This window comes from Metopolophium dirhodum, chromosome 5 (genome assembly GCF_019925205.1).
Source record: "Metopolophium dirhodum isolate CAU chromosome 5, ASM1992520v1, whole genome shotgun sequence".
In the NCBI taxonomy this organism is placed as follows: Eukaryota; Metazoa; Arthropoda; class Insecta; order Hemiptera; family Aphididae; genus Metopolophium; species Metopolophium dirhodum.
The window spans coordinates 330,117-460,242 of record NC_083564.1 but is presented as its reverse complement, the minus strand read 5'-3'; the positions used below and the strand labels follow the sequence as shown (position 1 = coordinate 460,242).

Below are 130,126 nucleotides of genomic sequence, written 5' to 3'. Positions count from 1 at the left end.
TGCTTACATACATACATACATATAGACTCGAACGATTATTTCAAATAATAATTTACATAAAATATTTTCGGTATATATATATTTATTCAATACCTGGATTCTTTAATATATATTAATTATTATATATTTACAGTAGATAGGTACATGAAATATATCACAACGTGCATACTGATACAACGATATCCAATATACAACAATTAAATGCAATATAGTACCTGATCATATATTATAATTTACTCATTTTTTCGTTAAATACGTAGGTAGAATTTATGCTGAAATCTAAAAATATACTCAACAATGTGAATATACGTTAAAATCTACTGATTTTGATAAAAAAAAAAAACATAGCTGTCTGTCCTAAAATGCATATCCCGTGCGCCGTCCAGATTTTTTACGAAAAGGTAATTACAACAAAATTCGTTAAACTCTCTTTCGACAATAGACTGATTATTATTAAAATACTATTAACCTTTTTAACGTCGTGACCACCAAAATAGGTGAAAAATAAAAAATTATACCCCCCCCCCCCCCGCAAGAGTGTGACACCCAGGTTGAGAAACGCGGATATAAGGTGTATATAATGTATTTCAGATTTCTAATAATTGACAACACTCAATTTTATTTAAAAAGACACAATTTACTTACCAAATATTGTACATTCGTATATTCATGATAACTGATTAATCATATTATATTGTTAACTGACTAAAATCTTACAAGACGTATATTATGTCAGCCATAAGCCATAATACCTTAAGGTACTTACATATTTTTTTCAAAAAATTGACAAACCACAATAATAACTTTAATATTTTTTCTATTAAACTAATATAATATTCTTTTAAAAAAATCGATTATCTAACTTCTGCAGATGTTAGTTATGTAGATTTTATATTTCTATATGAGCGAGGCTAGACATTAATGAGTTAAGAATAATTGAAATCAAGTCAAAACGTTAAGTTAATATTGCGGTATCACCTGCGTGTTTAGAGACACACGATAAAACCTAGGTTAAAATCTACACACCTTTATGAGCTATTAATGACACTCTCTAGAATACATTTAGATATATTGTGATTCAGTATATGATATCCAACGCTATATTAGCTGTGACCGAATTATATAATGCGGCGGGTTGAATCGCAATCAAACTGCAATGTGACACCTCCGTTTGAATGTGGGCGCGTATGTACCTGCAGTTGTAATTTATATATTTTTATAATAACTATAATACTATACTATATAATGTTTATATTAATAATATCGATTAAACGTTAATCGCCTTTCGGTATGAAAGAACAAACAACAACCGAATGGAAATCCACCACACTAACCAGCAAAATCAAAGGTGTAATATGTTCGATTTTGTTCGCTCCGAGCTCAATTGTATTATTTTAATAAGATAATTTAAAGATACATTTGTATTTTTTATACATCCATTAAAGTAAGGTAAAATATATTATTGATGATATCTACACGGATATCAACGTCTCGCGTTATACGATACATAATTGGGCACTGGTTAGTATAATTATTAATATATAATATTCATTATTCACTATAATGAATATTGTATATTATAATATAGTATAATAATATCGTGGCATCATTCTTTTTAAGAAAATACAGACAGCGATTCATGCAGTTATTATAAATCGTTGATATTGGATCTATTACTATTCAACTTTAACTAAAGTAATTAGCTATCTGTCGTAATTAAATATTTAATATTCATACAACAATTGTTATTAATTTATTATGTAGGTACCTAAGTACACTTTTTTTTCTTTTTTTAATCGTCATAATAATATAAATTTTAATGTCAGGTAATCGTAAAATTAATGCGAAGCTAATACTAAGTGGAATAATCCATTATATTGAATAGACATGCTAATTATTAGTTATCTTACTATATAATATTGTGTATGATAATTATAAAATTGTTACACACCGATTGCATCCCTCCGAGTGGTATATATTCCGGTGCATAGTCGTTATAATATTAATTTACTAAAAGCGTTTGTTTATTGTTTTAATTATTTTATTGTTATTTGTTTTTGAGTTATCTGCAAAATGTTGCAACATATCCCTTATAGTTCGATTTACATCACTGCAATTTATTATTGATTTCATTGAATGATATTTTGAATTAATGTATTAAGTATAAAATGTATTTATGTGATCCTGTTTTAAACTATGCAGTACTGAACTGCATATAGTAATGATGCATGCATACATGTCCCCTCTCCATTCTAAAAAAAACTTAATTAAATGACGATTATTAACTAATATAGAGCATAGTTAAATAGGTAATAAGTTAATTAGGGTTATGAATTTAATGTATTTGCATGTTTTTTTTTTGCTACACTGTATAATAAAACGGATTCGGCCAAAATTTAATTTGACTTATTTATAGTTCAAATACCAAATCTTGTATACGACAAAGATCAAGACTAGTCATGTCCAAAAAAATCATATACTCATAATATCAGTCATATCAATGAGTAACAATACTTATATTTAAATTAAAACTAATAAAATATTATACTGGAGAAAATAAAAATAAAAGTTACATTTTTATGTTTTTCTGCATATCTTTGAAATATTAGAGCATATTTTCATGCATATTTTGTCAGTTTTTAGTGCATATATGCATGCATATTTAATAGTTTTAAGTGCATTAAATTCATAGCCTTATTAATAACTAATAAATAAAAATTTAAATAAAATCGCAAAAAAATATGTGGATTTTATAGCTATGTTTATTTTGTTGTAAATAAATATATATGTTTTTTCAATGATTAAGAAAGCAAAAAGTGTTTTCCCACATAACGATGACACATAGAAATGATTTTAAGTTATAACGGAAATTGTATGGAACTGAACTCATGTTAGCAGTACAATAATGCACTCATTACTCCGCCTTCGTTAAGAAAATGTATAAACGAACCAACAATATATAGGTAACACGATGAAAGTATCTAATGAGTAATTATGAGGGCCCAAATTTTAATTCAATGTGCATCTTTTATTGGTAATTTTAGACACTGATTTCCAGATTCCAGTAGTTTGTTTCATAAAACAGATACTTCAACGGTGAAACTTTTATTTTGCAGTTTGTTGCATATTTGGATGTTTTTTCATTTATTGACCAATTTATAGATTTTTTTGGTTATTTTGTTAGTTTTAATGCATATTTGTACATTATACGATTTACTACTTTATTTAATTGTTTTTCTTGATGGTTAGTTTTGTAGTAAGCAAGCTACTACTTAATAGTAAAACAAATCCCACGGGTACATAATCATACTATACTATAATTTAGATACTGTAATTCGGCATATATCGGATAATAGAAACGGAAATAAGGGTTCCTTCTGTTTATTAAATAATATTACATTTTAATGTCTTGTTTGAGAAACGGATATTAGGAACTCATTGAACCATATAATTGCTCTGTATACCACAATGTTCAAAATATAAAAATATGAAACAGTAGAATGATTATTTTGATTACAACACTGTACGCAACGATAGTCATTATAAAAAATATTAAAATTATATTAAAAATGATTATATCAAATCGAATACACAGAATTATACTGGAAGTCATAAAATGCGTGGGCCGGAACGATGGTCACACACATCACATCCGTGAGTCGAGATACAGTAGCTATAGGCAAGGGGTACGGGGAACTTCATATATAAGGGAGCCCGAATCGGCCTGTTTTCAGACGTGTACTACCACCCATTAGTGCAAGCACCTTCACGCCACTCTGTACGAGCATATTTTGGACTTAGAAAAATTATCAACAATATAATAAAATTCACAATAAAACAACAACTGTCTTTTATTTATTATCAACCACGACTACAACATCAAACAAATTGTCTGCGACCTGCAACTATAATATCTCGGCAGCCACTTATCTACTATTAGAACTACGATAGTAGGTACCAAGTTACCGAGAACATTACAGTTTAATAGTTTTTCGGATTTTTCCATACAAATTGTCAATTGTTCTACTATGATACATCACCATATCAATTGATCAAATTAATTAATCAAATTTTCATCAAATTTCGGTTTTTTTTCTAATAAATGTTTTCTAAATTATTTTAAATTTATTGTAAAATATAAATTAGGTATGTACCTGATAAAACATTTAAATAGTATATTGTGTAGTAACAGTGGGATGTCGCGGGCGACGTGTGCCGCATTTCGCCCAAGACTGAAATTTCCTTTCCACACTAGCTACACATATTATTTTTTGTCACACTTTTTGATCGCGCCATTACGGAAAAGGTAATTCAGGCTGGGATCCATGCAACAACCAGACTATTCTACAAAAACAATAGGTATTTCATGAATGAAACGACTTGGTTTTATTTTATTTTAAGCGTCATTTTAAGCGTCGATTTCCACTTTACCACCAGCTGGACGGGAAAAGGTCACTTTCCAACGCTTCAACCGTCATCAAAAACTAAACTTTCGGTGCAGGCGTGACAAAAAAATAATTTAATATGTAAATTTTTAAGAGCATTATTAAGGTAAAACACATTTTAAGCAAATTTTTTGAGCATTTTATTGCAGTTTTTAGAATATTTAAATCCAGGCCCTAGTTATTACTGAAAGAATGACTTACATGACTATATATGAATTTAAAAAAAAAATTAATATTTTTAAATCGGTTTAAGAGAACCCTGTTACGCATTGTAAAATATAATTCATTGACCCGTATAAATATTATGTAATTTTGAAGTGCTTATCCATTAAATTTAATTTTTAATAATCATAAAAATGTATAAATCAAATAGTTATATATATATAGGTACAAAATCATTATTATACTTTGATATAAGCAAATGAGAATTGTTTGAATTTGTACTGATATTTTTTTTGCGCAAATTGACTAAATTTTTTGGGGGGACTCAAGCCCTCCTCCCTATAGGCCTATTGCTTAGTACCACAGAATATAAAATTAGTACTAATTACTAGATTTTGAACTGGGAGGATTTGACCGACATTTGGGGAGACTAAGTCCCTCCAAGCCCCCCTCCCAACATTGTGCCAATGCCTAAAACTTAAACAGTTTATAAATTCATAATTAAATTCAATTCAATCTCATTTGTGATTATAAGTGAGGAATATATTGGTTTTATAATGGTGTTTATTTTTTTTTTTTATCCTGTATAAAAAATTTCTACCAGGAGTGCTTTGATTTCAACATATAGTTTTTATTTTTTAGAAAATTGGATCAAGATGGTACTTTAAATAGGTCATTTTACGATTTTCTCAATAGTTATTTAATGCCACGAGAAAAACCATTGACATATTATGAATCCTCTAAAAATTGGATATTAATTTCTATTACTTTGTCTATCACCATAGAAACGAATAAAATATTATAATACTATTGTTCGGTGCCGACTCCGGCGGTGACAATATTTATTTTTGTCGTGGGTCTACGCCGATAAGGCGTAGAATCTGCTAGAAGACCCCACCCCCCGCCGCCGTATAGTGCAAACCGGCTTCCCGTCCGGCCGCCTCCAACAGGGGCGTAACTCCTTTCGCCCAAAAATGACCTTCCTATTTTCGCCCACGTCCTCAAGTATGATAAAATAGTTTCCTCTTTTCGCCTAAAAATAATTGCATTCTTTTCGCCCACGGTTTCATGTTCAACATTTTGGAAAGCACTGTCTCAAAAATAAATTTAATAAAGCCATTAAGCATAACCCAGAGAGCACCACGAGGAAGCGGCTTATATTACTCTCCAAAAATGTATTTATGTTTGTGCCCATTAAAATAATTATTATATAATATAAAATAGGTATGTATTTGTCATTAGTTGTTATGACGTCGTCAAAAAATTATTATGTGATGGATTAGGATTTAATTTAAATTAAAATTTTTTGTAAAGTTGAATGATATTGATTTAAGAAATGCATACCGACTTATCTCTCCTCTATTGTACTGTTGTATTTTGTCTTCGTTTTTTAGTTGACGATCTTTTACTTTCCTATCTTTAGGAAAGTTTTGTAAATGGATACTATTCAGTTTAATATAGACATCAGTTTGGACTTCTTGTATAACCGCCAACCACGTACCAATTGATGGAGAATTACAATGAAAACTTTTGTTAAAGAATGAATGGAACGACTCGCATGCATTAGTTGTCCTGATTAAATCTGACGAGTTAGATGCCCAAATCTTTGGTGGGAATATACTTTCATCAGATATATAGTTATCAATTAAATAATCACAGTACTTTTGCAGATTGTCATTTTCAGGACAGTCAGTCATTAAATCTTCGACATAACAATCACCTACCTCTTCAGGATTCAATAAAAGTAGACCAAACGTATAGTGTATCCACTTGCCAATATCTGAAGTGTTGTCTTTATAGTGTGTAGCCAAGCCAAATTTTTGCACATTTCTCCACCACTATTGGGTTAAATGAAACCTAATAAATCATAATAATAACCTAATAATTTCCGTATTTGGCCAAACAGTTTGTATAGCTTTATGTATTGCATATTTAAAATCAACCGTACATTTTAACGGTGATAGAAGTACTCCAAGGCTATTACATTTATCGGTGATTTTCTTAAATAAAAATTCATATGTTTGGACCGATTTATTAACTAACAGGCAAAAAACTAATGGTATATAATGATCATTTTTATATCCATGAATAGTGAACATTTGTTCAAAAAATCTTGCAGAATATTTAAACGTGCCATCGACGTATACGTTTTCAACATGGCTCAAGAAATGTAAATTTTTTTCACATGAAAATATTATTACATTTTTATTTTCATAGTTATCTAATACAAAATGTTCATTTGTTACAGTTTTTATTTCGGCTTCGGCAATATACTGATGAACTTAATTTATATTAGTAGGATAGAAGGAAAGACTTTTGCACGATATTTATACATATTGTTCCTTAACCTTTTTATATCATGTACGTTTAAATATGACGTCGCGTCGTTTTGAGCAATTTCTTTTAATATAATTTTTTTTGGTCTTGTATGGAGATCTTCTATTGCTTTTCGTCTGCATGCCGTGTTGACTATTTGACGATTAATATTCGATTCATCATATTTATTATGATAATGTTCTCCGACGGCTGAAGAAAATGCATCATTTTTATCTGTATATAATTTTGCATCACACGTTCTTATTACACATCTCCAACGGGTAGAGCCATCTTTTTTACTAGTTGATCCAAAATTGAACTTTAACCCCTTTTACTTCTCAAAATTCTAAAACTTCCATCACTCGAAAAACGCAAGGAAAAACTTAAAGAAAAAACACAAGCGCCTATTCAGTAGGAAAGTGAATGACATACTAAAATTAATATATAATTACACCGCAATACCGACAACCGCCTCATATATTATTTGTTATATTATATCGATAGCACTTTTATTACGTCCGTTTGTAGATAAAAATTCTGATATCAGATATACATATACGAGATTGTCACAACCTCACAACCCATACCAATTAGTATCGATATTATATCAATCATAAATCATCTTGAGACAGTGCTTTCCAAAATGTCGAACATGAAACCGTGGGCGAAAAGAATGCAATTATTTTTAGGCGAAAAGAGGAAACTATTTTATCATACTTGAGGACGTGGGCGAAAAGAGGAAGGTCATTTTTGGGCGAAAAGAGTACCGCCCGCCAACAGAGGCCTACCTCCGAGGGACACGGACTTTGTAGCAATAATTAAGATAGTCGTTGTTCCGTGCCCATCGCAGTCGTCGAAGTCGTGTGACGCGAGTTGTTCCCGAACTCACCGTTTTGTTAATGCTGCTGCGGCACGTAATATATTTACGCGTTGTTTAGCCATTCGATAATATTCATATTATTGATGTTACGGAATATCAATACGCAAGTGCATCTGCCATCGGTGGCATATGAATATAATATGATCGCGAGTGCGAGCGGGCGACTGGATTTCCTTTTGTAATTATTGTCCGTGTGTCGCTGTTGTTAAATAACGTAAACAGTAACGGGCAAGATGGCAGTTTAATATTAATAATCGGTAGCTAGTGATCGCACGCGGGTGCAATCCAACCAGACGCCGAACGTGCGTCGGACATTCGGGTCTGTGCGTACGATGTGTCATCTGGACTAGGAGACGTCGTATCACATCATGGGCGTAGCGAGTATGGGGCAGGGGTGGGCAAGTGCCCCCCCCCCCCTGCACTACAAACTAAATTGTATTTCTTATATCGCACGTGTAAGTTTTACGTTAAAATTGAAATATTAAATTTGATATAAGTACATGAAGTCTAAAAATAGTTTAGTGGGACCGAGTGATATCTACACGTGTAATCGTTTTATATTTTATCGATTAGTCTATCTAAAGATTATTTGAATTATGAGTTAAACGCTAATCGTTATGTGCTTTATACATTAATATCAACAGCGATAGTGTCAACAATCAAGTGCAGCAGACAGCAGTACGTGCCGTTCTGTGTTCGCGTAAGTAACGAATATAATATATAACGTTTACATTTAATATTATTTTACACGATGGACATAAGAAAGTTTTTTGGTGGTAAGTACATATCTTGTTTTAGAATTATAAATAGTTACAAAGTAAAATAAATAAGTACAAAGTCTTTTACTTATATAATATATACACTATGTATTGTGACCGCCGCCTGCCGCAACTATGATATATTAAGAGGACGCTATACCCGCATGCGTTGTCTTCGTCTTACAAGCATACAATATAGCGAAAAACTGTTTTGCGCGGGACAAAACCACTCCCTTGGTATTTATAGTAGAATTACCAAAATTCCACAATACATAGGACACAACTTTTTCTGTGTCATAGCGCATATTTTATGTTTATAATTTATTATTAATAAATTATCAACAACAAACAAATTTTTAATGCATTAAGTTTCGAGCCCTGATTATCACTTACATCATTATTTCATAAGTCTTCGTAATTTTTAAGGTCGAGAAAAGAGAAAATTGCCAGAAATAAGTAGTAGCGGAAGTGATGAACACGATGGAATATATAAAATTCCCAAATCCTCCAACGAACCTTCCACTTCTTATGATCGCAATACCAGAAATGCAGATCCTTCAACTTCTAAAAAGCTTACAAATGAAGAACGTTTTGAAAATGACATAGGTCAATGGGTGGGACGGTCTAATCATTTAACAACATCTCAAAAAATGGATATCTTGAAACGTTGTTGGACGCCACCAGAAAATTACAACTTTAGTGAGGATGCTATTGCTGTTGGATCAAAGAGAAAATTTAACCATAGTTGGTTACAGGCCTATGCTCCTTGGCTTGCGTATTCGAAAATACTGAAAGGAGCTCTTTGTTTGTACTGTGTTCTGTTTCCACCGAAAAAAGTCCAAGGTGTTTTAGGTTCATTTATCATCAAACCTTTTACACGATACAAAGACATTCACGAGGGCTGTAGAAACCATATTTCCAATAATTGGCACCAAGGAGCAACCGAAGCAGCTAATAGTTTTGTGGAAGAAGTACCTATAAATATTATGATGGTATCCGGACACCAAAAAGTACTAGAACAAAATCGAAAAATTATTTCGTCCATAATTTCAAATGTACTATTTTGCGGAACCCATGATCTACCCTTTAGAGGAAAAGGTCAAAATGAAGGTAATTGAATAAAATCATTAAATTTATAAAATATTGGATTATTTAAATTATATATTTTTGATAATTTTTTGATGTAGGAGTTTTCTATGACTTAATTCAAATGCGAATTGAAGCTGGTGATCAGTATCTCCAAAACCATATCGAAAAGGGCAAGCGAAATGCCATCTACACATCTCCGCAAATTCAGAATGAAATCATCAATATAAGTGGAACAGTAATCAAAGATTGTATTATTAATGATGTTAAAAAGGCTGTAGCTTTCAGTATAATGGCAGACGAGACCGCTGATATCTCAGGAACAGAGCAATTGTCTATTGGGATTAGATTTTTTGATGGTGAGAAAAGGGCTATCAGAGAAGAATTTTTAGGCTTCATTGAACTACATGCCACGGATGCTGTTAACATAGCTAGTGCAATAGATCATTTTATTCAAAACGAAGGTCTCGATGGAACGAAGCTTGTTGGACAAGGCTATGATGGTTGCGCAACTATGGCAGGGAAAATCAATGGAGTGCAAACAATTTTACGAGAAAAATATCCACATGCTCTATTTTTTCACTGTGCAAGTCATAAATTAAACTTGGTGGTCAATGATTTAAATTGTGTTCCAGAAATACGTAACACAATTTCAACGGTAAAGGATATCATAAACTTTTTTCGCGAATCTGTTTTACGTAGAAAATGTATCCCGAACATACCAGCATTCTGTGAGACACGATGGTCTCAAAAATATAGAAGTATTTCAATTTTCAAAGAAAATTTTGAGATAATTGTACATGCTTTAGATAAATTGTCAAAAGATGGGAACACTGCAACAAGAAAAGTTGCTTTTCAATTGTATGCTGTAGCAAATAAAAGTATTTTTATAATGAGTGTTATCCTCATAGCAAAATACTCTAAATTATTAGAGCCTGTTGTGAATGCTTTACAATCAAAAAATCTGGATTTGCTGAAATGCTCAAATTTTATAAAAAAAATAGTAGTCATGGTGAAAGATCACCGCGAACACGCTGACACAGAAATTAAAGAATTATTAACTGCTGCAAACATAGCAGCTGAGAATATAGGAGCAGAAATTAATCTTCCTAGGATTGTTAAACAACAACAACATCGTTCGAATCCTCCAGCGTTAAATTCGGCTGAATTCTGGAAGAGATCATTACTAATTCCATACTTGGATTCATTAATATCCTCATTGGAACGGAGATTTTCTGATGAAAACATACCTGCTTTTTCACTTTTATTATTACACCCTTCAAATATGTTAGATATGAACACCAAAGAATTTAAACTTAAAATAAATGATTTTGCCAATTATTACCAAATTAAAGACTTGTAAAGTGAAGCAGAATTATGGTACAACATCTGGAAGGAGAAAAAACTGGCTAAAAGCAAACTATCAGACATGGAAATGAGTGAAGTAGTAGAAGAAACAGATATTTTCTTTCCTAAAATAAAACAAGCCTTGCATATTTCTTTAGCTCAGCCATGTACAACTTGCACTATTGAGAGGTCATTCAGTACGTTAAGAAGGGTAAAAACTTGGTTGCGTTCAACGCTGACGGAAAACCGTCTGAATGGTAAATCAAAATAGTTTTTTTATATCAATGCTAATTAATAATTATATTAATATTAATCATATACAATGTAAATTATTTCAGGTCTATGCATACTAAGTGTGCATAGAAAGCTGCTAGATGAAAAAAAGGAAGAGATGCAACAGAAAATTCTCAGCAGATTTTGCGAAGACTCTAGACGATTGTCATTGTTATAATTTAAAAATAATGATTAATGAATAATATATTATAAATAAATACTTTAAAAAAAAATTGAGTTTTAATGATTTAAAGTTGGCTACATCACTGCCCCCCCCCCCCCCCTGATTGAAATCCTAGCTACGCCCATGTATCACATGCATAATTAGTGTGGTTCAGCCATCGATCAGCAACGTGGATCGCGGGATTAGAACGGGCAAGCAGTCGTCATGGAGGTTTGGTCATAAGGACAGTCGAGTGGTCGGCGGCAACAACTGGTAACGCGGTATCACGACAGTGATACGCGCTTTTATTATCATTGTTTATGATACCATATCATTGTTTTGTATTTTGTTTGTTTATTTTTTATATTGCCTTCGCGGCGTTTTGTATTATTATTATTATATATTATTGTCTCGACTATCGAGCAATCGGTCCAATATTATATTATATAGTAGGTGGGCGCCTACATCCCTCACATATGTATTACACGGATGCTAATTATTATTTATATTTATTATTATATGTTGTGTGGTGTTTTTTTTTTTGATACAGTCCACTTTTTAAGATTGAAAAACTCGCTGAAGTTGTTAATTATTTATTATTATTAATAACCTATATCTCTAGGCGAGTAATTGTTACAATACACGACACATCAACTATAATATTAATTCAACTTACAGGATATAATAAATAATAACAATATAAAACGACAAACCATCTCTGCTCAGAATCGTTTTTCTTATACAATGATATTATATCATTGAATTTAAGTTTAATACAATCCATTATTGACCCACTTGTTACCTACTTTCCAACATCCACTTACCCGCTTTTCTTTTTAATTTTTTCTTCTCACACTTTTTTCCTTGAAATTTTTTTAAGGATGCTGGCAATTTACACAATAAAGAATATTTAATAGCTGAAACGTTTCAAAAATATTGAATATATCTCAGCATGTGTGTTGATAACAATACACTACTGAGTACTGACAGACTTTTATACGTTTTACTTTATTAAATGTAATTTTCATTTTTTTAAATGTTAACATAAGTCTTTAGTTTTTGAATTAAATACCTAATAGTTTTGTATACATTTTGATAAACTAAAATAATATTTTGTTCTAATGTATTTTCCAGATTCATTGAGAAAGACGACGTTGATTATAAAGAAGGCAACAGTTGTTCCAGGTCACTTAGCGAGTCGTCATCGGACTTTCGCACCAGGACCAAGACTCATTATTGGCGCAGCAAACTGCCACAAAAGTGTCGGAGGTAAGCTGTCTAAGTTTCTGTCAATTAATTTACGATTCACACCAGGAAACTTAAAATTAAAATTACTGGTATTTTTCGTGAAATTATTGTACTATATAAGGTAATAGGAAGGCCAATTTATCATTGGCCGAGGGAGCCATTAATTCATGATGACAGGGGCTTCACTATTGCGATTTTTATTGTTTTAAATGTACAGCCGAATTAAACGGCAATGTTGTCAATACATTTTATACAAAAAAAAAAAAAAAAAAACAAACAAACAAACAAACAAACAACCAAACAAAACACGACAAAGAACTATATTGATCAATTACATTAAATAAGAAATATTAAAAATCGCTTAAACGTATTATAATGGGGTCAATACAATAATTATTAATGGTAGAGAAAATTAGAATGTTCTAAATCGAAAGGAAATGCTTCTATACTATTTGTTGTGTACCCGTGTGTATGTTATAAGCCTCCTGGGACGATAAATCAGAAAGGTGCCTCTTGGGGGGTTTTTCATCTTCTATGGGTAGTCTTGGCTGTTGAGATGGAGTGAGGGTGGAGTTTTATTTGTGTTTTTTTATCGCAGGAGATGTATTCGGTTTGATATCCGATCATAAAATCCGTGTTGTTTTGATATTGTTTTTCGTTTATTGAGGAGGTATCTGCCTATGGCAGTGCTATGGGGCTATTAACCATCTAGTATGATTAGGTTAACAATTTAATGTCATATATACATTAAAATATGCATGTCGGTTGTGGTAAAGGTGCTTCTAAAATCTTTAGTATTAATAACGCTGAAACTATTGCCACAGCTAATAATTAATATTACATTAAATACATACTTCAGGAAAAAAAATTGCGTCAACAAATAAAAGATGTTAGTTGATGCTATTGTTAGTATAATATTGCATTCAATATATAATTTTAAATCATAGGACTACGACGATAACGTCAACAAACGTTCCGTATTGTATGTTAGCTAACTTTATGAAATATTTAAAAAAAAAACAATCAAAAACCACTGTAACAGGAACATTATTTCGGAAATGTTTATTCGTCTTATAACGTTTTCTTTTTCTTGTTTTCTCGTAATTGGCTATTTGTATAGGTACCAACAATAGGGTTTTTTAAGAACGCGTAAAGCGCGAGAAAAAGCTAAATAGTTTCTAGTTTAATGTTATTTTTACTGACAATATTCGTTGGGTAACTTCTGTGACAATCATTCAAAATTGGCAATAATTGGACTCTAATTATATATTAATACTAAAAACTTTAGAAGAACCTTTACCATAACTGCCATGCATATTTTTAATATTTATATGATATTAAACAGTTAACCTAATAATACTAGAGAGTTAATAGCAACATGGCACTGCTATAGGGCTGCCATGACACTGCCAAAGTGTCTGTTTGAATTATTTCACCACCAAACTATTTAGACCACAGACTACCTAATATATAATAAACGAATTTACAAAGAATCGTTAGGTACAGTATGGTGGATTAGGTCAGTGAAAGTTCAAACGAGACCTAACGAGTTATTGCCGATCGTGAATAATTGTCAATGCAGTTAGACATCGAATATTGTCAATAAAAATAACATTAAACTAGAAACTATTTAGCTTTTTCTCGCGCTTTACGCGTTCTTAAAAAACCCTATTGTTGGTACCTATAGAAATTGCCAATTACGTTATTTAGTTATAAGTACACTTTGTCTTGCGAATCTGATCAAAACTGTCCACATAATCATTTTTAGATATATGGTGTTTAGACGTAAAACATTTTATTTACCAGAAAAACCCATACACTTGTGGATTAGAGATTCCTTTTTTTTTTAAATTTTTGCTATTTCCAGAAAAAAATACGTTGGGTCGTAAGTCAAAATACTTGCGACCCAATAAATAGACTAAGAGCCAAATACTAAAGCTATAATTGTGTTACAGGTGGTACTTTAAGTACATTCTATGTATTTTGGAAAATCAAACCGATATGAAAATAGTTTTTATTATAAGTGCATGAATGTCGAACGTTAAAAAAATAATTTCGACTCAATCAATGAAACTTTAGTACCTATAGGTATCCAATATCTAGGGTTCTAAATTTGAAATATTTCAAAATTGAAAATTTCACTGTTCTTGAAATTTTCAATGAAATAATGAAAAATATTTTTTCTTCTTTTAAACGTGTTTGGTTATAGATGTTTAGAAACAATAAATTGATTACACACTTAGAATTAAAGAAAAACATATTATTTTTATAATTTATTATTTCGTATTTGTATATTCTATATTTTATACTACCGAAAAAAATTCCTGGCATTATTTTGAGAATAAAAACATTTTTTAGGACACATAAACTGTATTAAATATGATAATATAATTATAAGGCCACATTCATTGTATTTTAGTTGTATTAACATAATTACTAATCTAATTATTACATAAGAAATGTTTCAAATACCACGATTACGTGTTTAACATAATTTGTAATCATTAAAAAAATAATTCCGTTTTAGTTTTCCCTACAAGGTAGAATGAAGTAAATGTTGAACATTCTCAGGTACCATAATGCTGCTGATAAAATGTATTCTCTTGCGTGTCACGCATCTCAAATGGAGATATCTGTGTTAATCGATGTAAAGTTTAATAGAGAAAAAAAATGTTTCATTAATAGCTTACATAATATATTTATTTATAGCAAGACGATACAGTGATTATGTGGGTGACGATAATTATATATTTTGCTGTAGCACACGTACGTGTTAAAATATTTGAAATACAAAATATAAAGTCATCGAAATGTTCGTGTCTACAACTTTTTACACTTTCATTAAAATATGTCCTATGGTTTATTTCTTTTAATTTTTGTTTGGTTCCAAACTGCTGTTGTCATCTAACTTTTTCCGTCGGCGTCAGACCGTTCCTTAGAATTTGCATGTTCTCTTGGCACCTATCATTTCGCATCTGGACATATTGTTTAAGGGGATGTGGTTTAGGTTTGAGCGATGATGATGGTGGAATTTTGTTTGAAGACATTCTGTATACTGAAATAATAAAAAGAACACTTTAGTAAATACACTGATGCGTACGGAATTCAATCAATCTGAAAACCATGTCATACAAACAAGTATATTCCATGAATTGAAATCGTAAACATAATACAAATAAAGCATCGTCAAATTAGTTATGGTATATTGATATTTGAACATTCATTGAAGTTAATGCATTCCGTTTGCGTAAAACACCTCAGTGGGTAGGTAGCAGGTACGTATTATAAATACACGAGCAGTCGTTCAAAGCGTATGGACTAACTGGTTTGCCTTAATTGATTTCGTGTTTTGAGGAAACGTTTATAATCTTATACAATTGAATATGATTTGAAAAAATATTAAAAACAATTATGGTTGTACTCCTTACACCTAAGTCAATATTTTTAAACGATTCCGAGATACCTATTACAAGTTTTTAATCAATCACGATTATTTAAAATCAGAAATTCACAGTTGGCTAATTTGAATATACACCAAAATAATAATCTTGTTTTAGTTTTCCCTACAAGGTAGAATGACCTAAATTTTTGATATTGTAAAAATATAATACTACTGCTGGGTGTAGGTACTCACATCTAAAACGCAAACTGCCAGTGAACACAATCCTTCCAGCGTCTTTTCACCCTGGCACGAAACGGACACTGCGATACTATGCATGAATCTTGAAATAAGAAATATACTTAACAATAATATAGCAAAATTAAAATATGTACCTATCTAATATTGAAACTACAACGTAAACGCCAATCGACAAGACCGTACGATTGAATTTGTTCCCTGAAAGAGTCAGTTTGCTCTGCAAAACTAACAGTGCTAATAGTAAACCATTATTATCGAGAAAACTATCAGTTGGATAAAATATAATAAGAATAATTATTCTTTAATGGGTCGATGATAAACTGTATGATTCATACAAGATAATAGAATTGGACACATAAACTGTGTTATTTATGTTAATATAATTATAAGTCCACATTCATTGCATTTTAGTTGTATAAACATAAATAATCATCTAGTTATTACATATGAAATGTTTCAAATACCACGTTTACGTGTTTTAACATAAATTGTAATTCTTAGGTATAAAAATTGGACGTTTTATAAATGTTTATCTACTAAATAATTTGTAAACATTCAATTTGATGAAATTCGTCGAAATTTTAACTTTCAATGATTATATAAAAAAAAACATGTCATTGGTGTACAGTTATTCGTTTTGGAATTACAAGAAAACAAGATAAATTCATATTTTTATCATTATTACGCATGTTGTCGAGAATAAAACTCAAAATGATTATAAAAAAAAAAAAAAGCACACACACATCATTGTAAAATCAATACATCCATCTTAATCTAAAATATTTTAAAACTATGATTGTGTTAGTCACATTCTAGTGGAAATTATATTTTCTCCTATTTACCCAATCTAAATGATACGAAATTCTAAAAATTAATAAAATCACGATTATAACTACAAAATAGAGACATTGACTTGGTTTATAATTTTATAATATTTTTCCTAAATTATCTTTTTGTATAGAGAATCTTAAGGTGGATTAGACATTGAGAACTATATCCCAGCGATTTTCAAACTAGTATTTGTATACACTTTTATACATAGATTACCTATTGATGAATTAATTCTCGGTTTCGGTCTCTGAAATTTTCTTCCCATAACTGTGCTTGGCGTTCGAAGCCATCCGTCTCTTCGTTGTAATTTGTGACATTTTTTTTTGTCTCTGTGATGTGCAGTTTTTTTGTTAAATTTTTAATGGTAAAATAACAGAATACAAATTATGAAGAATTGTTTCGTCTGTATATTAAATGTTGCATTATATAGCTAAAGGTTAGATTTCACTTACGAAGAAAATGTTGAACATTCTCAGGTACCATTATGCTGCTGATAAAATGTATTCTCTTGCGTGTCACGCATCTCAAATGGAGATATCTGTGTTAATCGATGTAAAGTTTAATAGAGAAAAAAAATGTTTCATTAATAGCTTACATAATATATTTATTTATAGCAAGACGATACAGTGATTATGTGGGTGACGATAATTATATATTTTGCTGTGGCACACGTACGTGTTAAAATATTTGAAATACAAAATATAAAGTAATCGAAATGTTCGTGTCTACAACTTTTTACACTTTCATTAAAATATGTCCTATGGTTTGTTTCTTTTAATTTTTGTTTGGTTCCAAACTGCTGTTGTCATCTAACTTTTTCCGTCGGCGTCAGACCGTTCCTTAGAATTTGCATGTTCTCTTGGCACCTATCATTTCGCATCTGGACATATTGTTTAAGGGGATGTGGTTTAGGTTTGAGCGATGATGATGGTGGAATTTTGTTTGAAGACATTCTGTATACTGAAATAATAAAAAGAACCCTTTAGTAAATACACTGATGCGTACGGAACTCAATCAATCTGAAAACCATGTCATACAAACAAGTATATTCCATGAATTGAAATCGTAAACATAAATCAAATAAAGCATCGTCAAATTAGTTATGATATATTGATATTTGAACATTCATTGAAGTTAATGCATTCCGTTTGCGTAAAACACCTCAGCGGGTAGGTAGCAGGTACGTATTATAAATACACGAGCAGTCGTTCAAAGTGTATGGACTAACTGGTTTGCCTAAATTGATTTCCTGTTTTGAGGAAACGTTTATAATCTTATACAATTGAATATGATTTGAAAAAATATTAAAAACAATTATGGTTGTACTCCTTACACCTAAATCAATATTTTTAAACGATTCCGAGATACCTATTACAAGTTTTTAATCAATCACGATTATTTAAAATCAGAAATTCACAGTTGGCTAATTTGAATATACACCAAAATAATAATCTTGTTTTAGTTTTCCCTACAAGGTAGAATGACCTAAATTTTTGATATTGTAAAAATATAATACTACTGCTGGGTGTAGGTACTCACATCTAAAACGCAAACTGCCAGTGAACACAATCCTTCCAGCGTCTTTTCACCCTGGCACGAAACGGACACTGCGATACTATGCATGACTCTTGAAATAAGAAATATACTTAACAATAATATAGCAAAATTAAAATATGTACCTATCTAATATTGAAACTACAACGTAAACGCCAATCGACAAGACCGTACGATTGAATTTGTTCCCTGAAAGAGTCAGTTTGCTCTGCAAAACTAACAGTGCTAATAGTAAACCATTATTATCGAGAAAACTATCAGTTGGATAAAATATAATAAGAATAATTATTCTTTAATGGGTCGATGATAAACTGTATGATTCATACAAGATAATAGAATTGGGCACATAAACTGTATTATTTATGTTAATATAATTATAAGTCCACATTCATTGCATTTTAGTTGTATAAACATAAATAATCATCTTGTTATTACATATGAAATGTTTCAAATACCACGTTTACGTGTTTCAACATAAATTGTAATTCTTAGGTATAAAAATTGGACGTTTTATAAATGTTTATCTACTAAATAATTTGTAAACATTCAATTTGATGAAATTCGTCGAAATTTTAACTTTCAATGATTATATAAAAAAAACATGTCATTGGTGTACAGTTATTCGTTTTGGAATTACAAGAAAACAAGATAAATTCATATTTTTATCATTATTACGCATGTTGTCGAGAATAAAACTCAAAATGATTATAAAAAAAAAAAAAAGCTTACACACATCATTGTAAAATCAATACATCCATCAGAATCTAAAATATTTTAAAACTATGATTGTGTTAGTCACATTCTAGTGGAAATTATATTTTATCCTATTTACCCAATCTGAATGATACGAAATTCTAAAAATTAATAAAATCACGATTATAACTACAAAATAGAGACATCGACTTGGTTTATAATTTTATAATATTTTTCCTAAATTATCTTTTTGTATAGAGAATCTTAAGGTGGATTAGACATTGAGAACTATATCCCAGCGATTTTCAAACTAGTATTTGTATACACTTTTATACATAGATTACCTATTGATGAATTAATTCTCGGTTTCGGTCTCTGAAATTTTCTTCCCATAACTGTGCTTGGCGTTCGAAGCCATCCGTCTATTCGTTGTAATTTGTGACATTTTTTTTTGTCTCTGTGATGTGCAGTTTTTTTGTTAAATTTTTAATGGTAAAATAACAGAATACAAATTATGAAGAATTGTTTCGTCTGTATATTAAATGTTGCATTTTAAAGCTAAAGGTTAGATTTCACTTACGAAGAAAATGTTGAACATTCTCAGGTACCATAATGCTGCTGATAAAATGTATTCTCTTGCGTGTCACGCATCTCAAATGGAGATATCTGTGTTAATCGATGTAAAGTTTAATAGAGAAAAAAAATGTTTCATTAATAGCTTACATAATATATTTATTTATAGCAAGACGATACAGTGATTATGTGGGTGACGATAATTATATATTTTGCTGTGGCACACGTACGTGTTAAAATATTTGAAATACAAAATATAAAGTAATCGAAATGTTCGTGTCTACAACTTTTACACTTTCATTAAAATATGTCCTATGGTTTATTTCTTTTAATTTTTGTTTGGTTCCAAACTGCTGTTGTCATCTAACTTTTTCCGTCGGCGTCAGACCGTTCCTTAGAATTTGCATGTTCTCTTGGCACCTATCATTTCGCATCTGGACATATTGTTTAAGGGGATGTGGTTGAGGTCTTAGCGATGATGATGGTGGAATTTTGTTTGAAGACATTCCGTATACTGAAATAATAAAAAGAACCCTTTAGTAAATACACTGATGCGTACGGAACTCAATCAATCTGAAAACCATGTCATACAAACAAGTATATTCCATGAATTGAAATCGTAAACATAATACAAATAAAGCATCGTCAAATTAGTTATGATATATTGATATTTGAACATTCATTGAAGTTAATGCATTCCGTTTGCGTAAAACACCTCAGCGGGTAGGTAGCAGGTACGTATTATAAATACACGAGCAGTCGTTCAAAGTGTATGGACTAACTGGTTTGCCTAAATTGATTTCGTGTTTTGAGGAAACGTTTATAATCTTTTACAATTGAATATGATTTGAAAAAATATTAAAAACAATTATGGTTGTACTCCTTACACCTAAATCAATATTTTTAAACGATTCCGAGATACCTATTACAAGTTTTTAATCAATCACGATTATTTAAAATCAGAAATTCACAGTTGGCTAATTTGAATATACACCAAAATAATAATCTTGTTTTAGTTTTCCCTACAAGGTAGAATGACCTAAATTTTTGATATTGAAAAAATATAATACTACTGCTGGGTGTAGGTACTCACATCTAAAACGCAAACTGCCAGTGAACACAATCCTTCCAGCGTCTTTTCACCCTGGCACGAAACGGACACTGCGATACTATGCATGAATCTTGAAATAAGAAATATACTTCACAATAATATAGCAAAATTAAAATATGTACCTATCTAATATTGAAACTACAACGTAAACGCCAATCGACAAGACCGTACGATTGAATTTGTTCCCTGAAAGAGTCAGTTTGCTCTGCAAAACTAACAGTGCTAATAGTAAACCATTATTATCGAGAAAACTATCAGTTGGATAAAATATAATAAGAATAATTATTCTTTAATGGGTCGATGATAAACTGTATGATTCATACAAGATAATAGAATTGGACACATAAACTGTATTATTTATGTTAATATAATTATAAGTCCACATTCATTGCATTTTAGTTGTATAAACATAAATAATCATCTAGTTATTACATATGAAATGTTTCAAATACCACGTTTACGTGTTTTAACATAAATTGTAATTCTTAGGTATAAAAATTGGACGTTTTATAAATGTTTATCTACTAAATAATTTGTAAACATTCAATTTGATGAAATTCGTCGAAATTTTAACTTTCAATGATTATATAAAAAAAAACATGTCATTGGTGTACAGTTATTCGTTTTGGAATTACAAGAAAACAAGATAAATTCATATTTTTATCATTATTACGCATGTTGTCGAGAATAAAACTCAAAATGATTATAAAAAAAAAAAAAAAGCACACACACATCATTGTAAAATCAATACATCCATCTTAATCTAAAATATTTTAAAACTATGATTGTGTTAGTCACATTCTAGTGGAAATTATATTTTCTCCTATTTACCCAATCTGAATGATACGAAATTCTAAAAATTAATAAAATCACGATTATAACTACAAAATAGAGACATCGTCTTGGTTTATAATTTTATAATATTTTTCCTAAATTATCTTTTTGTATAGAGAATCTTAAGGTGGATTAGACATTGAGAACTATATCCCAGCGATTTTCAAACTAGTATTTGTATACACTTTTATACATAGATTACCTATTGATGAATTAATTCTCGGTTTCGGTCTCTGAAATTTTCTTCCCATAACTGTGCTTGGCGTTCGAAGCCATCCGTCTATTCGTTGTAATTTGTGACATTTTTTTTTGTCTCTGTGATGTGCAGTTTTTTTGTTAAATTTTTAATGGTAAAATAACAGAATACAAATTATGAAGAATTGTTTCGTCTGTATATTAAATGTTGCATTTTATAGCTAAAGGTTAGATTTCACTTACGAAGAAAATGTTGAACATTCTCAGGTACCATAATGCTGCTGATAAAATGTATTCTCTTGCGTGTCACGCATCTCAAATGGAGATATCTGTGTTAATCGATGTAAAGTTTAATAGAGAAAAAAAATGTTTCATTAATAGCTTACATAATATATTTATTTATAGCAAGACGATACAGTGATTATGTGGGTGACGATAATTATATATTTTGCTGTGGCACACGTGCGTGTTAAAATATTTGAAATACAAAATATAAAGTAATCGAAACGTTCGTGTCTACAACTTTTTACACTTTCATTAAAATATGTCCTATGGTTTATTTCTTTTAATTTTTGTTTGGTTCCAAACTGCTGTTGTCATCTAACTTTTTCCGTCGGCGTCAGACCGTTCCTTAGAATTTGCATGTTCTCTTGGCACCAATCATTTCGCATCTGGACATATTGTTTAAGGGGATGTGGTTTAGGTTTGAGCGATGATGATGGTGGAATTTTGTTTGAAGACATTCTGTATACTGAAATAATAAAAAGAACCCTTTAGTAAATACACTGATGCGTACGGAACTCAATCAATCTGAAAACCATGTCATACAAACAAGTATATTCCATGAATTGAAATCGTAAACATAATACAAGTAAAGCATCGTCAAATTAGTTATGATATATTGATATTTGAACATTCATTGAAGTTAATGCATTCCGTTTAAGTAAAACACCTCAGCGGGTAGGTAGCAGGTACGTATTATAAATACACGAGCAGTCGTTCAAAGTGTATGGACTAACTGGTTTGCCTAAATTGATTTCCTGTTTTGAGGAAACGTTTATAATCTTATACAATTGAATATGATTTGAAAAAATATTAAAAACAATTATGGTTGTACTCCTTACGCCTAAATCAATATTTTTAAACGATTCCGAGATACCTATTACAAGTTTTTAATCAATCACGATTATTTAAAATCAGAAATTCACAGTTGGCTAATTTGAATATACACCAAAATAATAATCTTGTTTTAGTTTTCCCTACAAGGTAGAATGACCTAAATTTTTGATATTGTAAAAATATAATACTACTGCTGGGTGTAGGTACTCACATCTAAAACGCAAACTGCCAGTGAACACAATCCTTCCAGCGTCTTTTCACCCTGGCACGAAACGGACACTGCGATACTATGCATGAATCTTGAAATAAGAAATATACTTAACAATAATATAGCAAAATTAAAATATGTACCTATCTAATATTGAAACTACAACGTAAACGCCAATCGACAAGACCGTACGATTGAATTTGTTCCCTGAAAGAGTCAGTTTGCTCTGCAAAACTAACAGTGCTTATAGTAAACCATTATTATCGAGAAAACTATCAGTTGGATAAAATATAATAAGAATAATTATTCTTTAATGGGTCGATGATAAACTGTATGATTCATACAAGATAATAGAATTGGACACATAAACTGTATTATTTATGTTAATATAATTATAAGTCCACATTCATTGCATTTTAGTTGTATAAACATAAATAATCATCTAGTTATTACATATGAAATGTTTCAAATACCACGTTTACGTGTTTCAACATAAATTGTAATTCTTAGGTATAAAAATTGGACGTTTTATAAATGTTTATCTACTAAATAATTTGTAAACATTCAATTTGATGAAATGCGTCGAAATTTTAACTTTCAATGATTATATAAAAAAAACATGTCATTGGTGTACAGTTATTCGTTTTGGAATCACAAGATAACAAGATAAATTCATATTTTTATCATTATTACGCATGTTGTCGAGAATAAAACTCAAAATGATTATAAAAAAAAAAAAAAGCACACACACATCATTGTAAAATCAATACATCCATCAGAATCTAAAATATTTTAAAACTATGATTGTGTTAGTCACATTCTAGTGGAAATTATATTTTCTCCTATTTACCCAATCTGAATGATACGAAATTCTAAAAATTAATAAAATCACGATTATAACTACAAAATAGAGACATCGTCTTGGTTTATAATTTTATAATATTTTTCCTAAATTATCTTTTTGTATAGAGAATCTTAAGGTGGATTAGACATTGAGAACTATATCCCAGCGATTTTCAAACTAGTATTTGTATACACTTTTATACATAGATTACCTATTGATGAATTAATTCTCGGTTTCGGTCTCTGAAATTTTCTTCCCATAACTGTGCTTGGCGTTCGAAGCCATCCGTCTATTCGTTGTAATTTGTGACATTTTTTTTTGTCTCTGTGATGTGCAGTTTTTTTGTTAAATTTTTAATGGTAAAATAACAGAATACAAATTATGAAGAATTGTTTCGTCTGTATATTAAATGTTGCATTATATAGCTAAAGGTTAGATTTCACTTACGAAGAAAATGTTGAACATTCTCAGGTACCATAATGCTGCTGATAAAATGTATTCTCTTGCGTGTCACGCATCTCAAATGGAGATATCTGTGTTAATCGATGTAAAGTTTAATAGAGAAAAAAAATGTTTCATTAATAGCTTACATAATATATTTATTTATAGCAAGACGATACAGTGATTATGTGGGTGACGATAATTATATATTTTGCTGTGGCACACGTACGTGTTAAAATATTTGAAATACAAAATATAAAGTAATCGAAATGTTCGTGTCTACAACTTTTTACACTTTCATTAAAATATGTCCTATGGTTTATTTCTTTTAATTTTTGTTTGGTTCCAAACTGCTGTTGTCATCTAACTTTTTCCGTCGGCGTCAGACCGTTCCTTAGAATTTGCATGTTCTCTTGGCACCTATCATTTCGCATCTGGACATATTGTTTAAGGGGATGTGGTTGAGGTCTTAGCGATGATGATGGTGGAATTTTGTTTGAAGACATTCCGTATACTGAAATAATAAAAAGAACCCTTTAGTAAATACACTGATGCGTACGGAACTCAATCAATCTGAAAACCATGTCATACAAACAAGTATATTCCATGAATTGAAATCGTAAACATAATACAAATAAAGCATCGTCAAATTAGTTATGATATATTGATATTTGAACATTCATTGAAGTTAATGCATTCCGTTTGCGTAAAACACCTCAGCGGGTAGGTAGCAGGTACGTATTATAAATACACGAGCAGTCGTTCAAAGTGTATGGACTAACTGGTTTGCCTAAATTGATTTCGTGTTTTGAGGAAACGTTTATAATCTTTTACAATTGAATATGATTTGAAAAAATATTAAAAACAATTATGGTTGTACTCCTTACACCTAAATCAATATTTTTAAACGATTCCGAGATACCTATTACAAGTTTTTAATCAATCACGATTATTTAAAATCAGAAATTCACAGTTGGCTAATTTGAATATACACCAAAATAATAATCTTGTTTTAGTTTTCCCTACAAGGTAGAATGACCTAAATTTTTGATATTGTAAAAATATAATACTACTGCTGGGTGTAGGTACTCACATCTAAAACGCAAACTGCCAGTGAACACAATCCTTCCAGCGTCTTTTCACCCTGGCACGAAACGGACACTGCGATACTATGCATGAATCTTGAAATAAGAAATATACTTAACAATAATATAGCAAAATTAAAATATGTACCTATCTAATATTGAAACTACAACGTAAACGCCAATCGACAAGACCGTACGATTGAATTTGTTCCCTGAAAGAGTCAGTTTGCTCTGCAAAACTAACAGTGCTAATAGTAAACCATTATTATCGAGAAAACTATCAGTTGGATAAAATATAATAAGAATAATTATTCTTTAATGGGTCGATGATAAACTGTATGATTCATACAAGATAATAGAATTGGGCACATAAACTGTATTATTTATGTTAATATAATTATAAGTCCACATTCATTGCATTTTAGTTGTATAAACATAAATAATCATCTAGTTATTACATATGAAATGTTTCAAATACCACGTTTACGTGTTTCAACATAAATTGTAATTCTTAGGTATAAAAATTGGACGTTTTATAAATGTTTATCTACTAAATAATTTGTAAACATTCAATTTGATGAAATTCGTCGAAATTTTAACTTTCAATGATTATATAAAAAAAACATGTCATTGGTGTACAGTTATTCGTTTTGGAATTACAAGAAAACAAGATAAATTCATATTTTTATCATTATTACGCATGTTGTCGAGAATAAAACTCAAAATGATTATAAAAAAAAAAAAAAAGCACACACACATCATTGTAAAATCAATACATCCATCAGAATCTAAAATATTTTAAAACTATGATTGTGTTAGTCACATTCTAGTGGAAATTATATTTTCTCCTATTTACCCAATCTGAATGATACGAAATTCTAAAAATTAATAAAATCACGATTATAACTACAAAATAGAGACATTGACTTGGTTTATAATTTTATAATATTTTTCCTAAATTATCTTTTTGTATAGAGAATCTTAAGGTGGATTAGACATTGAGAACTATATCCCAGCGATTTTCAAACTAGTATTTGTATACACTTTTATACATAGATTACCTATTGATGAATTAATTCTCGGTTTCGGTCTCTGAAATTTTCTTCCCATAACTGTGCTTGGCGTTCGAAGCCATCCGTCTATTCGTTGTAATTTGTGACATTTTTTTTTGTCTCTGTGATGTGCAGTTTTTTTGTTAAATTTTTAATGGTAAAATAACAGAATACAAATTATGAAGAATTGTTTCGTCTGTACATTAAATGTTGCATTTTATAGCTAAAGGTTAGATTTCACTTACGAAGAAAATGTTGAACATTCTCAGGTACCATAATGCTGCTGATAAAATGTATTCTCTTGCGTGTCACGCATCTCAAATGGAGATATCTGTTTTAATCGATGTAAAGTTTAATAGAGAAAAAAAATGTTTCATTAATAGCTTACATAATATATTTATTTATAGCAAGACGATACAGTGATTATGTGGGTGACGATAATTATATATTTTGCTGTGGCACACGTACGTGTTAAAATATTTGAAATACAAAATATAAAGTAATCGAAATGTTCGTGTCTACATCTTTTTACACTTTCATCAAAATATGTCCTATGGTTTATTTCTTTTAATTTTTGTTTGGTTCCAAACTGCTGTTGTCATCTAACTTTTTGCGTCGGCGTCAGACCGTTCCTTAGAATTTGCATGTTCTCTTGGCACCTATCATTTCGCATCTGGACATATTGTTTAAGGGGATGTGGTTTAGGTTTGAGCGATGATGATGGTGGAATTTTGTTTGAAGACATTCTGTATACTGAAATAATAAAAAGAACCCTTTAGTAAATACACTGATGCGTACGGAACTCAATCAATCTGAAAACCATGTCATACAAACAAGTATATTCCATGAATTGAAATCGTAAACATAATACAAATAAAGCATCGTCAAATTAGTTATGATATATTGATATTTGAACATTCAAGTAGTATACATTTGTATGTTCACAGTCTACTTTTTATGTCACCACGGTAATTTCACACCGTTCAAGGGAGGATGTCCCCCTTGGACACAATAATTTTACCGTGTAAAAATTATGAAGAATTTGTACACTTTTTACACGGTAATTTCACACCGTTCAAGGGAGGATGTCCCCCTTGGACACAATAATTTTACCGTGTAAAAATTATGAAGAGTTTGTACACTTTTTACACGGTAATTTCACACCGTTCAAGGGAGGATGTCCCCCTTGGACACAATAATTTTACCGTGTAAAAATTATGAAGAGTTTGTACACTTTTTACACGGTAATTTCACACCGTTCAAGGGAGGATGTCCCCCTTGGACACAATAATTTTACCGTGTAAAAATTATGAAGAGTTTGCACACTCAAAGTCAGTTTTGTCCAAATATTTACAGTGTACATGCTAAATGGTTTTTTTCTCAACAAACCTTATTACTAAAATGGAATAATTATTTAAAATACAGAACACAAGTTATGTAATAACAGATTTTTTATTATTGTAAATTAATTCTAAAATATATTTACACAAGTTTTCTTACTTCTCTAGTAAAAGGTACATATTCTACAATACGATCATGAATTAATAAACAATAAGCAGTTACACCTGTAAGCGAATCTGAAGCTTCGATTTCCAATTGAACATCCACTGCTGAGGCTGTGGTTGAATCGTTCTGTTTTGAAGTATCGATAACTATAATTGGTGCGTTTGCTACAAAAGTAGAAGGACTCAATATCGGGTTACGAATACTTTTTTCATAGTACGATTCTTGAAACGATGTATACATATTATACAATAAGGTGAAATTATTTTTCGAAAAATCTAAATTCAAATTATCGTATGGATAAGCTATTGAGTTCAGAAATACTTTAACGTTTGTTAGATTACAATGATCGAATATACTACAATCTTTTGATAACACATTTTTGCGTCCTTTCTGTAATCCAATTACGACGAATCGTGGTTTTTCTAATTTTGAAGCAGTTTTCAAATTCCACACAACTTTTTTAGTGGTCCCGAGTTCAGGATATTCAAAAGTTTCAAAAGATCTAAAAGGGATAAACAAACTTTTTTCTTTTTCTATAAGTTTCAATAATTTCAACCTTTCTTCATCATCGACCGTTATATGTGGGACCTTCCAGACTATTTTATTTAAGGTGACTTTACCTTCAGTGGCAGTTGCACCACTTTTAACTTGTAAAGCATTTAAATCACTATGACTTCGGGTTAATATTAATTCCAATCTAGAATTCACTAATATTCTTTTGTAGTCTTCAAACAATCCTAACCAATATTTTAATGGAATACAAGCGGTAAATTCACCTTTATCATTTTCTGATTGCGTTGCGTTTTTAAAATTCCAGCCAGCATTTTCATAGCAATTGTAGTTGTCTGGCGTACCGGATAAGTAACCTTTCAACGAGCTAGTGATTCCAAGAACACGCGTGCTATCTACTTCTATCCCATTGATTTCCAACCGTATTTGCTCAAAAAGGTAAGAGTAACCGTTATTAGTTAGTTTCACTTTGGTAGCATCAGTAATTATTCCTTCCAAAAAAATAAAGCTTTCGTGTAGATATGGATAGACATCCGTTTGCTGGATCGATATACGTATTTCATCATTATTATTAAATGATGTTGTATACGGTGCGTATGAATGATATTCAATTTTTGTAATTTTAGAATCCGTTTCGTACTGTGAAGTTATATCCAAAATATCACTTTCAGGCATTCTGCTTTAATTGATAACCCAAAGCTTGTAAAATTTTTTTATTCTTCACCGTCAATTTTTTTATTTGATTTGATGTTGCTGGTAGCACTTTAGTCTTATGACTAGTTGTACTGATCCGAAGTAGTGGGTTTATATTGAATTTTAAACCCATCTCAAGATCCGTAACGTTTAATATGCAACACAATTGTCAATGCCTCACCAAAATTATCAATCGGATTATGATCTTGATCAACTAACTGAACGGTTATCGAATCAATATTTGTTTTATTCAATTTGTAATATATTAAATTTGGTGGTGACTGAATTACTTTCAACCCTGTCCTTTCACTTGGGAAAAACTCATAAATCGAATGACTCTGAAGATGGTTGTTGAATGATCCTTGAGCTATATTACACATTACTTTTATAGAATTAATTGTGTTTAAATTTACAGCTTTTTCCGATCGAAGAATTTCATTGTGTGGCTTATATACTCGTTTTTCAAAACCGAATACAGGTGCTATACTATACGGATGCTCAAAGTGTAGTATCCCATTACATTTTATATATGATCTGAAATCGTTAGGATCAACTGTAATGTCGAATGTTAAATTGGTTAAGTTTTTACTATTATAGTCATCTATTTGCTTCTTAACTCGTTGCTTAATATCTTCAATTTCATAACAACCCTCTTCCAATGTAATAAAACATATCATAGGATCATTATTGTTTTCATTCTCAGCTACTTGTATAGAAAATTTATTATTATTATCATTAATATTTGGAAACGAATTAAATGACTGTAAACATAACAAAGCTATTTCTGAGTCCTCGTAAAGGTTTATAGGTGGAAAATAATTTACAGATAATATGGTAGCATTCCCAGTTAAACTTAAAGTAACTGACTCATACATTACAAAATCTAAGATATAAATTTAATGATGAGATCCGTGACGTTTAATATGCAGAACAACTGTTAACGTTTCGTTAAAATTGTCAATTGGATTATTGTTTTGGTCAACTAACTGAACAGTAATTGAATTAATATCTGTTTTGTTTAATCTGTAATATATAAGGTTTACCGGAGATTGAACAACCTTTGTTCCTCTTCTCCCACTTGGGAAAAACTCATATATCGAATGGTTTTGAAGTTGGTTGTTGAATGACCCATGTGCTATATTACACATTACTTTTATAGAATTAATTGTGTTTAAATTTGCAGCTTTATCCGATCGATGTTCTTCATGAAACGGTCCACAAACTTTCTTTCTATACCCAAAAACAGGTGCTATACTATACGGATGCTCAAAGTTTAGTATTCCATTACATTTTATATACGTTCTAAAATCGACAGGATCAATACGTACACTGAATGTCAGCTTTGTTCCGTAGACTTTATTAACTTGAGATAACTCTTCTACCATATATTTGTTAATATCTTCTATGTCACGGCATTCGGCTGGTACAAAAAATTGAATTTTTGCTATTCTATCTGGAGGAATTGATTTTATTCTCAGCCGGTTATTAGTTGGATTTATAATATTTGGAAATGAATTGCACGTTTGCAAAGATAACAAAGCTATTTCTGAATCCTCGTAAACGTTTAGAGATGGAAAATAATTTACCGACAATACAGTTGAATTTCCAGTTAGATTTAATGTAATAGATTCATGCATTGTAAGAATTCAAGACATAAATGACCACAGTTAAATGTATTGAAGTCTTGATAGTTGGAATAGTTGTATACTATTTTGAACTGTCTGAAATAATGTTGTAATTCAATTGGTGGTGGTAAATCACCAAAGCTATCAAAATATACAACTTTGTCCTTATTTTTATAAAACGCTACCCAATGGCTTCCGTCGCCTGAAGATGTATCCAAGTTTAATATACCACATTCAATCGTATGTGGTTTTTTAGGTAAGTTATCACGTGAAAAGACACCACGGAAATGATTGATTTTCAACTTTCCGATATATTTTATAATATCTTGAGACGAAAGCGGTCTATCAGGTAGCGTGATCATCAGTTTTTTTTCCTTAACCTATTCTTGTTTGATTTCAAACCACTGCCTTTTTTTCTTTTTGAATTTTGAACCGCATTATACACACTAGCACCTCCAGACATCAAACTACCAAGTGCTGACAATCCTGCAAATATAGGTATTAAGGGAATTGCACCTCCTGATTGTCTCGGTACTAAAATCAACCTTTTACCACCATTCTTTTTTTTTGAGATTCTTTTTTTTTTCGCTGCTAGTATACAATTTGTTTTTATAGCACGTTTCCGTTTGCAACCCATACCTATTTTTCTTTTAGCTTTCATTGCGTTTGTTACTGCGTACGCAACTAATTTCTCTTTTCTAGGTGTATCTTTTGCTTTAAATCTTTCCCAAGCTCGATTTTCTAACACTTTATCAGCTTTATGTCTATCGTCTAAATTTTTACTTGTTGCATACACAATATCGTGGTCACGACAAGCAGCATCCAATGGGTTTATTCCTTTATCACCACGATCTAGTCTCTTTTTTAATTTCGTACCAGGACCACAATACTGATATCCTGAAATATGAGCTTCGAACGGGAGACTATTTATAAGGGAGTTTACAAATCCTTTACCAGTCTTGTTTGAATTGTACTTACGAGTTGAACACGCCATCTATAACTGGTTATAAATTTAAAAAATCTAGAGTATTTATACGAAAATAATATGAATTTGATTGAACAGAAAGATAAATTAGATGTAATAAATGTAGATGTTCAGGTAGTAAAAAAACCATCAAGACATGGTTCGTTATTACCTGATACTATACGTGCTATACTAGTTGGTCCCAGTGGCTCAGGAAAAACAAATATAATGTATAATCTGATCACACATGCAAACGGGTTAAGATTTGAAAATATTTATTTATACTCGAAAACCTCTAATCAGGAAAAATATGTCTTACTGAAAAAAATAATAGATGATATAAAAGGTGCTAATTTTTTCATATTTACAAGCGCTGATAAGGTTATACAACCAAACTTAACCAAAAAAAATTCAATTATCATTTTTGATGATGTGATATGTGGTCCACAATCCGTAATCAGAGAATACTTTAGCATGGGCAGACATTCAGGTGCTAGCTCTGTATTTTATTTAGCACAGACATATTCTAAAATATCAAAACAGCTAGTAAGAGATAACGCAAACTTCTTAATGATACTTAAACAAGATGATACAAATTTACGACATATATTCAACGATCATTCGTCTACAGATATGGATTTCTCAGAATTTCGTAAAATTTCTCATTTATGTTGGAATCATAGTGATTATGGGTTTATGGTCATCGATAAAACTCGGGAAATGAATGAAGGAAGGTATAGATGTGGGTTTCATACGTTCATTAAAATAAAATAATTTTATATATTTATACCTATATAAATATACCGTCACACAGTTATTATCTACATAGTGTTATCGACAGTCATACGATACAGGTATAGTACTTTTATTATTTACAATGAACAAACAAAAAGTTTTATTGGAAAATTTAATAACATCAAAAAAAAATATTAAACGAAAAATAATGGAAATGAAACGTGGTGTTATAGATTCTGAAAACTATTTCCGTGAGGCATTTAAACCAATAATTGAACCATTGAGTACACATGCAAAACAAAATGAAATATGTAACACACAGTCAACTGTACTAGAAAATAAATCAGAAACCTCATGCACTAGTGAAGATGATGATGATAACGAAATAAATTCACCATTTGAAAATTTTTTAAATAACCGTCCTAAATCAATACGTTATGATAAATCCTATGGTATGCATTATGATAAAAATAGTGATTCATATAAAATAGGAAAACATTCTGTAACTTTTAGTCACGGTAAATTACTGCTGCTTAATAAATATTATAAATTCACACCAGGTTTATGGTCTTTATTATGTGAGAAGGAACCAAAAAAAACAACTATAGAAGATATAGAATCTTATTACAATATTTTGAAAACTTCTGGAGTCCATTTAAAAGCAGATGGAAAACCTAGAACCTCAAGGTATCATAAATGGGTGACTGTTGTAAAACCGTTGTATGATCGAATGAAAATGGAGGAAAAACAGTTTAATGAAGAAATAGATAAAATTAATGAGAATACAACTCCACGAATTAACTTAAAATCATTTAACAATACTTTACCTTCTAGTCCTTTTGGCTTATTAAACGCTAAACGTAGAAAAATAACACAAGAAAATGATCCATTTGATTTTAATCAATCAGCAAGCAGTTTTTCACCTTCAGATCGTATGTCTACAGATATGATTAATTTTACTTCATCACCTGATCCTAAGACAGGTAGTGGTTTATATAAAGATGTCTTACCTCAAACCCAATTAGTTTATTATGACGATCCGAATGAGCTAGTAACTAGATTAAATCTTTTGACATCATCGCAAAGTGTTGGTAATACTGGTGTTAATAACGAAATCATATCTATTTTAGAAGAACTGCGTGAGAGAAATATTATAGCATAATGACGACCTTAGAGGGTATAGCTAATGAGCTACATCGACCAGCGAGAAAAATATTTCCTAGACGTAGTGTGGTTACACGGTTTATTGACGACCTATGGCAAGCTGATTTAATGGATATGCAATCTCATTCTAAAAAAAATTACGGTTTTAAATTTATATTAGTTGTTATAGATACATATAGCAAATATGTATTTGTGGAACCGCTGAAAAATAAATCAGCAAAAGAATGTACAAAAGGAATGGTTAATATATTGAAAAAAGCTAATCCGAAATTTTTACAGACAGATAATGGTACAGAATTTTATAATACTCAATTTCAAGATTTAATGAAAAAATATAAAATTAAACATTACAGTTCATACAGTGTTATTAAATGTTCAATCGCAGAACGTGTGATACAAACACTTAAAAATAATATATATAAACATTTCACTGCAACAGGTACATGGAATTGGTATAATACAATATCAAAAATTATAAATAACTATAATAATACAAAACATAGAACAATCAAATGCACACCTAATGAAGCTCGAATGGATACAAACAGAATTAAATTTAGTACATATAAAAATTTACAAACATTGTATAAACCAAAATTTAAAGTTAGCGATAAAGTACGAATATCTAAGTATAAACATATATTTAGTAAAGGATATACCCCGAATTGGACAACGGAAATATTTACAGTTTCAAAAGTTTTACAGACAAATCCAGTAACTTATCAACTAAAGGATGAATCAAACAATATAATCTTAGGTGGTTTTTATGAACAGGAAATTAAATTAACTAATTTTCCAAACACCTTTCTTATTGAACGTATTGTGAAAAAAGTTGGGAATAAAATGTTTGTTAAATGGTTGGGTTTTGATTCAAGTCAAAATTCGTGGATAACATCATCAGATATTTTTAAATAATAATTTTTTATGTATAACATGTAATACTTTTATAATAAATGCCAGAAAAAAGTTGAAATAATTATTTGTTTTCAGTTTGTAATTTTTTTTAAAAACAAAAAAAAAAAAAAATTTACTTCACTACCGTTTGATAGCGCTTTCTGTTTATACCGATTGGAGATTTATCAAGTCTTTTTTTTCTTTAATTATATAATTTATCTAGTTTGTAGTGACCATAAGCCAAAGTATTTATCCCGTCGTCATTTATATAACGTTTATCGTCATTAGCGCTTAGAACAAGTTTGTTCATTGTTTTCGATTGAACAACATGTTTGTTTGATTGGATAAAATTCATGACCCTGTGAGTTAATTTATCTTTAACAGATAAATGGTTTATAAAAGCGTGTAGTATATCCTTATAATTTTCGAATTGCATATGTTTTTTAATAATATATTTCTTTACGCCTTTTGCTTTTTTTTCCTCAGTACCGTCTACAGTTTTGTACGCATATAATTTCGGTCTTAATGAAACGAATTCTTTAAGTATAATTCCTTTCAATTCATCCTTGAAAAAGCCTGGCTGACTTTTATGTAATTCGCTAAAACAATAATGGTCTTTGGGATAGTTAGATGTATCAAAATATGGTAATAAATCATTTTTTAAATCATTGAAAAAATTTGTAGTTTGAATAGCGTATATCAAGGAATCAGTATCCGAATATAAAGAACTAATTTTAGTACCATACCTTTTCTTCATGACATTATAGTGAAAATCGTACATAAATGTTTTCGAAACGTCTAAAATTGCAAATCCCACATAAATTGCCTTATCGAATTTAATAGTTTCCTTATGTTGGTGAATAGCCATGAGATTTTTAGAGTATATAGTTCTGTCTTTAAAACTAGTTTTTGTCATTAGTTTATTCGCTTTTTTTTCTGATGAAACCAGTTTTATAGAAGTTCTTGCTCGGACATTCTCCATACATTTACCAAAAACGCTATTAATTAACAACTTCCAGAAATTTTTTTCAAACTCATTTTTTGCTTCTGCTCTCATTTTTGTACAGAACTCAATGTATGATGCCATCCATTTTTTTTGTGAAAAGCGGATAGCTCGATGAATTTTTACTAATTTAAGACCGTGAGAAATCGCTTGTTTTAAATTTTTGTAATGTACAATATAGTTTTTTTTCGGTGATAGAGTAGTTAACAATTTCTCAACTTTCGAATTCGGTGGGCATTCGTTAAACGGTAAAAACGGAAAATCATTATGGGTTTTATGTAAATGTTTAGGGTACTCGATATCAACTTCTAATATATATCCTACTTCAGAATCTTCAGAAATTTTAGTTACATCTATGTCGAGATCATCAACCCATTCAAAATCTTTAAAAGGTAGTTCTGTCAACATAGACTTTCCATATAAATTTACACAGTCGAGATATGTAATCCAAGTAATCGGTTCATTCGAATTATAGTCCAATCCTTCAATATTTGGTATGTTTGCTTTAGCATATCTTTTAGTTGATTGACAAATACCGCCTCGGATTGATTTTTCGAAGTAGAGTAACATATTATAATCCTTTAACCTCTCTAATTTAACCTTTGTATACTTAAGCATACAATCAAAAGCAAATCCAGGGGCAGTCATATAATGAGCAGGATCTATTCTGAGAGTAGATAAACATATGTCTCTAAAATTTTCGAACACGTCAGCTAGTATGGTAACATCAGTTTTTAAATAAAGATCGCTATATTCACCCAAAGTCTTTACGTCAAATGTATTCCATACATTTTTTGCATGTCTATAATCTTCATCACTAATTTGTTCATCTGTTAACGAGTTATAAAATTCAAGCTTTGATGGTAAAAAAGCATTGTCTAATTTACTCCAACTATCGACATATTCGTAAGGGAAGACTCCTTTCCGTGTAACTAAATCTAATGATTTGATTGAAAATATTTTTAGGGTTTCTCTAAACCTCAACTTATCTTCAGATAAATTGGCTGCAAGTTTACTTAGCGACTCACTCATAAAACGGAATGTATCGACAAATTTAATACTAAATCTAGGTGCGATTTCCTTGCTAAAGGATATATATTTTTCCGATGAATTAGGAATAATATGAATATCTTTATCATCGCAACCTAGTTCCCGAATTATGAAGTGACTATCATAAGATAAATTATGAAAGAATATTGGAACGAACGATGGACTAGTTATTTCGAAATTACATTGAAGACAGAGACATTGCCTATATTTGCCAGTAAAATGACAGTGATCTCGAACTTTAACCAAATTATTGTTTTTAAAATGTTTTGAACATTTTTGACAGAACTTGGTTCTTTGAAAACGTTGTTCCTCTTTATCAGTTAATTTGTCCATCGGTGTATTAATTTGATAAATTTTATTAATTTCATTTCCAATATCGATCATATTTTTCATAAATTTTTTTGCAGCTTTCTTACCTCTATAAATAATTACTTTCGTCGGAATTTCAAACTGTTTTACCAGCTCTTTCGATATAATACTATAGTCAACTTTTACATAAAACCCATAGCTCATAATTTCATGTAAATGTGTAACATGAGTTTTCTGATTTTTTTGTTTTTTACGTCTATTAATGAATTTATTAGGTTGTTTAGGAGTTAATATACATTCAAAATCTGCATAAATGACAAATGGAATCCTCTGCGTTTTTTTATAACCTTTGAAATAGATGAAATCATCATCCCCCTCTTCAAACATTATAGGCCTCCCCAACGGATTCTTTCCACAATTGCGTCGATGTTCATTTAATCCTTCTACACCCCAAAGCTTACTTTTGCACGGTTGAGTACCAAAAGTTGTGAAACATCTCTTACAAATAATTAGCTTCGAACAATTTTTCGTTTTCTGACTTCTGATTAATCTTGAAAAATTATGAATATAACAATAATGCGATGTTTCATCATTATTATACAAAAATAGGTCAAAATGATCATTTCTTTCGGTATTACATACATACAAGGGAAAAATAGTTTTTTTGTCATTCAAACTATAAATATTTATTGAAATATTGTTTATACGTTCAAATTTAGGTATCTGACTGATTGGTGTTGGAAAATCAACACATTTAAAATTTAAACTACTTTTTAACTCTAACATCTTAAAATATTTTTCATGAAAATTAGTTTTATTAGAGCGATTATCAAACTTGGATAATAATGCATATTTAAAACATTTATTATCACTATTTTTCACATTAATAATCGCTCTTTTATCTTTAATATGCTTAGGTAAATCAATATATGTTCCTCCTTTAAGAGGATTCACTATATTGATTCTCAACTGTAATGTTTCTATTACCTTAAGCGTCCATCCAGAACCTTTCTGTGTAAAATCTGTCTCTTCCCGCAACAATTTATTGAACATATCGTTTAGTATTTTTTTAAAATTAGATGAATTACATGCAAGAACATTAAAAGTTTTGAATGCAATATCCTGTACTTCTTGTGTAATAATTCTTTCGTAAACACTATCCACGACTAAATTAAATTTTATAGATGTATTTTTACACGATTCTTTTAACTTAAAAATTAATTTCTCTGAAATATAGTTAAAAAAAAGCGTGTAATCTATAAAATCCAATGTATTTTTTATGATAAAAGTTTTCGAGCATTTTTTAAATCGTTCAATTTCGAATAATTCTTTATCAGTAGAAATTGTCCGCTGGCATTTTCTCACCGTTTGTCTTTTCATGATGAAACTGTAATAGAATATATAAAAAAAAAAAAATATAATAATGTAGAAAGATCATTTTATTTAAAATATCATTCAAATAAATTAATACATTTAGAATATATTTACAAAACATAAAAAATAAAAAAAGCTGTTTTGAGGTGAAAAAATAATGAATGAAAACAAGAAAATTATGAATTACTATTAACCATTGTTCATATAATTGTACTGTGCATATAATATAGATAATTCTTTTCGAATATTTTTTTCACGTTTCTTATCTGTATGTAGCAAATGTAAATAATCATTTGCAATCTTTTTTTTTTCATTCATTATTTTTTTTTGTTTTAAACCCGCTTTTTTTATTTTTATATCAATAATTTTAATTTTTTTTTTAAATTCTACTGCTGCCTCATCCATTGCTTGATCAATTTGCTCGGCCTTTCGGATAACATCGTTAATTTCATCCATAATAAATGATTTTGATTCCATTTTTTATTTTTTATTTTTTATTTTTTTATTCTGAAAATGTCATAGTTTTTTTTATACACTAACTGATAGTAATAAAAAAAATAAAATAGTGTATATTAATTAGTGAATAATACTTATAATAATAGACTAGCTTATGTATTCACACATATGTATAAATATTATCAACAAATTAAAATAAATTATGGTTATACATCATCTATAAACATTAGTTTGTGATTATTATGTTAAGTTTACTTCAATTAATAAATGAAACATTTTTTTTGTATGGTTGGTATATTTAGCTTATTTACAATTAAATAATTGAACAAAAAACTTTTAATTTAGAATGTTTATTTATTTACATGTGTCTATCATCAAATTATTTTTTAAACATAAACATAATAAATACAATACTTTATATTAAAAAAATATAATCTTATTTTGTTTTTAACAGATTGTACCCAATTCCTGTAACTGATAATTAAGATTTTGTATCTGCATATTAAAATTATTTATACATTGCCAATAGTCGGTACATCTAGAACGATAAAATATAAGGATCTTTTCTTTCTCTTCTTTTAAAAAAAGCAATTTTTCTTTTAATACACATGTATGTATATAATATTCGTTAATATAAGTTATATTGAGAGAAGGAGAAGGACTTATTCTAGTTAAAAACAATTGATATTTTATATTTTTAATATTTTTTTTATTCTGTTTAAGTCTCCATCTTCTCATGAAATGGTCTTTTTCATCCGTTTCTGTATAACTTTCAATCATTTGTTTATAATAGTCTATTTCGTTTAAAATATCATTGTGAGAATTCATTATTTAAAATGGTTAAAAAAATGTTAGAACTAATATATATAAAGAAATATGTTAAAAAAAAAAAAATCTGATAATTAGAAACTGGTTCCTATATCAACTAGCATTGGATATAATTTAAAGTTAGCTGATAATCAAGTTTTATATCATGTTATTCAATAAATATAATCATTTACAAACTGTATACGGAATACAAACTTGTTTTTAAACGTATCCCTACTTTTTAGCATTTTTTAATCATTAAATATACATTATGGTAGTTAAAATGACTATAATATATCAGTCAGCATAGTGAATAATTTAATGTAAGCTAATATGTCTATATTTTATATATTATAATAATCAAGTTTTTATATTATGTTATTCATATAATTATAATCATATACATACTGTATACACTTGTTTTTTTTTCAACTTATTTCAACTTTCTAACATTTTTTTAACCATTTAATATACAACATGATAAACATAGATATTTTAATTAATCAACCTTTTAAATTTAAAAAAAAAAATTAATTATAAAAACCTTGTACATTTAATATTAAAATTACTAATAAAACTATTGAATATCGGTTCATTATAACCACTTATAACCACTTCCCTAAACGCTTATGTTATGTTATGTTTTTTGCTATCGTGTATTATTTTTCGTTTAAAAACTAGTAAAGATGTGGAGTTTTAGATTCGATAAGATGATTTTTTTTTTTTTTTTAAATATATAAATAATGAAATAAATAGGTACTTACATTAAAGTATTTTCTAATGTTTAGAGACGAATGACTGTTGATGATGCCGGTGTTGGACTGGTAAACTATGTAGGTTTGAAGTATTTTCCAATGTTGAGTGATGAACCCTTATTGATGATGTCGATGCTGGACTGGTAAACTTGGTAGGATTGAAGTATTTTCAATATTCGATGGTGAATGACTGCCGCTTGTTGTTGCTGGTAGAGAACACAAGCTGGACTGATATCGTTTGACTATCAAATGCTGCGTTATATAGTCGAGAATCATCTCCTACTTTCCTAGTTATCGTTTAAAACTTACATTCTATTCGAAGAAATCGTATGACCTGTTCATGTAATATTAATTTTAAAAACAACTAAGTTATTTTGTAGTAATAGTAATTATAATATATAATGTATGTATTGGTGTTGACCGTAGTCCGGAATATTCATTTAAAAATAGCTAGGTCAAATTTTAGGGCGTTGTCCGAATAAAAACTAGTATCGATAGGAGGTCGTATAAGACCGTTGGCGGAATAAAACTGGGCGTTGTCCGAATAAAAACTAGTATCGATAGGAGGTCGTATAAGACCGTTGGCGGAATAAAACTGATATTAATAAGAGGACAAATTAAGGGCGTTGGCTGGTTTAATGAACATTGCTATGAATATTCCACATTTCAAAGTATCTATGGTAGTGGAAACATTACAGTATATAAGGCTAGCGTATTAACAGCAATATTACAGTCAACATTCAGCAACTAGAACTTCTTCATCATCTATAACAATTCAGCTTCAAGATGTCTTACAGAACTTCGATCATCGATTCCGGATCAGAGGTTAGTAATTGAATCACTTTAATAACTAAAGCAAATTGGAGGTCAGTCGTAAAACTACTCAACGCTATGGTTATAATAAATTCGTGGTTGATTATAACTTTATTTTAAACATAATATTAAAATTAAATAATAATTAGAGTGTGACTGTAACGTTGCTCAATATTGTTTTAGAGATCGGCTGTAAGCCACTCATACATTTATAGTTATTCACCTTAGTTTATGTTTTATAGAACGAATTTGAGTCCCTGGACACAAAAAAGCCTTCTACTTCAAAGCAGGTCAAAACATCGTTAAAAAGAGGGGCTGAAAAAACAGTAGACAAAAAAAACAAAAAAAAACAGATGAAAACAGTAAGATAAATAATAATTTATCATATTAATACTTTATCTAATATTCTAAGGTTATGAATTATGGCATGAATTTATTTATTTGTTTTTTTTTTTTTAGAGTTCATCATACAGAGAAATTCTCGAAGAGAAATTGCGGGCGGAAGAATTTGATGAAGAGATTTTTAATTCTGTCACTTTTCGTCAGGGAGATGGTTTGGCTACCATCAAAAGCCAATTTAATCCAGACGAAAAGCCGACGGATTATTGGACGATAACACATTACAAGTGTGCGAATATACACAACGTCCCAACAAAGGAAAGGTAAAGACTAGACTTTGGTTTATTTTTTAATTAAAAAACTATTGCTAAATGAAAAAAATCATTAGTTTTTATTCACTGCCAAACTGATTGAATAATTAATTTATGTTGCAGGTGGCGACACTCTGAGGCATCTGTCAAGGTGACGACATCGGACAAGTCAAAAGATCAGACTCTCAATACAAGTTTAAACGAGACCATGCAGGTTATATTTGATGTAATTTTGAAAGACCCGGAACGTCGTACAATAAGAAATAAATTAGCCGCATGAAAAAAAAAAAAAAATGTAGTATAAAAATATTTTTATTTATTTAATAAAAAAACAATACATAAATATAAATGAATTTGTATTATATCATACTATTAAGTCCTGTAAAATCATGTCAGACATTACATTAAAATGAAATTGTAAAATCTCATACAAAAATGAAGTGTCATCGTTTTGTAGATGAGAATAATAACTAAAATCATAGTTCTGTATATACTGGTTTGTGAATTCGTTTCTCTGGCAACTGATGGGCAAACCACGGACATCGTTTTTAATCAGTTCGTAAGCTGCATCGAATGTTGTTTGAAAACTCGGTAGACGTTTCTGTTTTTCTGCGATATAAAGGTCGACACAATGTTGAAGTTGTTTTAGTCTGCAGAAATCTATATGCGAGAGTGTAATATAATCATCATTTATATGCAAGGTTATTGAACTCTGCTTCACATTAATTGAATATGTAAAGTTCTCAGTAATTTTTACACGTCTACACCTGGTATGTAAGTTGTTAGTAATTGAAATGTAATTAGATTCAGACATGAGCGTACACCATTGCTCTAAATTTAATGTAATAATTTTTTTCGTTAACTTACACTCTAATAACACAATAATTGAAATTTGTTTGCTGATTAATAGTCCAACCGTAACACTCTTCTTACCAAATGGACGTATGTCAAATACCGATTTTGACACAATTACCGGTAGACCCATAACAAATTAAAGTTCTTTTCTTTTTAATAATTAAAAAACCTTTAAACTATAAACGTAATTATTTTTTTTAAAAATTTGATGTAATATAACCGATGAGGGATATACTTTGAACTGAAAGCGTTTTTACTTTGCAAGCGTATTATATACTAAACTTGATAGATAAAAAAAAAAAAAATGCAAAAAATGTGAACGTATAGCATAGTCGGCTACTGCATGTAGTAGAGGGGAGAATTACATATACTTACCTGTTACCTGAAAACATTTAAATTATTGCTACACGCGCTAACCCACTAGGCTATACGTTCACGAGATATTAAATCAAATATTAACACATATAAGTTGTTTTAAAAAATCAACATTTATTTTCATTTACTATAACATAATATAATAAAAAAACATGATTAACAAACGGTATCGTATGACCCAGTTTCACAATTACAAATATGTTCGGTTTTACAATATTTACTTAATATGTTTTGAACATATTGATTACCTTTCATTAATAACACATATAAACACCTTGGGCTGAATCTGCAATGTTCAATCCATGGATCGTCCAGCCTTTCCCAGTTATGAAGAATAAGTCCGCAACAAAAGCATTCTACAACATCATCCACTCCTGAATATTTTAAGCCACATTCAGACAATGTATATTTATTTTGAAAAGTATTTTTTGGGAATAATTTGAATGTTTTAAATCTTGATGAAAACGAAGAAAATTCTGGATGAACTGCAGCCGGATTATTTCGTATACGATAAACTAATGATTGAAAATCATTTGAACATTTTTGAAAGTTCATTTTTGAAAAAAATTTATAAATTGTAAAACAATTTAATGAAATTTTAAGAAAATAAAGTAAAATGAGACACAACTTGAGTAAACGGCGGATCATTGACGACTGAATATAAAAAACGATTAGCTTATAACTCAAAAGTATATAAATTAAAAAAAAATATAGACATTCATTAATTAGATAAATTACAGTGAAACCAACCTAAATGAAAAAAAAATGTGAATATATAGTAATATTTAGTAATTATAATTTCAGTTTTATAATAAGGCTTGTGTTCTATATTTTAAATAATTATTCCATTTTAGTAATAAGGTTTGTTGAGAAAAAAACCATTTAGCATGTACACTGTAAATATTTGGACAAAACTGACTTTGAGTGTGCAAACTCTTCATAATTTTTACACGGTAAAATTATTGTGTCCAAGGGGGACATCCTCCCTTGAACGGTGTGAAATTACCGTGTAAAAAGTGTACAAATTCTTCATAATTTTTACACGGTAAAATTATTGTGTCCAAGGGGGACATCCTCCCTTGAACGGTGTGAAATTACCGTGGTGACATAAAAAGTAGACTGTGAACATACAAATGTATACTACTCTTGTATAATGTTTGTTTTATATTTAAAATGGTTTTAATATTTGTAACTAGAAATTCTATGTTTAAGTGATAAATGGTATTCATATCATTTTTAAAATACACAATTCAGAATTTTAAATCTTAGTTTTAGCAGATTGTGGCAGTACTCAATTTTTCTCAAGAGAACCTAAAACCATCTTTATTTCTTATAATTTTTATCCCACAAGGCCACAATGTATTTTAAATATTAAGCTTTGAAAGGTACAAATATATTAAAAATAATAACTATGACTGTTATTTTCATTTTTGTTACATTAGTTATTTTTTAAATATTGTTTTAATTTTACTCTCCAAGTTATCCTTCAAGAAACTGTATTTTTACTATGGTTGGTTCTAGAGTTAAGTATAGTTAAAATAAATATAACAAATGTGCCGTATCAAAAGTTAATTGGACGTAATGTTAGTACCATATATACGTATATTAATTATTTGACAAATTGACAAAATAAATGATTTTAAATTTAGGTGTTTCTTATAGAACTGCGGAATATGCAGGTAAACATTTAATTTTGTTTGAAGTAATATTTCGTATGAATTGTTTCAATAATAATTTAGAGATATTCGTAAAGATTATTTATAAATCATTTAAAATATAATACCTTAACTATTATTGGTTCACAACGATTCAATCAACTAAATTAAATTATCATTGCTAAGTTAACTAATTTAATTTTTGTTTTTTTTATAACTTTCAAATCCTGTACGAATATTTATCAATTTGTATCTCTAAATATTTAGTAATTTCCCAATTAAAGTCTAACTTACATGACACGTAATGCACCATTTCACCAATTCAGTGATAGTACCATAATTATGTTAGGACCGGGAGCATGAAATGAAATAAATACATAAATATTGTATAAATCATAGCAATACGATTGTGTGTACACAAATAATATAACAATAGCTTCCTTGAATCAACCGATTAACTAAAAAAATAAATAATACAAAAATATGGCCCAACAAATCGAGACTAATCATACACGTGTTCCCATACGACCGTACTAACCGTCCCAACTCTACTGTACCAACCCTACCAACCTTTCAGGATAATGGCCTCAGTCGTCGAATCATAAAGCTAATAACAAAAAAAAATAAAAAATATTAGACTACCTAGGTTAGTCGTTGCAACCTAATTTATATAAAATAATCACATGACTCACTGACTGATTTATTATCACACAGCTCAAACCACTAGACAGATCAGGCTGAAATATGTCAAACACATAGCTGTTATGACGTAGACATCCACTAAGAAAGGATTTCTGTACATTTCACTCTTAAAGGGGGGAATAAGGGGTTGTAATAAGATAACAGTGGTGCCATCTTTCTAGTAAAATAATATAAAATTCCACAGTCTTAACGCATTTAAAGTTTAAATTTGGAATTATGGTTCCTCCGATGCTCTAGAATCTAGAGTCTAGATGTAGGTGCTTGGAAATTGCTTATATCTCTCCATGGCATACCTACGTATTAATATATTTTATTTGACATGCAAGAATATTATTTTTTAATTTGTATTTTATTTATTATCTATTAACTATTTTATCGATAAACATACCATACGTATTTTGTTTATTGTGTTTAAAGTGCAGAGTTGAATGTTCATTCTAGTTGCATTACTGTTATTTTAGATTCTAAGCGGAGCGATGAATGTATTTATTTTACAATGACCATTGTTCCTGTAACTAAAAAATCGACAATCTGAATATTTTAAATTATTCTTAAATCGTACTTAATAACAAATATACAGAAATAGAACGACCTCAATAATACTATAATTATTGTGTATGTAATTAATAATTATAATAAATTCATGGAATGAAAATACTATATTTCAAAGACAAATTAATAAAATTTTGCTGAGAATAGTATCTCGGGCAATTCATGCATAGCGCTGTCTATCTTTTACATGTCGTTCACTTATCTATGTGTGGTCTATTTTCTTAGATGTCTAAAATCTCAGATGAATCGCTTCGCGTAGTAAGCGTGCTTATCAACCACACATACATTTAGCCCTTGGTAATATATAGTATAATTGTATGCTGAGTACCTAGCCCAAGTATATAAAATTATTTTTGACTAAGGTCATCCTATCAATAATAAATATGACAATAGTGCCATGGAGAGTTCGCTTGGTAAATGGTAATGCAACAAGTAGGTAATGACTGTGCCAAAACATATTATTCGTGTTTAAATCACATCACACGTGCATTATTTATTTATTTAACGTTGGAAATACGCAACAATATTGTATATAGAATATATTACAATCCTATTAGTCTACTTTATGTTTTAATTTGGTACCTAACTAATTTATGTAACTAATAATGATCTAATTTTTATTTTAGCTGAAGAGTATTATATTAAAACATTTAAGAATGCGATTGAAAAACTAATAGAGTGCTATAAGGGTAAGTATTTTATAAGCATTATATATTTATCAAAATATTTATTGTTTATATAAATAATACTTACAAACAAAAGTGAAAATTTTTTTATCTTAATATTCAAAGAATGAGTAGCTACATTAAACTTCTTACAACATTTAAATAAAACAGGGTCATCAGAAAATGTTTAATCCAGACTTTATATTCCATTATAGGGGGTCGGTTTGAAAACTTTTTGTGGTCTGAATGATAATTGTGAATGTAAATTATTGTTGGGTCTTGTCTTCGAATGTCATGTTTTCGAAGGTCATATTTTCGAATGACGAGTGTTAGAAAAGTTATTTGTTTGAATATCATATGTGATAAAAAAGTTGTATGTACAAAAATTATTTATTTAAATTAAAAAGCTATCATTATTTTAAAAATTAATAACAATAATATAAAAAAAAATATTTGTTTAAAATATATAAGCAGTTATAAATCATTAATTTAATACTTAAATTATATGCAATCACTTTTAAAAACTCCAATTTACAATAATAAGGATTGTTGTTTATTCGTTGTTAAATTGAATTTTTTCCAAAAAAAATTTAATTTATTTAAAAAATAAAATTTGTGTAGTCCTTGTCTCTGTGAGTTTAATAAAAAAAGCAGTTAATATATGATATATTTAATATCTCAGGAGATATCACAATGGGTAAATTCTCGCGGGACACTTTATATTTAATATATTATTTCGTCCATAATATGACTTTTTGAACATATATCTATTCGAACAAATAATTTTTCAGTTAAATTACTATTCAAAGAAATAACTTTTCGAACTCTCGTCATGTACTTACGGCAATAAGTAAATGTTCCGACAACGTTTGCTCGATCGAATGTGAGTATTTTTAAAATATTTGGAATAGAATATACATGAAATTAAATCGGTGACATTATGCTTAGGTACCCACCAAAAATTTATTACGGATCATGATTATCATATTCCTTAGTATTAAGGAAAATTAAATTAAATATTGTAAAATAATTCACAACGCAGTTAAATAATATAGTAACAACAGTTAATAATCTATGATATGCATAAAAAAATACTATCCCGCCAAAAAAGCGGGAGTAGAAGAATCAGTCAATATTTAAAGATGAACACTTAACAGCTTTTACTGTCATGCACACGAACATGTGAAATAAAAACTTTATACTCTCTGTTCTTCCGAAGCATGAGGTATTTCATTTGGAGAAAACCGGCAAAGTCGATATCAACTTTCGAGAAAGGACGGCACAGCATAACCGGAGACAGGTGTATATCAACTACTCGAATAATACCCTCAGGGTTAATCAAACCTAACCTAACTAAAAATAAACAATCTGAGAATATTTAATGATGATGGTCAGAGATTCGTTTACTTCAACAAGTGATAACGGTCGAGATGTTTAGTTTTCCTTTAATATAACGACACAAACTGCCTCACCTACACTAAGACGTGACACATATGTTGATAGGAGCCAAAACTGATCAGGAGCGATATTTGCTTAATTTCAGTGATCTCTCCTACAGAAAGCGGTGGTACTTCAGAAGCCAAGAAAGGACAATTGATGAATCTATCCACGCGTATAAGTCTAAAATCTTACTGAGCTGATGACGTCTCCTGGAGCTGTACCAACTAACGTGCTAAAAAACCATGCACCGCAAAGTACTTACCTCCCATCAGCGATTATATGGAAAGATTGAAAGGTGCTAACATACAACGTTGATTGAATCAAACGTCACGTCAAGACGTGGAAGCAGAACTGGACCGATTAGCACTCATCTAAAAACAGAACTACATACCTAGGTATGTCGGGGAGTCCATGACCAAGTGAGGATTTCTCACCAATCCACACTTGTGGGAAAACGTCGGCACCTAACAACAGTTTAATCGGAGCTGGGGTATCCAATTAGGGGTTTGCAAGATTAGGAGGGAACAACCTTCCCGTACGCTGGTAGTTAACTGCTGACTTGTGTTGTCTGCAGTTATGGTTGGTAAAACCTACGGCTTGAAAGTAATGACCGGAGCTGAATCATAACGAGGTCGTATCATTCAACTGAACTGTTCTTAAATTTTTTGAAACACATTGTCCAGAGTGCCGTGTCAATGAAGCAGTCCATTTTGTCTGAGCAATTTTTGGCGATGACTCAGATTTGCGATCCTTGATTCAAAGAGGGCTTTGAGAGGTTGAACACCTCTTACAGTACCTCAAATCAGTAATACCAATGTACAAATCAATACAGATGGAGAGGATTGAAAACAAAGTATTATGGCAAAAGACCGCTGAGCTGCAGAGCTCAAACTTTGTTGTGTATCTCTGATAATAAGCAGGTGATGGTGACGTTTGTATTTGAAATGGATTTCTTTACACCTGTTTGACCAGTTCTGAAACACGCTATACCAGGGGCGTAATTAGGGGGGGATTATGGGGATAGATATATAATACTTTTTTTTACTGCTAACATTTTGACCAAAGTATTGGTAATGACCATAAATGTTTGCTAAAAACGTATATTCTCGGCGTTATATTTCCGGCCGTGCTTGTTCCTACAGCGGATATATGGTTACATATGTATGTCAAAGAAATGCTTATGTTACAAATACTTATATTACTAATGAAATGGGTTTATAACAATATCTATACTTTCATATAATCCATACTAATATTATAAGTGAAAAGATTTGGATGTTTGTAACGAATAAACTGAAAAACTACTAGACTGATTTCAAAAATTCTTTCGCCATTTGAATGCTAAGTTATCCCCGAGTAACATAGCCTAATATGGTGCTCATACAGTGATTTTGAGATTTTTGGTGGAAATGTTTGTTTGTAAATGGTTGCTATTGCTTAACGATTATTATAATTCTATGCGATACGCCTGTTGGCGCTTCTATGTATTTTAGTACAGAATTTGTGCAGCTTATATTTAACTGAGTTTAAGTAGAGGTAAATCCACGGGTATTTAATTTGTCATGGGCAACGCTGTACATGATCAGCTAGTATAATATAAAGAGGTAATATTTTTTTATTTATAGAAGGTAATCAAGAGCGCCCCCGCAAAAATATAATCCGAGGTGGGAGGGGTAAAATCAAAAGTCTCAAAAGCATATACTATTTTTTTTACAAATAATAAAACAATTAACATTAACCAAAATAGATAGGAACCTGGATCATGCCTCATGAGGGTAATATCTGTAACTACTGAAACGAGTCTAAAAATTCTTTCATGGGTATAAAGTTACACCATCCCTGAGTAACATGGTTTATAGTAATTTCGGAAAGTTACAGAAAATAAAATAGATATTGTGATTGGATATAATTTTTTTTTTTTTTTTGGAAACCATTTAAAAATTAATTGCAGAACAGAAAAAACCTTGATTTTTTATTTAGGTACATCTTTAAATTTGTTCGTAGTGTTTGTACATTCTACTAAATATAAACAAAATCATTGCTTCTATTTCTTATGTTTGTGCTATTTTGGTAATTATCAAAAACTGTCTCAGTTTCACTTGATGCAACTATCAACTTAATAATAATATATTTCATATATTTTACACAATGTACAAGCTTATTGTTATCTGTGGAATGAAACCATTATCTAAAATTAGAGGAGAAAATACTGTTGCAAGTCCTTTATATAAATATTTAATTCATTTAGTTAATTTAACATGTTAGGTATGTACAATGTTGAATTTAGGGAGGTAACGGTTTGGTTTTGCTCCTAGTGCCAATATTTTCTGGATCAGAAAATGTTATCTAATTTTTTTTATGTGAAAAAGATGCAACAATTATACATTATTCTACATTTAAATACAAAAAAAATATTGTTGGACTTAAGCATAATATTTTTTTATATTTCTGAAAAATAAGTTATAAGTGCAATATTTATTTTGTAAAATATTTTTTTAATAAAACAATATAAATTTGCCAGTAACGGTGCACTATACCTACACACATAAACAAATACTTATACAGTTATACTATTATATTTCAGATCAACTTCAAAATATTTCAGATATCGTTTATTCAAATTCAAGTAAGTTATCAAATATTGATTATCATAAATAACAGAAATAATTAGAAATAAAACAATTTACTTTCCATGTATATTGATAGTATTATTATACATTATTTAAATCATTAAATTTAATACCTTGATGTAAGTATACAAAATAATTAAATAACCAAGTACCTACATAAAATAAATAAAAAATAATAATTTGATATTTATTTAGTTCATTAAGTTTTATTTATTTGATAATATGTAAGTTCCGACTGTAATATTATTATTATTTAAATTGTATTAATCACAAACAATTATTATCAGACTATAATATTGAATAAAGTTACAATTTGACATTCTTTATTTATTGTTCACCTAAATAAAATCAGCATCTAAAGAAATTAGTTTATATTAAACATTTTACAATTTTAATTTAATTAAAAACATGTATTTGTACTAAATACAATCGTTTAATAATTTAATTTTCTTTAAGTAGGTACCTAATTCATAATACTAATGTTGGATGAGAAATTGGCATTCTTGTATTTTTCACAAGTGTAAATAATGTTCAGAAGACTATTTAATTTTAATATAAGTTACATAGGTATTTAAAATATTATTATTGTTGGTTCGCTTTTGGCCTTCTCTTACAATTAAAGCTTATTATGCTTTCCCGGTCTGGAGGATAGGCAACTTAAATGGCACTATCGCCCGCTATTTACTATTTTGTAGAAGTACCTAATTATTAAATACGAAAATTGGTTGTTGTCGATCTTTTATTTGTTAATACTTAATAGATAATATGATAATATACAATAATTATAGTAGATAGTGTAGCATTTTCCGTAATATATAAACTTAACTTTTACTTTCAATAGAAAAAAAAAACAATATAATTCACAACCCGTACACGTGCGATTACTTATCCGTACTACAACGAAGAACTCATAGAATACACCATGCCTGCCACTGAGGACAGTACAAACACAAAACAACACCACGCTATTCACAACAACACTGGTGAGCAATGATTAATGAACACCCTTGAATTGGAGAAAACTATTAAAGAAGGGCAATGAAAGTTGCGTGAACGATGCTCATCAGGATCGAAGCACAACACATGACAGTAAAAACGTGGTTTAGAGGCAACAGCCGAAACGAAGACTAAACATGGAGAGATGACGAAGAAAACAGTCCTAGGTAACAAGCAACAAAAGATAGAAAGAATTGAATACAATGGCCGACTTGAATGATCAAATTAACACTTAAAACAACTTGTTTGAAACTGTAAAAGAATAGGTATACAAGAAATAAAAACTAGAAACATTTAGGTGACAACAATTTGAATTGAATTTACACAGAAAACATTTGAGAATAATAATTGAACTTTAACTGAACACAACAACACAGATAGGTAACGTTATGATCTCACACACGCACTGGGTGGTCAATATATGACAACCGACGCCACCGTCGACTGCGCTGCAAAGGATGTGTGATAAGAACCACCACGGGACACAGAACATAATCATAGATCAAATAACACTAAATTGCCACATTAGTGCAAACAATAACTTACTTTTAAGTAAATTATTATTCAAATTAAATATATTATATTTTAGAAAACTGTAACTCACCACCTCCCAGTGACTTTTAATTTAATTTTAAGTTATTTTTTTTTTATTAGATAATGAATCTGATCCAAGGGTTTATAGAAATTGTGCAGGTTGTTTATTTAGTTATTTTATTTTTTTTACTTATAAACAAATTTAAAAAAAACTTAAGTCATATAATATTCAGCTTTATTCGAATTTAGTTTTTATATATACAATTAAAAACATTACGTTAATACGTTATACATACTATAGGGTATGATGATTAAATATATTTAGGGGGAGGGGTTCTGAAGCCCCACTAGAAATGTTCAATGTGGAAATACACACCCCTTTATTTCCTAATTAATGTTATTAAAATTCGTTAAAAAAAAATCAAGCCTATGTAATATGTATCATAAATATTTTTAAATTGGTAAACTTTATATTAAAACGTGACAAAATATTAGCATGTACGTAAGGAAAATGGTTGCAAGCATTCGGTGAAAATGTCATGTATCTACGATTATTCATTTTTTATTTACAACAAAAAATCAAAAGCAAATGAGGAGAAATAGTTAATTTAATGGTAAATATCCAATGTAAAAAAACAATTTGAACTTCAAATGATTATAAAAAATTAATGTGATTTTACGGTTAACTTTTTTGTTGTTGGAGATAGAACAACTTATGAGGAAACTTGTATTCAATTTTTAATAATATTTCATAATATGTCTCAAATAGATTAAAAAGCATAAAAAAAATGTTGAGAAATATTCAAGTAGGTATCGACAGTTATTGGTTTTTATTACCTACAATTTCTATATTATATTTTCTTTTTCAAGATTATTATTAAGAAAATACTCTGAAAAGTACTGGGTATTTTCAATTTTTACCTCCTATAAGTATCAACTTGATTTCAGAATATAAAACTATATTATTTATTTTGTTCTGATATGAAACACGATTTTGATAGATAGTATCAAAAGTCATAATATTAGTAGGTCATATCACAGAATAAACAGAAGAGAATCAAAAGAAATGTTACATAAGAATTCTTATGGGAGGTGATAAAACCACGTCCAACATTTTGGATTCTTGAAAAAAGAATGTCATGTATCTACGATTATTCATTTTTTATTTACAACAAAATATCAAAAATCAAATGAGGAGAAATAGTTAGTTTATTGGTAAATATACAATGTAAAAAAAACAATTTGAACTTCAAATGTTTATAAAAAATTCATGTGATTTTACTTTTAACTTTTTTGTCGTTGTATAGATAGAACAACTTATGAGGAAACTTGTATTCAATTTTTAATAATATGTCATAATATGTAAAAAATAGATCAAAAAGCATAAAAAAAATGTTGTGAAATATTCAAGTAGGTATCGACAGTTATTGGTTTTTGAATTACCTACTATTTCTATATTATATTTTCTTTTTCAAGATTATTATTAAGAAAATACTCTGAAAAGTACTGGGTATTTTCAATTTTTACCTCCTATAAGTATTAACTTGATTTCAGAATATAAAACTATATTATTTATTTTGTTCTGATATGAAACACGATTTTGATAGATAGTATCAAAAGTCATAATACTAGTAGGTCATATCACAGAATAAACAGAAGAGAATCAAAAGAAATGTTACATAAGAATTCTTATGGGAGGTGATAAAACCACGTCCAACATTTTGGATTCTTGAAATTAATTCTCTAGAGTAGCCTTATGTCGGGATGTTCTTATTTTTTCGATATGAATGGCATCACTGCTTATTGAATTATATAGCACTCATAGACCTTATACTAATAGACAAGTCTTCCGTATACCATATGCACTATTAGCCGCGGTGAGACATAACACATTGATGCAGCAAAATTGTATGTCAGATTTACCACTCTGTACAATCTTTATTGTATCAAATAATATTGTATAGGTACTTATTTTGTGACTTATGTAGTTTAAGCATAGATGATAGATCTTAAGTTAAAGTACAAATGTATTATTATTTATAATATTTTATCGTACTTTACGTCTGGACGTATGGTTCGGTTTTAAAAATATTGTACTCATTAATACGCATGTGCGCAGTATACGGCGTACCGCCAGCAGCGTTCTCTTATCCTATTGTTCGAACTGCTACCATTGCCCGTCTATTTATAGTGTAAGGTCTATGATAGCACTGCCTATTTAACAATATTATCGACTATAAAGAAGCAGTACTGCCATAAATAATTAAAAAATAAGAATATCCCGGCATATGACTACCGTGGAGAATTCACTTCAAGAATCCAAAATGTTGGACCATTTTGAGACTATGCTTTTGATTCCCTTCTATTTATTTTGTGGTCATACATACATACATACATAAAACATATTCTCTGGCCCACGAGAATCCGTCCGTAAACCGCGCATCGATACCGATGAACGCAACGTCTGTTGGCCGAATTTTCTCCCAACATGGTGTCATTCCCACTACTCGACAACGTGTATACAGCGGCTCATAAAAACACAGCTAATTAATTACGTTTTATAATCCTTTTTGGGGATGTTATATAATTGTTCATATTAAATACCAAAATAATGACCTCAAAAAACACTTTATAACGTAAACGTTAGTTATGAAAACGAATTTCGTAATCGTTGTTATCTGCTTCTGATCGGTATTGTTCGGTGTGTGGGAGGGGGACCGATGCACAGCGACGGACACGTTTTTACGGTCGGACCCTCGTAGGTCGGAGTATACACTATACACACATGCATATGCATAAAACATGATGTTTGAAGTTAATTATAGAAAATAATTTTAAACTTATTAATTATTGTAACAATAGATTTGAAGAACATATTTAAGACGAAATCTGGTAAGTATTTTTTTATGTCTCTATACTTTTTAAGTGGAAAATACTTAAATATTTTCGTTTTTTGATATGGAATAACATTTATTGCGCACTATGATTCAAAATAATTACATATCTAGTAAATAATAATATTATAGGTATGAAGGAATAAATATTGAAGTTTTACGTGGTATATTACGCTAACTATTAAAATGTTCTATATATGTTTACTTTTATCGCTGGGATGGTGTATCTGCAGTGGTCAGTGACAGATAAATATATTTAATAAATAGATATAGATACCAAAAAGTGGAATATATGAGTGAATTTATCAATTACAAGACACTCAGACAATTAGTTATACAAAGGATAATTTAATGTAATATATTGAAATAAGATAATAAATAATAATATAATTTATTATACTTAGCTGATGACCAGTTAACAGTACAAAAATAGCAAATGATGAAACGAGACTAGTTTGGCACACATACCACTATATCTAGCAGGCCGGACGATTAGTATTATACATTTTGTACATTAATCAAAATAGTTATACCTATATAGCGGGACTCCGTGATATTACAGTATGAATTAAAGATAACACTTTCACTCTTTCTCTTCCTGTTGTAATGGCTCTCGCAGTGTAGGCAGTCAAATACCATGTGTACAGTAGTTTCTCCTTTAGATTCCGTTAGTTTAAGCACGTCGCGTTAGGGACTCGTCCCATCCTGTGCAAGTAATTCGTGAAGCACACATGTCCAAAGAGAGGCAGGTGTAACATGGAACGTGAGTTCCCTCCCCCTAACCATCTCTTAAGGTCTGGAAGAATCATTTGAGTCCCAGCCATATTGTGACTGTAACTCTATTTGTTGTCCTAAGGAGCAAGTACGCCATCTCGCTCAGCTTTCCTTACATTTTTCGTCGATTTGATTCTATTTGGATCGTTGAATTTCCTGTGGAATCTTTTAGTTTCAAACGCGAGAAGCTGTTCCGTAGTGGAAACTGTGTGGTACGCTCGCGTCACTCTGAGCGCAGCAATCCTCTAGGCCCTTATAATGAGGTTCCGGAAGCTCGTGTACTTTGTTGCTCTTTCGGGCCACGTTGGTTAGGAGGCGTAAAGCATCTTGTACATCTGGAATACCTATATGTATATTTTATAATATACTTAGTTGCTAAGGATTACCTATGTACTTAATACTGGTTTAGAATACCGTTAGAACCGTTCAAAACCAAAAACCATATCAAACCCGAAACCGAAACCAAAGGAAATTAATACCATCAGTATTCGAGATTTAAATCAAAAAATGGAAATAGTATATTGTGTGGAAAGGGCGGGAAGTGAGCTATTTCAGTCGCGGGCGATGTGTGCGGCACGAGCCATAGGCGAGGGCCGCATTTCGTCCAAGACTGAAATTGCCTTCCCAAACGAGCCACACATACTATTTTTTGTCACGCCTCTGCGTTCATTGATCGCGCCATCATGGCAATGGTAATTCAGTAGGTGATCTATGCAACAACCAGGTTATTCTACTAAAACAATATTTCTTGAAAGAAACGATTTGGTTTTATTTATTTTAAGCGTCATGCATGGAGGTTATAATATGAATATAAGATGTAACCAAAAGTCTATGTTTTGTTAAGACCGCGGTATAGATTTCAGTATAAATATTTATTATTATATTAAAATAAAATAAGAATAAAAAAATGTATACGCGTGATATCTAAGCTCAGTACTCTTGGGGATATCCATTTTACCGCCCGGTACTTTTGGGGAATTCCACTTTATCACCCGGTACTTTTGGGGATTTCCGCTTTACCGCCCGGTACATTTAGGGATTCCCTTTTTACCACCCTCTAGACGGAAAAACGTCGCTTTTCAACGCTTCAAAAACTAAACTTTCGGTGCAGGCTTGACAAAAAATATATATCAGTACTTCAAACCAAAACCGAAATCGGAAATAATAAATACTGGTACTAGAAACCAAAAATGAAATCAGAAAAATATCTCGTGGAAAAAGAATCAGTGAAAATTTGTTTTTAAAAAAAGATACAAAAAATGTGTGGGCCTGAAAGGGTTTTAACAAATCAAGACATTCAATATTGCTATTAAGAAGATCCTAAATTAAGTGAACTGCCTTTAAAATATAGACAAAACAATTTACGGCTTACATTTTCCATCTAAATGCAATGCATAATCAACAATCAACGTACCACACAATATTCAATCTCTGTCACACCAATGCCATTAAAAGCTACATTACTATTACAACCAATGTACAGAAGAATCAATAAAATCTTAATAGAACACAAAATCAGGTTTTTCAAACACATTATAAATTGTGAAATACCAAACATCACCATAGAAATGTTAAAAAGTAGTGATGGCTATCACTAATACATCCTTTTAAGAAATTTATTTCTTAGATAGTTACAAAAAAAGATACAGCATAAAATGACAAATAAACATTGGTTCCAATAAACAATTATTTAATGAAACAATTGAAAACAAAAAAACCCTATTTATAAACATATTTACACCAATGCATCAACAACCGAAAAAGTACTGAAATAGCAATCATAACACATTTGCACCTAATTTTCAATTAGAAAAAATTAAATAATAACTGATTTATTTACTACTGAAATATTAGAAAAATACTTTTCTATAAAATATATAAGAAACTGTCAACTACATTAGAATTACGTAAGTTATATTAAGAAACTCTAATATTGCATATAAATATTGCAACTAGAGCGAAATAGTCACTTGTATGGAGAAGAAAAGGGATTAAATTTATCGAAATAAAAAGGACAACATAACGTCCGATAAACATGAATAATTCAACTAGAAAAGAAGAAGTAATAGTAATACGTAGGTACGAGAATACGACCTAGTGTTATACACAGGGCTACCTAATTTTATTTTACATACATTACGAGCTGTGGCCCAATGTACAGTTTTTACGATAGAGACGTTACATACATTATAAAAACATATTCAATTAAGATTACACATATAAAAATAATTATAGGCTAGAGAGGTTTCTCGTTAACTAGTTGCATTATTCTGTGGATTCTGGGTGGTTTTCGTCATAGTTTGTGTGATATAAAGGAAAGTAGCAAGTAGCAAATACCTAATCTGGAATATTTACCCGGAAAACTAAAATGTACTTCATTAAGGACTTCAGGTGTGTTAATGAGCAAAGGAGATGCACGGCATGTAGGTCGACAATTAACAAACAAACATATCCTCGTCAAATGCCGGTAAACAGAACCCAGAATCAAACACAACATTCCCGAGTTCCTCTACCAATTCCTAGGTCCAAACGACCCAGCCATCAAACAAGCACTTATTTCAGGAGAATTTTTAAGGAAAGCAAAATTGAAAATTTATTTTAACATCATATTATTGTAAACATATCGTGGGTACTATGTTAAGAACTATTATTATTATGATTATTATGTAAAAAAAATATCCTTGTGTGTCAAATGGCAACCAATGACCATGTGGACGAGGTTTTGCTATAATAAATAAAATATATTTATATATAAATAATGACATACTGTAATGGTGTTTCACAAGTATTTAATTATACAACTATAATAAGGTATATTCAATGTAATGATAGTCGTACGTATATTCAATAATGATATTTATACAGAATTGTATACATTATATTTAATTGGTAGTCTATATATATACACACACATAAATGAATAATGTGCCTAACTGATCTGTCAAAGCACAGGCTAAACCACTGGATGGATTGGGCTGAAATGTGGCATACAGATAACTATTAGAACGTAGGCTAAGAAAGAATATTTGGAAATTCAACCTCTTTAAGAGGAATACAACAGTTTGTCCACTAATATAATAGAAAATTCCACATTTTTAATGCATTTGCCTAATGTTCACTAAATAAAAAACGTATGAACCTAAAATTTGGAATTGAGGTTCCTTTAACGCTCTAGATGTGCTTGGAAATTTCTTATATCATTCCGTGGCATACACTTAATTTGACACACAAGTAAATCATTGAGATATTCGAATAAGAGTAGTTAACTTGGTGATTATCGATTGGGTAACGTATACTATTTTTTACATTGGTTATATTTCTTCTTAATGTGCGTAGTTGGTATATATTGCATACATATAGGTGGCACTTAGTGTAGCTCAACGTTGTGGACACTGTCCGTAATTCAGCGCAGGTTTTTCGAGGATTGCTTATTTAAATAACTAAATTGCACGTAAATTGATTTTAATTTGAGGTGACTAGCTAGACATTCAAAGTCTCAAACCAGGTTTTTGATTTTACACTTTTTACAAACAAAAAAAGCACCGGATATTAGACGGCACACAAAGCATTAAACCCGCTGCGCCAAATAATAAATAACAAGACCATAAAAACTAAAAAGAAAACAAATCTTTCCCCGGGGCACTGACGAAGGGGAAGCTCTAGTTAAAAAATAATTTATATATAAAATACCTAAAGTAAAATAATTTGTAATTAATAATGGAATACAAGTTCTTTAGATAATTAGTTTTCAAGCATCAAAAATATTTTAAAATGTAAGTTGATTTTTTTTAGAGGTAATTCTCGAAAAAAAAATTGGAGCCATTGGTACGTAAATTATTATTATTAAATCAGTACCTTCCTATATAATATATTAAATTGTTAACATATTTTGAGCCAAAATAAAACTAAATTAAACGCATAATGAAGCAAGTCAAGCAAAATAATATGAAAAGGATGTTATACCTATACCCCAGATACGTATACGTGCAATAACCAGATAATATGCAATAGATATATAGTATATAATATTATAATATATCACAATCGAACAGTTTCTACAATTTTTGGGTCATTAAGAAATTGGGAATGGATCAATTGTGCACTTTTGCCTAAAACAAAATTTGTATTTTAATATTTAGTGTTCTTACCAATTGCGCTCCTTATGTTTTACGGCCACTGGTTAGTATATATCTTCAATTTGTGCTTACCTTTTAGTTTTATTTTAAGCTTTGTACTTAAAACAGTTTATATATAATAACTGTTGAAAGTGACGCTTGATGGACTAATGACTTTAGTATCAGTATGAATGAATAATAACACGACAATATGATTATGTCCAAGTATAATAATATATTATAATAACGTACAACTGGACTATTTAACTGTGACTGTACACACACACCGTATACGCACTGTAAGACGGCGCCTGTGCAAGTGAAATATATTACATACTTCAAAGGCCCTATATATATCCACAACAGAGGTCGTGTTACATCCGTAAAGAGAGTGAGTCGTATACTCGTATAACTCGATACTAATTTGTACACACGTGTCAAGATTGACTACTAATATTAATTGTATATTTCAACAATAACAATTTATAAATTGAAAATTAAAAATTATATATTAATTATAATTACGCTGTTTGACTTGTTAAATATTTCAGTTTGTTATTATTATTGTAAAACATCAATAAAGTCGTTTTTTTACCGTAGATTATTATTATTATTATTATTAAATTTTGATTATGAAGTTAGGATTATATTAGATTATAAATGTACTAATAGTAACTTTTAACGTTTGTTATATTCTAAATGAAAAAATTTACGAAAGAATGTTTGTTATTAAGTGTGATCGAAAAGTGCTATTTATTTATATATAGGTACTTACATTCTGCAAAGAAAAATGTTATTAGTCCACAGTTTTAAAATAATATACATATATTGTTATATAATATAATATTAGAATAAATATGCACCTATAATTTTAGAATATTAGATTATAATTAATGTATTATTGACGTTCATTTTCATTGTTCATTGTATTTAAATAATAATAATTGTGAGTGCTATTGAATGAAATAAATATTATAATGTAATTTAGTAACCGTGAAAATTACCTAGCACTATTATTGGTCTATTGGCCCAGAAAAGGACGGAGCGCAATTGGTATATGCTCATCGATCATGTATCGAAAAGGTCATTTTAAGCGCAATTGATAAAATCCCAATAAAATAATATATTTTAAACAATAAACATACATATTATTTTAACAGATGAAGCATTAAACTCAGAACCACGTAAAAAACAATTTTATCAGTGTTTTCGTAAGTTTTAAAAAAATATCTGTTTAAATTTAAATTGTTTTCATAAAATGTTGGTACTAATAGTATTGCTCTACTGCTATGCTTAATATATTTTGAAACAATATTCAGAAACCTAAAAGTTAACATAATGGTTAATCAAATATAAGGTATATTATAATATGAAAAATTCGTTAGTTCTTTGATTGTAAACATATTATGAACTATAAATTATACAAATGCATATAATCTAATACAAAAATGTAATGTTTTGTTTATTCTAGAAGATTTTAAAAATGCAGTGTTTAACGTGAAAATAAAAAATGGTAAACTTAAAATTAAATCAATTTTTTGTAGATTTATAATACAATAGACCAATAAGTCTTCTAAAATAGAAAATAATGATGAAACCATGTATTATTTATTGAATATATACATTTAATGTAGCTTTTAAACACGTGTTAAAAAATAATGGATTGATATCAAATAAATTAGGGGAAACGGAGGAGATGGGTCACAAGTAATATACCTACTCAGGAAATTTACCATGCTTACCATGCATCTAGTGGTATAGTTTTACAATCATTTCTACATGTGGTATTAAACGAAAAAAAAAAAACCAAGAAAAAATATGATCTACATTTTATAAAATCTATAATAACTAAAATAGAGTTCTGACCACGGTAGATACCAGAAGTGTGTTGGTTCTCTCCGTACTATCGTAATCATTAGTTCACCAGTATAATAATATTGTCCTGCATAGCTGCATATCTTTAGTGTATATAATATAATTTATATAATTAATTACTGACTATCGAAATGGGTAAGTCCAAAGGTGGGCAAGTTAATGAAAATAATGAACTCAAGCTAAGTTAAGTTAAGAGGACACAAGATCGATAAGTTAAAAGTTAATAGGGAAAAAATATTAACTTGACTCAGTTTGAAAAAGTTAATCTAACTTTTTTAATTAGTATGTGGATCACATAAAGAGTGACTGAGTCCTTTCTAATTTCCTAAATTAAAATAACAATTTTTATTAAACTTTTAATGTAATGTGCAGTGTATGTACCTATTTTACTTTACATGACTATTAAATATTTAAACTATACCAAAACATGTCAATTAATAATTTAACAAATATTAAGTTTTTATATCAAATAGCAATTTAAAGTCATATAATATTATGCCTATCTAACCTATTAAAATATATCTTTTTACAAAATATTTTTATCAAGAAAAATAACAGAAATATTGGATTATTTTTATTTAGTATTAATGTTTACGTAAAAAAACCATGAAAAAAAAAATTTTCAAAAATGTTTAACTCGGAGGATTATTTTAAAATAAACTTAGGAAAGTTAAGTTTTTCAACTGTAAATTAAACTAGTTTATAAGTTGTTTAGAAAATTAACTAACTTGTTTAGGTAAACATTTTGAAAAATATAACTTTTTAACTAGAGGATGCCCACTTTTGGGTAAGTCTTCGCAGGGTTCAGTCGTTTGTATGCGGCGCTGTGCGTTGCGTGCTCGGTATCCTAAACCACTGGTACTTTGGGTCACTCACCGCGTGATGTCTTCCCGATGTTTGCTTGAAACATTGCTGTCGGCGCGGCGGCGGGGTCGATAATGAACTTGGCTCGACGACGGCCGTTGAAGTTCTTTGTTTCGTTTTTGCCATTTTTGGCGTAGTTATTATTACGATTTTGATTTGTTAACAGTACTTAGCACCCTTTGATATAAATTCCAAATTTTTGGAGGAAATTGCAGTGATTAACGGCTATCTTTTACTCGATTTTATCCTATATAATATTCTTTGAACCATTCGAGTAACGGAACAATTTTGTCAGATAATTCATCAGCTAGCAAATCTGTTTCCATGTCCAGATCTTCATTCTGTAAAAATGATAATGAAAATATAATTTTTACCATTACAGAAAAATTAGCATCATTGTTATAATTTGATATCATTCCTTTAATATGTCCACCAATTTTTCTTAAATATTTTTGTTAAATGATAATAATACATCCATGTATGTTAACTTGAGTAAACGCTTCTTTAATTGCATGAATAGGATCGATTTCAAAATCAATGGAAAAAGAATGTGGTAATAATTCAGGATTTAAACTGATTAACAAAAAAAGTAAATAATTCGGGATAAATTTCAACTTTTTTATTTGGTAATAGTGCGTATATTACTGAATGAATACCATTCACGTCTTCTGCCAAATTAATGTATACTTGCGAAAACAATAAAAGACTAACACTAAATGTACATAAACAAACCATATTGTAGACCGCTATAAAATATTTGGCCCCGTTTGTCTTTAAAATATTAAGATTCTATTAATTTTTTTACCAACATCAGTTAATAAACATTTTTTTTGGATACCTTCTTCTGGCGAATAAGTTTATGTGACAGACGCCGCGGCAACGACGTCCATACGCGACGAGCCGCAATATTACGCGGCTGTAGGACCTTTTTCGAGCCCGCGTCGTCCGAGTTCGACACAGTTGTCCACCATGCCGTTTCAGTACACGGTAAGTCCATGGGTTCATTGACCCGCCGGCCGACGTCACCCTGGTCGACGTGTGGTGTATCGTCGCGATCCGGTTCCACCTCCGTCAGCTGATCGTCGTTCCGGGACAGTCACACCATCTCCACCTTATCATCGGCATTGTGGCTATAACACGATTTAAGATATAAGTATATCTTAAATCGTGGGCTATAACGACGCGTATCACCACTTACGCTAGCGCGCCTGTTTTTGTAGTATCTTTGGTCGCGAACGACGCGCCTCCACAATTTCGTCTCCCGCCTCGCGCACCGACGTTTTCGCCGTTACGGGCTCGAAGCCGCTCTCGCTCGCCTGTCACACCACTAGTCTTTTCGCTCTCGACCCTACTCGATCAGCCCCACGTCTCGGCTCTCCGATCCCGACTACTACTTTTTACGCCCTCGACTCGAGCTGCCCAACGTCTCGACTCTTCGACTCCGACGACTCGACATAACGCGCGCGCTAAGTCCGTCTCTCCGATCCGTAATATTGTTATTGTTTTATTTTTGTAAAAATAAATGAATTAGTTACCTACACACCGTGCATCTTGTCTTATTTTTTTTTTAAAAAAAACCAAAACCTGAAAGAGTTAACGTAGTGCTTTACCGGTGCCCCGTACCACGTTACGACCGCGGCGCAGCCGCACCGGTAACATCACAGCATCATCAACGCTATCAGGTCGTACACAATATTGTTGTTGTTAATGTTTATTCCTCGAATCACGCGAACCGTGTATTATTTATTTTCATTATTGTTCTTTTTCGATTGATTTACTTGCCGATCGGATTGTGATTGCGCACACCCATAATTATTACTACTAACCCTAGTCGTTAAGTCATTATATTTGCAGAACATTTAAATAAACTGTTCTGTACATTTTTCATACCACAAAACACATTTGTAACATTCATCACAATACCTAAACTCAATACAGTCCACTCTCTCATTCTCCTCCCCACCAATAGAGTTACGAGGAAGAAAAATCAAATACGAAGACAACAAGCGCGTCGGTTTACGTAGAGCTGCCGCCTGTGCACACACACACACGTATACACGCCGCCCGGCTTCATTGTGCAGCCGCCTTTCGCACAGTAGCATTGGAGAAATATTATGAATTCCATTGGTTCATACCACGAATTAAGATATATTAAGGTATATCTTAATTCGTGGTTCATACATGTATAAGTCGTGTTTGTATCACCTCCCATAAGATCACATGTGAAATTACTTAACATTTCCTTCTGTTTATTCTGTTTTAATAAAATATAACTAACATGGGCAACATTTGTATTTAATAACCATTGATTGTTTTTATTCCTTTTGTCCAGATTAATATTTTGATCATAGGGTTTCCTTCCAGAATCGAATGAAATCCGGGCATACGCACCAACAATGACTATTTAATATTTATGAATAAACAGTTGTTGGTTAATAGTTTATAGTACAATATAATAAATAAGTATATCATAATGATATCCATAAAGAGTGAAGATTTATTTACAACTTTTTCAGCTAATTACCCAAAAAAGGCTACTAACATTGACACAAGTTAGTATTTAGATAATTAGAATTATTTTATATATTTACTCATATAATTGTACACAAAATGTACAGTTAATATTACTATAGATTAATATATGTAAACATATGTACCAAATACACCAACTAGATTCACTTTTCTAATAGAAAAAATGCTTATCTCGAAAATGAGCGCATTTACTAACTAGGTACCACACCCAAATGTCAATGATAGCCAGAAAAAAAACACACATCATTGTAAAACCAACACACATATTCATCACTAAGCGCAAAATCTAAAATAAGAAAAGGTGGATAAGTGGATGTCGCTCTGCTGTACAGTAATTTAAATTAAATTTGAATTCAATTATATAATATCATTGTATAAGAAAAACGATTCTGAGCGAAAACGGTCGGTCAGCCTATGATAGGAGCCTATGAAATAAGTATATTTGATGATATTATTGTGAATTAAGTAATTTATATATAACCTATTTTCGTGGAGCCTTGTTTTAAATTTTCAATCCTTAGCCATAAAAGTTAAACATTTAATACATTTTTAACTACAAAATAATTAATAAATTATAAATTTGATAAAATGTTGTCAAAATTTGAACTTTAAATGCTTATAAAAAAAAATTGTGCCTATGTATTTTTAATATTTTTCATTATATCAGGAGCCTTGCTTCAATTTTCACGCTTTTTTACACAACAAATAAAATTTTATTGATATTTATAGAAAAAAAAACTAAAAAAATTGAAAACTGACTTCGTCCGTAAACAGTTCAAAAAGAGACAAATTATTTTCAAAATGTTATGGTGTATAGAAAATGCTAATATAAACATTCAGTGAAATTATCAAGTATCTACAGCTATTCGTTTTTTAATTACAATAAAATAAGAAAATTGTTACAAGAGAAATCGAGTGAATATCAAATGTTGTAAAAATATAAATTTCAGACGCTCATAAAAATTTAATTTAAGTTTCTTGTAGACATTTTTTTTTTTTGATAAAGGTAGAGAAACTTATGAGTAATCTTATATTACATTTTCAAATCTTAGATTTAAAAAGATAAATTTTTATGAATTCTCAACTCAAAATAATTTGCTAATTTTCGTGATTTTTCCGTATTTTTGTCAACATTTGAACTTTAAATGCTTATAAATAAAAACTGTGACAAAGGGTTTTTAATTTTTTTCATCTGCCTTTGAAACAATAACCTAGGAGCCTTCTATTAAAGTTTCAAGCTTTTTTACTCAACAGATAATATTTTATTGATATTTATAGAAAAAAATGGAAATTGACAATGTCCGTAAACAGCTCAAAATAAGTCAAAATATTTGGAAAATGTTATGGTGTATAGGAAATGCAATCATAAACATTCAGTCAAAATTTCATGTCCCTACAGTCATTAGTTTTAGAGTTATAACAAAAACCAAAATCGATTTTCTCGAAAACAGATTTTGCGTAAAAATTCCCGTTTTTCCTTAATATTTCTTTTGTTTTTCACGTGGCTTTTGAAAACTACTGGGAAATTTTTACTTTTGACTCCCCCAAGTACCAACTAGATTCACTTTCCTATCAGAAAAGTTACTGTTGAAGAAAATCCATCACTTTTACTGTCCTAAAAGGTGATTACAGACACAAAAATAAAAAATAAATAAAAAATGAAATAAAAAAAAAACACACATCATTGTAAAATCAATACATTCATCGCTTCGCTCAGAATCTAAAATCACATTCGCTAGATCTGGTAGTTTGCGGGTGATTCTATAATTTTGTGCGAACCACTGAAACTGTTACCGTGACGTCATCGTGTTGAGGCTGGGAGCCTAAAATATTATTGTATTTTTCTGCCTGATTACACGTTACAGTTGTCATTTAACAAAGATTAAATTAATGTTATAACGTCTCTAGGTTACCCCTGGCAACCGATGATTAATATGTTTGGGTTACCTAATTATACTTTTTTAGATTCTGAGAGTAGCGATGAATGTATTACATTTACAAGACGTACCTATTATACGTTTATTGATTTTTTTTCTTATACATCAGAAATTTATAGAATTAATATATATTTTTAGATGGAACCAAAGATTTAAGTATAAAAGAAAAAAGTAAGTATCTAAGTTATAACTTTACTTTTTAATTTACATTTTCATACAGCAATGTTCTCAATATATATGTTCTAAACGTTTTGAACCATATTATCATGATGTTAACACAAGTATGGAGTAATAAGTGGGATTGGACGTAGGATAGTATATTATTTTAGAGGTAGCTAAGTCATTGAACAATAGATACAGTTCATGTTAATATAATCTGCTAAAATGTTGATAATCAAATCAAGAAAATTTCAAATTTTTAGCAGATTATTTTAAGAGGATATCAGCGCACTATTTGTTTTCTCTCTCTGACCCATGCACAACATAGACAAAACGCATTAATGCATTTGAGGGAATGACATATCGATTTTATATTTTATTGTTATTTGAGTTTGTATTCGACTTTCAAAACAAACAAAAAAAATGTTGTAAATTTAAATAATGTTCAAATTGTTTTGAGACAATATTTAGACAAATCTATGAGTCATTCCCTCAAAAATATTATTCTCTATCTATTTGTAATGAGTGATTTTACTCTAAGATTACTTCAAAATATAGAAAAAATGATACTGTGAAAATGCGTTTAGTCTATGTGTCGCGTAGGCCAGAGAGAGAAAACAAATAGTGCGCTGACGTTCTCTTAACATAAATGATATTTATTGTTCAAAGACTTAGCTACCTTTAAAATGATATCACAACTTTTAGAGCCGTTTTATTTTATACTTAACGTTTTTTATTTCCACGGAGTATGGCGGAGTGTTTTTTTTGAGATTATATTTATAGTATATTAGTGTTACCTACCATTATTCCTATTATTATATAAAAATACCGTCCATGTCATACCAACAAAAATTGTTTTAATCGTACTTTGATACACCACTACAAATTCAAATCCGATAAAACAGGTAGGTAAGTCTACTATTAATGTATGCACCTGCATAAAATTTTCTACACAGCGAGTATGGTCATTACTTACTAAGCGTTGACGGTAGTTGGATAGTTGGATGTGAAGTGAGTTTGAGCATCGGTCGAAACGACATTCATCGTATGTGATAAGCTTAAATTATCGCCGTCCTGGGAGGCACTTGAAATATCTACCGGGTACCTAATGACCGGAATCGTGTTGAATCAACATGACAAGAGAGACAAATCCGTGGCTGAATTATCATCTATTGTGAACTTTGCGCTGAGTTTTGGGATATCTTTTGTATAGATTTGTATGATCATATTAATTAAACATGAACATATAACATATCTATTTCAGAAAAAATACTACAACTTAAAGACATCAATTTTATAAACAAAATCCGTGAGTAAATTAGAGTTAATTTGAGTAAAGTAGGTAGGAACATCCATTACATATTTGGTAATTCCAATAAAAGTTTTGGTAAGGTATATCAGTTTTTTTATAAGTACCATATTTTTGTATACGTTTTGTCGAATACAAAATTAACAAGTATATTTCATATCAACATTATTGTTATTATTATTCGATTACGTTTTTTATGAACACTCAGCTAATTTCAATTAGATATTAAAATACCCAATAATTAAAGTAAAAAAGCGAGGAGGTGAAAAGAGGGAAGTCCCTCTGCTGTACAGTAGATTACAAGCGGGTGACTGTAATAGGTGATGTTAAATTTGAATTCAATGTTAAAATATCAGTTATCAGTGATAACTTATCACTATATACGAAAAATGACTATGAACAAAGACGGTTTGTGAGCCTACGATATTTTATATCGTTAATACGGTAGTTGGTGAAGTTGAACTATTATTATTTGTGAATTATCATATTTGTGTATGACAATATACTTTAGAAGTATCAAGTACCCACGAATAATATTTTAAAAATATAAAACAAAACTAAAATCGTGCTTCTTCGTTTAAATATCTAAATTCGTCCAAATTTAAACATAAAATAACTATAAAAAAAACTGTTTTTATATTTTTTGTTTACAAAATAACCTATTTAAGTGAACCTTGTTTTAAATTTTCAATTCTTAGCTATAAAAGTTAAACGTGTTTTTAATGTTTAACTTCAAAATAATTTTATTATTTAAAACTATACATGACCATATTGTAATAGGACGTATTGTCCGTATATTTGAATTAAATAAATAAAAATAAATAAAATTAAAAAAACACCCATTATTGTAAAATCAATACATTCATCAGTTCGTAGCTATTTTATACCGATTTTAACGGTTTTTTTACGATAACACGACAATGGCTCAGATAATGGATTACACACACTAAGGTTCATTTACTACTCACACTATGACCAATATTTGCCATTAATATTTTTGACAATTTTCTAAATTGTACTACCTAAAATATTCTATGTTCCAACAGCCTTAACCTAGATTTTTATTATCTAAGTGATTCTAGTAAAATCGATTAAATTAAGCATACATTTTTTCCATGTCTATTTATACACAGATAATAATATCGGTAAGAATTTGGATTCATTTACGTAAAATTAATGTCAATTTACTCAATTCAAATGCTTTTGTTTTTAAATCTTGTAGTTTTTAACCTTGTTAAATTTATAAATATTGAATTGAGTAGAGTAACTAATTAAGTTTATTTCTGTAATTAAAACGTCAATAAGATACAGAGCTGCGAGTGTGTGGTTTGGTGTACCTACTGTTTACTATTTTTTCCTTCTCACTATAATTAACAGTTAACTCACTAGACTATTAAATTAAATAATACTTAAAGAATTTAAATTAATTTAAGCAATTAAAGAACACATGTTACCTTATGGCCTCAATACAACCTTGCTCGGAAACGCTCTCCGTCTCTGTCTCTCCTCTCCGACACAGGACTCCATCCAAACTGATCCATTTCACAAAGTCATATAAATTATACACAATTGAGAAATATTTAACACTTATAAAATAGCATAATCCATGATTAAACCATAAATTGTATTCTATATTTAAAATATTTCCTACTGGGAATTTTAACACGTTATATTGGTTAGATATGGACAGTTTTTAGGAATTTTCAAATGAATGGTTCCTTGCATATTATATTCTTCAATGAATACAACTTTGTCTGTTTATAATTCGTTTTTTAAATCAAAAAGTTGAAAACGCTATAAAAAATTATTGTATTTATTAAAATGTGGTTTACTTGAAATTATATACTGTAAAATATCATAGTAGGCAGTATGTATATCAAAATTAAAAATATGGATAAACATTGATAATATTGTTTTCAGAAAATTTCAATGAAGAATGGCTCCGAGGTAACTATCAACTATATGCAGTTTACCTACCTATATATTAATATATTATGAAGGACAATTTTTAACAATAAACATTTATTTTCTAAAAAAGTGTTAGTTTCTTAACTTGTTTTATTATTATATAATTTGAATTTAATGCATAACAAAATATTTATAAATAGGTAGTTGGCAATTTTATATCATTATATTATATATCTTTAAATATTTACTTGAATAATTTTATATACTTATATTATGTTAGGTTAGGTTAGAATATTAATTCATTTTAATTTTAAATACTTATTAATAATTTTTAATTTAAAATACAGTGAAACCTCTGAATAGCGGACACTCTTGGTCACCAACATTTTGTCCGTTCTTCGGAGGTGTCCGTTATTCAAAGGGGATAAATTTTTGAAATTTATTTGTATAATAATGTACTATATGTATGTACATATATGTAATGTTTTTACTTATTATTTATTGTAAGTTATTACATTTTTATATTTTTACAAATTACATAATATTATTATTATTTAAAGTATATTTTTACAATCAAAATCAAAAATTATTATTTATTATTTATTATTACATTTTTATATTTTTGAAGCTTTAAAGTCGTTTAATCCGTGAACTTCAGCAAGTTGTTTAGCCTTTTCTTGTATTGTTGGTCCGGTAACTGGTAAATTTTTTTCTCGAGTTTTGCTAAACCAGACCAAAAGTTCTTTATCAATCACACTGCCTTCACATTTTCTTAGTTTCGTTAATTTTTGTTCTTCATTTCCATTTTCAACCCACGCTTTATAAATTTCTTCTGTGTTAGAAACAATATCCACGATCTGTGTTTTTCCAACTTGAAACTTTTCTGCGAGTGCACGAATTCCTACGTTTCCGTTGTTTTTACGGTAATCTAAAATGTAAATTTTTTTCGCGAAACGACAACCGCTTTCGTTTTAACGTAGTCATCGCGTCGAAAACCGTCACTAACTGACATAATTTTGTCATAAGTCATAACACATAATCGCTTCACCGATAACCGAATTTGTCATAATCGTATCGTCCCATACCGAGTTTGATATCGTAATTATGTTACATTATTACAAGAGTGCATACGAATGTGAATACGTATTACAGATAGGCATATTACAGATTGTAATTTCAAATAATGATTAGGGATTTACCATTGTTTTAAAAATTTCCTAATAAAATAATGTCCGTTATTCGGAGAGTCCGCTATTCGGAGGTTTTCCTATTGAAAAGTAGTGAGAATGTCCCCGTTCCCCAAAAAACGTCCGCTATTGGGAGGTGTCCGCTATTGGGAGGTGTCCGTTAGTGGAGGTTTCACTGTATTTAATTTCCGGCCATAGAGGACTGTTGTACATTTTTTTTTATTTTGCATATAACGATAGGCTAACTACAGTTGTTATACTGATAGGTAGTAACAATATAGTATAAGAAAACCTAGTAATATAGAGCAGAATGTAGATTATAACAATATAACAAAACAAAAAACAAGAGTGTTATAATTTATATAGATGGGTTTCATGTAACGGTTAGTTGGTTCAATGGTGGGCTAAGGCAAGTTGGTCATATAGTTAAAAAAATACAATAATAATTAAACGGAAATTCGTGCCTGCGATATAAATCGCTATAAGTTGATGTCGCGGTTAAAATAAAAAATAAAATGTGCCGATTCAGATATCATTAACAATAAGCGTTGGTAATAAAAGCTAAATAATTATTAAAAAAGCAATGTCTTTATAAATTATTTTTAGGGTAATCATGTGGTACCTATATACTAAAATGAAAATTGGCAACAACGCTAAATAGTTCGTACGCAATCGTGTAGCTTAAAAGGTGTCACCAAAAACGAATGTACGCAATCGTTTTTTACCCTCGGCGGTGGCGCAAACAATAACGATCATTAACATCATTAACGACGACGTATCGTGCATAACTATTAAAAGTTAAGTTTGGCGGACCAAGCTTTTGGAAATCTATTCCTCTTCAGAATATGAGTTTAAAACTATGTATTGACATTTAATAAATTCAAATGATTTAAACAAAAATAACAATAAATATAGGTATAGGCAGTTAGTGACTTCGTATCATCTAAAAAAATCTTAGATGTTTTATATATCTAAAAACATTTAAACTTTCGGTGAAAATCAGTTCAGAAAAGAGTCACATAAAAAAAAAGAAAATATTCAGTTTCAAACTTATATTTTCAATTTTGGAACGAAAGCCTAAAATGATAATAAATATTATGTAACATAACAATCGAATTTCAAAAATAATTATAATGTGTAAATGTGTAAGATGTTGAAATGAGAATAAAACAAATTTTAAATTAATTTAATTATCTTTCATAATATATTTACGAAAATAATATGTAATAAAAATGTTTTTGTTGTTTTTTTACTTAGACTACACCGGTAAGTTTGATTTATGGATTTTAAATACCTAAGTTTAAATTAACTTAACGTTAAAGCTAATACAACGCTACTATAAAACTACACTTGTAATTAAGTTAAAATTATTGTTCCTAAGATAGGTACCTATTATTGAGTATTTTATTGTTATAAGTTAACGTTATCCTGCATTTTAGTCGTTGACAGTACAGATTCAATTCATTACATCTCATAAAAATTTCCCTTGAATAATAATCATTTGAGTTATAACTGAACATTTGTTCTCAATTACATCATTTAAGACTTCACCCACTTTTTATACAACTAGGTCAGAACGAATTTTTCTGATTAAACTGTTCCTTGAATTTATTTAGCGGGGTTTAAATAATGTTAAGAGGACGCTATACCCGCATGCGTTGTCTCCGTCTTACAAATGTAAAACATAGCCAAAAAATTGTTTTACGCGGGAAATAACCGAGAAGGCTACAGTCATAACTAAGAAACGAGATTTTCACCACATAAAAAGGAGAAAATTGGCTGTGCAACGTTGTTTTTATCTTTTTAATATCATTTATATGAAAAAAGTTCTTACTGTTTCAAAAACCATTATTGTTTGTGTTTTTCAAACTTTAAAAACTTTTTACAAATAAATGATATCAAAAAAATTAAAACAATGTTGCATAGTCAAAGTTCTCCTTTTTATGTGGTGAAATTCCGTTTCTTAGTTATGATTGTAGTCTTTTCAGTTCTTTCCCGCGCAAAACAGTTTTTGGTATGTTGTACATTTGTAAGACGGAGACAACACATGCGGGTGTGACATCTTCTGAGTTTTAATTACTCTTTTCCAAATAAGAACGCACCGGGCGGCGAACGAAAACCGGTCGAAACGCGCGCGTGTCTTGACATTTCCAGCTGCAATTATTCATTTTGTGCAGGGGCGTATTCCTGGCCGCTTCTGATAACGCTGCTCGACGCGGTTCGTTTTTATTTGGAAAAGAGGATTGTGACTCATAATTTAAACCAACACATACTTGGCGTGAATAAATTTGCAAATCAAAACGAATCGACAAATACCACTGAAAAATTTATTCATTTCAGTAATTTGGTAATTCCCAAAATGTACACTAGCAAATTATGTTTACAACTCTATGTTCACTATTTGATAATTCATGGTAGTATACTTAATTACCTATGATCAAAGCGAAATTAGCATGGAAATTACTATTACAAAAACAAAATATAAATCATACCTTCAAATCAAATGTAATAGAAATTATAATTAACGATATTATTAATAATATTTATATTAATTATAATACAATATTGCATTATGATAATTTGAGATATTGTAAGTTGTCCCGATTTTAATGATCTGAAAACTCTATGATGGTAAACTCTTCTAGCCGAGGAAAAAAAATGAAAAAAAATGATAATTTTCTACAAACCATCGTACTAGTTTATTTTTCAATAGTTATATAAAACAATTGATAGTTAAAAAACTAATTGTATGTAGATACCTACGTTTATTTGATATTATAATTAATACAAAATATGTTTAAACAATTGTAATTCCGTAAGTAAATTAAACATTTTAATTTTAGGTTATAATCTACTTCAAGCACTATACAATAGAGGTCCAAGTGACTGTATGGGTAAGCAATTATATAATCATTATTCCACGAATGACTCATTTAAAATGTTCATACAATTGCATAATATTAATTGCATACCTTGAATTTAGACGTTATTACTTATTTATGATTGGAAGTATTGCAGTTGTATTTGAATTTTAGATAATATTTTACAAAACCCTTAAAAAGTTTTACTAATATTTTATCTATAACTACATCCCTTTGACACCCGGCATTGTCCGTTCCAAAAATGTATTGGTTGTGTCTTCATATTTTTGTATACAAAATATGTATACCTATACCATATTTCTAGTTTCTACTTATTATTGTAGTAATACATATAATATAAAACCAATGACAACCATTTATATTATTATTATTTTAATCTGTAATAAACGTATTAGAATTTTTGCACTCTCTTCAACATTGTATCTAGATTATCTAGTAGAATAGGTAATATCATCTAAAAATGTATAGCTATATAACAATTAATTGTCTAATGTAAATGCAAACAAACTATAAATATGCATTTGTAAATCAGCTTATTCTAATTATTTTTTTCATGCAACATACAATTACTACCCTTTTATAACTATTTTATATTTCAGATGATATACGTAAAAACTACTCTGAGAATATATTTAGCATAACGAAACTGAGTGAGTTCATACAACTTAAATATTTAACTCAGATATTAAACGACTTCTAATTTAGTTCACCTAAATGTGCCATTTATTAAACTTTAAACATAATTGTATATTGTAATATACTATAATATTATCGTTCATTGGTCGAAATTGTACCATAAAAAAATTAAAAGTAATTTTATGACGCCATTAGTGTATTTATTTTCGTAATTTCCCTGTCAGTCATCAGATGTGTAAAAAAATGTTTGTACAAATCTACGCTACAGAACATTTTCAATAACATACATTTTCCCCCGCACAATGTATATAAGTGGAGTTATTGGAATAATACAAAAAGTACATGCATTCAAATTTTCAATTATTTATTGCGGTGTTTTAAGTGGCGTAAGTTGAAGATGTTGCCACCAGAGTCCCTTAAAAAATCATTGGGTCGTAACGCATTTTTTTATTTTATTTATTAGAAAATTAATAATCTACACTATATGCATAAGCATAAAGCATAATAGGAAAATATTATGATAGATATACCTAACGGAATTTTTATTTACATGAATATGATGAGGAGGGGGGCCATCCAGTGATGGTACTCTAAGTTGTTTTATTATGTACTAGGTATTATTTGATTGGCGGCGTCGCGGCAGTAATGCGCAAGCAGTTCCCGCGGCGTCGTCGGTTATAAACTGGAAAAAAAAAAAAAAAAAAGGTATTATTTGATTAAGTCTCTGCGCTTACGTCGGATTGATTAAGGCCTATCTTTCATAAATTTGTTAATGAGAGGATTTAATATTAATTTGAACGAAATAATATTACGAATAATATTTTTTTTAATCATAAAAAAATAGCTAAAACTATTATTTCTCATTTAAATATAAAATTGAACATAATATTATTATGTCTATAAAAAACTGTTTTCGAGGCATTCGAATTGAAAGTTTTATTAACAAGTTCCAACTGTATAAAACAATTTGAAAATTTTCGTGTATTTAACAAATGTTGTCAATATTTAAACGATTATAAAAATAATTCCTTCCAATTAATTTGATATTTTTTATTTGCATAGTACAATCAGGTTAGGTTACTTTTTGGAAGTAGGAAGTGACATATTATAGAAAAATAATTAAAAAACTAAAAATATCAAATCCCTATAAATAGCTCAAAATGATTGCAAATTCTGATTAATATTTTATTTAGTTAATTCTACATTGAAAAATATGATTTAAGTCATAATAGAGTTTTTTTAAAGTTTCTACCGTTAATATTTGTTGTTTAATAACAAAATAATAAAATTGATTTTGTAAAAATGTAAGTATATAGGTACAAGGATAATAATGCATATCTAATTATAAGATTATATCAAAATGTATATCCAATTTTCTTCCCTCAAAATTAAAGATGAAAGTATGGTTAAAATTTTGGCTAGAGTACGGTTCGATACCATATTTTTGAATTTGACAAACTTACAATACATAATAACAAATACGTAGTACCTATAGCTGGTATATAATATAGCTATACCTAGAATACCTAATAATAATAATAATAATAATAATAATAATAATAATAATAATAATATATCCTTGAATGGAAGTACATTTGGAAGCCTTTTTTTGGGAAGCTAAATTGAATGCTGGGCAGTATTAAAGTCTTAAAGTTGGCAGTGTGGCCTTTGTTGCAGAGGGCACATTTGAAGGGACTGTTTTATTCTTTGGTGCACTCATCCGGTGGTTTTCATCGCATTTTATGCATCGAGACTCGTGTTAACAATTTATTATTGTGTGTGTGCAGCCGATAATATTGGGAGTATTATGAAATTGTGGTGGGGTATGACTCTTTTCATGTGGTTTCTCAATTACTACTTTGGTTTTAAATAATTATGTGATGAAGTGAATGTCCATGTCTGTGTTATTATTTAGAGATAAAACCTCTACAAATCAGCGGAAGAAGAATTAACTATTATTTTTGCGTTGCACACCTATACGTGTTTAACTACAGTTGCCCTAATTCAGCTATAGAGCTATAATAATGTTAATGATTGAGGTGGAATGATGTAGGTTTCTTATGATGATCTATGTGTGGAGAGGATGTGGGACAAATAAATGTTAATTTAGCTTATGTTACTTTCTTTGAAGTGATCTATAATTTTTTATTGTAATTAAGGTGACCTGTGTTTGAACTATGAGATATGAGTATATGATGATGTTGAATGTCAATAAGTTTGATATATTTTTTATGTATTATATGTAGGCTCCATGAGTGATCTATGCAGTGTTAGGCTGGTAGTCAAGATGGTTCATGGAGGTATGGAGCAGGTTGAGAGCGTGGCAATATTATAATTACTGGTATCAACGGAGGCGAGTATGGCAAAATAGAAGGGAGAAATAAAAACTTTAGTTTTTTGTTATTATGATTAGGGAAGTTAGGTTGTGAAACGATGTCAGTTTTCTGATCATTGTTATTCATAATGACGTTATTAATTTACAATTTATTTAAAACACACGTTTTTTCATGTTGAAAATTACCTAGATACGGCCGAACTGATTTACAATGGTTACAAACATTGGTTATAAATCATACAAATATTACTTTGTATACTGAATTTCAATTGTGTGTTCATATTATTTTTAAAGTCTTAACATGAAAATATATTTAAAAGAAAAATTAATAGGATTTTTCATTACCTACAGGTTACCAATACAGTAAGCACGTTTTAATTAATTTAATTATATTTTGAAACACTACCTAACAACAGTTATTCGAATAAAAACTGTGTCTAATATTATAGAAAATATATTTTGTAATAAATTTTAAACAATGAATTTATTCGTTAAATAATAATAATTTTATAATTTTGAACATTTAGTATACCCTTCTCGATCAGAAAACCTGAGCTCGTATAAAAGTAAAAGACAAATTATAAGTAAGTTGTACTATATTATATATTTTTATTTACTTCAGTACCTATTTTTAAAATTGTCTATTTACGATAGGTACATAATACATATAGTTCAATAAATGTACCTATTTACTATGTATACATTTTAATATTTTATAATAAGTGTATAGTAATGCACTACCTATAAGTAACAAACTGTTGATACCAAGGGCTATTAAAAATGGCTAAAACCATTTTCCTCCAAAAACAGGATAACACTTTTCTTCACTATGCATTTCCGAAAACAAAAATATCTTCGAATTTGAAATAAATTAAGATTAAAATGCACTGTGATAAAATAAAGAAATACATAATGTTGGTATTTTTTCGTAATAATTTAGAACATAAATAACTCCAAATTAATAGATTATAAAGATAAAGTTAAAATAATAATAATAAAGTGTATTTGGCTAAAGAATACTACATTGATATTACACATAGTTTTAAATATTTTTATTAGATAGATATATATTTCTTTGCAACCTGCAGTATCTTATAAATTAGTATTTGGGTACATTTCTCCCTTCCCATGCTAGTTTGCCATATTGTAATGTTTGGTAAAAAAGTAGACAACATTTTAGTCTAGAGAATTGTGTGAATAGTATTCCATTTTTGTAGAAAAGTGGTGACAGCTTTCTATGTTAAAAAAAAATTAAAATATGTAATACCTATACAATATCTAAAACTCCTATTACTTGAAAAATCTTAGCATTTACAAAACATTTTAACTTTTATATAATATTATATTCTAACGTTAATTAAAGTTAAAAATTTAAGTAAGTATACATATTTTTAACAACTAACTAAGTACTATCATATGCTGTCTTTATTTTTCCGTAATTTCAATATAAAACAATTTATTATAAATACGATACGATATACATTAAAATGCATTAAATTAATTTTTTATTTTCGAATTAAATTTTGAATGATGTAAAATGTAGATTCTACTGGATAAGTTAAAAAATATTGTAACTAATGAATAGGTTAGCCGCATATAGGGTGGACAATGAAGGCAAATGAGATTTTTAATTAACTTTTTCCGAAAACATTACATTTATTATATTATTAATATTTAATTATTATAAAAGTACCTATATAATATTTATATTATAATTTTCTTAATACGGTGTGAATGAGTTCGTGCTATTGACTATTTATTATTGTCGCGTAGCTGAATGGTTGAGGAGGGTCCCTAATACAAGCACCATTGTTGAGGTGTCGACTTATTTCACGGCAGAAGCACTACAACGTAACGTTGCATCTACTCGTTGGCCGTTGCTTGTCGTTTTTACATCCCCCCGCGGCCCGCGCTCATATTTTCATTCTGGGGTCTGTCTTGGCACAAGTTTTCACGGTTAGTTATAGAACTTTGCTTAAATAGTTATTATCAATTATTAAAAGAAGTCTTGTGCAGTAGACTCATCCTATAGAATAGCACGGAGTATAACCGCGATCGATACCTAGCCGCATTTGCACATTATTTTGTTACCATGTTCAATTACTAAAACGAAAACAATTTAAAAAAAGAGTAGTTTTGCTTAATTTTGAAGTTATACTATTTTAAGTCCGAGAAACACCCAAGGTAGTTTTACATAACAAGTCGAGAGATGTTTTTGAATTTAATAATTTGCTCTGAAATAATAGTTGGTTCTGAAACAGACAGCAGACCCTAGAATGCTATTATATGCTAAAATGCCTCATCTAGTGTTATATGTATAGTATAGCGTATGGTGTTGGGTGGCGAGGTACGTTTTCGTCGGCGTAGTATGCGCAAAATATAAGGATCGGTCCTGGTTATACTATATTACTATGATATGCGTTCGAGATGTCTGTGTAGTGTGTAGTTCGACCTATGCGGTCGTTTTTGTGTGTGGTCGACTTATGCAGTCAGGTTGTGTTTTTCTTAGAAGTGTGGTTGACTTCTCAGATTTTAGGATTAGAGTAAAAACTATAGCTTATATATTATGTATTATATAGGTACTTAAGAGCAAACTTGTATTAATTATTTAAGATAAGCTATACACATTTAACAATTTATTAATTTTATTTTAACTACTAAATAATTTACAATTTAAAAATTTCAACTTCAAATGCTTATAAAATTAAATCCTACATGTATAATGTACATCATTAATATTTTTAAATTCCTAGCTATAATAACAATTTATGTGAAACCTTGTATTACATTTTCAAACTTTTTGACTGATCAAAACAATTTTATTATCACCATTTATAGAAAAGAACTAAAAAAAAAATAAAAATAAAAAACTTCAAATACCTAGCTCAAAAAGAGTCAAAATATATTGAAAATATTATTATGTGTAGATAATTATAGTATTAACATTTGGAGAAAATCAGAAAAAAAATTATGTCAAAAACTAAATTTGCGTAAAAATGCATGTTCTTCGGCATCTTTTCTAGTAGAAACGCGAATATGTTACTTTAGGAAGTCAAAAGTAGAAGATTCTTATGCAAAACCAGTTTTCGATTTTTTTTGTGCGTGTGGGTAACTCAAATTAAATATTAATTACCGTAGACCATTCGCTTATTACATATATTTATAAATTTATTTATTTATGGTAAATTAAGTGGTATTTTATTTTTATTGATTATCATTAGAAGATTTAAAGAAAGGAAGATTCAATAAATATATGTACCGCAAGGTCATAAATTATAATATTTGAATCTCAATGAATTATATTAAAAGTTGTCTAAATGTTAGACTTATTTTAAACCCATGTAGAAAATCTTGGTAAGTATATTTTTTGTAATCCTAGTAATGATACTTTGTACAATAATTATGGTATTTTATACCAATTTTATAGAAAATTGATGGATCTGGTGCACGTAGTGCACTTTGCTATAATGACGGAATAAAATAATGACTTTCTTAGTGTCGTCAATCTGATACAGTTTCTATGATAGACCGCCAAAGCGCTAGTAGTGAGATCGCCTTTCCCCGTTTAAATATTATTTATAATGTTATGCTAATATTATGCTATTACCATCAATTTCTTATTATAGTGAATTCAATTCATTAAGATGATGTGTTTTCTCCGTCTTACAAACGCGTAACATACCAAATTTATGCTCAGAAATTCAAGTTTTATGCCGGTAGCATAAAACTAGTAAATTAGAGTGAATCAATCATATTATGAAACTTGATGGTAAAAACATTATCTGTGTTTTGTTGGAAGTTTTTTTACGATAGTTCTGTTTTTAAGTGAGTTATAGCATGTATAATAAATGTAAATTTAAAATGCTCATAACTCACTTAAAACTGAATTATCGTAAAAAAACTTAAAACAAAACACAGATAATGTTCTTAGTTCTTACCATCAAGTTTCATAATAGGTCGATTCGCTCTAATTTTTAAGTTAATAACACCATAAAACTTGAATTACTGAGCGTAAATTTGGTATGTTACGCGTTTGTAAGACGGAGACAACACATGCGGGTGTGGCGTCCTCTTAATATAAATACGACTATAGTATTATAATACGAGTACCTATAGGCCATGGGACTATACTTTATGCTTAGTTTTATTTTATAGATGTTTATTAACATTAATAAGGCATTATTATTTATATATGTACGTCTATACATTAATACGTTACGTATTTAGTTGTTAGAGAATTTAAGTTTGAATTTGTGATGCACGGACATATGTGTAATACACCCAATTGTATATCAGGATTCAGGATACGATTCCTACATTATTAAATACCATTTTTTTTGTGACAATGATTATTTTTTGGATCCAATTTTGGATTGTATAATTTATTTTATTTTAACAGTTAAGTTATGTAAGCAAATTTTATGCCACTTTGTTGAGTGTTCTACATGTCATCATTCAAACCAATTTTTCGTCACAACCTGTTGCTCGTTTAGATAAGAAATAACATTGATTCAGAATGATATTTAATGCATTTATGCATACAAACAGACAGTTCTTACTTCTTTAATTTCATCTGTAAAATTGAATATTTGTTTTTAAAATATTGCAAAATGGCAGATGTATTTAAATTATGCTTGTCAGAGTTGTTAGAAGAAAGTTCGTGAAGTTAGCCCACCTAAGTACTGCAATTTTTTTAAATCTATGTTATTATTTCGCAAGTTATTTGAAAGTATTTGCAAGTCTATTTTTAGAATTTGCAAGTCCAATCTTTCACCGTAAAACCAAACATTTAAAGATTGGTCAACTTCACGTATCCCACTCGTTTTGACCCAGAACTTCGAAATCGGTATCAAACAAAAGCTAACGATTAGCAAGTATTTGAAAGTCCCTTTTAGAAATTTGCAAGTAAAGTCCTTCAGGCGGCCGTTACAAACTTTTGAACTTGTGAAGTTGGCCCACCCACTTTGTCCTAGAACTAGAAATCAGCACTAAACGAAAGCTAATGATTAGCCAGAGTTTGCGAGTCTGTTTTTAGAATTTGCAAGTCATTCAAGTGGTTTCTATAAATTTTTAAACTTGTGAATTGGCCCACCTGTTTTGACCTAGAACTTTGAAATCAGCGCCAAACACTAATGATTACCTTGTTAAGCTAATGATTAACAAGAATTTGCAAGTCTGTTTTTAGAATTTTCAAGTCCCCCGTACGACCGCTATGAGGTTTGAAGTTTAGAATTTTAGTTCCCAATACAATGGATAGGAAATGAGGGCTTCAGGTAACAGTCCCCGTGAAGAAGATTTGCTGGGTTCCCCGTGGTGGAGACGTGTGACCACACGTAATTTGGGATCAAAAGATGAATTTTGGCTACACTATTTGTTACAAAAATGTTGAAGCTCTTTTGATCAGTCGTGAGCCACGACAGTACCAAGAACGAATCGGTCCAAGCATGTACCTATTAGTGGCACATTCAGTAGTAATAGCAGGTGATTTTCGCAGGATGATAAAACTGTGGATCTGCCAGATGTTGATAACACGTTCGCACACTTGATGGTAATGGAGCGGATGGTCTGAAGTGATTCGATTAAGGACAATCAAATCGGGACAGTTGAAACTTGGATTGGATGCATGATGTGGTACAAATGAGCATGTAACACTACCTTTCACCTGCTTGATAGGACTCTGACCCACCCGAATATTTCGGTGTGGCATTTGTGGCGGGCGAGGCTAATCGAGCGGTACATTCAGTAGTAATAGCAGAAATGTCGAACCACTATTAACTAATACACGCACATTATCATCATTGCTGTCTTTATTCCGGACGCATACGATGGCTGTACCCAACAGCACCTTACTAGTTGCCCGTGTAGTGCCTGCGAAATAAGTGCGTTACGTCAGGGGAATTAGTGGCAGTCACTTGATGTGAGGTAGATGGAGACGTAGCATCCTCTTCTTTCTTCGTATGTAAAAATGTATTATGCCGTTGACCGCAAACATTAAAATTATATTTTGACGTATACGTAGTTAACGTGTGAGAGGCATTTAAACACGACACGCATAATCTATTTTTTGTTACATGGTCATAACGTTTAACAGTTGTCAATTTTTTGAACATGATGCAACGGTATATCGCATGGTCATCTTGGGAACAAGAAAACTGTTTGACTCCTTCAGCGAAAACTGAGCAGGATTAGTGAAAGTTTTTCGGACGGCTGGCTGAACCACTGGCTGTTCCTGTAGATAGCAATGATCGAGCACAGGACATGGGCTTGTTTTTGTTGGTGCGAGTATCGGTTTTTACTAGACCCTGAGTGTTCTCTAATATTTTGCACCGTTGTTGCACGAATTTATTAACATGTCAAACGTAGGAATTGAATTTGTGTAACGGGAATTCGAGCGTATATTACCATTGTGTTTTATATCTCACATGTATAGATGACACTTTTACTCCTAGTTGTACATTAAATCGGATTTCGAAACATTTGAGAGCCACTGATAAGTTGATACCAGTCCAGTATATCTTAGTTCGTGGACATGTGTCTGATCATGGTTTTAGAAGATAAAGACGGACAACTATATATTATCAGAATTTCGCTTAGTGAGGCAAATTAATTTCCAAATTTTGCCACTGTGTAATTGAGCGCTGCCCTACAGACGTTTTTTAAAGTTATGGAATTATAATATTATATTAATTTAAAAGAATCATATTCGACCATATAAACTAACTAGTGTATTTTAAACCAATTAGTTTATATGGTCGAAGAAAATAATATAATAATAAAGTCTGTACAAATAAAACCCCGAGTTTAGTATAAATAAGTTCCGAACCTCAAAATACGTCTAACCGACAGCGTTTTTGCGACAATTTGGGAAATGTTTTTGCCTCATTAAAAGGAAATATTATAATAGACAGGGGGCAGACCATTAGAGGTTAACCTAGTTAACCTAACCTAACCTCTAATGCACATGGCGGAATAAGGTTGGAAGTTGTCCGACCTTATCTTCTAAGACCGCAGGTCCAGTGCAATAACCAGGTATCTCTGCTTTTTTCCGAAAGTGACTCTTCCATGAAAACGATTTGCAACGTTATGCAACAACCCAGTACAACAACAATACATATCCGCATGACTAAATAAAAGCATAGAACAATGCCCCTCCCCAAATGACACCACTGGACTACTGATGACTAAATCGTCTACCTAATCACGTTACCCATATATCGACGATTTATATAAAGGGGCTCGAACAACAGACCGAATATAGACATTCAAAAAAACATTTAAAAAACCCTCACTGACGACAGATGGCTTAATCTTTTGTGCCACTTACTAAAATATTGTTAATTATTTTCCTATGGGAATAAATAAGATAATGAGGTTTCACATGATCACTTAGAACTACTCTGTAAAGTAAAATTACCTGGTTATTGCATCGGATAAAATATTGTTTTAAATAATAAAATTGTTTTACTTTTCCTTATAGAGTATTATCTTCACAAAGATGATACGAGAAAACAAAGGTTCACAACTTTAGAAGAAAAAAATGGCCAAGGTATATAATAGTACATAGTATCATATTATATAATTATTTAAATGTAAAGTATAAACATATAATTAAATAGTAGTTAATGTGATTTATAATCATTGAACACACAATTATAAATAATTCATATAAATATTAACTAAAATTTAAAAAACGTTGGACAAGTGGTACCAGTCTGCTGTATAATAGTTGTCGAGCATGTCATTGTTAATGGTTGTGTTATATTTGAGTTTAACGATAAATCATTGTATACGAAAAACGATTCTCAGCGAATAAGTTGTATCAGCCTAATTTACTTGTATAAATAATCCAATTTCATAATTAAAAAGGTGGATAAGTGGATGTCGCTCTGCTGTACAGTAGTTTACAAGTGGGTCACTGTAATGGATGGTGTTAAATTTGAATTCAATGATATAATATCATTGTATAAGAAAAACGATTCTGAGCGAAAACGGTCAGTCAGCCTATGATTTTACCAAGTATATTTGATGATATTATTGTGAATAAAGTAATTTATATATAATAGGTTATATATAATCTATTTACTCGGAGCCTTGTTTTAAATTTTCAATCTTTAGCCATAAAAGTTAAACATTTTATACATTTTTAACCACAAAATAATTAATAAATTATAAATTTGATAAATGTTGTCAAAATTTGAACTTTAAATGCTCATAAAAAAAAATTGTGCCTATGTATTTTTAATATTTTTCAACTGCTATTAGAAAGATATATCAGGAGCCTTATATTAAATTTTCACGCTTTTTTACCCAACAAATAAAAATTTATTGATATTTATAGAAAAAAAAACTAAAAAAATTGAAAACTGACTTCGTCCGTAAACAGCTCAAAAAGAGTCAAAATATTTTCAACATTTTATGGTGTATAGAAAATGCTTATATAAATATTCAGTGAAATTTTCAATTATCTACAGTCATTCATTTTTTAATTACATTAAAATAAGAAAATTGTTACATGAGAAATCGAGTAAATATCAAATGTTGTAAAAATATAAATTTCAGACGCTCATAAAAATTTAATTTAAGTTTCTTCTAGACATTTTTTTTTTGATAAAGGTAGACAAACTTATGAGTAATCTTATATTACATTTTCAAATCTTAGATTTAAAAAGAAAAATTTTTATGAATTCTCAACTCAAAATAATGTGCTATTTTTCGTGATTTTTCCGTATTTTGTCAAAATTTGAACTTTAAATGCTTATAATTAAAAACTGTGACTAAGGATTTTTAATTTTTTTCATCTGCCTTTGAAACAATAACCTAGGAGTCTTCTATTAAATTTTCAAGCTTTTTTAATCAACAGATAAAATTGTATTGATATTTATAGAAAAAAAAACTAAAAAAATTGAAAACTGACAATGGCCGTAAACAGCTCAAAAAGAGTAGTCAAAATATTTTGTAAATTTTATGGTGTATAGAAAATGCTAACATAAACTTTCAGTCAAAATTTCATGTCCCTACGGTCATCTTCACGAAAATTATAAGATAAAACAAAGGTTCACAGCTTTAGAAGAAGGAAATGGCCAAGGTATATAATAGAACATAGTATCATATTATATAATTATTATTATTTAAATGTAAAGTGTAAACATATAATTAGATAGTAGTTAATGTGATTCATAATCGTTGAACACACAATTATAAATAATTCATATAAATATTAACTAAAATTTAAAAAATGTTGGACAATTTGTACCATTCTGCTGTATTATTAGTTGTCGATCATGTCATGGTTGTGTTATATTTGAGTTTATTGATATATCATTGTTTACGAAAAACGATTCTGAGCGAAGACTCTGTATCAGCCTAGTTTGCTTGTATGAATAATCCAATTTCATAATTAAAAAGGTGGCTAAGTGGATGTCGCTCTGCTGTACAGTAAGTTACAAGTGGGTCACTGTAATGGATGGTGTTAAATTTGAATTCAATAATATAATATCATTGTATAAGAAAAACGATTCTGAGCGAAAATGGTCATTTAGCCTATGATATTAATGTAAATCAAGTAATTTATATACAACCTATTTACGTGGAATCTTGTTTTAAATTTTCAATCCGTAGCTACAAAAGTTGAACATTTTATAAATTTTTAACTACAAAATAATTATTAAATTTGAAATTTGAAAAATGTTGTCGAAATTCGATTTTTAAATCCTTATAAAAAAAAATGTTGCCTATGTTTTTTTAACATTTTTCAACTGCTATTGTAACAATATATCAGGAACCTTGCATTAAATTTTAACGCTTTTTTACCCAACAAATAAAATTTTATTGATATTTGTAGAAAAAAAATGGAAACTGAAAATGTCTGTAACAGCTCAAAATCAGTCGAAATATTTTAAAATTGTTTTCATGTATAGAAAAGGCTAATATAAACATTCAATGAAAATGTCATGTATCTCCGGTCATTAGTTTTAAAGTTACACCAAAAACCAACGTAAATTTTGTCGAAAACCAATTTTGCGTAAAAACTCCCTTTTTCTTTAATTTTTCTTTTTTTTTTCACGGTACTTTTGAAAATTACTGGGAAGTTTAAATGTTGACCTCTTCGATTCACCAACAATATTCACTTTCCCATCGAAAAAGATACCGAAGTTGAAAATCGAAGCATTATTTCGACTACTTATCGTGTACACAGACACAAAATAAAACACACGCACACCATTGTAAAATCAATACATTCATCGTTCCACTTAAAATCTAAAAAATTAACAAAGATGGCTGTAAACAGCGAGACTTTCCAGTGTACTTTTTATTTTTGTTATAGGTATAACAACTTGTTGGGTACCTTCTACTTAAACTTATTATGTTAGCTATGAAAAGAAAAACTTTTATGAATTTCCAACTGAAAAATAATTTACAAAATTTTACAAAATTATCAAAGCTATAAATTGCTCAAAAAGAATCAACATTGTTTGAACATTTTACCAATACTAATAGAAACATTTGGTGACCATTTAAAGATTCTACAGTTATTCGTTTCGGAAATACAACTAAATAATATTGAAAATGTATTATGGGTTGTTTAATTTAAAATTAATTTACCGCTGAATATCAAATATCAAAAAAACAATAAGTAAGTTGTAATCCTAAAAAAAAATTATGTTCATTTTAAATACATTTTTTTTTGGTTTAGGTAGAAAAACTCATGTGACATCTTCTATTAAAATTTTTATTCTTACCTATAAAAAAAAAACTTATGAGTTTCTAACTGGAAAAAGGTTCAAAATTAAAAATTTCTATAAGCAGCCCAAAAAGAGTCAAAATTGTTTGAAAATAATACCATGTTTTTGAAAATGGTCATTTTAATATTTGGTGAAAATTTCATGTTCCTATCTAGGATTATTCGTTTTTGAATTACTACAAAATAACAAAAATTGATTGGTGAAAATTCATAATTTACCGATAAAAATACAATATCGTAAATGTTTTAAATTCAAATGCTCATAAAAAAGTTTATTTTCCTGTAAATTTTTTTTTATTGATTTAGCTAAGAATATTAACTGTGGAAAAATTTCTAATGTTAGGAAAAACGTTTATGAATATCTTACTGAAAATAGTTTGAATATTTTGAAATATTGATAAATATTCTCAAAATTTTAACTTAAAATTCAATAATTGAGACTACATGTATCTTTAATGTTATTGAACTTCCATTAATACAATATATGGGAAACGTAGCATTACATTTTCAAGCTTTTTTTAACAATTGAAAAAGTTTTTAACGAGAATAATTTTAAAAAATATCTAAAAATCTAAAAATGTCTCAAGGCATTACAGCCTTTATAACTAATTAAAAAAGAGTAAAAATACTTACGTAATTTACACACTGTGTATATACGACATTGTTAACCGACTGTGTGGCGGGGAGTATAAGGCCATTCCCTCGGGGGTTGTTACACCATTAGCCATTTAACGCGAGAGCGGCTCCTTCACGCCTTTGGTGATACGGCCACGTCCCATCATACGGTTACATCAGGGCGCCCCGGCGCCAGACAGGTGGTCTCCCGCCGGCAGCTCTCATACGAGGCAGATCGGTGGGTTTCGTCGGCTCGTATCGGCGAGCGCTGGATTCGACCCAGCCAAATAATTCCTCCCCTTCTACTAAGGCGCTACTCCCGACAGTCTCTGCGAGGCCATCCACATAAGTCGCGGACGCGCGGCCGGCGGGCGCGAGCACGCGAGGTACCCGCGCTCGCCGGTCGGACGTGCGCCCCGAAGCTTGGCGGGGCACTGTTACCGTTCGGGCGTTAGCAAGGTCGGGTTTGCAGTGGGGCTTGTCCTCGTCACCTGCAGAATGAGATTGAAGGATCCGTTATCCATAGTACTCACAACGACTATTTTCCCACTAGCATCAGTACCGGGACTGGTTTTCTGCCGCAGTACGACCTTTTTTGAGTGGTACGGTTTTTATTTGCCGGATGCTGTGTCCGTACCGATTCCTCGGGTTTGAGTGCCTGTCGATGGGTGTCTCCCAGCCAGACTTCCTTCTGCACGTGTTCGTCCACGAGTTGGCTGGGCCCGTGTACTCTCAGTCAGGATCGCGCTAGAAGCGCCAGCGCGCGGGCAGAGGTCTGCGTCTGCTTCGTCCACTGCATGCTGGCGCCTCCCGCCCAGGCCTACTGGTTTGTCGCAGGTGGCATGATACCCCTACTCGGGTAGTTTGTTCCCGTGCAGAGAAGGAAGGTGCCCTTTATCACCTCGGTCGCCCTTGTTCGGGGACCCACGTCGAGGTCTTTTGACGTACCTACCAGGACCGCCCTTCCACAGTACGTTGAGACGCCTGGAACACGGTTACCTATTGGTTTTGCCGTGAGTCCTCGCTCGGAGATCAGTCCGCACCGATCGCTTGCACCTTGAGCGCGGAACTTTTTCGTAGCTGACGGGTGGGGAGTCGTATTGAAGCAGATGCTCTGCGATCCATGGGGACCTGCACTTGCAAGCTGCCCACCTCCGGGGTTTACTGGTGGTGTGGCTGGTCTGCTCAAAACTGCCTAGCCAGTCCTCCTATCCTTCACTGGTGACCCTTCACCGTAACCACCAGTCAGTCTCTAAGACCACCTCCAGATGCTTCTTATTGTCCCGGGAAGCTCGGTTCGGAGATGTGCCCTCCGCTGGCGTTGAGATCGGGACGGGGTCCTTAGGTGACCCGGTGGTGCGAAGACGCCTTCAGGCCATTCGTTATCCACCCAGTCCTGTACCCGGGCAGAACGTCGTCAGCCGCGGCCTCAATCCCGCGGCTCTTTTCGCTCCACACGGTTCTGCACAATCGTGAGTAAGCATTCCATGAGGGCGCCCAAGGGTGTAGCCTTGTTCGGGCGCCCCCCGCCTTCCTACCCACTTTAGACCTTTTTGTAGCTTAGCGTGTTCTAAACTACCGGGTTCTGCCACCCTGGAAGGTACGATTAGCCCAGGGAGCTCGGAGGTCCTTGGCCATTTCGCTAGCACCAAGCTTGACCTGCTCTGAGCCCTTGTGATTACAGTTCAGTTAACTTGAAGCTCGAGGGCTAGCTTCGTTAAGACCGTACCCCGCTTGCCCCTGTCCCGGACCAGATTAGTCAGACAGTTTTTGCAAACGTGGCTCGTCTTAGCACGGTAGGTAGCAAGCGTGTACTTGTACTGGTTGGTCCGCCCGCCTGGCGGGTGGACATGCCAGTAAGTCTTCACAGGGTTACCTTGATGCCCGTTCGGCGACCTAGGTCGGACCGCTCCAGGAGCCCACATGGCCCCTCATGGCCCAGCGGGCGCTTCACCCCTGAGGGCGTGGGTACACCGGCCCAGTGTAACCAGCGGTCCCCCAGACCTGCCCTCGCTCTGCCACCTTCAGAGTTCTGGTAACCTTGTGCTTGTAACGGTCGGTTTCCGCGCGGCAACGGGTGATCCGAGCCCGACGTCGCCGTCGTCGCTGCAGTTTCTTTTGCCGTTCTTACGGCGCCGGCAGGTCTTAGCACCCGTTCCCCCGCTTCTGCCTAACGTTACTAAGATGTTACCCGCCTGTAGTTCAGGTATGTGGTCCCTGACTCCACCCACTCACTGGTGGTTTAAGTCTTACGGTAGCAAATTGTGCTTGTTTTTGATGACAAACTGCGTTTGCCGGCCCTGACGCGCTGGTGCGTTAAAGGTTTTGCCGTTGGCGGCACCGTGCTGTCGAGGTCGGTTCCGGTGCACAGCGTCGGAGTCCTTCCTCAAAAGCAGGGTCATTTGCGAGCGATTGGACGAATCCAGGTCACCGTGCCTCCGCGACCGTGTCGCAGGTACGCCTTCCCACCCACTCGGTTTGATTTCTCCCGCCAGGAACACATCTTTGCACTCAGCTAATGTGAACCATCTATCGGTCGAGGTACTCATGAGGGGTGTTTGGAGAAGTAATCACCCGACGCGTCGCCTTAAGCGTAGGCCTTCTGTGATTCTCATCTCACGTACTTCAAGCGAAACGGTCGTCAGAAACGCCGTTATTGGATCTCGTGTCACCGGTTGACTCACGTAATCAACCGTAAATGGGACGGTGGCTCGGTGTTAGCAAACTTTTAAAGTCAGTATCCATCCACCGGCGACTCGGACGCCCCGGCCTTCGGCAAGCGCTGCGGTCTGTCAACCCCGCGACACCCAGCGAAATTCACAGGCCTCAACTGCTTGGCTGTGGTTTCGCTAGATTGTGTATATACGACAGTACCAAAAATTCGTAAATGTTTAATATCTGGCATGACCTTATGATATGGTGAGTTATATTTAACTGAACTGGTTCCCGTTCGATTAAGCGTGTAAACTGCCGTGTAACAGCCTCTGCCCAAAGTGAGACATCCAGATTTTTCGCACAAATCATTGTCCTCGCTGATTCTATGATTGTACGATTTTCTCGTTCAACTTTTCCATTCTGCTCCGGCGTATATGGAACTGTAGTCTGGTGTCGTATGCCGTATTTTTGCAAAATACCTCTAATTTCTTTATTAACGAATTCTAACGCGTTATCCGTTCTTAATATTTTGACCTTAGAACCTGTTTCTGTTTCAACACTTTTTATAAATGTTTCCAAAATATTTTTTACTTCATATTTATTTATAATAAAATATACCGTCCTGTAATGCGAGTAGTCGTCCTTGAATAATAAGAAGTATTTCGAACCACCTATGGAGTTAATCTGCATTGGTCCACATAAGTCTGCGTGAATTAGGTCATTCAAATTGAAATATTCTGTACTACTCGTACTAAATGTTTTACGACTATGTTTACCTATTTTACAACTGCTGCACATTAACTCATCGTCTTTGACCGAACACACGATGTCGTGTTTCGCCAAATAACTTTTCACGTACTGTATATTTTGGTGTACTAACCGCTCGTGCCATACGGTCAACCTGTTTTTGACTGCTACCGTCACGTAGCTGTTCCTGTTTGATGGTTTTTCGACCTTGATCTGTAATTCAAACAACCTTTCGCAAAGCTTACCTGCGCATACGAATTTTCCGATATAACGACATAACGACTTATACCTGGATTATTTGGATCACCTAAACACTTACTTCTAGTATGTTGTTTTTTTTTTTTTTATGTATAATGTTAAACAGTTTGTTCATGAATCATGAAATATCATTATGATTACCTTCTGTTTTATTTTTGGGCATCACAGTTCCAGAGGAAGAGCTGTTAACAAATTTTGATAGTAAACCGCTTAACTTTTTGTTTTCTTCTTCACGTTTATTTTTCAACTTTCTTTTTTCATATCCAGAAAAATATTTTCTTTTGGATGACATTATAAATAATAAATTATCACAATAAAACACAGACTTAAAAATATTAAAATAAAGTTACTTTATACTTGTAAATAAGTAATCACATTGCACAAATGAAATATTTGGAATGATAAGTGATAACACAATATTTCTATACAGGCATACAGCTGCCGCAGCTGCAAAATGTTGCAAATATTTACTAGTTTTTGGTAAATGGTTTTTATTGTTTATAAACATTATTACCATTGATAATATCATTAAATTATAGTATTATCACTGACCGATAACTTATCGACTAACTATCGATGGCTTATTAGTCTAAAACGTACGAAAACTACGTCTGAAGCGGCCTCTTTAAATAGGTTATAGTTACTAAATCTTATTAAAAATATCTTTTATTTATGGTAGCAAAGCATGGAATGGGAAGGGGCCCTGTGCTAGTGCACCGGCTGCAAATGCGTAAACCAGGCCCTGTTCACATCCGTTGTAGTATTTTTTTATCTTTGACTCGCTTATTAATGAATTTAAATTTGTACTTGTAGTACTGGTTTTGCCACCGTTCATACTACGTAGGTAATTCCTATAATCTCGTTTATAATGTCCGATTTTACCACAGTAATAATATTTAACATTACTTTCATTAGTCAATTCTTTTTTACCTTTACCATAACTGCCGTTTCTTCCATCAGATCTGTTTTGAAATTTGGCTAGAAATGCACTCGATTTCTTTTGTTCACCAACTTCACCTTTGATCTGGATCATCCGTGATTCTTCAATCAACAACCGACTACTTAAATTATTTATTGTTTTACTTCCCGCTGGGATAGAATCCCAAGAACTGTAAAAATGATTATATTCTTTTGCTAATGTCATTAAGATTTTTGTCATAACCATGTTATCCTTAACTGGTTCACCCGCTACACTCAGTTTCCTTCCTAAATTGACCAATTTAGAAATATGCGTCGACATGTCATCTGTCGGTTCCCTTGAATAACTGAAAAATTTTTGTTGAAGTAAATGTATACTTGCCTCAGACTTCTGCTCGTAAATACTCAGCAGTTACTCCCACATTTCCAATGCAGACTCACAGTTAATCAAATATTCTAATGGACCTTCGTCCACTGAGGTAACTATTATTTTTTGACATCTACCATCCGCTTTTATCCAGATACTTTTATGCCTTTGCCAATGCGCTTTGGCTCCCTCAATCGTCTCTGTTTCCGACAACTTCTTGATAGGTAATCCTGGTTTAGTCCATTCACCTGAAACTATACCTAAACTATAAGTATTACCTTCATCTGGAACTTCCATAACGACCAGTTTTCCGCACATAATTTTGCTATCTTCACCGAGTGTTCCATGACCGATGGATCCCGTATATTTGACCTGTATGCCAATTTACCAATACAATTTTACCATGTACACTGTTCCGCCGTTTTCCTGAAACCCTGAGTATCTCCAATTGGTTGTACTTATCTGCGTTAATACAAATATAAAAATACTTCGATCACGAATCCACTAGACTGTGTGTCTGGGCATCTGTGTGTCCTGAGCATCTGTGTCCTGGGCAACTGTGCCCTGGGCCCATAACATGTTGAAAGTGACGCTTGACGGACTAATGACTTTAGTATTAGTATAAATGAATAATAATACGATAATATGATTATGTATAAGTATAATATTATATAATAACGTACAACTGGACTATTTAACTGTGACTGTACACACCGTATACGCACTGTACGACGGCGTCTGTGCAAGTGAGTATTACATACTTCAAAGGCCCTATATATATCCACAACAGAGGTCGTGTTACATACGTAAAGAGAGTGAGTCGTATACTTGTATAACTAGATACTAAATTGTACACACGTGTCAAGGTTTACTACTAATATTAATTGTATATTTCAACAATAACAATTTATAAATTGAAAATTAAAAATTATATATCAATTATAATTACGCCGTGTGACTCGTTAAATATATCAGTTTGTTATTATTATTGTAAAACATCAATAAATTCGTTTTTTTGCTGTAGATTATTATTATTATTACTTAGTTTTAATTATGAAGTTAGGATTATATTAGATTATAAATGTACTAACTAGTAACTATTAACGTTTGTTATATTCTAAATGAAAAAAATTACGAAAGAATGTTTGTTATTAACTGTGAACGAAAAGAGCTATTTATTTAAATATAGGTACCTACAGTCTGCAAAGAAAAATGTTATTAGTACACAGTTTTAAAATAATATACTTTTATATAAAATAATATTATAATAGAGATCTATTTAATTTTAAATATATATTTATGCACCTATAATTTTAGAATACTAGATTATAATTAACGTATTATTGAAGGCCCTATATATATGCACAACCAAGGTCGTGTTACATCCGTAAAGAGAGTGAGTCGTATACTCGTATAACCAGATACTAAATTGTACACACGTATCAAGGTTGACTACTAATATTAATTGTATATTTCAACAAGAATAGATATTGATGTCGAAAGTCGGAGTATTTTTACTACCCAAAATGTTGATTCCAGACAGGTAAAAAAACGCACATCATTGTAAAATCAATACATTCTTTTGATCGGCTCAGAATCTAAAATAATGTAGTTCTTTTCTTTTTCTTATGGATCTTAAGCATCGGAAATAATGGCCATTAGCATTTGTAGGGGCCAGGGGGTAATGGTTGATTGAGGAACACGTATACGTTGGGCGGCTATGTTTCATCACTAAAAACCTGGGTGATCCAGGTCATCCATCCGGGAACTATATAGCGATGACGGCCGATACATGACCACACAATACGTTAGTTACTGAGGCCAACTACCGAGCCACATCATTCCCCATAATGTTGTTTATAATACGATTATTAGTTATTACGTGATATAATGTTATACATTTATAATTAATATTGATGTATATAGTATTTATACATATCTATTATATTATATTACATATATTAATTTACCTTTAATGTAAAATATAATAGTACGTACCTTTAAATAATTTTGTTTCAGTGAGACTAAAGTATTATGAATTGATGAAAAATTGTGAGTCTTTCATAATATTATTATATTATTTTTCTCTAATTTAAATTAAATAGGTACTTAACATACACATCTAAATAATTTTAGCAACCGATTTTGCGTAAAATTTTCCGTTTTTTCTTAATTTGTATGTTGTTTTTCACGGCACTTTAGAAAACTATTGGGGATTTTAAACTTTGACCTCCAGAACGCACCAACTAGATTCACTTTCCCATCGAACAAGATACTCTAGACGAAAATCAAAACAGTTTTACTGCCCCAAACGGTGATGACGCCAGAAACACACACACACACTTTTGTTAAACCACTTTATTCTTAAATCAATATTAAAAAAAGGTGGGCAAGTGGGTGTCGCTCTGCTGTACAGTAAGTTTCACGTGGGTAACTGTAATAGATTTTTAAATTTGAATTCAATGAAATAATATCATTGTATAAGAAAAAAGATTCTGAGCGAAAACGGTCTGTCAGCCTATGATATTACTAAGTTTAATTGATGATATTATTGTGAATAAAGTAATTTATATATAACCTATTTACATAGAACCTTGTTTTAAATTTTCAATCCTTAGCTGTAAAAGTTGAACATTTTATACATTTTTAACTTCAAAATAATTATTAAATTTTGTCAAAATTTGAACTTTAAATGCTTATAAAAAAAATTGTGCCTATGTATTTTTAATATTTTTCAACAGCCATTGAAACAATATATCTGGAGCTTTACAGTCAATATATCGTTGCGCGTGATTCGCAGGAAGGGGCTACAGCGGTATATCGTTCTCGGGGTTTGACACAACTCAATCAAGTGGTCAGAGAGGGGACGGGGAGGTCCGTTGACTCTTGATCGTTGGAGTCGATGTTGGCGGATGGTATTGATCAGCGTTATGTGTCGGCAATTAGTCGGGCACAGCGGCGGCAACTACTGGCAGTGCCCCTGGTCTTCAGGCGTGCCGGTGGATCGTCGTTCACGTTCTGGACGCGTCGCTGGGCTCGGATCGACTCACGATTGGTGGCGGCGGACTCGTGGTTGTCGTCGGTGGGTATCGGTCGGTGACTGGGTGCCGGGCCGAGTGTATTGGTGATCAGCGGCGTGCGGCAATATCGTTTGATGGCGGGCTTAAGTAATTCGATCTGTCTCGAATTACGGCCGGTCCTCGTCGATCAACTGCTCTACACGTCGTCGACGGATGGCGGTTTAGACTGTCGACGTTTGAATTGTTTATTGGGAGCTGATCAGCGGCGAGCGACAATGTGGCGGTGACGACGGGCTTAGGTAATTCGATCTGGAAGCGAATTACCAGCGGCTCACGTCTGGCAGCTGGTCTGCTCGTCGTCGACTGGTGGCGGGTTTCATCGGATAGTCAGGTCTTCGTTTCTTCTAAGTGCTGTAGTATTACTGGGTAGAAGGTTGAATGAAGACTGATGGTGTGTGTCCGTAATCGTCCGGTATATATTCTGTCCTTCGTACCGAATTGTAAACTGTGCGCAACCGCCGTGTGCGGTTGTCTTTATGTTCGGTACGGAAAGTGATCTTGTTCACCCCGCTTTGGGGCTGTGTGTACGGGGTTGGGTTCGTTGGCTTTATGGCAGCTTCCCCCACATTTATATTTTGGATTTATGTGTCTGGGACAACTTGAGGCCCTGTAATGTGGGTTCCAAGTTGTCCTGGTCGTTTCACAGGAATACTGCGTTCTGATTGGTTGGCCCTGAAAAGGACCGTTTTATGTCATGCGCTGGCGTACTGTTACGATTTACAACAGCTTTCTATGTGTGTACCTAAAGATCCAATATTTATGACCTAATAAATAGTGGTAAATAGCAGGGCTTGAAACCGTTTTCAAAACCGTTTTCAGAAAGCGGTATAAACCGTTTTAAAACCAACCGAAACCGTAATCAAAAACGAAACCGAAAAAAATTGAATACCGGTATTAAAGTCAAAACCGAAATAGGAAAAAAATGAATACTGTTATTTCAATTTAAAACCAAAACCAAAAAAAATTGTAACCGGTATAAAATTCAAAATCAAAACCGTAAAAAATTGGAAACCAGTATTAAATTCAAAACCGAAATCTGAAAAAAATTGGAAACCGTTATTTTTTTTTTTAAATTTCATTTTTTAAATATTTTTTATTTTTATACAGTATACACCAATATATTATTATAATGAGTGGATTAAACATACTTACCCATAATATGTACCACAGTTGTTAAGGGGCCCCGCTACGGTCATTATTCAAGGAGTTCTGGTATTAAAATTAATTTAAATAAGTGTTTTGGTGAGGTTTTGGTTACCAATATTCAAATGGTTCCGGTTAAAAAACCGGTTGTTTTCGGTAAGGTTCCAGTCCTTACTCTAATGGTGCATAAAAAATGTATTAAAGCAATACTTGAATGACATTCGTTTTAACTGTTATATTTTGCAATTGAGTTTTTGTATATTTATTAGTTTCAGTGTATTTAATAAATAAATCATATTATAATTATCAGGTCGGGCTCTTAGTGGAGAAGTTGACTATGAAGTATACGTAATGAGACTAATTAATACCGGTAAAATATTTTAATCAAACTATTTCTTCTATAGTTTATAAGTATATTATAGAGGCACTTCATAATTAAATTTCTCAATTCACTTAAATTCCTAAAATGTACGGGTTTTATTAATAACTACATCAAACATTGAAGTTATATATATTTATAATATTGTGTTATAATATATAATATAATTATATTAAATAAAGAGTTTGGAATAATTAGATTACGTCCAATTAAATCTTTAATTAATCCTTAAGAATATATTTTCTGAAAATATTCGGAAACTTAACAATAGGTAAAATAATTCAGCATTATAGGTATTTTTTTTTTATTGATTTAATAGATGACATAATTTAAAATATACGTGGATCAAAATTAAAGATCTAACATTTATCATGTGATTTTTGTGATTTTTTTTTTCAATTAATTGAACTACCAATACTAAAATTTGTTTTAAAAACCTCAGCATTTTAATGTCCAAATTCTTAATTATTTAATCATTCAATATTTACCTATCTAATTAATACTAATTTTCAGGATGCAGACCACTAGGTGAGCCAGAGTGGGAAAAAGAATTAAACGCTACAGGAAGTAAGATTTTATAATGTTAATAAGTTAAAATATTTTACGAATTACCTATATTTTAAACTTTGGTTACATTTATAATATTTTACAATTTATATTTAATCAATCAATTTGTGTTCAGACTAAATTAATGAAATTCAATATAGGCAAGATTTTGAGTTCATCGGCTCAGAATGAAAAAGTTCTAAATCAATTTTTTTATATTTTTTTTGTTGTATAATTCAATCCTAAAATTGTATTGATCCGTTGATTATTCAATGAGATACAGAGAATGAAAAGGTTCTAATTCATACGTGAATGATAGGTACGGGCTAACTTTAAAACGTTCCCCTGAACAGTTACAAAAATTACGTTAGAACCTTTTCATTCTGAGACGATGAGTTGTGCTGGGTTCGTCTAAATATGTGTATTGGATAGTAAATTATTCAATATTCTGTCTATATACACACAACCATTTTTTTTTAGTATTGTGACCTACTTATGTTAAATTGTGCTTCCATGACATAGATTTTAAGTCAATTTTTTAAACCAAACAGAGAAACTACTGCATTATGACTTGCATTTTCTATTACATTTTTTCGCATATTTTTGACATATTATATAGAAATTATAACCATTATACATCCATTACCATATTTCATATATTACATCCATATAACTATTTGTTTAATCGAAAGCATAGTTTGTATGTACTTTTGTCTTAATCCATTTAAGAATATTATTTGGGCAATTACATTAAATCCAATAGAATCTATCCATTAGTGTGAACAAATGAAAAATGTTATAACATTATTACGCCAATTCAGTGCTACATATTATGCAAAATCTTTCAGGTACTAATGATGTCGCTAAACTTCAACGGTTAGTTACATAATAAGATGCAGTAAACGCCAAATTTGTCGATAGTACAGAAATTATCAAGGATATTTAGTTTATAACTGATTAAAAAATATAATGTATCACTTCATGTTAAAAATTATAAATTTTTGATTTTGTTATTGCAATTATTTAACATATTTTTTATATAACAATGGTGCTTATATAATAGAATCAATAAATCTAATAAAATACGATATATTTTCGAAAGCTGTTTCCTAAAATTACTTCCACATTTAAACATTTTTTATAAATAACTATAGGTATATGTATTGGTACCTACATGTATTTGAGCATTTGAGATCTGTGAGAACGGTCTATAAGCTCACCCTCCCCCATTACAGTTGCTATAAATCAAAATTTAGCTCTAAATTATACTGAAAATCATTCAAAAAAAGGTGGGCAAGTGCATGTCGCTTTGATGTATAGCTGGTTACTAGTGGGTCACTGTATAAAGGATGGTTTTAAAATTTGTATTGAATGATATAATATCATTGTATACGAAAATCTGTGTGACTGTGTGGATATTATTTTATATTATGTTTATACGTATTGTTATAACTTATTATTAATACGGTAGCCAGTAAGTTGAATTAATATTATACAATTACAACAAGATAACTAACATCATTATTCTTAGTTATTTAATATGTAATTTCCTCCAAATTTGAACATAAAATTATTATAAAGAAACTGCGTTTTTATATTTTTGAGATATTTTGATTACACATTATCCTACTATTACGTTGAATCTTATTTTAAATTTTCAATCCTTACACATAAAGTTTAACATTTTATACATTTTTAACTACAAATTTATTTTTAAATTTTAAATTTGATATATTTAGTCAATATTTGAATATAGAATGTTATTCACGCTTTTTGACCCTACGAATAAAATTTAACTGACATAAATAGAAAAAAAAAATCTAAAAATATTGGAAACTGAAAATGTCCGTAAACAGTTAAAAATAGAACAAAATAAACAAAAAATGCTTGTATAAACATTCAGTGGATCTACGGTCATTTGTTTTAGAGGTACGCCAAAAACCAAATCGATTTTGTCAAAAACTTTATTTGTTTTATTTTTTTTTGTTTACACTGTGCTATTGAAAAATAATAGGAATTAAAAAATTTTGACCTGCTCAATGCACCAACTAAATTCCATTTCCCATCGGAAAAGATACTGAATTTGAAAATCGAAGCATTATTTCTAACTACTTATCGTGCACAGTGTATACAGACACATATAGAAGATAAACAGTTTTAATAAGTAAACTCTATTATATAGCTTACATGGCTGACATATTTGACCATTTAAATATTTTAAATTTAAGTCCGCAAGGATCAAACACAAACATGTTTTATGTTAGTGATAAAATTAATGTATTTGTGAGAAAGTTGGATTTATTTATTTCACAAGCATTTAAGAATGATCTTTCAGCATTCGAACACATTTTGGAAAAATAACGAAATTCAGCCAAATTCAAATATAATTACAGACATTTCGGAATACCTACAATTACTAAAATCCAAAATTTTACAATATTTTCCTGAGGATAACCCAGAAATGGAATGGATCATAAACCCTTTCGAAGATGATTATATTAAGAACATTCCAGATGATAATTTGGCAAAAGAATTATTTATTGACTTAACCAGTGACTCTACCCTAAAAACCGCTTTCAAAACCAAAAATATCACTAATTTTTGGCTGGACGTGAAACAAGAATATTCGGCATTGTCCACGCAAGCTTTACAGTTTCTAATCACTTTTGTATCAACATATCTGTGCGAAAATACATTTTCTCACTTATTGTACACAAAAAATAATTATAGAAGAAGATTAAACGTGGAAAATGATTTAAGACTTAAAGTTACCAATTTGCAAGGCTGGGCAAGTGAATGATTTTTTTTTAACTCAGTTAAATAATGAATATTTGATTAACATGTTAATTTTTAAATTTTTTTTATCTATTGAATTTATAATTTTATTAACTTATTCTTAGTATTTTATTCGTAAAAATATTTTTTTTATATTATATAAAGGGTGTAAAGAAAGAACTGACTAATGCAATAACATTTGTTATAATCAATATTTTGAATTTTTTTTTATATATAATTTATATTTACTTGTGCTACATTTATAATATAAAAAAATTATTTTTATTTTTTAATACTGAATATCAAAATTTTTAAATTTAACTAAATTTTTTTTAATAAGTTCAATACAACCAATTTGTAAATCTGATTATAAGAACAATTTTGATGGTAAAAATATTTATCTAAGTAAAATAGTTTACTTTTTAAAATTTTTTAAAATATCAATATTTTTTTGATTAAATTCATTTGGAACGTGAAAACTTTTTTTTAAATAAAATTTTAGGAAATTTGCTGACATGAGTATATTTCTTAAATTATTTACTACTCATATAATGTTAAAATTTTTGTCCTACGTTAAGTTTAGTTATTTATTTATTTTTTTTTTGGTCAGGTCTATCTGTTACACCTTGTATATGTGTTACTTTATTCGTAAATTCTAAATTATGAACGAATTAAATTTTTTTATATTTAAACGTCGTATTATAGTATTTAAATTATAATTATAATTAATAATTATTGTTTCAGTTTGTTGGAAGAGGGCAAATACAGAATATTGTTAATTTATACAAGTCAAAAAAACATCAACAACCAGACATAAAGTACAAAGAAATAATAGCATCTATTTCAAAAGGAATTGGGATTGGAAATCGTACAGTGATAACCACAATAAGTGAGTACAAAAATACAGGACAGTTGAAGTCACCATGTAAAACAAAAATTCGCCCCAAAATCAATGATAAAATTGACGATTTTGACAAAAACGCTATTCGTCAAAACAAATTGACATGTATTACGTTTGCCACCTTACCATTGTAAACTTAATCCAATAGAACTTGCGTGGTCTGTAGTGAAGAATCATGTTAAACAAAATAATACAACATTTAACCTAAATGATGTTAAAAAATTGCTGATTGAAGGTGTCCAGAAAGTGACTTCTGACATGTGGGCCAATTTTGTTAGTCATACTATCAAAGGAGAAGACAAATTGTATGAAATCGACTTTATCGCAGAAAATATGTTGGAAAATGAAGAATCACAATTTATGACAATAACTGGTGACACTTCTTCTGATTTTTCTGACGAGTAATTCTTGTAAAATATATTATTTATAAAAGTGACTTAAATTTTATTTTTGTATTTATGTACTAAATATTATGTATATATTTTTGTTTTTTATACGATTGTAAAATATAATATTTATAAAAGTGACTTAAATTTTTTTTTTTGTATTTATGTACTAAATATTATGTATATATTTTTGTTTTTATACGATTGTAAATTATATTATTAATACTAACATACCTAAATTACTTTTGAAAAATGTGAAATATCACGTTATATTATACATATGTACGTATATTATACTTTTAATTTTACATGTTGTGAGAGTGTGAAGCTTTTCAAGGCTCCACAAACCACCCATAACTCGAGGGGAACACTCAGGTTATGACCTACGAGCCGCACCGTGTGACAATCCTAAAATTGAAGTCGGTGGAACTCGTAGGTTTTGAACACGCATGGTGTAATGAAACACCATGATTTATAATTATATAGATAACTCATAACTTAAAGCTAGGGAAAAAGGGTAACCAATAAATAAATAAATAATAAAAGTTGAATTTAGAGTAATGACAAACACAATATAATTGAATATTTGAGTTATAATAATTTAACTAATTTAAGTGATAAAATTGACAAATGATAATAGTAATTTTCCCACCAGGTGTTGGAGAAAATGAAATGAGTAATAATTTTGTGGCACATGGTATGATAATTTGACAAATATAATATCTTTTTTTTTGTATATAGAAAAGATATAATATTTAAATAATGATAATCTCAGGGATAACACAGGTCGGCCCACGAGGTTCCGCCGACACCCACGGTGACTATAATATAATAATAAATGGCTAACCTATGACGGAGTTTGTCGTTTGCGCATCATTAGTAGCTCAGGTAAGAAATTTGGTAGGTCGTTTGCGCATCGCAAATTTTAACAATAGAAAGGTACCTACTACCTTTTACCTATCTACCTATTAGTGATATGACCGGATATATTGGTGAGATAATAATATATATAACTGATAAATGATAATAGCGTATCAACCACGGTTGTAGATTTATACGAAAGATGATTAAATAATATTATATATTTTTTTTTTTTTTGGTAAATGTGAATATTCATTTTTTAATTTTTTTTTAAATATGAATTATGAATATTGACGATTATTTTCGTAAGTGTAAATAAAACCTGGTATACGTAATTTGGAATGCGCAATCGGCCTATAAAAAGGTTATTTGTAACAATAGCTAGGGAAAACACCCTATGCCTTTTTTAACAATAGTGATGCGCAAACGGCCTACAAAAAAGGTCATTCATAACAATAGCGATGCGCAAACGTCCTACGCCCAGGGTCACCGCTTGGTGAATTGTATTATAGGAAAGAAATGATAATGATAAATGTGTAAAAGTGCGCCATGCGCGAGATGGCATCATATTATTATTAGAAAATTAAAGGGACATGGGGGGAAGAATAACGTGGTATATACGCACGTTGATACGTTACACATGATGACTTGAGATGTGATGCTGTTGGTTCCGAAGATATGGGTAGGCTGGCTGGCACGGCCCACCGGGTCGTCGGGAACATCCCACATTTTGGAAACATCCATCGCTGGTTGAATGGACACCACGGCCCAGGGGTTCGACTTAGTCCATCATGGCAGTTACACAACGGCAAAGAAAAGGTTTGTAATAACGTAAAATAAGATAACATATAAAAAATTATAAATATATAGCTCCTGCCGATAGTTATATTAAAATAGTAAAAGTTAGAATTGTAAAATTACGCTATTACCTTCCTCCAGGTGTTCGGAGGGCTCTCGAGATCGTGTATTCGAGAATTATATCAAATACACCGTACAATATGATTTTATGGAAAAAAGCACATAGAATGTATTGACTGCAATTAACATAAAATATTATATCATATGCCTTACCTGATTCGCAGTTGTTCGTAGACAATATTGTAAGAGTTTTAGGTTTTAGATAAAATAAAGTACTACTTCAAATACACAAATTGAATTAACGAACGCACTGATTATTGCTTGCATAAGAAGTCCAGTTGTCGCTCGTTGAAATCGGTTTGATACTTGAGAGGTTGTTACTTGGTGGTTGGTGCTCATGCACTGATTTAAGGGACGGACGCGAGGATGCTGACCAGAGAGTGGTGGGTGGCTTTTTCACTAAATTATCGTAGGCCTGGGAACTAGATTATTCTTTGGCGTCAGCATAAAATAAAGTCACACACATCCTACGTAATATTGTTATGAGTGCGTGTCAATATCTTAGTTGTCGTTATCAATGGTTTTATTTGATGCGACCGATTTCTACAAGCGACAGTCTGGCTGTTGTTTATTAATCTGTAAAATTTTAGTTTATTATAATGGTGTGTGAGCATATCATTACAGGTTTATATAAAGTAAAGACAAAAGCGACGAAACGTTGATGGTGGACACGCGGTGTCGATATGTCAGATGCTGAGAGGTTTTGGAACCGCGACAAGCAGGACGTCTTGCTGTGTCAGCAGCCGTGGAAAAAACACAAGTGAAAAACGTACACCTGTGGCCGCTACAGCTCGGTGGTGAGTCGCCGGTGATTGTTGCTTGATAGAAGGGGAGATCGGTGTCGGCAGATGCGGGGATTTTATACAATATAGGGAAAACAGACTGCTCTGTCGGCGCACACCGACGGACGCAACAGCTGCGACCGGCGGTGACGACCGGCATTGGCGGCGGCCTGCGGACAATGGACACTGTTGTTGGTGAGGGTTGGAGGACATTATTATATAACAGTGACTGTTCATTTTGCATGTTGACTGCGCGCTTGTATGATAATGAGAGATACTATTGATAGAGGTAGGCTCAAGCTATTATGATAATAATAAAAACTAATAAAAATCCTGTGACGTTACATAAACCCCCCCAACAAGTTGTTGAAGTTGTTATGTGAGTTAGAACTGAGAACTACTTGTTGTAATAGAAAGGGCACTGGATTTTTGAGGGACTATAGACATATTAGACAAAGGGAATCAATAAGTAATTTAATGAGTTAAAAATATAATAAAAGCTACCAAGTTATAAAGATAATAAAGCTTTGGTATAGGCCATAACTAAGAGAATAAAGTTGGGTCAGGGAATTTTGGTGGCAAGGGTACTAACATCACAATAATAATATAATAAGCATATCCCACCTGAGTATAAGGCACACAGGAAAAAATATAATAATCAAACTTGCATATCGGTGCGCACACAATATATAATAAAAACCAGCACGATAGTGCGAACACGTTTTAATAATAAAAAACCTACCAATAATAATAACCTGACTAGTCCAGGGAGTGATGATGATACCACTAACCACTATTTTCCTAACGGGAAACAATATATATATAAAAAAATTAACAAGGGGATGGAGAAGGGACTCTGAGACAGTCTATGCCTTTACTGGGGTCACGACTGTAACAGGTACGACCACAGTATGGGAACTTAACGTGGAAGGGAGAAGACAAAAAAAATAAAAATAAAACTATTGTGTACAGGCAAGGTATCGATGACCTTACACTGCGTTGATTACTCTGGACATGGCAATTTTACACACATGGTTACACCATGGTGGGACCTAACAATTATTAAGGGGGGCTATCAAGAATGTTCCTGCATGTTGTGGTGAAAGAGCGGTCAACAGGCGGGGTCTGGTGGCTCCTTTACTCCTTTTGGGTAGTCGCCCTCCAGATCATCGAGCCACGAGACAATGGTGATAACTGATAAGTTTGATCCGGCGCCACCTGCACGTCACTCACAGGGACTGGGTCTTACGCCAGTTGTGTGTGGATGGGAGGGGGCTAACCGCTAGGCCACAAGGGCAACCACACTAGGTCGACCAAGCTCGGACCCTCACTGGGATGGAGCGTCACCACAACACCGGTTAATGTTTTTATACTATCGCGTACAATTTTGTAAACGATTGAATATTTAAACAATAAAAATAAATTTTAATTTGGATTTGTTCCGCTATACGATAATATTATGAATGACAATATAATATTATAATCACTCTGCATAGCGCTTGTTTCGCACGCCACAGCCCGACACTGAATGACACAAAGTGGGGGAATAGAGGCCTCGGAACGGTCGCTGCCGTCAGTCTGCATGCGCGTAGCGGGTTACTTCTCTCGTGGGCCGGAGTATAGTTATTATATTTTTTATATATTTGTATAGTATAAGATTTAGGTATGCGTCGTGGGTCGTCATTGTTCAGGTACTGTCCAATTACTTTATATTATTATTTTATTGTTTGTATTATACTAGTCTCTTTAGGGCTGCTCAACTGAAGTCTTAGAGTTATATATTACATATTTGTTTATTTATCTAGATCATAGTTATAACTTATAATTAATTTGATTATTATAGCACTATTATAGCATATTATAGTATTGTGTTATTCAGTTACACCTGGGTTTTGATTAAATTATAATAGTAGGTGCTCTCTGAGTATTTTAATTTGTCTTAACTGTTATTGGTTGTTATATTTATTTATTTATTTATTAATTAATTCACGGAATAAAAAATTCCTTATTTAGTACAGTACATAACAATAATTCAGTAAAATAAGATAGCTAACATATACAAGGGGTGATGGCCTAAAAAATACAGCAGAATTACAGGCACAGTAAATATAAACTAAAATAATTAGGACACAAGTAAAATTACATACAACAAATGTACAAAAATAACAGAATATTAAGGTAAACTGAGAAAGGAGGGGTCCTCGTTAGCCAACCGCATCATGCGGTCAATTGGTTTGTTTTTACCGTAATTGGTACAGTGGAGAGGTACAGCAAAAGGAACTCGAGACCTTGTGGCCCGATGAGGAACTTTAAAGTTTACTTGGACGAGCAGTGAAGGGGCGTTTAAGGAACCATCGATTAATTTTTTTAAAAAGGCCAGATTAGCTTTAACGCGCCTATCTGCTAAAGATGTAAGGCCAAGTGCGCGCAATACTGGAGTATAGTCATGAGGGGGATGGACAATTTTTAGCATGTAAGCTGCAGACGACAGAAAGCGCCTTTGTACTCGCTCTAAGTGGCAAGAATCAGTTACAACAAACGGGTCCCAGAGCACAGACGCATACTCTAGCATGCTTCGGACTAAAGAGCAGTAGACAGTCTTGAGAGATCCAGACAGCTTGAACTCATTCATGGTGCGCATTACGAAGCCAAGCGATTTGAGGGCTCGGCAGCAGATGGAGTCAATGTGAGGGCGGAAGTTCAGATCAGCAGTGAAAAGAACGCCCAAGTCGCTATTGCTTGCAACTCTATCAATCACTGAACCATTGATAGTGTAAAAATAATCGAATACCAACCGGCGCCTGGTGAAGGACATAGCTTTGCATTTATTAGTATTAAATTGGAGGCCAAGAGTGCTAAACCATAAGCTAATGGAATCTAACTCGTTCTGAAGGGCGAGACAGTCAGCTTCAGATTCGATTTTTCGGAAAAGTTTCAGGTCGTCAGCGAACATAAGGAATCTACACTTAGGAACACCCTTCGTAATTCCATTTATAAATAACGAAAAAAGTATGGGAGACAAGTGACCACCTTGGGGAACACCAGATGGAACAGGGACGACAGCAGATTTTGATCCAAGCACTTTGACCCACTGGACACGATCGGACAGGTATGATTTAAACCAGGACAAAATAGGTTCGCCAAAACCGGACTTATATAGGATGTCAATGAGAATAGCGTGGTCGACACGGTCAAATGCTTTCACAAAATCAGTGTAAACCACGTCTACCTGGGAGCGATTTTCAAATGCCTCAAGGACAAAATTATTAAACACAATTAGGTTCGAAGTGGAAGAACGTCCGGGTCGGAAACCATATTGTTCGTCGACTAGTACAGAGTCAACCGAGGGCTGAATGGATTGCAGTACTAAGTGTTCGAAAAGCTTGGCAATATGACTTAGAATCGAGATGGGTCGATAATTCGTGACGTTAGATTTGTCGCCAGATTTGAACACAGGGGTGACTGAGCTGATTTTAAGCATTGATGGAAAAATTCCATCATCCATTGAACGCCTGAAGAGTAACCATAAAGGAAAACAGAGGACAGATCTGATGTTATACAAAAAGGTCCCAGATAGACCATCAGGGCCAACGGAGTGTACATTATTTAGAGCAGCTAACCCGTTCTCGACATCATCGACACTGAAGATGCAGTCAGAAGGTAAAGTATGCTGCGCAAATGGAATAACAGGTAGGCTACTTGCTGGGGAAGGCACATAGACTGAGTTAAAGTAGGATGAGAAAAGACTGGAGATGGATTCAGGACCAGTGGCAGTTAGATCATTGAGGTGAACAGAGTTGGGAATACCATTGCTAGATCTACGCTTACGTCCAAAGTAAATCTTTATATAGATACATCGTCAAATTGTGTTATTAAAGACTAATTAGTCTAGGGCTCGGATTACAAATATTTTTCAAGTTCTCCTTATTGTAACCATGAAATTTTTTTGTAATTTCAGCGGATTTTATACTTTTTGGGGATTTTTTGACTTATTGCGAGTAATATGACTAAAAATCTGACTTCATTGAAATATGAGCATAGTATTACGTAATAAAAATTATTATTATGTTGATTTATATAACATCAGATAATCGAGTTTTAAATTAGACACTGCTGAAATTTATTTTTATATCACACCATAAACAAATTAGCCGATTTAATTGCATACGACGTTTATTTGGAGTATTACAGTGTAGTTCAGTGTAATACAAATGTAATTGCATTTTTTACTCATTTTTTTATATATTTATAAACGTACCTATAGGTACACAATAATTTTAATTGCTAAATACATTTTTTGAATGGTAATTTATTGATATTTTAGGGCTATTTTTTTATATTTTCAGGGCATTTAAATCCGAGCCCTACTACCAACTATAAAAATCAGCTTTTTACAAAAGATATAAATATTTACAACAGGAATATTAATTCTCATAACGTATAGAGAATAACATAAACTTTTAAGTAGGTAGGTATATACTGTTGCAGTGTTGCCATTGGAATTGTATACATTTGTTTCTACTTGAGTTTTTATGACAGTATAATATTGCAAAGTAAATATAAGAACAACTATCAGTAATCAAACAGTTATTTAACGCTTATAGTAGCTTATGTATGTATATAGAAGTAATGTGTAATATACAACCTTTAAATTTTCAAAATACAAATATCACTTGTTTGCCAGCTGGGGTAACAATATTTAGATATAATATTTTCATTCTATTTGTCCGTATTTTGTTTTTTACATTATAGGCTCTTTGTGTGTTAAAACCTTTTGTTTTAGTAAAATGTCAAAAATTTACTCAAATGTTTATACATGTTAATATGCTTGAAAAATAATCCAACATAATTCTCGTAAATTATTGAAGTTTTGAAAACTAGGTATTGAAAATTATTTTTTCAGCTAACCATTTGCCAATCACAGTTCATTACGTACATTTTTTTAACCCAAAAATGACTTTAATTTCATCTATCATCGTTTTAAATGTTTCTATCATTTTAATGATGATAATTGCATTTTCCAATATTACGTTTGTGTATCAAATACAGTCTTTAGAATTGTATCGTAAGTATTTGAATAAATTATTTTTAGAAAAATATTAATTAACGTACCTACGGAACATAAATCTATTATTCATAAATTTATTATTTACTATTTGTGTATTATCTGTATTTCAGTGTTATCATCGATTTATTTTTTCGAATTTTCATATATTTGAAATATTTTTTAAATCTTCCTCAGAATTTCAAGTGAATCAGATGTGTAGTTTTCAAGATTACGATTCCGAAAAAAACGGCTAATCATTTTTATTTATTTATACTAGCTGAGGCCACCACTAAATTGTCTATGGATAGGATTTTATAGTTCTATTTATTAACCTGCAGTTGTTAATAATAATAATATATCATTATTTTGTTGTCCCAGAAGGACAAGAAAGAAATTAAGCCTTGAAATTTTCTATGCGTTTTAAGATTGAACTTCGACAGATTTTCAACACAAATCAATGGGTAAAAGAAAAACAATATGTGAAGAGATATAAACCCGTTAAAAATACATAAACAAAACTGTAATTCAAACACTAATGCCACATTTGAGGAAATTAGAAAAACAATACATATCAAATACCTTTGTATCACCATTGAGTATTGACCAACACTTAAAATTGGATGTTAATGTAATTAAGTTAATAATTAAAATACGGAAACCCAATTATTTCTATATAAATGCTAGGAAAATATTCAACATACAAATATTACAAATAGTAAACTTGCCAATACACAGTCAATAGTACAATATGGAATAACAGCTTGGGGCAATTAAGGGATAGTAGCATGTAATAAACTAATAACAGTCCAAAAAAGTATAATAAAAATAACCGTAAACAAATCCAAAACCTTCCTTCTATAAACCTATTAATGATTTCAGAGTTTTAAATACTCAACAATTATTATTATCCCAACGGAAATTACTACCTATATAATGTTTTCAAATTAAATCTAATTAACATTAAATCTAGAACACATATAAAATACACGTAAGGAAAATAACATAATTAGTTGAAACATATAGAACTTTAAAAGCAAGTAGACACTTTCTTAAAACAATCTTACGAAAAATGTTTACAAATAATTTAACTATTTTTGTTTTTTATTTTTATTTTATTTTAAGTCTTTTCATGTCCCTATTGTATAATTATAATGTGACAAAGCTATAATTACTTAAGGTCTTTGTAAACATGTAATCTAAAAACATATATTATGTGTGATTAAAATTTTAATTTAGCTTAGCTCAGTCTAGTTTGGCTTAATAGGCATCATAAACAATTGTTTAACAACTTTAGTCGTATTTAATTCACATATTTAGAAATATATATATATTTTTGTTGAACAATTCATTGAACTGTTTAGAAACTAAAATTTCACCAAAAAGAAGCACAACTTCAGTGGTGAATTATTCCAAACAAACTTTATATTTATTCTTTTTTGGCCAATAAATTTTATTTTCTTAGGTACCTTATCTTATAATAATGTGACTGCTATGTTAATACATGTTAATAATTTTCTCTAAAATCTTTTAAAATACTTTGCAATAAAATAAATTAACTTATGAATTAAATTGTAATTCAGCTGTTTTTAATTTTCCAGAACTTGCAAACTTAGATGATCCAGATTATGAAACATATTTGTTACAACCAAAGGCACAATGTAAGACCTATATAATATATACATCACTATTACTGTATATTCTAAGGAAATTCGGAATATTAAACAATCTTACTTGGTGTATCCGTAGATAAACATGCGGTGGAGCTAGTTATAAGCTAAATAGCTACCTAGTCAATCAAATGGTTTTATATCTTGCAATATATACAATATACCTACATATCGATTATTATCGTAACATACCATAGTACATTAATACTGTATACTGTATGACTACCAGTCATTAATCGATATATCACAGCATTTTCATACAAGAATACAATTCGAATATTATTAATCCAGTTATTTATCTACTTAATGCTGCTAGTACAAAGTTAGCATATTTATCTAAAACTATTCCTACAACCTATCCTTGGAATTGATGGACATTAGTTGGACTTTGTTTGAAACCAATTTAATAGCTATTCAATAAAAAAAGTTTGTAGTGCCTATTTAACAACCAGTGCCACGTTACTAAGTAATTAACTCATAACTTTACCAATTTTATACATACAGTTTTCCAAGACGTTGTTTGATAAATATTAAATAAACTTTCCTAGTTAATTGATTGTAAAGTACAAAACTTCATTAAATATAAGTTTATTTAAAATTATGTAATTTTGTTTTCGTAAATTTTGCTCTCTTAATTCTATTGTTTTGAGTTCACTATTTTATTGTTACTCAGTATTGAATAATTCATTATTGCATGATTATATAAGCTGTCGCTTCTCCGTTTTACATGCCCATTTCCCAAATGTTTCAAATTGAGTCTACATCGTATCAATCTCGAGTTAATGGCTGTTCAGGTGTTTTTTCATGACTTCAGTTCTGCTTAACTACGGAACGATTTTTTACTTTCTCACTATTTATGATGTCACAATCATTAGCCTTACTTTCTATCACATTACCTGTTTATCTTGCACACTACTACATTGAAGTTTTGCTTGTCTTTTTATTACTTTGCGCTTATATCTCTTGTAAGCTTCAGTCTAACCTCATTTTTATCTCCTAATTATAAGAAGAAATTTTTTTATTGGTAATATATTTATCATAATTCATAATGTTATCATGTCTTTGGGTTCTGGCCAACTCTCAAATATAACCCATTCCAATTCTCCAGCTGGTGTCAAGGGTAAAATGACCCCATCATTTTATGAACTCTGTTCTGCTATCACCGATTTACGCACTGGCCAAGCAGAAACCCTGAAACACTGTAAGGACATTAATATCACTCTAACAAAACTATTTGCTGCACTACTCAAGACTCTTCTCTCACTTAATTCCCAAGGCAGGAACCTGAGGACAGAAACTCAAACTTTCATTTTGAACTAACTAGCTACTCCATAAAAGAGTCCTGCTCTTAAAAATAATGTCACTCTTTCTACCTCACATGAGCCAGTACCTGCTTCTGTCACTGTCACACAGCTAATGCACGAATATGAAGAGATATAGTTGTGTAGGTATGTCATTGCCTGTGTGGCTTGGCTGGAAAGTCGACTGCGTTGCGTTATGAGTGACTTGCAGTGGTGGTTGGTAGAAAGTAGATGAGTTGCTACAGTGCTTGTACTTTGAAAAACAACTACAAACAATTTTCAGAATTGTGTACAGAGCTTTTATTTTATAAATACATAATATTATGATCTTTAGTTTATATTATTGAAAAAATATTACTTATTATTAGTTTTGACTGCAAACATTTATGAAAGTGTTGAAATAAACTTGTATACACTTCATAGATGAGTAAAAATAACTTAAATACATTTTCCAATTTTTTAATCACCTTTTTACATCAGATCGACAATACCACATGATGGTTTTGAAGTGCTACCTTTTGGTGCCAGCTTCACGTAGCCCTGTTAACCACTAGTAAAAATAAGTATAATATATTAAATATTCAATGAATTAAAACTTTTGGAATAACCTGGAAATTAATGAAAACATTTTTTTTTGGTATTGAGTATAATACATTTATTAACAATAATAAAAGAAATAGTATCTATAACATTATTCTTTATCATAATTGATAGTTACCTATTAAATAATAATTCGTCATAATGTTCTGATGGCTAATGAATTTGTACGTGTAAAATATGACCACCTTAACGTTTTGTAGATATACTGTATCTTAATATAGATGATAGCAAATTGTAAATTGACTGATAGTTAAATATATTTAAGTATAGTCAAATTTTAATGCTGTGCTTTACTAAATGAGATGGTTATATCTTCATATTTTCAGATGAAAAAAAATTGAATATTCATGAATATTTTAGATCAATACACAGTAAGTTTAAAACTAATTTTTAAGGTTACCAATATAGTTAATACTTATATCCGTTATAGTATACAAATTAAAGTTCAATAATATTATATAAAGTTTTAGATTCGTTGTCCCTTCAACTTCTAGGGTAGAGTTTCTGGTAGAATATTGGACATACATGGTAGTTTGATACTTATGATGCTTTGGTAGTTGTCTTAACAATATTAGTAATATAATAATACTATAATTTTCAATAGATGGAATAATTTTTAAAATATTTTGACTTTTTTTGAGATATTTTTATGGTTTTATGGTGTAAATTCCGTATCTTGATCGATTTCATGTATAGTTAATTAATGAAATTCTTTCTAAAATTAAAGTGTCTAATCCAATAAAATGTGAATGTTATTATCTACCATTCTCATTAGAATAATAATAATGATAATAATTATAAATACAATCTATATTCCGTTCCACGAGAGAATGTGCACGTTTTTTCGTCCATCGCTGCGTACCCGCCACCATTTTCTTCTGTTCGGTAACGATCACAGATTTAGATAGAATGGTTACACATCGGGCTATACTACGCAATGTTAGACTGCGGTGTACGAGAGTTCTTATCTAAAATACGAAAATGTGAACTACTACTAACGCTCCCCGTGGTTGTTAATTGGTATTACAATATTCGCATTTCCCGTATTCCCATAAGAATACAATATTAATGATGTTATGTAAGCAACTAGGTAGCGCTATAACGTAACTTTTAACAGATTTTTGATAAGAACAATTATTAGTGATCACAAAATAATTACCAGTTGTGCAACCATTCTATCTAATAAAATCCATGGTTACGATCGTCAACTGTTCAGCCGGCTCGCGGCGGTTGGAAAAGACTCCTCGCAATTCGCATAATATGTATATAGCCGGTTAAGAGTGAGAGAAATTTGTCACCGACGTCGGTCGGATGCGGGGCTCGTATACGGTCTCCCGTGGAACGGAGTATATTACATACAAGTTCCTAATATTTTTTCCATACAAATTTTTTATAGATCTACATTTTATAAGTAAGTACTTTTGTAGTCACGTTTATATGCTAAAATGTATTTTAATATAACAACAATAATAATTTATTGGTGATTACCTGTAATTTTCTGTTTTGTATTATATAATTAGGGACTTATTTTGTATTACCTAGTTACACATAATATAACATTTTAGTTTAGCACACACAAATTTATTTATTGAATTTTATATATTTAGATATTTTAAAACCTACCATTATATTAATATTAAAAATAATGTGTTAGATTTTGGAGGGAAAATAATATGTATAATTATTATTTATATCAGGCATGTCAAATTCGCTGCACTCTAATTTTTTTGTGGTCCCGGTTGGTTATTTACACGATCTGAGCTAAACATCATGTCAGCATAATATATACACATTTGTCATTACTAACACTCATATATTAGCCGTGTTCAACGTAGGGAGTAATGTACGATGTCGATGACGATAATCGTTACATTGGTTATCGTTTAATTTTGATATTATGGTAAGCGGTAACCATTTCTTTAAAGATACTTCAACACTATGATAACCGTTAATCGTTTAAAAACCGTTGATAAGGTTTTTTGGTGATGGGTTAACGGTTAAAACATGTTTTTAAAAATCATATTTTTAAAACAGTTTATTTAGGCGATTCGTGGGTTGATAACATAACTGTTATTATTACAAAATCAAAAACTTAATATGCTTTAATTTGGTCGATTTCACTCGAAGTTTAAAACATATTATCAAAATAATGGCTATCTTAAAAATCAAAAATACATTTTTGTAATTGTTATAATTTTAAAATTGTTTATTAATTTAAAATTTAAACATTACCATAAAATGAAGACAATAAAATAATAACATTGACCAAAGTATAAATTGTGATAGTGTGACACGATATAAAAACGATGTAAATTTCAGACTATATTCTTGATTAAAATATCATAAATAGTACTAAATATTAATTATTAAAATATACTTGTTGCGCCATCAAACTCCTACCTTGAGGCGGTTAATCTGACGACTCGCGGTGGTTAGTAAACTTATGTGTGTGGAACAAAAAAGTAAAGACAGATTTTGACTGTAGTGATAGGAACACGTATCTTGTTTTATTACATAACAATATAATTTAACAACAAACACAATAGAAATTATGTACTAAGTTCCTACGCGCAATACAGGTAATCAGAAAGAAAAACAATAAAATAATAAACAATATTGAGTAGGTACAGAAAATAACAACAACAAAAAAAATGATACGACCGTGAGATTGATTACAGCTATTGACGGCGGCTCTCGTACAATTATTAGTGTACAGCGTACGGCGATCCGACGGAGTGGTATCAACAGGCTTGGCAACGATGATAACGGCAAGGGAGCAATAAACCCACCGTTTAACGTGATAAGACTTGACGATTATTCATCACTCAACAATTGAGGAAATATATTATTTATTATTGAAGGAATGTTCTTCATAAAAATTGTTTTGATGTGCACGTACAATATAATATTGTACATCATAAACATTATAAACATTCAAGCTTTCTAAATATCTAATAGTTTAAACTCTAATATAAATACTCTATTTATTTTTCAGAATTTAAATTGTCAGGTGAGAAAACTTGGAAGGCCCGACTTCGAAATACTAGAAGTTCCTGTAAGAATATAATTTAAATTCCGATTAATAAGATTATTGACTATTGTTCTATTATCTTTTATATATAACGTAATTAACAATCATTCCATAGGAAAAACTCTTAATAATAATAATGGTATAATAATGGTATAATAATGGTATAATAATGTTATAATAAAATAAAAGGAGCTCGTCAGCCCTTTCCTGTAAATATATTATTCTTAGCTGGCTCTTCACATACGCTACCTAAGCCTGGTTGTGTGTAATGTTAACAATACAAAAATAATACAGCTTCAAATAAATGAATACAACAACCAAGTCATTGCGATTAAAAGCTAATAATTTAATGCAGGACATTTAAATATACACATACACAGCTCCGATTACTAGGGCAAGAATAAACACCACAAAGCATAAATGTTACCACAACTAAGAATGATGAATCAATGAAATATCTACAGAAAATTAATAATATTAACAATAATGCATAAAGTTTCTGCTTTAGGAATGATATTTTACCAATAGTAATCTTTGAATAATGATTGACTAGAAGAAAAACGTGGTTTTTGTAAATGCACGCGAAAACCACATGTAAATAATGAATTTGAAACAATGACGAACACTGGCTGTAACCTGATCTGCACAGCTCGAGTATCGAGAAAAGTCAAGAAAGCAAAAAGAAATAACTTCTTACGAATAATAAAAAAATACTAAATATGATATAAACTGATAATATTAACGCGAGCGCCCTATCAGGGCACGCATGCTAACACAACGCTATACAAAACAAAAACCAAATACAATGGCGTTAACACAATGTCCCCCACACGATAACTTTCCTATCACAATTCTTGACCTTCAATCCTTAGCTGACCGTTGGCGGATGTTAAGTAAAACTTTCCTAAGAGGTCTCTTATTAAATGTTGTTGACTCTCCTACTCTTTTATCACTTATAACCTTTAAAGTTCCTCAATTTCGAGCACCTGTGAGCTTCTATGTTCCCCAATATAAAAGTAACGATATAAAAAATAACTGTTAAGACACGTAATGTCCATCGCCAATGAGGATCCCTCCTTTCTAATCTAACTACCTTTATTGTTACTACCTTAAAATATTTTCTATTTTTTTGTTGTTGTTCTATTTTTAAGCATTATTATTGTTATTATTATTCATATTAATGTATAATATTTCCTACTATTTACTTAGAATACAAATGTATTATCTATTGTATTCTAAGTGCACCACCCGTAATTATTAATAAATAAATAAATAAATATTTTATATTTTATATTAGACTTACAAGTCTATCTAAATGAAATCAAAAAATTATTATAAATATTATATCGTATATTATAAGATGATAGGTCTATCATTCTAGTTAAAATAAATATAACAAATGTCTCGTAACAAAAGTTTGTTGGACGTAATGTTACCACTATATATACGTATATTCATTATTTACTGAATTGACAAAATAAATGATTTTAAATTTAGGTGTTTCTTATAGAACTGCAAAATATGCAGGTAAACATTTAATTTTGTTTGAAGTAATATTTCGTTTGATTTGTTTCAATAATAATTTAGAGATATTCATAAAGATTATTTATAAATCATTTAAAATATAATACCTTAACTATTATTGGTTCACAACGATTCAATCAACTAAATTACATTATCATTGCTAAGTTAGCTAATTTAATTTTTGTTTTTTTTATAACTTTCAAATCCTGTACGAATATTTATCAATTTGTATCTCTAAATATTTAGTAATTTCCCAATTAAAGTCTAACTTACATGACACGTAATGCACCAATTCACCAATTCAGTGATAGTACCATAATTATGTTAGGACCGGGAGCATGAAATGTTATAGATAGTATGGCCCGCCGTTCCCCGTCATTTATATTTCATGTGTTGTAAGATAATTTTCCACCAGCTAACCTTTATGGATAAGGTTTGTATTATATGTATGGCACTCGATAGATATCGGACTGGTTCAATGGGCAAGTCCTCTAAATGATAGTGCGTCGGTGAAATGTGTATCTAAATGTGTAATTGAGACTTGTGTACTTGCTATAGAATTAGAAAAAAATTATGTATGACAAAAGACTTAGAAATTAAGGGTATGTTTTATTGGTTTCAATAAATACATAAATAATGTATAAATCATAGCAATACGATTGTGTGTACACAAATAATATAACAATAGCTTCCTTGAATCAACTGATTAACTAAAAATATAAATAATACAAAAATATGGCCCTTCTGGCTAGGGTTACCATTAGTACTCTTTTAAGAGTACATGTACTCTTATGAGCTCTTAAAATTTTTGTACTCTCACTTTTTTTATATTGGCAACAATGTACCCTTTTTTTCTATTTCTATTTAATTCCGAAAATACCGAAATGCCACAAGTCGTAATAAATTTATAAGCTACTCTAATAAAGTAATAACATAAATATAAATTTAATCGGCACGGACGTTATCGATGTTATCGACGTTTTTCTCCGAAATGTCTACGGTATTACGGTATATATAATATATGTCACATGTATGAATGTATGATCGATGTTTGAAAATTGGAATTAGTCTGTGTCAGTATTTGCTACTATGTACTATAGTTACAACCATATAGTTTAGTTCGTTAATTTCGTAAATTGTCTTCATCAAAAATGTCTCGCCGAAAATGTAAATTTAATGATCAATTAATAGAAGAATACCCAATGTTTAAAAAAACAGATAATGAACACGAGGCTTTTTGTAAAATTTGTTGTATAATTGTTTCATTGGCCAATAAAGGCAAAGCTGATTTAAAACAACATTTGTCTTCGTCTAAACATTCAAAAAATATTCAATTATGCATTTCTGTATTGAGTATTCATACATAGTTTAGTATATAAGATGTCTTGTTAATTAAATAAATATTAACTATGTAATCAGAGTTTTTATATTATGTACTCTTTTCTAAAAGACACAATGTGGTAACCCTACTTCTGGCCCAACAAATTGAGACTTATTATACACGTGTTCCCATACGATCGTACTTACCGTCCCAACTCTACTGTACCAACCCTACCAACCTTTCAGGATAATGCCCTCAGTCGTCGAAGCATAAAGCTAATAACAAAAAAAAAAAATAAAAAATATTAGACTACCTATTTGTTTTTACTAAAATCTTTTAATCCTATATAGTTACAATAATAATAAAAACTCTCATATTTTTGGAGCGCAGGCTGGCTAGTCGTTGCAACCTAATTTATATAAAATGATCACATGACTGATTTATTAACGCACAGCTCAAACCACTAGACAGATCAGGCTGAAATTTGAAAACAGATAGCTGTTATGACGTAGACATCCACTAAGAAAGGATTTCTGTACATTTAACTCTTAAAGGGGGAAATAAGGGGTTGTAATAATACAACAGTGGTGCCATCTTTCTAGTAAAATAATATAAAATTCCACAGTCTTAACGCATTTAAAGTTTAAATTTGGAATTATGGTTCCTCCGATGCTTTAGAATCTAGAGTCTAGATGTAGGTGCTTGGAAATTGCTTATATCTCTCCATGGCATACCTACGTATTAATATATTTTATTTGACATGCAAGAATATTATTTTTTAATTTGTATTTTATTTATTATCTATTAACTATTTTATCGATAAACATACCATACGTATTTTGTTAATTGTGTTTAAAGTGCAGAGTTGAATGTTCATTCTAGTTGCATTACTGTTATTTTAGATTCTAAGCGGAGCGATGAATGCATTTATTTTACAATGACCATTGTTGCTGTAACTAAAAAACGACAATCTGAATACCTTAAATTATTCTTAAATCGTACTTAATAACAAATATACAGAAATAGAACGACTTCAATAATACTATACTTATTGTGTATGTAATTAATAATTATAATAAATTTATGGCATGCAAATACTATATTTCAAAGACTAATTAATACAATTTTGCTGAGAATAGTATCTCTGGCAATTCTTGTATAGCGCTGTCTATCTATCACATGTCGTTGATTTATGGTTCATTTATCTCTATCTATGTGTGGTCTATTTTCTTAGATGTCTAAAATCTCAGATAAATCGCTTCTCGTAGTAAGCGTGCTTACCAACCACACATACATTAAGCCCTTGGTAATATAATATAGTATAATTGTATGCTGAGTACCTAGCCCGAGTATATAATATTATTGTTGACTAAGGTTATCCTACCAATAATAAATTGGACAATAGAGCCATGTAGAGCTCGCTTCGTAAATGGTAATGCAACGAGTAGGTAACGACTGTGCCAAAACATATCATTTGTGTTTAAATACACATCACACGTGGATTATTTAACGTTGGAATTATGCAACAATATTATAATACAATATACTACAATCCAAATAGTCAACATTATGTTTTAATTTGGTACCTAACTAATTTATGAAACTAATAATGATCTAATTTTTATTTTAGTTGAAGAGTATTATACTAAAATATTTAAGAATACGATTGAAAAACTAACAGAGTGCTGTAAGGGTAAGTAATTTATAAGCATTATATATTTATCAATATATTGTTAGAAAAGTTATTTGTTTGAATATCATATGTGATAAAAAATTGTATGTACAAAAATTATTTATTTAAATTAAAAAGCTATCAATATTTTAAAAATTAATAACAATAATATAAAAAAAATATTTGTTTGAATATAAGCAGTTATAAATTATTAATTAAAAACTTAAACTATATGCAATCGCTTTTAAAAATCCAATTCACAATAATTAGGATTGTTGTTTATTCGTTGTTGAATTGAATTTTTTCCAAAAAAAAATTTAATTTAATTAAAACATAAAATTTGTGTAGTTCTTGTCTCTGTGAGTTTAATAAAAAAAGCAGATAATATATGATATATTTATTATCTCAGGAGATATCGCAATGGGTAAATTCTCGCGGGACACTGAATTATTTTCCTCCATGTATACTTTTTATAACTTCTATAGAACTAATTTTATTAAAATAAAAAACAAATTACATAAAACGTAAAAAATTTGCAACAAACTAAACTTCAGTAGTCAGTACAGACTACAAACACTAGACCACACCACTGTAGGTCGTATTATAGTCATAACTAATAAGCTATAAGCAATATCATGCTATTTACTATTTATTATCATTATTACTTTAGTAAACGATATTCATCGGGTACGTTGTCAAAATTTACGTTTAAAAATAAAATGATGATATTTAATATATTATTTCGTAAATAATATTATGACTTTTTAAACATATTTCTATTCAAACAAATAATTTTTCGGTTAAATTACTATTCAAAGAAATAACTTTTCGAACTCTCGTCATTCGAAAATATGACCTTCATAAACATGACGTTTGAAGACATATAACCAACTCATTATTCCTAATTATTAAACACAGTACTTGTGGCAATAAGTAAATGTTCCGAAAATGTTTGCTTGATCGAATGTGTGTATTTTTAAAATATTTGGAATATAATATACATGAAATTAAAACGGTGACATTATGCTTAAGTACCCACCAAAAATGTATTACAGATCATGATTATCATATTCCTTAATATTAAGGAAAACTAAATAAAATATTGTAAAATAATTGACAACGCAGTTAAATAATATAGTAAGCACTTAGTCACCGACTCTGAGTTTAGTATCGGCGGGGATCCATTTTGAAGTAACTGTAAACTCTTAAGGTTATAGGACAACCTTTTCAGAACGCCTATTGAAACTGGTGAATGAGCTTCCACTTTGAAGTTAAACGACTAGAAGTATCAAAAATATTCAGCTCTGGAACACACAGGAGTGTTTGACCTGTTTGAAAATGGCTTGGGGTTAAACATTCTATATGATCAGAGAACAGCGGTGTCAATGGTCTTGCAAACTACAGTACTAGTTCCTCATACGTTAAGGCATGGGCTCCTACTACACAAATCAACAATTTTTTCATTGATTTCACCACAGCTTTTCAGAGACCCCCGAAGTAAGGAGCACTAGCGAGGTTAAAATTCCAGCTTCATGGAAAGTGTGAACTTAGGAGGTTCCAAGTTTTCGTATCTGGCAAGAATTGATGGAGCTGCATGGACGCGCCTATAAAATTCCTGCCACAATCCGAATAAATATCAGATAGATAGGTTACAACTAGCATCGAATCTATCTAGCATCGCTAAAAAAGCGGGAGTAGAAAGATCAGTCAATATTTAAAGATGAACACTTAACAGCTTTTACTGTCATGCACACGAACATCTGAAATATAAACTTTATACTCTCTGGTCTTCCGAAGCATGAGGTATTTCATTTGGGGAAAGCTGGCCAAGTTGATATCAACTTTCGAGAAAGGACGGCACAGCATAACCCGAGACAGGTGTATATCAACTACTCGAATATTACCCTCAGGGTCAACCAAACCTAACCTAACTAGAAATAAACAATCTGAGAACATTTAATGATGATGGTCAGAGATTCGTTTACTTCAACAAGTGATAACAGTCGAGATGTTTAGTTTCCCTTTAACATAACGGCACAAACTGCCTCACCCACACTAAGACATGACGCATATGTTGATAAGAGCCAAAACTGATCAGCAGCGATACTTGCTTAATTTCAGTGATCTCTCCTATAGAAAACAGTGGTACTTCAGAAGCCAAGAAAGGACAATTGATGAATCTATCCACGCGTATAAGTCTGAAATCTTACTGAGCTGATGACGTCTCCTGGAGCTGTACCAACTAACGTGCTAGAAAACCATGCACCGCAAAGTACTTACCTCCCATCAGCGATTCTATGGAAAGATTGAAAGGTGCTAACATACAACGTTGATTGAATCAAACGTCACGTCAAGACGTGGAAGCAGAACTGGACTGATTAGCACGCATCTAAAAACAGAAATACATAAACAAATATACCTAGGTATGTCGGGGAGTCCATGACCAAGTAAGGATTTCTCACCAATCCACACTTGTGGGAAAACGTCGGCACCTAACAACAGTTTAATCGGAGCTGGAGTATCCAAGTAGGGGTTTGCAAGATTAGAAGGGAATAACCTTCCCATACGCTGGTAGTTAATTGCTGACTTGGGTTGTCTGCAATTATGGTTGGTAAAACCTACGACTTGAAAATAATGACCGGAGCTGAATCATAACGAGGTCGTATCATTCAACTGAACTGTTCTGCAGGAATGCAGTTGAGTTGAACAACCACAATTTTTTTAAGAGTTGTAATTATTTACGGGTAACGAAGTGTGCGAGATCGGCTATAATATATAAATATAAAATAAATAGTACATTTTTGTTTTCTCCAAATTTATTTTGAATTGCCAATAATCTATATCTATATCTATACTATATATATTGTTATGTACGTCTACACAACTAAATAAATGAAACACGCAGTGAGGTAGTTAACCACTATACTTTATTTGAACACTATGTTTATACAAAAATACACGGATTTGTGAAAGCTCTGTTGGACTGACATCGACTGACTCGCCTTGGGGACGAGCGCGGTCGGGCGGGCCGGCTGTGGCTCAAAAGTGCACATGCAGTGGAATGCCATATACGCCGGCCGTGCTCGTTCCTACAGCGGATACATGGTTACATAATATGTATGTCAAAGAAATGCTTATGTTACAAATACTTATATTACTAATGAAATGGGTTTATAACAATATCTATACTTTCTGTCGCGGTCCTGTGAGGAGTCGCGAGGATGATGTGGTGAAGGGTCTACTGACCACGTGAACACAAAATAAACAAAAATAAAGAACGAAACACCGATTGTTTGTGGTTTGAACCTGCGTGTTTATTTTGCAGCGTAAATAACGAAAGAGAAAAGAAAAAACAATAGGTAACAGAGAACAAACTGTACGCACACTCTGTTAAAAAAAAAAAAAAGAACAACGGTCGATGGGTGATGCCACGATCTCGGGACACAGGTTGACCGTGTCGTATCGGTCGTCGAAAAACTAGTGACATTACAATCCGGTTCACCCAACGACCGGACGACGGTTCACGGCGCGGGTGTCGCGCGCCGGCGTCGTCCGTCGTCGATTGGCGGTTTGTTTGAGAAGCGTTGCGCGGCATTCCGCGTAAAAGGCTATTTGAATTCAAACAGCTATTACGCGGGGCCGCGTCATTTCATATAATCTATACTAATATTATAAAGTGAAAAGATTTGGATGTTTGTAACAAATAAACTCAAAAACTACTAGACTGATTTCAAAAAAATTTTCACCATTAGAATGTTAAGTTATCCCCGAGTAACATAGTCTAATATGGGGCTCAAACAGTGATTTTGAGATTTTTGGTGGAAATGTTTGTTTATAAATGGTTGTTATTGCTTTTACTAACGATTATTATTATCCATGCGATACGCCTGTTGGCGCTTCTACGTATTTTAGTACAGAATTTGTGCAGCTTAAATTTAACAGAGTTTAAGTAGAGGTAAATCCACGGGTATTTAATTTGTCATGGGCAACGCTGTACATGATCAGCTAGTATAATATAAAGAGGTAATATTTTTTTATATATAGAAGGTAATCAAGAGCACCCCTGCAAAAATATACTCCGAGGTGGGGAGGTGGTAAAATCAAAAGTCTCTGATAAACAGCATATACTATTTTTTTTACAAATAATAAAACAATTAATATTAACTAAAATAGATAGGAACCTGGAGCATGCCTCATGAGGGTAATAACTGTAACTACTGAAACAAGTCTAAAAATTCTTTCAGGGATAAAAAGTTACACCATCCCTGAGTGACATGGTTCATAGTAATTTCAGGAAGTCAATTTTGTTTTTATAAATAGGGATGCCATTGGTTACAGAAAATAAAATAGTTATCGTGATTGGATATCATTTTTTTTTTTTTGGAAACCATTTAAAAATTAATTGCAGAACAGAAAAAACCTTACTTTTTCATTTAGGTACGTCTTTAAATATTTCTTATGTTTGTGCTATTTTGGTTATTATCAAAAACTGTCTCCGTTTCACTTGATGAAACTATCAACTTAATAATATTTTCAGCTTTTAATAATTTTTTGTTACATAATTTTACAAAATTTATTAAAATATACAAGGAATAGGTGTAAAACTACTATTCCTGGTGCAGTTATGTTATTTTCTTTAAACACAATGTACAAGTTTATTGTTATCTGTGGAATGAAACCATTATCTTAAATTAGAGGAGAAAATACTGTTGCAAGTCCTTTATATAAATATTTAATTAATTTAGTTAATTTAACATGTTAGGTATGTAAAATGTTGAATTTAGGGAGGTAAGGGTTTGGTTTTGCTCCTAGTGCCAATATTTTCTGGATCAGAAAATGTTATCTAATTTTTTTTATGTGAAAAAGATGCAACAATTATACATTATTCTACATTTAAATACAAAAAAAATATTGTTGGACTTTAGCATAATATTTTTTTTATATTTCTGAAAAATAAGTTATAAGTGCAATATTTATTTTGTAATATATTTTAGAAATAAAACAATATAAATTTGCCAATCACGGTGCAGTATACCTATACACATAAATAACTACTTATACAGTAATACTATTATATTTCAGATCAACATCAAAATATTTTAGATATCGTACATTCAACTTCAAGTAAGTAATCAAATACCTATTGATTATAATAAATAACAGAAATAATTAGAAATCAAACAATTTACTACCCATGTGTATCGATAGTATTATTATACATTATTTAAATCATTAAATTTAATACCTTGATGTAAGTATATAAAATAATTAAATAACCAAGTACCAACATAAAATAAATAAAAAATAATAATTTGATATTTATTTAGTTCATTAAGTTTTATTTATTTCATAATATGTAAGTTCTGACTGTAATATTATTATTCTTTTAACTGTTTTAATCACAAACAATTATTATCAGACTATAATATTGAATAAAGTTACAATTTGACATTCTTTATTTATTGTTCATCTAAATAAAATCAGCATCTAAGGCAATTAGTTTATATTAAACATTTTACAATTTTACAATTAAGATTTAATTAAAAACATGTATTTGTACTAAATACAATTGTTTAATTTAATTTTCTTTAGGTAGGTTCCTAATTCATAATATTAATGTTGGATGAGAAATTGGCATTCTTGTATTTTTCACAACTGCAAATAATGTTCAGAAGACTATTTCATTTTAATATAAGTTACATAGGTATTTAAAATATTATTATTGTTGGTTCGCTTTTGGCCTTCTCTTACAATTAAAGCTTATGCCTTCCCGGTCTGAAGGATAGGCAACTTAAATGGCACTGTAGAAGTACCTAATTATTAAATACGAAAATTGGTTATTGTCGATCTTTTATTTATTAATACTTTATAGATAATATGATAATATACAATAATTATAGTAGATAGTGTAGCATTTTCCGTAATATATAAACTTAACTTTTACTTTCAATAGCCAATAGGCCGACAGCCATAAAATACACAAGACACAACTTACCTGCGGCACGGTAAGTTGCGGATTGCACCCCAGACGAACCGTCCCAGGGACATAAATATACATAATATTATTCACAACCCGTACACGTGCGACTACCTATCCGTACTACAACGAAGAACTCACAGAATACACCATGCCTGTTACTGAGGACAGTACAAACACAAACAACACCACGCTATTCACAACTACGCTGGTGAGCAATGATTAATAAACACCCTTGAATTGGATAAAACTATTAATGAAGGCCAATGAACGTTGCGTGAACGATGCTCATCGAAGCACAACACAAGACAGTAAAAACGTGGTTTAGAGGCAGTAGCTGAAACGAAGACTAAACGCGGAGAGATGACGAAGAAAATAATCATAGGAAACAAGCAATAAAAGATAGAAAGAATTGAATATAATAGCCAATTGGAATGGTCAAATGAACACTTAAAACAACTTGTTTGAAACTGTGAAACAATAGGTATAAAAGAAACAAAAACTTGAAACATTTAGGTGACACAACAATTTGAATTGAATTCACACAGAAAACATTTGAGAATAATAATTGAACTTTAACTGAACACAACTACACAGATAGGTTACGTTATAATCTCACACACGCACTGGGTGGTCAGTATATTATGACAGCTGACGCCACCGTCGACTGAGCTATAAAGGATGTGTGATAAGAACCACCACGGGACACAGAACATACTCATAGATCAAATAACACTAAATTGCCACATTAGCGCAAACAATAACATACTTTTAAGTAAATTATTATTCAAATTAAATAATATATTATATTTTAGAAAACTGTAACTCAACACCTCCCAGTGATTTTTAATTAGTATTTAAGTTATTTTTTTTTTATTAGAAAACGATCCAGTGGTTCCTAGTGGTTTTGCAGGTTACTTATTTTGTAAGTTAATTTTTTTCTTATAAACAAATTTAAAAAAGACTTAAGGCATATAGTATTCAGCTTTATTTGAATTTAGATTTTATATATTTTATACAATTAAAAACATTACGTTATACATACTATAGGCGTATGATGATTAAATATATTTAGGGGGAGGGGTTCTGAAGCCCCACTAGAAATGTTCTTTGTGGAATTACACACCCCTCGATTTCCGAATTTATGTTATTAACATTCAATAAAAAAAAATTAAGCATATGTAATATGTATCTTAAATATTTTGAAATTGGTATAACTAATATTAAAAATTGACAAAATATTAGCATGAACGTAGTAAGCATTCGGTGAAAATGTCATGTATCTACGATTATTCATTTTTTATTTACAACAAAATATCAAAAATCAAATGAGGAGAAATAGTTAGTTTATTGGTAAATATACAATGTAAAAAAAACAATTTGAACTTCAAATGTTTATAAAAAATTCATGTGATTTTACTTTTAACTTTTTTGTCGTTGTATAGATAGAACAACTTATGAGGAAACTTGTATTCAATTTTTAATAATATGTCATAATATGTAAAAAATAGATCAAAAAGCATAAAAAAAATGTTGTGAAATATTCAAGTAGGTATCGACAGTTATTGGTTTTTGAATTACCTACTATTTCTATATTATATTTTCTTTTTCAAGATTATTATTAAGAAAATACTCTGAAAAGTACTGGGTATTTTCAATTTTTACCTCCTATAAGTATTAACTTGATTTCAGAATATAAAACTATATTATTTATTTTGTTCTGATATGAAACACGATTTTGATAGATAGTATCAAAAGTCATAATACTAGTAGGTCATATCACAGAATAAACAGAAGAGAATCAAAAGAAATGTTACATAAGAATTCTTATGGGAGGTGATAAAACCACGTCCAACATTTTGGATTCTTGAAATTAATTCTCTAGAGTAGCCTTATGTCGGGATGTTCTTATTTTTTCGATATGAATGGCATCACTG

At 30.7% G+C, this 130,126-nt stretch overlaps 5 protein-coding genes and 1 long non-coding RNA gene across 8 annotated transcripts; 4 read left to right on the top strand and 2 right to left on the bottom strand.

The window, feature by feature from the left end:
• Positions 1 to 8,554: 8,554 nt before the first annotated feature.
• On the top strand, positions 8,555 to 11,010 carry LOC132944686 (zinc finger MYM-type protein 1-like). Its single transcript, XM_061014157.1, has 3 exons — positions 8,555 to 8,579; positions 8,988 to 9,671; positions 9,749 to 11,010. Exons 1-3 carry the CDS (start codon positions 8,555 to 8,557, stop codon positions 11,008 to 11,010), a joined length of 1,971 nt encoding a protein of 656 aa, XP_060870140.1.
• Positions 11,011 to 30,457: 19,447 nt separating this feature from the next.
• On the bottom strand, positions 30,458 to 31,204 carry LOC132945316 (uncharacterized). Its single transcript, XM_061015026.1, has one exon. The coding sequence runs from the start codon at positions 31,202 to 31,204 to the stop codon at positions 30,464 to 30,466; it is 741 nt and encodes a 246-aa protein (XP_060871009.1). The 3' UTR covers positions 30,458 to 30,463.
• A 3,936-nt stretch (positions 31,205 to 35,140) lies between these two features.
• On the bottom strand, positions 35,141 to 40,886 carry LOC132945315 (uncharacterized). 2 transcript variants are annotated; one of them, XM_061015025.1, is made up of 2 exons: positions 40,713 to 40,886; positions 35,141 to 38,698 (listed from the first exon to the last, which is right to left on the bottom strand). In XM_061015025.1, exon 2 carries the CDS (start codon positions 38,689 to 38,691, stop codon positions 35,152 to 35,154), a length of 3,540 nt encoding a protein of 1,179 aa, XP_060871008.1. In that variant the 5' UTR covers positions 38,692 to 38,698; positions 40,713 to 40,886; the 3' UTR covers positions 35,141 to 35,151. The 2 variants fall into 2 exon arrangements, 1 of the variants encoding a protein (XP_060871008.1); XR_009664539.1 differs by lacking the exon at positions 35,141 to 38,698 and adding an exon at positions 38,729 to 39,192.
• Positions 40,887 to 41,370: 484 nt separating this feature from the next.
• LOC132945317 (uncharacterized) lies at positions 41,371 to 42,468 on the top strand. The gene is made up of 4 exons (XM_061015027.1): positions 41,371 to 41,528; positions 41,759 to 41,878; positions 41,976 to 42,178; positions 42,290 to 42,468. Exons 1-4 carry the CDS (start codon positions 41,490 to 41,492, stop codon positions 42,444 to 42,446), a joined length of 519 nt encoding a protein of 172 aa, XP_060871010.1. The 5' UTR covers positions 41,371 to 41,489; the 3' UTR covers positions 42,447 to 42,468.
• A 2,543-nt stretch (positions 42,469 to 45,011) lies between these two features.
• LOC132944685 (uncharacterized) lies at positions 45,012 to 78,375 on the top strand. Its single transcript, XM_061014156.1, has 16 exons — positions 45,012 to 45,075; positions 46,932 to 46,994; positions 50,995 to 51,036; positions 52,691 to 52,729; positions 55,433 to 55,462; positions 60,031 to 60,063; positions 61,514 to 61,564; positions 61,825 to 61,866; positions 65,609 to 65,644; positions 67,700 to 67,732; positions 68,985 to 69,029; positions 70,950 to 70,976; positions 73,382 to 73,390; positions 74,968 to 75,018; positions 75,606 to 75,656; positions 78,329 to 78,375. Exons 1-16 carry the CDS (start codon positions 45,030 to 45,032, stop codon positions 78,373 to 78,375), a joined length of 645 nt encoding a protein of 214 aa, XP_060870139.1. The 5' UTR covers positions 45,012 to 45,029.
• Positions 78,376 to 78,504: 129 nt separating this feature from the next.
• Positions 78,505 to 100,735, top strand: LOC132944983 (uncharacterized). Of its 2 annotated transcripts, none has more exons than XR_009664501.1 (6): positions 78,505 to 78,561; positions 79,341 to 85,523; positions 96,298 to 96,330; positions 98,812 to 98,871; positions 99,394 to 99,447; positions 100,275 to 100,735. It is a non-coding gene; the product is annotated as an uncharacterized LOC132944983 (long non-coding RNA). The 2 variants fall into 2 exon arrangements; XR_009664502.1 differs by having other exon boundaries at positions 85,455 to 85,523; positions 100,275 to 100,540.
• Positions 100,736 to 130,126: the final 29,391 nt, after the last annotated feature.

Coding starts and splice junctions, on each gene's coding strand:
- LOC132945316 (XM_061015026.1), bottom strand. CDS start 31,204: ATGCATGAATCTATTACATTAAATCTAACTGGAAATTCAACTGTATTG.
- LOC132944685 (XM_061014156.1), top strand. CDS start 45,030: ATGATTTTAAATTTAGGTGTTTCTTATAGAACTGCGGAATATGCAG. Junction 52,730..55,432: donor GGTTTATAGAAATTGTGCAG/GTTGTTTATTTA, acceptor TTGTAACAATAG/ATTTGAAGAACATATTTAAG. Junction 60,064..61,513: donor AAAAAAAATTGGAGCCATTG/GTACGTAAATTA, acceptor TTATTTTAACAG/ATGAAGCATTAAACTCAGAA.
- LOC132945317 (XM_061015027.1), top strand. CDS start 41,490: ATGTCTTACAGAACTTCGATCATCGATTCCGGATCAGAG. Junction 41,879..41,975: donor AAAAAAAACAGATGAAAACA/GTAAGATAAATA, acceptor TTTTTTTTTTAG/AGTTCATCATACAGAGAAAT. Junction 42,179..42,289: donor AACGTCCCAACAAAGGAAAG/GTAAAGACTAGA, acceptor TTTATGTTGCAG/GTGGCGACACTCTGAGGCAT.
- LOC132945315 (XM_061015025.1), bottom strand. CDS start 38,691: ATGAAAAGACAAACGGTGAGAAAATGCCAGCGGACAATTTCTACTGAT.
- LOC132944686 (XM_061014157.1), top strand. CDS start 8,555: ATGGACATAAGAAAGTTTTTTGGTG. Junction 8,580..8,987: donor CATAAGAAAGTTTTTTGGTG/GTAAGTACATAT, acceptor GTAATTTTTAAG/GTCGAGAAAAGAGAAAATTG. Junction 9,672..9,748: donor AGGAAAAGGTCAAAATGAAG/GTAATTGAATAA, acceptor TTTTTGATGTAG/GAGTTTTCTATGACTTAATT.